The 109,872-nt window shown below is 49.1% G+C and overlaps 6 protein-coding genes and 1 pseudogene across 7 annotated transcripts; 6 read left to right on the plus strand and 1 right to left on the minus strand.

Annotated features, from left to right (window-relative positions):
• Positions 1–13,734: 13,734 nt before the first annotated feature.
• On the plus strand, positions 13,735–14,987 carry LOC108402976 (eukaryotic translation initiation factor 1A, Y-chromosomal-like). Its single transcript, XM_017669831.3, has one exon. It carries the CDS (start codon positions 14,205–14,207, stop codon positions 14,634–14,636), a length of 432 nt encoding a protein of 143 aa, XP_017525320.1. The 5' UTR covers positions 13,735–14,204; the 3' UTR covers positions 14,637–14,987.
• Positions 14,988–19,041: 4,054 nt separating this feature from the next.
• Positions 19,042–26,469, plus strand: KRT78 (keratin 78). 2 transcript variants are annotated; one of them, XM_017669860.3, is made up of 10 exons: positions 19,042–19,899; positions 20,296–20,510; positions 21,572–21,632; positions 22,099–22,194; positions 23,041–23,205; positions 23,548–23,673; positions 25,426–25,646; positions 25,913–25,947; positions 26,028–26,077; positions 26,218–26,469. In XM_017669860.3, exons 1-10 carry the CDS (start codon positions 19,261–19,263, stop codon positions 26,383–26,385), a joined length of 1,776 nt encoding a protein of 591 aa, XP_017525349.3. In that variant the 5' UTR covers positions 19,042–19,260; the 3' UTR covers positions 26,386–26,469. The 2 variants fall into 2 exon arrangements, with proteins under 2 accessions (XP_017525349.3, XP_017525348.3); XM_017669859.3 differs by having other exon boundaries at positions 19,061–19,899; positions 26,028–26,469.
• Positions 26,470–32,153: 5,684 nt separating this feature from the next.
• On the plus strand, positions 32,154–44,573 carry KRT79 (keratin 79). Its single transcript, XM_073214224.1, has 9 exons — positions 32,154–32,630; positions 34,541–34,761; positions 36,610–36,670; positions 36,793–36,888; positions 41,874–42,038; positions 42,233–42,358; positions 43,010–43,230; positions 43,891–43,925; positions 44,189–44,573. The coding sequence occupies exons 1-9, from the start codon at positions 32,154–32,156 to the stop codon at positions 44,392–44,394; spliced, it is 1,608 nt and encodes a 535-aa protein (XP_073070325.1). The 3' UTR covers positions 44,395–44,573.
• Positions 44,574–54,485: 9,912 nt separating this feature from the next.
• KRT4 (keratin 4) lies at positions 54,486–61,255 on the plus strand. The gene is made up of 9 exons (XM_017669861.3): positions 54,486–55,057; positions 56,696–56,910; positions 57,852–57,912; positions 58,292–58,387; positions 58,938–59,102; positions 59,292–59,417; positions 59,985–60,205; positions 60,460–60,494; positions 60,603–61,255. Exons 1-9 carry the CDS (start codon positions 54,566–54,568, stop codon positions 60,779–60,781), a joined length of 1,590 nt encoding a protein of 529 aa, XP_017525350.1. The 5' UTR covers positions 54,486–54,565; the 3' UTR covers positions 60,782–61,255.
• Positions 61,256–70,015: 8,760 nt separating this feature from the next.
• KRT3 (keratin 3) lies at positions 70,016–76,102 on the plus strand. Its single transcript, XM_017669825.3, has 9 exons — positions 70,016–70,716; positions 71,761–71,981; positions 72,541–72,601; positions 72,944–73,039; positions 73,336–73,500; positions 73,936–74,061; positions 74,381–74,601; positions 74,959–74,993; positions 75,443–76,102. Exons 1-9 carry the CDS (start codon positions 70,084–70,086, stop codon positions 75,733–75,735), a joined length of 1,851 nt encoding a protein of 616 aa, XP_017525314.3. The 5' UTR covers positions 70,016–70,083; the 3' UTR covers positions 75,736–76,102.
• An 8,151-nt stretch (positions 76,103–84,253) lies between these two features.
• Positions 84,254–92,512, plus strand: LOC108402974 (keratin, type II cytoskeletal 2 oral-like). Its single transcript, XM_036992087.2, has 9 exons — positions 84,254–84,977; positions 85,992–86,212; positions 87,587–87,647; positions 88,347–88,442; positions 88,997–89,161; positions 89,268–89,393; positions 90,006–90,226; positions 91,136–91,170; positions 91,572–92,512. Exons 1-9 carry the CDS (start codon positions 84,327–84,329, stop codon positions 91,946–91,948), a joined length of 1,953 nt encoding a protein of 650 aa, XP_036847982.2. The 5' UTR covers positions 84,254–84,326; the 3' UTR covers positions 91,949–92,512.
• A 3,627-nt stretch (positions 92,513–96,139) lies between these two features.
• LOC108402978 (ADP-ribosylation factor-like protein 2-binding protein pseudogene) lies at positions 96,140–96,630 on the minus strand (annotated as a pseudogene).
• Between the last annotated feature and the right edge of the window lie 13,242 nt (positions 96,631–109,872).

Raw genomic sequence — 109,872 nt, forward strand, 5'->3', positions numbered from 1 at the left:
GGTAGCTATGAAGATCTCTTAGACCAACATGGGTTATCGCTACATCAGCACACTCATGGACACACACCAGTGCACACAGATACACACACACACAGCCTCAGACATCAAGACATATGCAAGGACCAGGTGTGTTTGCATATAGATACGCAGACACAAACAGCACCCAAGGAAAACAGCAACCCCCGCAACAACCATAAAAGCAAGTTTTACTGCCCAGGGTGTGATGGGAACAGTCAGCTCCGCTGGGCCAGTGGGGGGGCGGTGCGGCGGGGGGGGGCGGAGGCCACGGCGTCAGGCGGAGCCCACTCTGCTCTGGCTCCCACTCAGCCCCAGGGAAAGGACGCTTTCGTTCTTCTAACACACCCCTCTCAGTCTCCCCCAAGAGCAGTCACCCCATCCTCTCTCCACTGTCACCTGAAATCAGGCCCCACCCTCTCCCGGCAGCCTGAGCCCCAGAGTGGGCTGCCCCCAAAGGATTTCAGCTCTCTGTGGTTGGTGGGGAGGAACACGATGGCCTGGCTTCCTGGGGAAGGCTTGGGGGTGGGCAGGGGCAGTCCCGTCCCCACCACTTCTCTGGGCTAGTGGATTTTGGAGGGTAGTGTTTGTGGGAATCTGGCTGCTGGGCCCTGGAAACAGCCCGAGGACCCCACATGTGGCTGGCAACACCCCTCTGGGCTCAGATTCTCCCTGGCTCTGGGCAGGTATTAGATACTTTGTTTTATTTCTCTTGTGGTGAGATACTTTACGTGAGATCTACTCTCTTGCATTTTTGCATGTCCAGCATAGTGGTGTCACCTAGAGGCGGAGTGTAGAGCAGCTCTTGGGAACCAACCCATGTGGCACAACTGAGCCGCCCTGCACTTCGCCTTGTGCCCCCATCTCTAGCCTTGCCTGGCGCCCCTCCCCAGAGCTGGGGACATTTAGAAATGTTTTTCAAGTCTCAGGGAACACAAAAGGGATCCCTTTCCCCAGCTCGGGAGTGAGAGCCCTTTCCTGTGAAGCCATAGCCACACCCACTTTGTGCTTTGCCATAGCCCTGGAGCCCCCTCTCCACTTTAACACATTAGGATGCTGGACAATCCTGGCACCACAGGGACATATGCAAGGACCAGGTGTGTTTGCACATAGACACACAGACACAAACAACACCCAAGGAAAACAGCAACCCCCACAACAACCATAAAAGCAAGTTTTACTAGAAGGGAACCCTGAGGTTCCTGAGTCCAGACCCAAGATGGAAGGCCCCATGTCTGATGTCACACTGATTCTGTAGAAGCAACAGTGGAATCAAACCTGTGGGTCCTGTCCCCTTATTCAGAAGGGCCCCAAGCCTCAGTCCCCTCCACCCCATGTCATTTTCACAGTGACAGGTCTGCAGCCCTCCCATGGCCCTTTGGTCCTAGGAGCTGGGGTTGGAGACCAGGGCAAGAAGGCTATCAGGCCTTGTCCTCTGAAACTCTAGCCTGATAGGAGAGGAAGGAACAGGGAGATCCAGGGGACAGAGAGGCACATGCCACAGGTGGGGCCCGAACTCACTGGAGTGGAAGGGTCTCAGACTCTGGGAGGTATGCCAGGCATTTTCCTGGAGGATGGACATGGAAAAGTCCAGAGGTGGCTGCTGGACTGTGGGGTGGGGGGTTTTTGAGGGACGATAGATGAGTCTTGCTCCAACCCCTTCATGGAATAACCTGCTGCTTCCCACCCTGGGGCTTAGATTCTTGCGGTTGGCCATGAAGGACCAGGTGACTCTGCTTTGAATGCTGGGTACAACTGAAATGGCCAGAGAGAGGCCTGAATGCTTCACCCAGGCCTGGACCCATAGTGGAACCTCAGGGCTGGAACACTGGATACTTTCAGGGACTGGTCATCTTGTGGGAGCTGGGAGTGAGGGGACGGCTCTGACTTCTACTCTTCTGCTCCAGAAGAAGCCAATCCAAGCTTCCCTGGGGCCAATGGCTGTGTCCTGCCAGTGGGTCTTCAGAGGACTGGGAAAGCTCAAATGCCCAAGCCTGCGACAGACCCCTTCCTTTCCTTCTCTCAGATTTTCTGCCTCCTTCTACCCCCAGGGCCTTGATGAGCCAGGAGTGTAGGGAGTTGGCAAGACCTAATTTTGCTGGCTGGGAGTTTTTCAGGGTGTTAATTAAAAGGAGCCACCCAGAAAGAATGACTTCACTTGTTCACACACACACCCTTCTGCCCTGCCCTCTCCTCTGCCCCCATTCACACGCCCAGCCAAGGCAGGGGTGGGTGGAGGGAGCCCAACGGCACTGAAAGCATGGGCTGTGAGCACACGCAGATGTCAACAAGCAAACTGCAGGCTCAGAGCATTTTTGACATTTTTTTCGCCCCGGTCAAATGTTGCAGTCACTGCATTTCTGCGGTTCTTCCCCTTCCGCTGACCAGGAGTCTTTCAGGGCCCCCAAAGAGCCCTGCTACTGTGGGGAGTTCTGCCCTGGCCAGACCTCAGTGCAGCCAGCCGCAGCCCATTCCCTGTGGCTTTATTCCATGTGGGTAAGGCCCCAGCTGGGAAGACCCTGGCTGGTCCACTTACAGTACAGGCTTGTGTGAGGGTTTCCCCACTTCTTCACAATCCTCTCTGTTCCCCAAATGCTTTCAAAAGCACTATTCCCCCTGTTTCTGGGATGCAGGATGGGGTGTGGCACACTGGGTGGGGTGCTGCTGACAGCCCAGCACTCCCAAATACTCCCGCTACAGCCCAAGTTGACCCTCTGGCCTTGGCTAACTGGGGGCAGGATGTGAGCTTTTGGATTGTGTCAGGATCCGGAGGCTACTACCCCCAACTCCGGTGCCCAGGAGCAGTAGGGCATGTGGGAGGCTCAGGGGCCTGACCACAGGGCGCGGGGAGGGCCTCGCTTGCCATCCTGGGAACACCCTGTAGGGGTCGCCCTAAGCCAGGCTTCAGACCTTCCATCTAAGTTTAGGCCCTCTTCAAAGGCTGGGTCCCATCTCCGACCCCTGCCCCCAGCTTGGGCTCTTTTCTTCTTCTGGGAGCCTTCAGTCTCAGGAGTCTAGGAAGGGCCACGAAGAAGCCACAGAGAACGTGGGGCCTAGAGGCTCGGAAGAGACAGGAGTGACAATGTTGGTAGCCAGACAGAGCACATGCAAATGACATGCAGATGAGACTGGCTAGCCTGCCCTGGCCGAGCCAGAGCATTTGGGCCCAGGCCCCTGCTCAGTTGCCCTGGGGTAGGGAGAGAGGTTGCAGCCTGTTTTCTACCCTGACTATAGGTGTTTGCATCCCTTATTTGCTGTTCCCTCCCTCCAAGGCACCTACTAGATGCTTTAGACACTTCACTTAATTGTCACAATTACCCACTTTGTTTTCCAGGCTCCCCCTTTTCCCTCACAAACCACCCAGGTATCAGGTAGGCTTGAAAAGGATGCCACAGGCCCTCCCAGCCCTGGAGGTCATGATTGTCCTGAGTAGGGGGACTCTGGTCTGCGGTTTGGCACAAAAACCCTCCTGGGGGTCAGGCATGGGAGGGAACTTTAGAGAAGCCATTCTGAGCATTCCCCTGCCTCCATGGGGCAGCCTCTCCCTGCCTGACTTGGGTCTCCTTATCCAGTCCCAAGGCCCCTTACTCTGTCCCTTCCTTTGATGCAGTCTCTGTACCTCCCTTTTTCAAAAGGCCTTTATGAGGCCTGGGGGCCTGCAGAGGACACTGGTCACTCTCCTGGCATAAGGTCCTAGAGGGAAGGCCAAATGGAACTGATGGCTTGCTCCCCTTGGGGTTTGTTTGCCTGGGGTTCTCCTGGCACTTGGTTGGTCCTGGGGAAGCTGGGAGGGAGTTGGGAATGGGTCTGTTGAGGTTTTCCCTGCCTCTGCCTCCAAGAGCCCTGTCCCAGCCTGGCTCAGCAAGGAACCCCCCAACTCCATGGTACCCTTAAGCCTAATTCCTCCCATATGGTCTCTTCCATTCACTCTGCCCTGCTCTTTCCGGCTCCTACCCATTTCCTGAGTCTTCAGCCAGGCATCCCCTTCTCTAGGCCTGCCCCTCTAGGCCCCTTGGTGGGCCACTTCGGAGTCCCACTTAGTTTCTCTTCCTCACAAGCCCACAGGCTTGAGTGCCCCTCCCTGTTGCTGGGAATGAGGTGCCTCAAGGAATGAAGCCCTGACATATTCCACAGTTTGGAGGTGCTCGGCTGCCCAGCACCTCCGCTCCTTGGGGCTGAGAGCCGTGTTCTAGCAGGCAGATGGGCAGATGGCACAGGGGACACATATTTTGGGGGCTCAGCCACCAGGCCTGTTACTCTCTGCTATTGCATACAGCCATGCAGCCACCCTCCCGTCAGGTGTCCCAGAGGCCCGGCCGCCCTCCTCAGCCCTTCCTTCCTCCACTCAACAGTCCCTCTCCCTTCTTCCTGAGGCTCTTCTCCTCTGGAAGTCTGCCAACTGCCCCAGCTCACTGTTCCCCCTACTTGTTCCGTCTGGTCTGAGCACGTCTCTGTCTTCCTTTGGACTTTCCCATCCCCCTGGTGGAGAGGGAGGAACAGAGGGCCCGATTCTGGCTGAGAATAGACAGGTAGATGCAGGCCTCAGAAAGGGTCCAGGCTTTACAGAGAGATCTGGGTTCAAATCGTGCCTTTGTTATCACTGGTTGCGTGATCTAGGATAAGTTATTTAGTCTGACTGAGCCTCAGTTTCCCCATCTGTAAAATGGGGGTTAGAGGTACAATATATAAAGCACCTGGCAATATAGTAGTTGTGAGTTAAATAATAATTATTCTTAATACATAGAATAATATTGATGATTGACACAACTTGCTGGAGGAGATGCCTCCTCTGAACCCCCAGATGAAAGGAAAGACTCCTCTTGATGTCCAACTCCTGCCTCCAAGGGGCCCTTCTCTCTGAGACACCCTTCCCACCCAGTGTGCTATTGGGATTTTTGCCTTCTTAGGAGATGCAGGGTGGGGTGAGGTGCCTGCCTCCTGAGACGGAGGTTGGCCATGGGCTCTGAAGTCAGTTCCCACCCCCAGCCCCCAGTTCCCCTCTGGCAGGGAGTTGCCAGCTGCCCCTGGGGTAGGGCCTGTCTGAGCAGGTAGGCAAAGTGCTCTCAAAGCCTGGAGAGGGGCTTAAGCTTTCTGGGAGCGGCCCCAGGTGCTCTCAGAGGGGCTGGGAGAACAGGGAGAGGGTGTGGCCCTGAGCAAAGCAGCGAGTGGGAGGTGCAGGGCAAGGTGTGGGTCCTGCTGTCCGCCAGGAACATTCCGGGGGGTGCAGGGTCAGGGTGACTAGCGCTGGTTTCTTTTCTGAGTTTTCCTCTGTGGGGCAGGTTTAAAGCTGCACTCCTGAGCTAGAAGCTTTTCTCCAGAAAACTTGAAAGCTTTGAAGAGAGAAAACATCAAGGCTATTCCACATCAAGTGGGGGATTTTTGTCTCTGATGAACCAACCCCCTCTCCAAGAGCCACTTGCCCAGGGTGTGGCTGGTGAATGTGGACGTTCACACACAACCTTCATACACACAAGTACCCTCACACAGTCATAACACATAACCTGCTACACACTCACAGCTCATCCCTCTCTCTCTCGTATGCACCCTTCCACACTGCTGTACACAGAAGCTATACATTCACATTCCACCCTATACGTACACAACTAGCCTACACATTCACACATAAAACTAGGTTTCACATCCCTGTGCTTTTATGTGTATGCATGAGCGTCTGACCTCTGCACACTCACTCAGCCCTCCATCACTCACAAGCCCCTGCAGTACGCTCCCCACACATGTCTACACACGCCCCTGCTCTCTCTTTTCTGTCCCTGGAGGTCAGAAGGGGTGGCCATCCTCACATGATAGGGAGAGCAAGAGGAGTCCCAGGAAAGTCAACCTTTAGTACGTCAGACCTGTTGGTGAATGGGGCTCAGAGGATAATAATAATAATAATAAAATTAATGGTTGGTGGACACCACTCTGTGCTAGCAGTTCCATGTGTCATCTTGTTTGACATACACAGCAATCCTATGAAATAAGAATTATTATCCCCTTATTATAGTTGTGAATAAGGAAGCACAGAGAGGTTAAGTCACATGCTTGAGGCCACACAGCTACTCAGTAGAGGAGATAGCATCAGAACCAAGGGGTCTTACCCATGCTCTTAACCACAAGCCCATAGACCCTCTCTCCCAAACCCTGAGCTTCTTTTTTTTTTGCTTGTTAAAAGAACAAAAGTTTATTACTCTACCTTTAATGTTGAAAGATTGTAGAAAGTTTTCTAATTAGTTATTAAAACAGTTTCTTATGCTTAAAGACTTAATAAATTGTCTATGTATTTAAAAAAATAATAATAATAAGATCAATATTAAAAAGACTAAGCTAAGTGTTGTTAACAACTATGTAACCTTCTGCATTTGCTTTTTATTTTTTTGAGAGGGCATCTCTCATATTTATTGACCAAATGGTTGTTAACAATAAAATTCTGTATAGGGGACTCAATGCACAATCATTAATCAACCCCAAGCCTAATTCTCAATAGTCTCCAATCTTCTGAAGCATAACAAGTTCTTACATGGTGAACAAGTTCTTACATAGTGAATAAGTTGTTACATGGTGAACAGTGCAAGGGCAGTCTTTTTACAGAAACTTTCCGTTTTGATCACACATCATGTACTAAAACAATCAAGTCAGATATGATTATTCATTTGGTTTTTATATTTGATTTATATGTGAATCCCACATTTCTCCCTTATTTTATTTTATTTTATTTTTAATAAAATGCTGAAGTGGTAGGTAGATGCAAGATAAAGGTAGAAAACATAATTTAGTGCTGTAAAAGGGCAAATGTAGATGATCAGGTGTGTGCCTATGGACTAAGTATTAATCCAAGCTAGACAAGGGCAACAAAACATCCACGGATGCAGATTTCTCTCAAAACAGGGGGGGGTGAGGTTCTAAGTCTCACCTCTGTTGATCCCCAATTTCTCACCTGATGGCCTCCCTGCGACTGTGCCTGTCTTAGTTGTTCCTCCCTTGAGGAATCTTACCCGTACCCTGAGCTTTTGTGCTGTGCCCAAGGCACCTCCAGGGTCCCAGGAACTAGCTTCCAGGGAGTCCATGTACTGTGGATTTTCCCAGGTTGGCCCAGGGCCAGTTAGGACTTCTTAAAGTCCAGGAGAACACTAAGGAAACAGTGGTGCTCTAGGTGGGGGCCTGTTTAGGGCCTCTGGCCTTACACCTCCATCAGGCACCGGGGAAGCAGTGGCAGAGAAGGGACTTTAGGGAGAAGACTGCTTGTGCGGCTGCTGGGCTGGCTCCGGCTTCAGTTGCTAGAGCCCTGGCCGCCTGCAGGGGGAGTCAAGAGTGGTAGAAGCTGGGTGCCTGCTTTTGCTTGGAAGGGAACGCTGGCAATGGGTCTGTGTTCTGGAAAATCCTGGAAAGATGTCTGGGATCAGGCTGGAGTGGACTGCACTGTCCAGCGACCAGCCAGGCTGGCTCCCTCAAGCCATGCTCATGTGCGCATCACGCTCATGTGTGTGTGTGTGTGTGTGTGTGTGTGTGTGTGTGTGTGTCTGTCTGTCTGTCTGTGCTGGCACTCACTGGGGGCTTCCAGAGGTTCAGCTCTCTCTCCTTTGGGAAAGAACTCAGCAGACCTGGTGGAGGCCTTAAGAATCCATGCAAGGGAATACTCTGAACCATTCCCAATAATCTAATGGTATATTTATTGACACAGACACAGGGGAAAACTGGCTCTAAATCTGTATGTGTAATATGATCCCACTTCTGGAAAGTATATAGTTATATGAATAAATGGTGCTTACACTAGAGTAGAATAGAGTGTTATATTGGACATATGAATATACACATATACAGACACATACACATAATTATGAAATACAAACTCCATAAGGGCATGGATTTTTATTTTTCATTTACTACTTTATCCCCAGTGCTAGAACAGTATCTGACACATAGACTATGTCCAATAAATATGGGTTGAATGAATAATGAAAGTTATTTGCATATGGAAAGTTTATGCACCAAAATGTTAGTAGTGACTACTTCTACATGGTAGTATTTTGGAAGAGTTTTTTTTCTAATTTCATGATCTGTTGTTTATATTTTTTCAACAATGAATTTGTATTATTTGTATAAAGAAAAGGAAGTGCTAGAGGCCTTAGGATCTTCTTCCTCCATAGCCTTAAAACAACAGCCTAGACTTTAAGAAGCCAGACAGGGGCTGGGGTCTGCCTTTTCTTCTCCCTCCACTTCTCACCCAACATCTTTCTGAAGGTCTCCTTTCTCTGCCCCCTTCCTGCCCACAAGCTACTGCTGGCACAGTTCCTTGGGTTTTTATGCCACCTTAGCAGCAAAGTCGTTGAAACAAGATTGGGCTGACTCAGGAGCCAGGAGAGGGCCCTGGCAGCATGGGCACCCTCCCCAGCTGCCCAGCCAGGCTGGCAAGAAAGTGCCTCAGGGGCCAAGAAGAACTGGGCTGATGATGCAGCAGGAAGGGGTGAGTTTAGACCCAAGAGCCTCCTGAGAGCAGTAAGTGTCTGGAGGAGGTCAGGGAGGTCACAGAGCCAGTCTCTTTCCTGGAGGGCAGCAGGTGTACTCCGTTCTTATCTGGAAAGACATTCATTCTATCTAAAGCACCCAGCATAGTGCTTGGCACTGAGGAGTGCCCAGAAAATGTTTTTGGGGGATGATAGCATTCATGAGCTTGTTGGGATGGCTGGGGTAGGTAGGGGGGATTGGAGTTCTCTTTGGGGGTCTCTAGCCTAGCCTCATGGCTATCTGGTGCAGGATGAAATGAGTCCTGCCTAGTGAGCGCTAGTGCTGTGTGCCTTGGACAGGTGACATTCCCTCTCTGGGCCTTAATTTCTTGTGCTGCAAAACGAGGGTGCTGGAGAAGATAACCTCTTAGGTCTCTCTGCTCTGCATTCTACAACAACTGGCAGATGTGCATGTGTGGGGTGTTCATGCTGTGGATCACTTTCCAGTTGTCATCTTAACTATTGTCTCCCTTCCCCAAGGACAAGCATGCAGTCTGGCCTGGTCTGTGTCACCAAGAACACATGGGCTTGCCCACAGCAGGCCTGTGGTCAGGGCCTCCTGCCTTTTCTGCACTCAGCATGCTGCTGAATGCTCTCCCTGGCCCAGTTGGCCTTACCCTCCCTGGACCCAAGCAGTGGTGCCTGTCCTTGTCGCTGTTGTGTCTCAGTGGTTCAGTGGAGGAGGGGACTATGGTTCTTCCTTTTGGAGAGCAGCTGGGGTGCTGGGCAGAGCATGCATCAGTGTGTTTAGGGATTAGATTAGATACTAGGAGGCTTTCCTAACTCCCAGGATAGACAGGAGACAACCCCCCCCGTCTCTGCTTTCTCCCTGCTGAACTCTGCTTTCATTACTTGTTTCTTCTGGAAAAGCTCCCCAGATGAAATCTCTGTTTTCCTATCCCCCCAACCTGGCAGTGAATGCTGTTCCTGGTTCTGGTCTTATTTCTTGGTTTTGTGTGTGTTTGGGTGTGGGACCACCTCCTCTATTAGAGGGTTTCTCAAACTTCTTTGGACAGTGATTCCTAGTAAGAAATTCATTGTGTATCACAGTCTGTACACACTTACACAGATACACACACATACGGAATGAAATGTCCTGGTGCAATAGGGTACTTACTACCTGTAATGCTCTCTGGTATGCTGGTTGAGACCCATTAGATGGACTGACCCATTAGATGAGATTACAACCCACTACTGTGTTGTAACTTGCAGTTTTGAAAAATACTGTTCTGTCAGAGTGCAGTTCCTTGGGGATGGGGGCAGAAGATTCACCGCCACCCCCACCCATGCCCCATGCCGAGGGCTCAGCTCTTTAGATGGCCGTGGGAGAGATGCTGGTGAGGGGGGCTGAGGGCCAGGTTGCTAGTGCTGGTAGCCCCCACCCTGTCTTCCAGTCCTGGAGTTCCTGTGGAGCCTTGACCTTATTTTCCCAGGGTTGTAGGAATCCTGGGAACTTTCCCTTAGAAGTTGCTCCATGGGCCTTTCACCCTCTGGGGGTATTGGGAGGCTGTCTTAGTAACAGCCGTCATAAATATTTGCTAATTCAGGAGCAGTTGCTAACAGCAGGGTACCCAACTGGCTGAACCTGACTGGGTCAGAGTGGCAGTGGGTGCGTGCTGAGCCCTGGATGGGCAAATCTGGACTCTCAACTCAGGCTTTCCGGTCTAACACTTCTCATCCCTGCCCTCTTCCCCTCTCAGGCACCACCAGTCTGCTGCCCCAGTCTGAGACAGTCTTCCCTTCCCAGAAAGGCCTTTGCCTTCTTCACCCTGGCTGGCGATGTGCTGGAGCCAGCTTGTGCAAATGCAGAAGAGCTCACTGTGTTCCTCTCTTTCCAGCTTTGCTCTGCGTGACATCGTGCTGGTAGCTTGAACTTAGCTGTGGTTGGAATATTTACACTCTGGAAAATGGCAGATGTTACAAAACAGATACATGTCCTCCTGCCCTTGCAGAGAGCTAGCTGTTACACAACAGCACACTGCTGCCTGGCCCTGAGCTGGGAGTCCCTTCCCTGGGTTCTCTCCCCAGCACTCATGGTGGGGGAAACTTCCAGTTCTCTATGGAATGAGGAAACATGTGCATGCACACATTGCACAAAGGAGTCTCAGAGGATGCTGTGGTGTTCCCGAGAAGACTACTGGATAAACGAGGAGATCTGGGTTCTCATCCTGACTTGGCCTCTTTCTGCCTTTGAGGTACTGGGCAATTGCTTTTTCTTCTGTGTCTGTACAGTGAACAGCAGTGATACCCACTTCTCATATTGGGATGAGGTTTAAAGAGGATGAAGTCCACTGCAAAGGCCTGGGAGAGTAATGGCTTTCAGAGCATCCTCAATAAAATTTTTCAAAGTGCTTTGTATAACATAATCATGTCACACATGTGGAAGAGTTATAATTCTAAAGTTAGGGTTTGGCATTGTCTCTTCCTTCATGGCCACCTGCAACCCATAACTTGGAGACATACATTAAATTTCTGAACTTGCAGGCAAAGCTTTGCACATCCCTCTTCTCCAAGGCCTCTGTCTTGGGAATGTGCTCCTGGTGGATTGTGGGGTCTTGTTACCTGGGCATCAGGGGCTGTCCTTGGCTCACCCCTTCCCTGTTGCCATAGCCCATGCTCTGGATGACTGCCACGTTCCACCACTTCTAGTGCAGCGAGGAGGGCAGGGGCTGCCTGCCCTCAGCCCTGCAGTGCCGCGTGCTCCCCAGCATACAGGTAGGAGGGCGCCAGGGCAGAGAAGGCTGGAGTGAGTGTGCTCTGCCTGCCTCCCCTGAATCTCCTCCCTCTGCTTTCCTGCCCTGACACGCCAAAAGAGGTGTAAATGCAGGTGTCATATCCAAAGGGTACTGCCCGCTCCTCACCCTCCCTGACTTTGGGGCAGCTTTGAGCCTTCCAGCTTTGGTGCAGCCAGCAGGTCAGGGCTCACTTGGGTTTCCCTGAGGATGCCAGGGAGCCATGGGCACATGGACGAGTGCTTCACATTTTGAATAGTTATGTTTTATCCGAATGAGAATTAGAAAGATTAGAATTAGCACAGAAAAGCCACTATGCCAAGGATATTATTGCTTAGGGTCAGGGTAAAAAAAAAGTGAGTTGGTTTAATTTTATTTAAAGAATAGTATTAAGTATGTAATGGTATATACAGAATGACAATATGGAAAGATGGTGAAGGCTAAGCGAGAATGCTGATGTTCATGATATTCTGGGTTAGAATTTGGCATGTATTACTCAGATGCAAAGGACAAAGTGAGGGAGGTTTCCCTGCCTAGATACGGGGAAGTCACTGGGCTGTCATGGTGATGGAGGGGAGGCAGACTAAAGGCAGGCCAGGGACACCTGAGTCTGTTCCCCTCAAACAACGTGACAGTAACCAACCCCTCACTGCCTTGTGGAAGCCAGGACAGCTAGAATGTGTGGGTAGCCCAGCCTCACCTTGACATAAGAGTTGACTTTTGTTCTAGAATAGGCCAAGAATAAGATTGCCTGCTGATGTGGCTTCGAAAAGACCCCTGAGCACCCACAATGCCTTGTACATCCTATAGGGGTGCCTCCAACACCTGACTGTGCTTACTGATGTTCACATAGATTCCCCACCCCTCACTCTTTCCCCCACCAGCTTGTGAACTCCTTAGGGCAGGGACTTTCATTAAATCTTCGCTTACCCTAGGCTAGCATGGTGTCTCGGCACCTTGTGGTGCTTATGAACGCTGATAATGGATGAATGTTGAGGAATGAGCTTGACTTTTGGATCTGCTGTGGGACCTTGAGCAAGTCATTCCACCTCTCTGGGCTTCAGCTGGCTAAGGTACCCTTCAACACTGACATTCCCATGTCTTTGAGAAGAGCATGGTGTGGTGGTTAAGTGCAAGGACTCAGGTGCCCAGCTATTTCTGATCAAGTGTTGGCTCTGCCACTTACTAGCTGTACGGCCCTGGGCAAATTATTCATTTTCTCTTTGCCTCAGTTTTTCCTTCTTTTGGCTTGTGATAATAATAGTATCAACTTTATAGAGTAGTTAGGATTACATACTTAATAGATGTGAAGTTCTTAGAATTGTAGTAGATATAAGGGTTTTCATTTGTTATTCTATTGTTGGATAAAATAGCTCACTGGCAATGTTATCTTGATGGTTTTATAAATCAGACAGAGGCTCTCTGGGATACAATGAGACATTTGATACAGTTTCTGATGTCCTCGTAGAAAGATGGAAAAACTGGGATCTGGATAAAAGTACAACTGTGTAGATTCCCACACGGAGCCTAAGATCCAAAGGGCACACCCAAGGAGGCCACCAAGCTGCAGAGGGAGGCAGACCACAGGGCTCTGTCCCTGCTTTCCTCCAAGGTTGCTGGGTCAAGGGGATAAGAGGAATCCCCCACTATTACACCAACACGGCCACTTGCAACTTGGGGCAGCCCCTCTCAGATGACCCCCACTCTGTATTCATACATGTGTCCTCTATGGGGCTACATATTCCTTCCAGGAGGGGATGGGACCTTCCATTTTCTGTCTCTTGTATCACTTAGCTCAGTGCTTGGCCCACAGTAGGAGCTCAGTAACACACACACACACACACACACACACACACACACACACACACACACACACACACGACCGTATTTCTCAACTGTATGCATTCTCCCAACCTTGGGTAGATGGGTAGGGAGTTACTAATACTTCAGAGAGCATTCAGAGAGTCACAAAGATATCCAGATGTTGAAAGATAGAAGGAAATCAACCAGATGAAACTGAATGTGGATTCATTCATTCAAAGAATATATTTTTGAGCACCTACTCTATGCCAGGTACAAGTGCAAAGGCTACAGGAGTGAGTGAAAGGATCAAATCTTGTTCTCACGGAGGTCACAGATGGGTCAATAAAATTATAATATGTTAGGAAGTGACAGATGTTAAGTGGAAAGAAAGAAACCTGGGCAGGAGATAAAAGTGTCTGAGGAGGGAGGGATGGTCTCAGGATTGCACTTCTGGTTTAGGGTAGCCAGGGAGGGTGACTTCTAGCTATGTGGGTCTCTGGGGAGGAGCATTCCAAGAAGAGGACATAACAGGTGCAAAGGTCTTGAGGCAACAGTGTTCCTGGCATTTTTGAGAATATGTCAGGGAAAAAACTATGTTAGGCCTCTTTCATGCCCTATACTTTTTCTCTTATTATAAAAATTGAAATTAAATACTTGTCTAATTTATTTAGTGTGTTTCTCTACTAGACGCTAAGCTTTCTTAGTGCAGAGGCTGGGCCTTTGTCTTTGCTCAATTCTCAACTCTCAGCAAGTTCCTGGCCCTTAGTAGGTGCTCAGTCATATTTTGTTTGTGAATAACTGGCACTGGGTAAAAAAAACAACTGTACAAATAGAACAGGCCTACAGAACGAGGCTGGGGGATTGTAGCTGCGGCCAGGGGTGAATTTAGGGTGGGGTCGCTGCGGAGCGACAAGAAGCTGCACTGGGTTTTGCTTGCCATCGCGTGCGGCCATCTTGGAATCTCTGTGGCGCTCAGTCGCTTTACGGTTCTGCGGTTCTGCGCGTGCGCCCGGCTACTGGTCCGCGCACCCCTTGGAATAGGCGGTTCTGCGCGTGCGCCCGGCAACTGGTCCGCGCACCTCTTGGACACGTAACGGCCGCGCCGCCAACGCGCGAAGGCAGGTGCAAACGGCAACAAGCGGCTGTCACCATCATGCCCAAGAATAAAGGTAAAGGAGGTAAAAACAGACGCAGGGGGAAGAATGAGAATGAATCGGAAAAAAGAGAACTGGTGTTTAAAGAGGATGGACAAGAGTATGCTCAAGTTATCAAAATGTTGGGAAACGGACGTTTAGAAGCTCTGTGTTTTGACGGTGTGAAGAGGCTATGTCATATCAGAGGAAAACTGAGAAAAAAGGTTTGGATAAATACCTCAGACATTATATTGGTTGGTCTGCGAGAGTATCAGGATAACAAAGCTGACGTAATTTTAAAGTACAATGCAGATGAAGCTAGAAGTCTGAGGGCGTATGGCGAGCTTCCAGAACATACTAAAATCAAGGAGACAGATGCATATGGTCCTGGAGATGATGATGACATCCAGTTTGATGATATTGGAGATGACGAGGACATTGATGACATCTAAATGGAACTCGAAGTTTCTGAGGCTCATTCTGCAATTTGGGTTTTGGCCATCACCTGTTAAGAAGAGAACTTTATTCGGTGTGGATGTAGTTTGCTAAGGCCCTCTGATTTATGTCATTATTTTAAAGTGTTTATTGTATTTTTAAAAAATTGATGAAGCTGACAAGTGAAATGTAAACACTTGTTCTTCTCATAAAGTGTAACTTAGGAGTAAAAGACCAGAACGTCAGAGTTCAAGTAGTTTCTTCAAAAGAAGTTTTCTTTCGTTCAAAAGAAGAAAAGGAATGCCTTTCCTGCTGCAACTACTTTTCTTCCAGTTAATGCATGTTTTGAATAAATTGCCTTACCAACATGGACTGTGATGAGCCCTATTTCCAACTAGCCTGCTTACTCTAGAAAGTCTTTCTGTATATTCCAGTTACCTGTATGTTCTCTTGAGATTTTTGATGAAATTTAAGGATGTAGAAATCTGCATTTGAAGTCAAGAAAAGGGGCTAATTCAAAATTATGTAGTCCTATGTATTTTTATACTAAGTTTGATAACATAGGCATTCTTTCTACCACTTTATGTTGTCAAATGCAGTTTTTAGAACATGAGCTTGAGCATAATTTTGAACTTGTAAGATTAGTAATAGTTGCAAAAATTCCATGCTAGGTAATACCCAATTATTTATTTATTTTTAAATTAAGATATCATTGATATAGACTCTTATGAAGGTTTCACAAGAAGAACAATGTGGTTACTATATTCAGCCTTATTATCTCCCCCCGATACCCCATTGCAGTCACTGTCCATCAGTGTAGTAAGGTGCCACAGAGTTCCTATTTGTCTTCGCTGAGCTACACTGTCTTCCCCATAACCCCACATACACCATGTGCACCAATCATTATACCCCTCAATCCTCTTCTCCCTCTCTCCCCACCAGCCCTCTCCCACCCTTCCCCTTTGATAACTACTAGTCCTTTCTTGGAGTCTCTGAGTCTGCTGCTATTATGTTCTTTCAGTTTCGCTTCATTGTTATATTCCACAAATGAGGGAAATCATTTGGTATTTGTGTTTCTCTGCCTGGCTTATTTCACTGAGCATAATATCCTCTAGCTCCATCCACGTTGTTACAAATGGTAGGATTTGTTTGTTTCTTATAGCTGAATAGTATTCCATTGTGTGTATGTACCACCGCTTCTTTATCCATTCATCTACTGATGGACACTTAGGTTGCTTCCATATCTTGGCTATTATAAATAGTGCTGCGATAAACATAGGGGTGCATATGTCTTTTTGAATCTGAGAAGTTGTTTTCTTTGGGTAAATTCCTAGAAGTGGAATTCCCAGGTCAAACGGTATTTCTATTTTTAGTTTTTTGAGAAACCTCCATACTGCTTTCCAGAATGGTTGAACTAGTTTACATTCCCACCAGCAGTGTAGGAGGGTTCCCCTTTCTTTGCATTTGTTGTTCCTATTCTTTTCTATGTTGGCCATCCTAACTTGTGTGAGGTGATATCTCATTGTGGTTTTAATTTGCATTTCCCTGATGATTAGTGATGTGGAGCATCTTTTCATGGGTCTGTTGGCCATCTGAATTTCTTCTTTGGAGAAGTGTCTGTTTATATCCTCCACCCATTTCTTAACAGGGTTATTTGCTTTTTGGGTGTTCAGGCATGTGAGTTCTTTATACATTTTGGATGTTAACACCTTGTCGGATATGTCATTTACAAATATATTCTCCCATGCTGTAGGATGCCTTGTTGTTCTGCTGATGGTGTCCTTTGCTATACAGAAGCTTTTTAGCTTGATTTGTTCATTTTTTATTTTGTTTCCCTTGCCTGAGGAGATGCGTTCAGGAAAAATTTCCTCATGTTTATATTCAAAAGATTTTTGCCTATGTTTTCTTCTAAGAGTTTTATGGTTTCATGACTTACATTCAGGTCTTTGATCCATTTTGAGTTTACTTTTGTGGATAGGGTTAGACAATAATCCAGTTTCATTCTCTTACATGTAGCTGTCCAGTTTTGCCAATACCCAATTATCTTAACATCGGCAATATTGACATATTGTTGACAGTGTTTTTACTTAATGTGTAGAAAATTTCTCAAGACAGCTTTTGATGGTAAAATAAGTAGACTTTTTTATTATACAAAACAGGTTGTGTTAAAATATATCATTTATTTTTATTGTCAAAAGTCATATGCATTGTAGCCCATAGTTTTGGCTCTATGAACATTACATTACAATGTATAAATGAAAACCTAATTTCATAAATTGAAACTTTAACTGTCCCTTAGCTGGGCTAAGGGAAAGAAGGAACCATAGCTTAGAAACATAATGAAATGCCACACTGAGTATATATATATATATATATATCTATAAAGAAGCTGCACTGGGCTGGGGCTTTCCTGAAGGTGGAACCAGGGTGGGCAGGGGCTGCAGAGCATGAGACATGGTTGAGGATGGTTGACCTGGAGTGATGGAGACTGCTCAGCCCTCTAGAGCCTTTGCTGGGTGTGATGTGAAATCCATGATTTAAGCTGTTAGTACTTTTGCTGCTGCGTGAATTGAGATCCCTTTGTGTACCCCCATGTGCAGAACAAATTGCTCAGCTGGTGAGGGCCCTCGCATCCAGTCTCCAAGCTGTTTCATCATTGTGTCCATCACTGCATGGTTTTTATTTTTAAACAGGGGAAGGCATATGTTATAGCATTTGAGAACCTGGGGATTTAAGAAGGTCCCTGGGTGTAACTGTAGTGGATAAGAATTCATTTCATAACACAAGTGCTTACTGCTGCCGAGTATACTCCCGACCCTGAGCTGGACAGAGCGGTGGACGAGATGTCCTGGAGTCATGATCGAGGGTTTAGCAGGCTGTCCCATGGGGCAGCGGTCTGGGCTGGGGGGTAGTCCTGGCTCCAGCCAGATCAGTGGTGTGGGTGGCCTTGAGCAAGTTACTCAGACCACAAAGTGATGTGTCAAAGCAGGCTTAGAGGTCATCTGGTGGGATCCCTCAGGTTTGCCAAGGGTGCATAGTCTCTGACCCCACCCTATACCCTGTGGGGCCTCAGAGGACTTAATGTGTGAAATGAGAGCATTGGACCAGATGACCTTGAAGTTCACTCTGGCTATAATATTCTGTAATATTACAAATATGAGGAAGTTTCAGGAAGGTGGATTGGGCCCCATCTTAACTGTGACCTATCTTTTACCCTTAATACCGGGGTAGAGGGGTGGTAGAGTCTGGCTCACGGAGATCTTTCTCAAGTCCATCCTTGAGATCTTTCTCAAGGAAGGCAGTTGGTCTCCTTGCCTCTGTAAAGTGATCCCAGGGGACAGGGTTTAGAGGTGGGTCCCCAGTGGGATTTGACTCATTTCCCATGTTCTCTTTCTAGACTCTGGGTCTGCTCCCTCTCCTGGGACACCTCCATCTCTTGCTTGGATCTTTTCTCTCCTCTTCCTCACCTGGCCCCTCAGTCCCTTGATCCTTTTGTTCTCCCCACTGAGGCCCGGCCTCTTCTTCGCCATGAAGTCATCAACCAGTTTTGTTCAGGGATGCTGCTTGATGGGGCTGGGGGAAGGAAGAAGGGGCTTCTAATCCTCTGGGTCAGACTTGCTCCCCACTGTCTGGCCTGGGGTGGAGTACCTCTGAGATGTTACAGTGCTGGGACTGACTGCCTTACAGCATGCCTCTTGAGTATTTATTATGCTGAGTCTCTGTCCTTGCTTTGAGCTGTATTAGGTCCCAGTATCCTCACTTCAGGGCCCACCAGGCTCCAGGAATGGGTTGGGGGACAGGGAGAAATAGCCAAGTAAAGAAGACATTTTAGAAATGTCTAAAAATCAGAGCTGCCAACTTGCTGGCCAGCAGTGGAGGAGTTTCTGAGGAGGGGGCTGGATGCCTCCCACCAGGGGTCCTGCCCCAGGTGGAAGCTCCCTGAATACCAGGTGAACTCTGGGCTCCTCCACCTGGTCGACTCACAGGGCAGACAGAGTGAAACAGGGGGAGCCCCAAACCTCCCCTGTCTGCTCCCAATCCCCCAGGGGAACAGTTTTCTAAACACACATTTTGTTTCAGAGCCTACGTACCTCTGATTGCTAACCTGACAAATGTAGTGCTTGAACCAAATGATGCGCCTGGTGCTATGTTTGTGGAAGGAGCAGGGACGCAAGCTGGGCTCAGAAAAGCCCCACTAGCCTTTGTGCATGGAGGTGCCTGATGTGAGTGGGGTGGTGCCTCATGTACACTTGCTGGGTTGGGCAAGAGGAGGTACTTGGACACCCTGTTTGTCTGTCTGATTTCCAAATCCTGGAGTGTCTTTTAGCCAGTGAGGACGATAACACCTCTATTAACCTCCTGGCTTCTCCTGGTGCTGCAAAGTGCCTTCTTTCTCCAACTCTTTTAGGTAGATTCTTCCTGGAGATGCCTCACTCTCCTCTGTTCAGCACCTCCAGGGCACTCAGAGGCTCTACCTGCACCCTCTCCATCTTCTTCTTCCCTCTAACATCCTTCCCTTCCTCCCACCTCCTTCTCTGGAAGCCTCCCTGGAATGACCCCCAGTGATTTTGCTCAGGGCCATTGCTTCCTGTCCCCCAGCAGTGCAGTCCAGGTCCTTGGCTACTTCCTTGTCTCCGAGACATGCCCAGCTCTCCCACCATCCTAGGAGCTCTGAGGGCAGGGCCTGGGTCTCCTTCCTCCTTGGGCTGGGCATGTGTTGAGCACCTATATCCCAGGCATGTCAGAAGAGGTCAGCTGGAGCCAGTGACAGACACAGTCAGGCCAAGAGCATCTTGCTCTCCAAGGCCCAGCCCAGGTACAGGAGAGGATAAAAGTCTCGTGCTGGGGCCTCCGGGCAGGAACTCACACACCTTGACAATCTTCTGTCTGCCCGTAGCTGCCTTGGTCTCTGCCATGTCTCTCTCCTCATGCCAGGCCCAGAGGGGCTTCAGCGCTCGCTCAGCCTATTATGCTCGTTTGGGGGGCTGTAGCAGCAGTAGCTTCAGCAGCAGGAGCATCGGTTCCTTTGGGGGCTACCGAGGAGGCTCTCGTGGAAGGGTCTGGGGGTCTGGGGGAAGGCCGGGGATGCAGTTTGGGGAGGGCAGTGGGGGGCCTGGGCTTTCCCTGTGCCCTCCGGGGGGAATCCAAGAAGTGACCATCAACCGGAGTCTGCTGACCCCCCTGAAGATTGGGATGGACCACCAGTTCCAGGCGGTGCGGACTCAGGAGACCCAAGAGATCAGAACCCTCAACAACCAGTTTGCTTCCTTTATTGACAAGGTGAGGGTCAACTCAGCTAAGCCCCTCTCTCTCTGTACCTCCCTTGGGGCAACTGTGCTTGATTGAACTTGGGAATGGGGAAGTCTGGTCTTCCATCATGTTTCTAATAACTTCTGCAGCAAGAAGTCCCTACTGTAGTCTAACTGGAGCCTTTCTGGTTGGGGTTCAGGGGCAAAGAAAAGCTGCCGAGCAATGGAAATACCCTTCCCTGTTAGTTCTTGCCATCATTTTGATGTACTCAGAGTCTCACGGAAGGGCATGAGGCTGCTCCTGCCTGGGCTGGGTGGGGAGGCAGGGGAAAGGTGGAATGACTGGAGGGTCCTTGAGGCTTTATTTTCCAGAGGCTGTGCCTGGAGAGTCCACAGGAGTTTCAGGGAGTCTTTGCTTGTGCTACAGGTACGGCTCCTGGAGCAGCAGAACAAGGTCCTGGAGACCAAGTGGACCCTGCTGCAGCAGTTGGGGGTGAGTGACAGACCCCAGGGCCTGGACTCTTTCTTTGAGGCCCACCTGGCTCAGCTCCGGAAACAGCTGGAGCAGCTCCAGAGAGAACGAGGGGCTATGGATGCTGAGCTGAAGTCCTGCCAGAACCAGGAGGAAGAGTATAAGGCCAAGTAGGTGACTGGCAGTGTCCCCATGGGCCTTGGTGGGGGCTGGGAGGGACCGTCAGTCAGACGGTCTTCCACTGCTGAGCTCCCAGACACATGACTGGCCTTCTCTCTAACCCCGTCCTCATCCACATTCTCTCTGATTCTCAGGGTGCCCCACCTGCTGCAGGGCAGGAGGCCCTGCAGCCCCCGATGGCCTGGTCTGGGGAGCCTCGGTTCCAGCAGGTCCCAGCTATGAGGGCCATGCTTCCTGTCAAGGCTGGGAGGGGCTTATTTGAGCAATGCCTCAATGGGGTGTTTCTCGAGAAATTCCTGTTGAGCAGGCTGTGGGCTAATGTGACTCAGATGCTCTCTGGTCGTAGTGGTGGAAGGGAATCCATTTAGTGGGACCATCCTCAGGCCGGTGGCATGATTCACAGCTGTGCTGCGGTTCTGCGGTCCCCACCTGTGTCACCTGGTGGTGTGGAGAGAGCCTTGGACTAACAAGAGGCTTGGGTTTGGAGACTCTGAGCCAGGGGTAGCTGTGCTGCCTTGGGCCAGGCATTTTACCTTTCCTGGCTTCAGTTTCCCTATCTGTAATGTGGAAAATGTTGCCTGCCCTTCTTGCGTCTCAGAGTCATTGGTAGGATGGAATGTGAAGTGGAATGGGTCCCACAAGGAGCTGAGGACTGGGGCAAGGAGACCCGGGTTTTAGATCTGCCTGGGCAACCTAACTATCTATGACTTGGCCAAGTCATATAATTTCTCTTATAAATCCAAAATGCCTGCTTACATGATGGCTGAGAATAGTAAGTGAGAAGAGGTATTTGAATATGCCCTACACCAGTGAAGTAAGGTGGGCCATGTCATTAAGTGGACACGGGCTGAAAGTGTAGAGAGGGACATAGGTAGGACATGACCAAAAGTTCCTGCCAAAAAAGATGGAGAAGCAGGCTGGCTGTGTGTCCTGCTCTGGAGCATCTACAGGCAAGAGTGGCCTTTTCTGGGAGGTTGTGCCTGGCGGATGGGCTCTGGTTTCAGCACTTCAGGCTGTACTTGTTTACAATCCTTCTGTACTTGTTTGGCAGGTATGAGCAGGAGGCCAACAAGCATGCCATGGTGGAGAATGACTTTGTGGTCCTCAAAAAGGTGAGGGTGGGGATCACCTGCTCCATTTCAATCCTAGCACCCAGTGTGCCCAGAGCCCAGTCCTGCCCTGGAGAACAGGGGGTGGGAGAGCTTAATGCAGAACATGCTATCCTACTGCCTGCAGGAGTCCCTAGGGAAATGGGACAGCTATGTAGACACAGGGACCCCAGGGCAGGATCTGACCAAGGGGCCATCTGATGGGCTCTGGTGTCACTGTGGGAGAGGGTGGGGAGGGAGTGGAAGAGGCAGAACTGGTTGCGAGTAATTAGGGAAGGCTTCCTGAAGGTGGTGTGGGTCAGTATCAGGCAAAAGAGAGTAGGGCAGGGTGGGGCTGGAGGAAGAAGGAGTGGGACTCTGGAGGTGGCTGTGGGTGGGTGTTGGGCTATGTGGGAGTGAAACTCCTAAGCCAGAGTGGGACCCACAGAGAGGAAGTGGGGGTACATAGTTTCTGTCTTCCTGTCCCCAGGATGTGGACGACTTTTTCCAGAGCAAGATGGAGTTGGAAAGCAATTTGGAGGCTCTGAGAGAGTACATCTGCTTTTTGAAGCGTCTGTATGAAGAAGTGAGGGTCTGCCAAGGGCTGGTGGGAGTGAGGGGAGGGGACAGGCATGCATGCTCCCTGTGGCTACCGTGAGAGAGTGGCCTGGAGGCAAAGCATGGTTAGGGACTTAGATCCCAGTCATTCAGTCATTTGACAAACAATAACTAAAACTTTACTATGTGGCCACGGATACATGGTGAATAACCAGACAAAAGTCGCAAAGCTTGCTTTCTACTGGGAGACAGACAATAAACAAAAGATCTAGGAAATAAGTGCATTATATAGTATGAAGGTGATAAATGTTATGGAAAAAAGGAAAAATTAGAACAGGGAAAGGAAGATTGGGGATGGGGGGTGGTAGGGCAGGTGGCAGTTTCCATGGGGTGGTTAGGATGGCCTTATTTAGAAGATAAATTTAGAAGCCAAGATTTGAAGAAGGTGGGGAAGTTAGCCATGCAGGTGGGAATGGGTGATTCCAGGAAGAGGGGAGCGGCCCACAGCCAAAATGGGCTGGTGTCTTTGAGGGGACATAAGGGCCTTGCTATTGGAACAGGAAGAGCAGGAGGGAAGGGAATGTAATAAGTCAGAGGAGGGATGAGAACCAGGCAACTCGGGGCCTTGTAGGCCATTTACCTTTAATGTCAAAGCTCTAAGAGTTGTTAGAGACCATCTGCCATACCCCTCATTTACAGAGGAGGAGATGGCCCCCAGAGGGCAGGGCATGCTCAGTGCCTCCCAGCATGAAGGAGGCTGCCCTTGGACGGAGAGTGGGGAGCAAGTCAGACATCCTGCCCACCTTCCCTGGACTCCAAGGGAAAGGGGCCTGGGGGTGGGGGTTGGTAGACACTGAGTCAGTCTTTCCCACAGGAGCTGGGCCAGCTCCAGACCCAGGCCAGTAACATGTCTGTGGTGCTGTCCATGGACAACAACCGCTGCCTGGATTTCAGTGACATCATTGCTGAGGTCCGCGCTGGCTACGAGGAGATTGCCCGGACCAGCAAAGCTGAGGCCGAGATGCTATACCAGACGAAGGTGCTGGGGCTGGTGGGCAGCACCGTGCTGGAAGAGGCTGGGTCGCCATACCTGTGCCCTGGGGTGTTGTCCACCTTGGTCCCAGTGGGGCAGTTCTGATAAGCTCCCTAAAGCTCCAGGGCTGGGTGGGCATGACCATTCTCCTCTCCAGGAGGGAGCAATGAAGGAAACTGGGGAGCTGAACCTGGGCTTTGGCTAGCACATCCCAGCACATCTGGCCTCAGTGTTTAAACCACATTCTAAATGAGGACAGGAGGAGGCACGTGGGGACATTCTGTTTTTCAGTCTTGGGATCAGAGCTGTGCGTCTTCTCAACTAACGGTGTCACCTGTCTCCCTCCAGTACCAGGAGCTTCAGGTGTCTGCCCAGCTTCATGGCAACAGCATGAAGGAAACCAAAGTCCAGATCTCTCAGCTGCAGCGGGCAATTCGGAGTCTGCAGAGTCAGATTGAGAACCTCAAGAAGCAGGTGCGGGCCCCAGAGCTCCCCAGGCCCTCCTTCTTACTGCCTTTGCACCAGGGTCAGCACTGGGTTTGTGTAAAACCTTGATAACTGGATGGAACTTTGGAAAATTTGGGGTGGAGAGAACCTCAAGCCCTGTTTAAGAGGGACTCAGACTTCCTCCTATGAATTCTAGCCTGTGTGGGCTCTGCACTGAACACCGGGGGCGCTGCTCACACTGCCTTCCAGGTCCAGATGCACATCTTGCTTTCAGCTGCTTGAGGGGAGGGTTAGTTAATTTCTCTTCATATCTCTTCTTTTGATTCATACTCCTTGAACCCAGCAGGGACTCTACAGCGAGGCACTGAATTTCCTGGTCTCCTTTTGGGAAGGGTGAGGGTCAGGACCTCAGGGAGCAGGTGAGGTGGTCAGTGCGGTGGGGTGCTGAGCCCTCCTTAGGCAGAGACTTTGCGCGGATTGGCGCCTGGCCTGGGAAGGAGCAGGGAGAGGTTGGGGGAGAGGATGGCAAAGGCAGGGACGTGGTCTCCTGCTCCTCCTGGAGGCCTCGCTTCTAGGTGTGAAGGGTGTAGGTGTGAAGGTCTTCAGTTTCCAAGTGTCTTTGCACTTACTTTCGCCAAACAGAGGATTGAAAACTGAGGCCCCAGGGGCAGGGGGCTTCATTCAAAGCCTAGGCCCAGTCTCCAGTGTTCTGTGCTCTCCTTAGGAACGCGGCACAGGACCCAAGGTGAAGGTAGTCAGGTCCTCTTACTCAATTTACCGTCACAGTGTTTTGCCCCTCAGTTTGGACTCCTTGTTTTGGAATCTCCTGTGACTGTTAAGATGCAGAGTCCCGGGCCTCCTGCCAGACCGAGGGAATCAGAGTCTTTAAGGGTGCAGCCCAGAAACCTGCTTTTTAAACTAAGCTCACCCAGGCTGCTGTGAGCACATGGGGTCTCACAGCTCAGTGACCAGCACTTAGAAGTGCCACTGTGCCTGGAAGCCACGGCTCCTCCCACATGGCAAATGGCCTTTGCTGCTACAGAAATCAAGGACTGTGGTGGCTCTCAAGACGACACTTATAGATAGCACCATACAGGGCAGGAAGAGCTTTAAGTACCTGAGAGAGAGACTGCTGAGGGTAGGGGGTGGGAGGAATAGGGGAAGAGCACTGGAGCGGGTGGTGAAGGGGGTGGAGCAGTTTCCTGTGGCTGCTGTAACAAAGTTCCACACACTTGGAGGCTTGAAACAACAGAAACTGCATTCTCTTAGTTCTGGGGGCTGTGTTCTCCGGATTCTGCGCTTCCTTGAAGGAGCTTGGGAGGGATTCTCCCTTGCCTCTCCTGCACCTCTGCTGGCTCCTGGCATTCCTTGTCTTGTCATTGTGTCAGTCCAATCTCTGCTTCCATCTTCACATGTGTCCTCTCATTTTTTCTAGGGACACAGTTATTGGATTTAGGGCTCACTCTAAATAGAGTATGACACCATCTTGAGATCCTACCTGGTTATATGTGCAAAGACCCTAGTTCCAAAGAAGATCATGTTCTGAAGTTGTAGGTGGATGTGACATTTTTGGGGACACTATTCCACCCACGATGGAGGTTAAGGAAGCAGAAGAGGCGATACTGTACTTTTCCTAGAATGAGAGAAGCTGGGGGCCATGGATCCTTTTGAGCTTGGTAGATTAGGTTCCCCCCAACCTTTATGTTATATCCACAGTAGGTGCCTTTGGTGCTGCTAGGCTCACAGCCACTTTCTCCCCCGTTTCTCCATCCCTCCTAGAATGCCAACCTGCAGGTTGTCATCACTGATGCAGAGCAGCATGGGGCTTTGGCCCTCAAGGATGCTCAGGCCAAGCTGGAGGAGCTAGAGGCTGCTCTGCGCACCACCAAGCAGGAGCTGGCCCGGCTTCTGCGGGACTACCAGGAGCTGATGAGCACCAAGCTGGCCCTGGACGTGGAGATCGCCACCTACCGCAGGCTGCTGGAGGGCGAGGAGTGCCGGTGGGGAACTGGGAATGGACAGCTGAGGTGGGAGTGGAGGACGGAGTGCCTGCACAGCGCTCTCCTTGCGGAGGGGGCTTCTGAGAGATTTCCTGACACTCTGAGCCACTGAGGGCAAGCCATTCTTCTGGGAGGGATTTTAAATTGGGGACTGTGGATTTTATCTGCTGAGAGGGGGAGAGAGGTGCTCCAGGAGGCAAGACCACCCAGGGATACATTCTATGCAGCCTTTCTTACATTTCCTCCTCTTGTCCTCACTCCCTCAGGATGTCTGGGGAATGCACCAGCCAGGTCACCATCTGTGAGTATCGGGGAACTTCGGGGTGGGGTCCCCGTGGGGAGCTGAGGTCCCTGATGTGACCCTGGTACATTTTTTGGCAGGTGTCCTTGGAGGAGGCAGTGCTGTTGAGTCTGGAGGAGCTGGTGGCCTGGTGGGTACTTGTGGACTTGCAGGTGGGAAAGGCAGCTATGGGTCCAGCTGCTCCAGCATCGTGACTGGAGGCTCTGTTGTCCTGGGCTCTGGGCCGGGCTCTGTTTTGGGCTCTTGCTCTGTGTCTGGCTCTGGCTCCAGCTCCAGCTCCAGGTCCAGCTGTGGCACCATCTTGAAGAAGACGGTCGAATCAAGTCTGAAGACATCTGTTACATACTGAGTGACCTGGCAGCCATTTGTTACCCCTGCCCCTCACTGCCCCCCAAGTCCTCTCAGCGCTGTTCCCGCCCCCATCATCCCCATCCTTGAGTGGCCAGCTTTCTGTTCACTGCCCATGGCCAGAGCCAGCTAACAGGGGACTCTGCAAAAGTCAATAAAGTCACGCTCTTCTAAGCGCTTGTCCAGTGTGGACTTACTCTGCTTGCTGATTTGCGTCTCATTTGTTTGCTGCCCATGCCAGGCCAAGGTGCACTGGCGCTCTCCAGCCAGCCAGTCCCACCCTCTCTGCTCTCCACAGCCTCAGGCTGAGCTATGAGAACTCAGGCCTGAGGCCCACTAACCAGAGCCTGGGCGCAGGAACCAGGAGGCACCACCCTTGTCCTCGTTACCTGCCCTTGGGATTCCATTTCTCTTGCTCTCCTGTGAAATGGAGCAGTGCCCAGTTCTCTCTCTGGAAGATCTGCTTTTCTCTCCCTGCCTCCCCACTCCCTCCCTCCCACAAATTATACTGAGTGCAAACCATACCTGAGGCACTGTGCCAGGACTGGGCTGCTCTGGCAGGCAAGGTCAATCCCATTCTACCCTCCTGATGGGTCTCTCCCACCCCTTCTGTTTCTGACGCCTCCGCCCCTGACAACCAGATCTCAGAGCCCTTGGTTTCCAGGGCCAGAGGCCGGCCTCCTGCAGCTCATCGGACACCCTGGGCTGGGAGATCCTTTGTGTCCTTCCCTTCCAGTCCCCTCCCAGGAGCGCCCTGGCTCCGGCTCTACCTAGCGTGGCAAGCCTGAATCTTGTCACCTCACCCCCACCTCTCACCTCTAAGCTTCTCCTGGATAAGGGTACCCTCGCAGGTTATAATTCAGCACTGATCTTAAGCGATCGCCTTAAATGTGTGCTCAAAGGGGCATTTAGAGAAGAGGCTGAAGGGCAGAGATGAAGTTCCCTTGTGGCAATGGTGCAGCTTCTTTGCCACTATTTCCAGCGGCTCAGCCCAGCTCCCAGGCTGGCACCCGGCAGAGCTAAAGCAGTGTGGCTACCCCATCCCTTCTCCTCAGAACGCAGCTCATGGCCCACCTGCGGTTGTTCGGGGTGTCCCCCTTATGCCCCCTCCTCATCCAAATCAGCTCGTCGAGGGAGTCACTCTGCTTCCTGGATTGCCCTCCATCTCCTCTGCCTCCACTGATGTTTCAGTGACTCTTGCAGCTTCTTCTCTGCTTAATTGCCTGCAATAGGCTCTGTTCCTGACTCAGGGCACCCCCTTCACCCGTGCTCCTCCTTCCCAAGTCTGCCCCAGAGTTTCCTCCTCCTGGAAACCTTCCCTAATGTCCCATGTCTGAGCACGCCAGACCCTTCCTGTCCCCAGCACAGCCTGGCTGCACTTGTTACTATCCTTGGCTCTGTTTCTGTGTTGTTCTGGTCTGGGACTCAGCTTCCCTACTAGCCAGGGACCTCTGGGCAGGTTCTTCTGCACCCAGGATGGTGAACTGCTGCTCAGCTTATGCTGGGTTGGGGGAGGCCCTGATGGGAACTTGAAACTGAGCTCTGCCCCAGCCCCTTTACGCCCTGGCTCTCATCCCATCACTGGGCCTGTTGAAACCTGAGGCTGAAAATGTCTCCCCTCTTCTGCGGGAAGCCAGGAGTATGGGCTTCAGGAGTAGATGCTAGGAGGGTAGGGAGGATCACCTTCACCCCCAGGCCCCAGCAGCTGCTTGGCTTCCTGTACTGCTACTTCCAGCTCTGCCCTCTCTACCTGGTTCAACTCCAAACTCCATAGCCTGGGCACTGGAACCAGGAGGCCAGGCCATTCTCCTCTGCCTGAGGGGGAGGTTAGCCCTTTTCTCAGATCCATGGGTTTCTCTATCAAAAGTATACTTTCACCAAAATATGTAAAGAGCTCACGCACCTCAACAAACAAAAAGCAAATAATCCAATTAAAAAATGGGCAGAGGGGCTGAACAGACAGTTCTCCAAAGAAGAAATTCAGATGGCCAACAGACACATGAAAAGATGCTCCACATCGCTATTCATAAGAGAAATGCAAATTAAAACCACAATGAGATATCACCTCACACCAGTAAGGATCACCACCATCCGAAAGACAAACAGCAACAAATGTTGGTGGGATTGTGGAGAAAGGGGAACCCTCCTACACTGCTGGTGGGAATGTAAATTAGTTCAACCATTGTGGAAAGCAGTATGGAGGTTCCTCAAAAAACTCAAAACAGAAATACCATTTGACCTGGGAATTCCACTTCTAGGAATTTACCCTAAGAATGCAGCAGCTCAGTTTGAAAAAGACAGATGCACCCCTATGTTTATCACAGCTCTATTTACAATAGCCAAGAAATGGAAGCAACCTAAGTGTCCATCAGTAGATGAATGGATAAAGAAGAGGTGGTACATATACACAATGGAATATTGTTCAGCCATAAGAAGAAAACAAGTCCTACCATTTTCAACAACATGAAAGGAGCTAGAGGGTATTATGCTCAGTAAAATAAGCCAGGCAGAGAAGACAAATACTAAATTATTTCACTCATCTGTGGAGTATAAGAACAAAGGAAAAACCGAAGGAGCAAAACAGCAGCAGACTCACAGAACCCAAGAATGGACTAACAGTTACCAAAGGGAAAAGGACCAGGGAGGATGGGTGGGAAGGGAGGGAGAAGGGGGGGAAGAAAGAGGGTGTTATGATTAGCATGTATAATGTGGTGGGGGGCATGGGGAGGGCTGTACAACACAGAGAAGACAAGTAGTGATTCTACAGCATCTTACTACGTTGATGGACAGTGACTGTAATGGGGTTTGTGGGGAGGACTTGGTGAAGGGGGCAGCCTAGTAAACATAATGTTCCTCATATAATTGTAGATTAATGATACCAAAAAAGAAAAAAAAAGTATACTTTCAGCCTTCTGTGCGGGTGACATGAGGGGTGAGCACATGGCCCCAGAGCCAGGATTTTGGGCTTGAATCCCAGCTCACCATTTCCTAGTGCTGAGACTCTGAAGAGGGCATCTAACCTCCCCATACTTCAGTTTGTGCAAAGAGATGAACAAGTAGACCTACCTCTGTGGGAATCGTACCATGCAGGATCCCAAAAGGAAGCAAAATTCACCCAAGATAGCTCCATTAAATGGACTTTAATGAAAGGAATTCTTACTGAGGAGGCTAAGGGAACAAAAACAAACCAAGGATGGAAAGGCCACAACACAGATGGCCATCAGTGGGAAGCCATCGTTGCACCCAGAGGGCTGAGTGGTTTCCCAGGATGCGAGAATTTCAGTGCTAAATGGGGACAGTCCTGGGAAAAGCAGGATGAGGTGGTCGCCCTGTACAGAGCTGGAGAGGAGGAAACAAGTGACTGGATGACAGAGATGCAGCCACTGTCACCCCTCCCTCCTTCCTCCATCTCCTGATGGTGTCTCCCCTTGGCCAACCCTCCCTGGCAGCCAGAGAGCAGGTGAACAGTCTACAGGGGTCAGCGAGGCTGGTGAATGGCCTGTGGCAGGCAGGAGGCAAACGGAACATGGCCAGAATGGAGGTGAGATGCGTTACTGCATGGATGGTGCCGCCACATAGTGGGTGCTCACCACATGCTCGCTGTAACCACAGTATTGCTAGATGAGGAAGTCCTGCCCTGGATGGTGGCTCCTCAAGGACAGCGACTGTTTGCTTCACCCCTGCATCTTTCCTGTTGCTCTGCCCCCAGCCTGGCCCACAGTGGGTTCTCCGTCGGTGCCATCAGCAACCACGGAGAGGGACCCTGGGCAGGTAAAAGTCTCCAGAAGTGGAGGCCCTTGGTCTGACCAGCTGTGGTGGGAGGAAACTGCTGATCCTTGGTTATAGAAGGAGGGTTTGAGTTGGGGTGTCCCTATGCAAGTAGAGGGGAGAGTCAGGCCTGGGGACGGCACAGTGGCTCCCACACTCTGGGCTGGGACAGGTGAGCTGCTCCAGCTGGGCAGGAGGGGGGCTGTTTCTGGGCAGTAACTGTCTGTCACAGCTCCCAGCACAAAGAGCCAGGTAAATAGACGTGGCTATCAGTATCTGCCAAGAGGTGGAAAGTGTGTCTGCGTCGGCTCTACTCCCACCACCACTGTGCCTGACTCAGGGGGCAGATATCAGTCCTCCCCCAGGGGGCCTCACATGTGACTCTCTACCCTTCCCACACCCCTGTGGGTATGATGAGGGGAGCTGAGGAAGTTAGCACAGCCTGAGGGATGGGAGACAAGGGTCAGGGGGAAGTGACAGCTTAGTCCTGTGATCACAGGCCAATGTCTTTTGAAAGAATGTCTCTGACATCATTATAAGCAGAGACAAGTAGTCCCAGAGAGGCTGAGAATTGCCCAGGGACACACAGCTCAGTGGGGATTAATCTTCCAGCTGGCTCCCTGCAAATGCCTGGTATTCTAGCTCCAAAGCAGGGAGGAAAATCCCCTCTTGAGCATTCAGGGACTAGTTCTGCAAGTGCCCCTCTCCCCATCCCTCATGGGAGTTAGGTGCAACTCCACAAGCTGAGAGTCACTTATGGCTTCCCAGTGGCCTTAGAAAAGAAACCCACAGCCTCCTCTGGGCCTGGAGCGGGCTTGCTCTGCACCTGCCTTCCTTGGACTGTGGGAGTGGTCCCATGTCCTCTCTCTTGGGGCCCTGAGGTCATAAGCGGTGAGAGGCCCAATTCTGGCCCTGGCTGCGTGTGAGAGGTTAAAGGCACCTGCTCAACACTGCCTGGCAGTCTCTAAGTCTTCCTTTGGGCTGTGTTTGGTCCCAGTAGCCTGAGGTGGGTGGGGTGCAGAGGGGCTCTATGAAGTGATTTGAGCAGCCCCCAGCCTCTTCTGAATCAAGCATCAGGGTGCTTTGTGGGCTGGGAAGAAAGGCATGTGGGGTGCTCCACTGGCCTCTTGGGGCTTTTGTTGAACAATATGTCTTAGGTCTCCACCTATGTCCAGCCAGGATGGGATGTGCCCTGCACCCACCACCACTCTCTCCAATGTGGCTGGGCCCTTCTGGGGCGGCTCTGCTGTAGGGCAGAGGGTCGGGGGGTCTCAGGTGATGGATAGAGCCCCCTGTCTCTCATCAGCCCCCAGAAGGGTGTGCTTTGGCCCTTTCATGTCTTTGGCTTTGGGGCACTGCCTGAGGGGTTCAAGCCTTTCTACTTCCTCATCAAGTGCCCAGGCCCTGCGGTCAGGCAGACTCTCTTCCTGTTCTGTGTCCACTTTGCCCGGCACAGGGTCTCCACCCAGCAGACAGTCTGCCAGTACATGAAAAAAGAGCAGATTGCCCCCATCTTCACTCTGTCACCTGTGTCCCCAAACCTAGACCTGACAGGAGGCAATGAGGCTGTGGGCTAAGAGGTGAGACTGGAGCAGCTCTGGCACCCTCTCCACAGCCCATTGCCCAATGCTTCCTCCTTTACCTGCACAGTCCTGGGCCCTGGGGCCTTGGCTTATGACAGGGGCCTGGGACAAACTCCACAGAACAGAGTCCCATTGATGGTGGCCACCAGGGCTGGGTGGGAGGAGGCCACTGGGTGGTGGGGGTGGCCGTGAGGGCCTGTATCATTCTGTTCCAAGTCAGGAGAGCCCCAGGGAGAGAAGGTAGCATCCTGTCCCACATGGTCTTGGCTCAGCTCTGGCTCCAGAGTACAAGGGATAGCTGGGCGCAGCCCCTCCCTCTCACTGGGGCAGAGGGGACTCCCTTGCCCACAGGGCTCCTCCCTCCTCCTGGGGCGATGGGGCAGATGTTTCTGCAGAGCCCAGGAGCCAGGCCAGCTGGGAAAAGATAAAAAGCCCGTCAGTGACCCAGCAGCTCACCGCATTCCCTCCCTCCCAGCCCTCTCAGCCTGCGCTCACGCTCTGACAGCCATGACGTCTTCTGTGTCTCGGCAGCCATGCTCCACCAAAGGGGGCTTCAGCTCCAACCCTGCCAGTGCAGGGGGCAGGTCCCCAGCTCGCACCAGCTTCAGCTCGGTGATGGTGTCCCAGAGCCGTGGCAGTGGTGAGCAATCCCACTGTGACGCCAGCATGGGCAGCTTTGGCAGCCGGAGCCTCTATAACTTGGGAGGCAGCAAGAGCATTTCGGTCAGCGTGGCTAGAAAGGCCTCAGTGGGGTGGTCCCTGGGGGACCTTGGCCTTGGTGGCAGGGCTTACCCTGGCCTGGGGGCTGGCAGGCAGACATTTGGGCCCACCTGTCCTCCTGGAGGCATCCAGGAGGTCACTGTCAACCAGAGCCTGCTGACCCCTCTCAACGTGGAGATAGACCCGGAGATCCAGCGGGTGCGCACCCAGGAGCATGAGCAGATCAAGACCCTCAACAACAAGTTTGCCTCCTTCATTGACAAGGTGGGCTCAGGTGGAAGGAGGCAGGGTAGAGCAGAAACAGGAGCAGAAGCCAAAGCCCTAGGAGAGGGTGGGCTGGGTAGAGGCTGCTGCGGGCCGTGTGCACTGGGGTGGGAATTGACGGAATGACTGTTAGAGTTCTTCTGTCCTGAGCCTGGGACACCCAGATATGGATGGCTGGAGACAGTCTTCTGGGCCTTTACTGTGATTGCTCAGGTGAATCTTGTGTCTACCCATCTTGAAAGTGTTGCAGCCTTTCGTGTGGTCCTCCATGATGCCATTACATGCAAATTTCTCTCACAAAGAGTGGATTGTTTCCCTTGTGCCTCTTAGTGGGGTGGCCCTTATTGCCTCTTGTCATTTTATAGATGGGGAAACTGACTCAAGCATCAAATGGACTACCCAAGGAGCCCTGGCCATTCCTTGTCCCTCAGTCTTGGAGGAGGCCTAGGGACAAATACGTGATCAGGACACATTGGGGGTTGGGGGCGGTGCCCTTTCTGCTTCTATTCGTCCTTGCTGTTCTAGCCAAGAAGCTCGTTTGGGGTAGACAGTCAGGAGGGTGGTCCCCTGGGAGTACAGATTTTGATCTGTTCCAGGTTGGGAGTGTCCTGGCTCCTTCCCTGGCCTCCGGGGCCCTTGCACTGTTCTCTGGCATTTCCAGGGCACTTTGCTGCTTTGTCTTCCACTACCCCGAGACCCCAGACCAGGCAGTGGGCCATGATGGGCAAAATCCTGGTGGCTGAATACCTTGCTTCAGCCTTTTGTGGGTTCCCAGAGGACAGTCACATCCTCCTAATCATGTAATATACACAGTGTCTCGTGAGGAATGAGAGTAGGTGATATTGTGTCCATTTTTAAGAAGAGAAAAACTGAGGTCTGGAGAGATCAAGTGATTTGCCGGGGTTCATACAGGTACTTGGCGGTGAGGTGGGCCTCAGTGTCAGGCCCGTGGGCCTGATGGTCCTACACAATAAGAGGGCTTGTTATTAAGAAGCACACCTGGTGCAGGGAGCCTGGGGCAGGTGGCTGTGAGCCTGGGGTATTGCAGAGGCAGGATCTGGAGAGATTGGATGGCAGAAGGTGAAGCAAGTCCTTCTACCCACCTCCTCACCTCTTCCCCTAGTGACCTTGGGTTCTTCTGTGGGACTGTCCCAGAGCTCAACAAGCAAAAACTCCCTTGTGCTCTCAGAATCATGACGTGGGAGCTGGGGCCCTGAGATGTTATCTGTGGCTGATGTCTTTGAATCCGGGGTGGGCAGAGAACCCCCTTCAGGGAGCCTGTTAAACCCATGCCAGGAGCCCTCTTCTGAGTCAACAGAAGTAGGGGTGGGCATCCATATTTAAAAATAAAAAAAAGACATCAAATTTATAGAGAACTTGTGAAGAATTGTATAACCTGTTCCTATATATTCTTTCACCCAGATTCACTAATTCTTGACATTTTATCACATTTGCTTTCTCTCTTTGTGTGTACACATACATACCTACATATATATTTGTATGTATGTATATATATACATACACACATACACACATACACTATATATGCATCTGCATTTTTACCAGTTGGTATTGATGCAGAATTAGGGTTCAGAAACATTGACCTAGTTCACTTTACCCAGGACAGCTGAGAAAGGGAGACCCAGAAAGGAGTGACTTGATTGTCACCAACTAGTGAGTCACTGAGTTGGGGCTTTGATGTTTATTAACTCTTTAGGGTCCTTGGCATCAGATTAGACTGTCTTTCCCAGCAGATTGTTCCCTCAAGAACTCTTCTCCTCAGCAAGGCTTGGGCCCTACACCCCTATGGCATCCTGGTTGGGTGCAGATGGTGACGCTGGGCCCCTCCCTTGGTCTTTCCTGGGGCTGGGGGATGGTTTCAGCCCACCACCCTTCTTGCCCTGGTTCAGGTGCGGTTTCTGGAACAGCAGAATAAGGTGCTGGAGACCAAGTGGGTGCTGCTGCAGGAGCAGGGCCAGGACTCGGGCGACACCAGGAATACCCTGGAACCCTTCTTTGAGAACTACATACGCAACTTGCAGAGTCAGCTGGGCAACCTCCAGAGTGAGGGGCTGAGGCTGGACTCAGAGCAGGGGAGCATGCGCGATCTCCTTGAGGACTACAAGCGCAAGTGAGGAGGGGTGAAGGGGCTGGGGCCGCGAGGGGGTGGGGGGAATAGTGTGGGAAATCTCCCCAGAGAGGCCACCCCTTTCCCAGGGCCCCTGGGCCCACCTGGTGGTGGGCGCAGACAGAGGTCCTTCCCTCAGGTGCTCGGGCCCTGGCCCACTGCCTCCTGGAGAATTGTCACACTCGGTGTGTTGTTGCTCATAATTTTTAAAATTCTTTATTATGTGGTAGGGAGGATGGTGTAACGAATCTCCATGGTGTCATTACCCAGCTTTCATAATTATAAGTTCATAGCCAATCTTGTTTCATCTATCCCCCTAGTCACTCTCTCCTCCCTTGCTATCTTGAAGCAAATCCCAGACTGAAGCAAATCATGTTATTTCATTCACAAATATTTTACTGGATATATTTATACAGTTCATTTGCATAACTTAACTTAATAAAACATAAACACAATGCCATAATCACACCTAAAACTTAAAATAGCAATTCCTCAATATCATCAACTTTCCAGTCAGTTTTGAATTTCTAACTGTCCCATAAATATCATAAAATTAAAAAAAAATAGTTTGTCTGAATCAAGATCCAAATAAGGTTTACATATTATGATTGGTTGATAAGTATATTTATACTTCTAAGGTATAATCTTTCATAACTTTCCTGATAACTTGACACCGGGCAATTTCTACTCCTTAAAGTTTCAGCAAAAGCGGTTGGAGAGAAGTTAGTTATTATTTATTTTTTTTAGAGGGCATCTCTCATATTTATTGATCAAATGGTTGTTAGCAGTTAACAACAATAAAATTCTGTACAGGGGACTCAATGCACAATCATTAATCCACCCCAAGCCTAATTCTCATCAGTCTCCAATCTTCTGAAGCACAACGAACAAGTTCTTACATGGTGAACAAATTCTTACACAGTGAATAAGTTCTTACATGGTGAACAGTGCAAGGGCAGTCATCACAGAAACTTTCAGTTTTGATCACGCATTATGAACTATAAACAATCAGGTCAAATATGATTATTCATTTGATTTTTATACTTGATTTATATGTGAATCCCACATTTCTCCCTTATTATTATTATTATTATTATTATTATTATTATTTTTAATAAAATGCTGAAGTGGTAGGTAGATGCAAGATAAAGGTAGAAAACATAGTTTAGTGCTGTGAGAGGGCAAATGTAGATGATCAGGTGTGTGCCTATGGACTAAGTATTAATCCAAGCTAGATAAGGGCAACAAAACATCCACGGATGCAGAAGATTTCTCTCAAAACAGGGGGAGTGAGGTTCTAAGCCTCACCTCTGTTGATCCCCAATTTCTCACCTGATGGCCCCCCTGCGACTGTGCCTGTCTTAGGTTGTTCCTCCCTTGAGGAATCTTACCCGTCTCTGACTAACCAGTCATCTTCTGGGGCCATACAGGGAAATGTAAAGTTGGTAAGTGAGAGAGAAGCAATATTGTTTGAAAAGGTTGGCTTTTTAAGAAGTTAGTTGTTTTAAATGACATCCTCCTGTTCTTGAAAGTGAATGCAAAGATTAATCATTGTTAACGCATCTTCTTTATACCTGTTTCTCTAAAGCCCTGTAAGGGCTCTTATCCAAAAAGATGGCTGCTCTCAATTGCCCTATTATACATTCTGTGCCAGTTTCCTTAAAAGGGGATGGGTAGGTATATTTAAGGACTATCCCCCTAGTTTCTTCACTGGTTGGCTACATTACACAACTGCTCTTCAAAGGTATTTTTGGACAATGTGGGACCCACTAAGGCTTAAAGTCAAGAGGGTTCAATGTCTTACAAGGCAGAACTGGGCTGAGCCTGGCTGAGACTTCCCTGTGTGAACAGGTACGAGGATGAAATTAACAAGCGCACTGCTGCAGAGAACGAATTTGTGGTGCTCAAGAAGGTGAGCAGGGGGCAGGGAGCGGGGCAGGTGGTCTTTTGGCTGCCAGGGTGCTGGGCTGACTTGGAGAAAGGCAAGAGCCCAGGAAGCTGAGCCATCTGCCCTGTTCTCTCCCCGGCCCCCAGGACGTGGATGCTGCATACATGAACAAAATGGATCTACAGGGCAAAGAGGTCTCCTTTACCGAGGAGATCAAATTCCTGAGACACCTCTATGAACTGGTGAGATGGGGAGGGAGAATTACCTTCACATACAGCATTATGGATTCTCCCTGCAGGTCTGATCTGAACTCACTAGTGCAGTGTAATTGATAGAAGGTAGAACCTGGGCCTTTAATTAGTACTAGCTTCCATGTATTAAGTGCTTGTGATGGGCCAGGTGCTGAGCTAAGCTTTCTACATAATCCTCTCAACAACTTCCTAATAAAGGTATTATTATTGTCTCCCCTTTATGATCAGAGACAGGTTCAGAGTAACTTACCCATGGTCACACAGCTAGAGGCTGTGCTGGAATCAACACCTAGTTCTTGGACTTCAAAGTCTGACTCTTGCTACTGTGTTACACTGTTTCCCTTTTTGTCCAGTTTGTAATGGAGCAAGAAGAAATGGAGGAGTAGAGATCGGCAGAGAGGGGAGACTGAGAGCTCAGATTGGAGCAGGAGGTGAGCAGCTGGGAGGGGGTAGATCACAGAATCTAGGAAGGGTCCTAGTAAACGAGGGGACTTTGAAGACTAGGATGAGTGTTGAACTTAGCTCGAGCTGACCACAGAATCACAGATTCTTAGACTCACTAGGGACGTCAAGGGCAGCCACTCAATGCACAAACACTTCCTCTAATATCCCTGACAGGGGGTCATATGACATCTATTCAAAAACTTAGAGGGACAGAGCTCACTATATTTTGGTGTGGGCATTTCTATTGTTGAGCAACTTTATCAGAAAGTTGACTTGACTCTTCTTTCCATGACTTCTGCTCTTGATTGGCCCTGATTCTGCCCTCTGGGCTACACATATCCAGTTGTCTTCCATGTGACCAATGTCTTTCATATGAAAGCATTTTAGAGGTCAGGATGATGAGGGGACATCTGTGGCATGGGGGAAGTTGAAGAAGCAGGGTTCTTTGTCCAGAATTCAGAAAATGAGGGGTGGGGAGGGAGGTTATAGATACAGACTTCGGTTCATGCAGTCACCTATTGTACTAGTTTGTGTGTTATTTCTAGAAGCCACTTAAGAATGTTTGCTCCTTAAAAGCCCCTGGGATTTTTTCATGCGAGTGCTTTCAAGTGAGACATGTATCCACTCTCCTCCATTTCCTGTAATTGGGCAATTGAATTTTTGAAACCAAATGCAAGAGTTAAGGATTTCTGTTTCCCTATGAAATGGTATTGTGCTTTCATCCCATCATTTCAGGTAATTGTGGGCACTTTGAAACTTGATTCTCCTATCCATATCCTGGAGATACCCAACTGGATAATTGGATATATTAATGATGTGCCAGCTTTGAGTTATCTGCAGACCTGATAAAAATTCAGTTCAGTTAATTTGATAACGTTTCAGTGTAAATCATTGGAAGCATGTTAAAGCAGACAGAGCCAAAAATGGAGTCCTCGTACAAGAACTAGGTTTTCAATGGTTCCTTCCCATCTGGCTGACCTCGCTCCACTAATCCATTAATTTGTGGTTCAAGTGACTTGGCTACTTTAAAATCCATTAACCATATCCGGTCCACATTCTTCTGTCTTATTTTCATTGGTCAAACGATGTCTCTGGCAGTTTTTCAGCAGTTTAGAAATACAGTCATGGAAGGAATGAAATCTCTTTCAGTGGACTTTTTCTTAGGGATGTCTCGCTGGCTCCATGCCTCTTGTAAACATTTTATAATTCTTTCCAGAGGTTCATAGGAGACTGACATCAAGTTTAACTTCAAGCAACCTAAATCTCATTCCTTTGAAAATGGGAACATTTGCTGTGTCTGGGGTTCTAGAACCTCTGCTACTCTCCATATTCCTCAAGGATGTCCAGAGGTGTTGACCCCCTTGGCAAAATCCCCCTGGTCTCCTAGGATCTGCTCTTCTGCTCTGGGCCCCTGAGATCCCCAACAAGGCCAAGGCCTCTCATGCTCTGTGTCTGTCTTGAGTCTACATTTCTTCTCAAGCATTCTGCCCTTTCTAGTTTGATGACTATTCTTGTGGATGGAAAAGAGGCAAGTGACTTAGCAGTTGAGTCATTGGCTTTTCCTGGGCCCTCTGTAGGGTTAGCCCAATGCTGCTTTCCTTGTTCTCTTGGGCTACAGCCCATCTAACAGCCCCTGTCCACTGGCTTTAGCATTTCCCCAGGCTCATTCTCGGTTGTGTTGCTCTCTTTCCAACATCTCTACATGTCCTGTTAGGATGGAGCTTGTTGGGCAGTTTTATGCCATCATCACTGATTTCTTTGGTGCCTCCCCAGTTTCTTCTTTACTGGGGTCACTGATGGTCGCTCCCTGTTCTAGGCCTCTTAGGTTCTTTTCTCTTTTGGGCCTGGTCAAGTGAGCGCACTCCCCTCTTCTCTGAATGGGTAGGAACTGGCTTTTCTACTGCTTAAGGCATGTGTCTGGCATGTGCTGGCCAGTGTTCCTTTCCTCTGCTGTTCCTTGTTCATTTTACACATGTTACTGAGTATCTTCCACATAGCAGCAGAAGGACTAAGCCCCTGCCTTTGAGGGGGCCTGCAGTCCTGTGCTGAGTCACCATGTGATGAGAGCCATGGAGGGGCAGGGCACAAGGTGCATGGAGCAGGTTGTGACTGGCACTTCCTGGGATGGCTGGGGGAGCTACAGAGAAGACAGCATTTGAGCTGGATTTTGAAGAAACAGCAGCGCATTTAAAGGAGGAGCAGGAAGGGTCTTCTGGCCAGGGCCTCAGCCTGTGCAGTGACATGGAGGCACCAAAGAACGTGGTGTGTTTAGGGAGCAGCAGGTAGGCTGGGTATTGAGTGTGTGGGAGAATTAGGTGAAAAGGTGGACAGGGAGGATGAGCTAGGGACCAAGCCGGGGCACCTTCCTGTCAAAGTTCCTCACTGCCTATCTGTGCCTGCTGTGGCATAAGAATGAAGGCCAGAGCAGTCTTTCCCTTGCCGCTTCATGGGTGAATCAGGTGTGAGTGCCAACATGGCACTAGGTAGTGGATTTCATGGCTTGGGTTTGGTCAGGCCAGATCTCAAGGAAATCTGGAGTGCCAACCGCCAGTCCCTGGTGTACCTTACAGGGTAGGAAAGCAGCCTCAGGGCCTCCCTGTGGCCTGGGGTCCCTGTGGGATCCAGACCCTGCTCCAGTGACATCATTTTGGCCTGTCTGGCTCTTTATCCCCTTGCCCAGGTGATCTCTACCTGCTCTTCCCCAAAGGTCAATGGTGCCTAAGGAGAGATCTTCTCTCCCCACTTGCATTAGCTCTGCGTCTTGGGAAAGCCTGATCTTTTTATCTCCTTGTTCTAGCAAGATCACCCTCATCCGTTCTAGGTGGAATCTGGAAGGTAGTTTCTGCCTCCTTGCCTTACCAATTCCAGCACGATTCCCCAGGACCGTGCTCCGGCCTGGGACTGCAGAGGGCTCTGGCACTGGGGAGGGGTGATGTTGCAATATGGTGCTGGCGGTGCTGTCACAGCTGTGACAAAATGATGTGATCTGTGGCGGTTATGCCTTGTGGGCATCTTGACTGACATTCAGAGATGTTTGAGCAAACGATGCATTAACTGAGCACCCACCATGGGCCGCCATGTATGGATCTAAATCCTCGCATCAGCTGCACTAGGAGGGTATTATTATGGCCATTTCATAGGAGACGGGGCTGAGGCATTGGGAGGTTCAGCTAGTGAATATTAGGCTGGGGACTTAAATTTGCTTGGTCTGTCTCCAGAGCACGTGTCTGTTCACTAAACCACAAATGTTTCAGTGATTGTATTTCTGCCCCTTCTCCCCAGTACATTCTCCCTTTTAAAAGACAATGTAATTTAATAATCTAAATCCAATATGGATATCAGTTTTGGCTTTTGGTATTTCTCTTGCTCTTCATTTCTGTCCATCTCTACTTTAGTCTATGTCATTGGAGGTTCTGATGTCAGCTTCCTAGTTTTGAGACTGGGCTCTCCATTTATTAGTTGTGATTTGGGGCCAGTTAGTCTTTGTGACTTTGGAAGAGGGCATGCAACGGATCAGTGCTTGCCAGTGCTTAACCCAGTGCCGCCCACAGGAGATGCCCAGTAAATGAGAATGGTTATGGTTATTCTGCCTCTGTTGTAATCCCATTGGCTTCAGCGAAAGGCCAATGTCTGACAAAAGCTGGAGACAAGACCAGAATGTAGAAGGCATTGACTTTCACAAGGAAGATTCTCTCCCCTTTGGGAGCTACTGAGGAGCACTGAGTGGCTGAGTGATTTGATCAGAGCTGGGGTTTGGGGCAAGGTGTCAGCAGCCAGGGTAGGAAGGGCCATGACAGGGACAGGCAGAGCACCCCCGGGAGCCAACGCAGTTGTGACGTAGTGATAGAGCAGATTTCAAAGCCAGAACACAGCAACCAAACATCGTGGCATCTCTAAATGTCTGGTCATGAAAGTTGGTGGCCCTAGAAACACAGGGAAGGTCCAAGAACACCACCATGGTCTATAGATATCAGTGTGCTCTAGAGGAAACCACTGGGCTTTGTTGCTCAATGGGCTGGTTCCAGTCTGGACTCCAGGACCAGACTGGATGACCTTGGATCTGGTGACCTTGGATGTGTCACTTCTCTTCTTCAAGCCTCTTCCCTCACCTGCCTAAATCAGGGCCACTGTGAATGGAGGTTCAGGTTGGTAAGTGGCTGAGTGGAGAGTGTGATGGAACCAGGCTCAGCTCCCCAGGCCTTAGCAGTTGCCAATGCCCAGAGGGGAGCCTCCTCCCAATTTGAGGGCCAGCTGTGGCCCTGCTTGCCTCACAGGGTGTTCTGAGGATTAAAAGGACTAGAGAATGTGCTGGTTCACTGCCTGGCAGCAGCCTGAGTGCAGTAAGTACATTTCCCTTTCCTTTTCTTTAGTCTCTTAGAAACCTGCGAGTCCGTAAGAAGAAATGCTTTCTATGAAAATGGGAGCCGCATTTCACAGTGAGAGAGGTTGAGGACTTCCTTTGCAGTTACAGTTTTCTCCCAGGGTGCAGCCTGGGGCAGGGATGCTGGCGACAACTATTTCTGTCTCTGCAGGAGCTGAGCCAAGTGCAGACCCATGTGTCTGACACCAGCGTCATCTTGTCCATGGACAACAACCGCAACCTGGACCTGGACAGCATCATTGCTGAGGTCAAGGCCCAGTACGAGCTGATTTCCCAGAGAAGCAGGGCTGAGGCTGAAGCCTGGTACCAGACCAAGGTGACGAGAATGACTGGCTCAGGCATGTGGGCTGGGACTGGACACAGACGTTCCCCATTATGAGAGGCCTGTGCCACTGGGCTCCTTGGAAGCTTGAGGCCAGACACACCAGACTATTCAGGGGCCTCTAGCTGTGAGGGTTTGCCTGGGCCTGGAACTATCTGACAGCTCACTGCCACTTCTTTGGCCTACAGTACAAGGAGCTGCAGGTGACAGCTGGGAAGCATGAGGACAATCTGCGGGACACCAAGAACAAGATTAATGAGCTCAACCGCACTGTCCAGAGGCTGCACAGTGAGGTAGATGCAGTCAACAAGCAGGTGAGCCTCTAGATGGGCGCCTGGGGGTTCAGTCCCGGGTGTTGGCAGAGGTGGGGGACCTTCTTATTGTCATGCTGAGGGGCAAGACCTGCTCTTCTGATGGACAGGTCACACTCAAATGCTAGACCATTAAGGTCAATAAACTCCTCTTATAGAAAGGAAACTGAGGCCAGGAGAGGGAGAGGGACTTGTCTAAGGTCACATAACACATTAGCGGTAGAGCAAGTGGGGCGACCTTATCCAAGGATTTTGATCTTATCTCTAGAGGTCAGAGCAGGAGACTGAGGGTTTGAGGGTCAGGTCGTAGCTGCTGACCCTACCTAAGGTATGGGTTAAAAAAGCATGGGCTCCTCCCAGATCAGAGTGAAGCATTTGGTTAAGGGTGAGGCATTATTTATTTTATCTTTTGAGGCACTGGGCTGAGCTGAAGCAGGAGGGACTAAGATTAGACTTCAATAAGGACTTTTCCAGGGGTTCTCCGTGATCCTGCTTATGTAACAGCATCTTCCCTCAGATGGATATTTCTGCTTTGCTTCTTTCCCAGTTGTTTGGGGTAGGGGAAGGTAGGGAATGGTGATGCCTGGCTTGAGGGCAGAGGGATGGATGTGATGACCCTGGAGCGAGTTCCCAACACCTCTCATCCCTGGGCAGGGCCAGCAGCTGCAGACCGCCATTGTGGAAGCAGAGCAGCGTGGGGACCTGGCGTTAAAGGATGCTCAGAAGCAGCTTGGGGACCTGGACATGGCCTTGCACCAGGCAAAGGAGGACCTGGCCCGGCTGCTGCGTGATTACCAGGCCCTCATGAGCGTCAAGCTGGCCCTTGATGTGGAGATCGCTGCCTACTGCAAGCTGCTGGAGGGCGAGGAGAGCAGGTGGCTGCTCCTCCTGCCTCGGTTCAGAGGGCTCTTCAGTCCTGCCCCATGGGAGGCCAGGGTGGGCAGCTCTGGTCGGGGGCAGGGAATAAGGGAGGAGCTAGGCTCCTGATTCATCACCCAAGGCGACTCTCTCACTTGCGTTCACCATCTCTGCCGCTCAACCCTCAGCAGTCCTCACAGTGGCTGGCAGCCCAACAGGAGGGAGGTTTCTCTTCCAAAAACAGATTCCACCACCGGTGGCAGCTCTGAAAAAAATTCATCATCTCTGTTCTTGGGGAAGGAATGAGACGTAGAGAAAGTCACTTTAGCCAGAGCTGGGGAGCTTGTTTTGGCATGGGCTTCTTTTCTAGGGGAGCAGGCATGCTGTCCATGGACTGCATGTGGAAGGAGGGGAGGCTGGGGTTGGATGGAGGGTGTGTGGCCTGCTGCCCTTTGCGTCTGCAGCACTGGTATTAGGAGCTGCTGCACAGGCTGCCAGGTCCAGAGCTGCCACATCACATACTTCTCTTGTCTCCTGGTCTTGTCATGTGGGCCCTGGCTCTCGAGTGTTGACCCACTGAGTTGATCCACTGTGAAGGCAGAGGGAGAAAGGGGTTTTTGCTTGGGCTCCAGGGATCCCTGACGCCTTCCTTCTCCTGGCTTTTCTGTTTTCCCCAGGATGTCTGGAGAATGTCCGAGTGCAGTCAGCATTTGTGAGTATTTTGCTGCCCCACACAGGGCCCAGCCCCTGTCCTTTGCTCAGTCCATTCAATCTGTCCTTGGCCAGAAGAACATATTCCCTCCACTTGAACCCGAGTCCAGGGGGCCCCAGAGAATGAGCTTCCTGCCCCAGCTTCTCCAACCATTTCACATGGCTGCATTGCCTGGTTTCATCCCATCCTTCCTTGATTTCTGGAAGCCTCTGGCCCTCTCCCAGCATGACTATCCTGCCTTATCTAAATCCTTTGTCTTGCAGCGGTGACTGGCAACTCCACCACTGTGTGCAGAGGCAGTGCAGCTGGCTTTGGGGGTGGCATCTCTCTGGGTGGGAGTGGGGTTGCTGGCAAGGGTGGATTCAGCACCCATGTGGGCTACAGCACCGTCAAGGGAGGGCCTGTCTCTGGGAGTACCTCCACCCTGCGGAAGACCACCACAGTCAAGACGTCCAGCCAGAGGTATTAGCTGCCAACCCTTGCAAGCCGGGGCCCTTGCAGTCTTCTTCCCGCTCCATTCACCCACCTCTGCTGCCCACCCCACTTACCAGAGGTGCAGGAATAGCTCAGGATCACAGGTCCAGCGTATTTGTGATCTGTATTTTGGGAAGGGTTCAAACTATCCAGGTTTTCTTGGTTCTGCAATGATGGGATGGGATGGGAAGTTAGGGCTGCCAACTTAAGTGATTTGTTTAGGTGTTTTGGGGGTTGCCTTCTGACCACTGAGAGTAAGTTGGGTTTTTCAGGCTATCTCAGGTTCCCTAACTTCCTCTGCTCCTCTGCTCTGAGCTCAGGACATGCTGGAAGAGGAGGGATGGAGGTTGGGAGTGGTCCTCAAAGGCCCTTCAACCTCCCTAGTTTCCCACTAGACCCACCCTCCCCCTGAATCTACCCTCACTCACCTCCCCTGTCTGTGCCTGTGAAGTGTCTCAATAAATAGCAACTGCAGCTTTCTGTGGTTCCAGTCTGATCTGCCTGGGGAACCGAAATTGTCAACTGATTAAGTCCCTTATGGTTGAGGCAGCAACAAATAAATACTCAGTGTGTCTCAATCACTGTGATAAAAGCATGTTTACTAATATCACCACCACTTTAGGTTCTTGATCTCTCCCTCACAGAGTTCACAGAAGAAGGCTCACAGGAATACATAAGTTGCTTAAGGTAGGACCCAGCTACTGAGCAGATGTTTATTACCTAGCCTATCGCCTGATGTTGTTGAGCCCTCTGCTAACTCTGCAAGGCAGGCAGCGTGATTGTTCAGTGGAGAGATCCTGGGCTTCAGAGCTAGACAGACTTGGGTTTAAATCCTAGCTCTGCCACTTACTAGATGTGACCTTGGGTGAATTACTTAACCTCTCTGAACCCCACTTTCCTCTTTTGTAAAAGCAGGGTGTGATGAGAACATCTGTAAAGCATCTGGCTTTTTATTTTTTTATTTTCAAAATTTTTTATTAAGGTATGATTGATATACACTCTTATGAAGGTTTCACATGAAAAAACAATGTGGTTACTACATTTACCCATATTATCAAGTCCCCACCCCCACCCCATTGCAGTCACTGTCCATCAGTGCAGCAAGATGCCACAGATTCACTATGTGACTTCTCTGTGCTACACTGTTCTCCCCGTGATCCCCCACACCATGTGTACTAAACATAATACCCCCCAATCCCCTTTTCCCTCCCTCCCCACCTGCCCTCCCACACCCTTCCCCTTTGGTAACCACTAGTTCATTCTTGGAGTCCCTGAGTCTGCTGCCATTTTGTTCCTTCAGTCTTGTAAAGCATCTGGCTTTTAAGGGCCTTGACAAGAATTTGCTTTGCTTTCCTTACACCTGGCTTCTGGTTTCCCAACTCATAATCTAGGAGTCAGATGATTTCTCTCTCAGACCTCATACCCAGTCATCAATAAAATCCACATCTTTCCAACAACAGCAGAACACATATTTTTCTCAAGTACACATGGGATATGATCTAGGATAGATCACATATTAGGCCACCAAACAGGTCTAGCAAATTCAGAAGACTGAGACCATACCATGTGTCTTCTCTGGCTTCAATAGTATGAAACTAAAATTCAATATCAGGTGGAAAACCAGAAAATTCACACATATGTTGAAATTAAACAAGTCTTCTGAACAACCAATGGATCAAAGAAGAAATTAAAAGGGAAATAAAAAATATTTTGAGACAAATGAAAATGGAAAAATAACATACTGCTTAACTTATGGGATGGTGCAAAAGCAGTTCTAAATCTGCTATTTATAGGTGTAAATGCTCACATCAAGAAACCAGAAAGACCTCAAATAAACAACCACTTCATACTTTAAGGAACTGGAAAAAGAACAAGGTAAGCCCAAATTAGGCAGCAAGATGGGAATAGGAAAACAATAGGAAAGTAGAAAACAGTAGAAAAGAGTTTGTTCTTTGAAAAGATAAACAAAATTGACAAATCGTTAGCTAGACTAACCAAAGTAAAAAAGAGAGGACGCGTTAACAAAGTTATAAATGGAAGAGGAGATGTTAGAATTGATACCCCAGAAAAACAAAGGATCACAAGAGGCTATTATGAACACCTATATGCCAATAAACTATATGCCATCCTAGAAGAAATGAATAAACTCCTAGAAGCATACAATGTATCAAGACTGAATCAGGAAGAAACACAAATCTGAACAGACCATTACTGGTAAGGAGATAAAAAAAATCAGTAATAAAAATATCCCCCAACAAAGAAAATTCCAGGACCAGATGGCTTCAATAGGTGAAGTCTACCAAAGATTTAAAGAAAAATTAGTGCCAATCCTTCTCAAAGTTTTCCAAAAAATTGAAAAGGAGGGAACACTTCCAAACTCATCTTATAAGGCCAGCATATCCTGATACTGAAGCCAAGATAAGGACACTACAAGGAAAGAAAGCTGTGTGCCAATTTCCTTGATAAATACAGATGCAAAAATTCTCAACAAAATACTAGCAAACTATAGCAGCACATTAAGAGGATCACGATCAAGCAGGATTCATCCCTAGATTGCAAGTTTGATTCAACATACACAAATAAATAAATATGATATATCACATTAATATAATGAAAGATCAAAATCATATGATCATCTCTATAGATGTAGAAAAAGCATTTTACAAAATTCAACACCCATTCATGATAAAAACTATCAATAGACTAATCTATGCATGACAAGCCCACAGCTAACATCATACTAATAGGAAAAAGTTGAAAGCTTTACCTCTAAGATCAGGATCAAGACTAGGGTGCTCATTTGCACAACTCCTGTTCAACACAGTAGTGGAAGTCCTGGCCAGAGAAATCAGGCAAAAAAAGAAATAAAAGCCATCAGAATTGGAAAGACAAAAGTAAAATTGTCTATTTGCAGATGGCATGATTTTATATAAAGAAAATCCTAAGGATTCTACCAAATAACTGTTAGATCAAATCAATGAATTCAGTAATGTGGCAGGATACAAAATCAACATGCAAAAATCAGTAGCATTTCTGTACACAATAACAAATTATCTGAAAGGTAAATAATGAAAACAACGCCATTTACAATAGCATTAAAAACAATTAAATTGTTAGGAATAAATTTAACCAAGGAGGTGAAAGATCTTTACACTGAAAACTATAAAACATTGGTGAAAGAAATTGAAGAAGATACAAATAAATGAAAAGATATCCCATGCTCATGGACTGGAAGAATTAATATTGTTAAAATGTCCACACTACCCAAAACCATCTATAGATTCAATGCAATCCCTATCAAAATTTTAATTTGTTACAAAAGTAAAAAAAAAAATCTTAAGATTTTTATAGAAGCACCAAAGACTCTAAACAGTCAAAGTAGCCTGAGAAAGAGTAACAAAGTTGGAGGCATTATAATTCCTGATTTCAAAGTTATTATAAAGCTACACTAATCTAAACAGTGTGGTACTGGCATAAAAACAGACACACAGACCAGTGGAACAAAATTGAATGCCCAGAAATAAATCCCTGCATATAAAGTCAACTAGTGTTTGACAAGGGAGATGAGAATACTCATTGGAGAAAAGACAGTCTCCTCAATAAATGGTGCAGGGAAAATTGGATATTCACATGTAAAAGAATGGAACTATCTTACACCACTCATAAAAATTAACTTTGTAATGGATAAAGACTTAAATGTTAGACCTGAAATTGTAAAACTAGAAGAAAACATAGGGAAAAAGCTTCTTGACATGGGCTTTGGCAATGATTTTTTTTGGTATAACACCTAAAGCATAAGCAACAAAATAAAAAATAAACAAGTAGAACTATATCAAACTAAAAAGCACAGAAAAAGAAATGACTGACAAAGTGAAAAGGCAACCTATGGAATAGAAAAAAAATATTTGAAATCATATACCTGACAAGGGGTTAATACCAAATATATAAAGAACTTAATACAACTCAAAAGCAAAAAAAAAATTCCAATTAAAAAATGGGAAAAAGATCTGAATAGACTTTTCCCAAAGAAGTTATTCAAATGGCCAATAGGTACATGAAAAGATGCTCAACATCACTAATCATCAGGGAAATGCAAATTAAAAACACCATGAGATATCACCCCATGGCTGCTAGAATGGCCATCATGAAAAGGTAAGAGATAACAAAATTGGGTGAGGATGTGGAGAAAAGGGAACTCTTGTGCACTGTATAGGAGTGTAAATTGGTTTAGCCACTGTGGAAAACAGTATGGAGATTCTTTAATATGTTAAAAATAGAACTACCATATGACCCAGCAATATTACTTTTGCATATATAGCTGAATAAAATGAAATTTTCTCAAAGAGATAATCTGTCCGCCCATCTTCATTGCAGCATTATTTACAATAGCTATGGCATAGAAACAACCTAAGTGTCCATCTGTGGATGAATGGATAAAGAAAATGTGGTAAGTATATACAATGGAGTACTATTCAGCCATAAAAAGAAGGAAATCCTGCCATTGCAACAACATGGGTGGACCTTGAGGGTATTATGCTCAGTGAAATAAATCAGAGAAAGACAAATACCGTATGATCTCACTTCTGCGGAGTCCCACCCCTGCTTCCATCGCTTTCCAAATCTTACTGCTCCCTCCTCTATTGTGTCTCTCCATTTTCCTCTTCACCTCCACAGCTTCCCGTTCTGAGCCTGGACCTCACTCCTCAGTCTATACCCAATAATTCCGAATTGGCTGAACCCCCCAGCCCTATACCACCTCCACCCTCAAACTCTCCTACCGCATTGAAGTACCTGAGCGAGGCTGTCATTTACCCCTCCCTTCCTCGGCAAACAACAACAAAAGAGCTCCTGCTGGAATCAACCCTTCTGGATGTGCCCTCCCCTCTGAGCTCCATCACTCAGTCCTCCTGGAAGGACCCCAGATGTGCCCTGTGAGCACCCCACCAGGTCTGTGGGAGTGCCAAACCCTAAACCACAGCTTAGGAACACAAAAGCTTAGCACTCACCAAATCAGCTCCCCCTCAGCAGCCTGGGTGGTCTCCAGCTAGGGGAAGCAGCCACACTTTCAGGCTGATACTTCTCTTCTCAGGGGAAGGAAGTACATCCCCCTGATGTGCACCACCTCTAGGAATGATAGCTGAAGTTTCCTGAGTGCTTGCTGAGTGTGGGCATGGCTGTCAACCCTCGAGCTGGTTCACTCTTCCCAGCAGCCTATGATGGTGGTACTATTACCATCCCCAACTTGCAGATGAGGAAATTGAGGCACAGAGTGGTTAAGTAACTTGTTTTAGGTCACACAGCTAGTAAGTAGCAGAGCTGGTCATGGAGTCCAAGCAGTCTGGCTCCAGAGCCCAAGTTCTTAACAACTGGGTTATGCTGCTTTTATAGAAAAGAAATAGAGAAGCAGCAGGTGACAGAGCTGGAAGGGATTTGGATATATTCTAGTCCAAATGTCCCATTTTATAGGTGAGAAAACTGGGGCTAAGAGAGGGAAGAAGTTGATAATGGCAGAGTAAAACAAACAATTTTACTGAAATTATATTTCCGGCTTAAAATCCAGAGATGCTTTACTGTAACAAAACTCAAGATTCTATTACAGGCCAGGAATATCCATTAACAATAATGTGTTGCTTAGAAATACTTGGTGACTGTCCAGAAATAGCTTGGACGCAGGGGTTTCCACACTGAGTTCCTGGAGCCTGAGGACCTTGGGGAGGCTGTCAGGGATTGGGGGAGGCCAGGTGCTGAGGAGGATCAGAGTTGCTTTCTCTGCACCAGTCAGAGCATCTCTCCTTTTATCTGTTTTACAAATGGGGCTCTCTGCATGCTTTTAATGACAAGGATGGTTTTGCTGCCCAAACACATTGGGTAACTCTGCTTGCCTGTGTCCAGGGTGGATGAGCAGGAAAGAATGTTCTGTATCCTCTGGGAAAGGGAGGACCTTGTGCACAGGCAGCCCCCCCATCCCACCCCCACACCCTGTCCCTGATTCTAGGCATCCCCGCCCTCTCCCTGCCCTCACTGTCTCCTTTGTGAAACGCTGACTGGGCCTTTTCTGCAGAGTTGCTGATCCCCAATTGGCTCTGGCTCCCCAAAGAGTGACTCAGGCCCAGTGGATGGCAAGGCCTGGTGACCAAATGGGAGGACTGGGCCAGGGAGGGTGGGGGCACCTTCCCACAGTGCACACCACATCTGGGGCTGAGAGTCAGAGATCCCTATAATCCAGGGCTGAATGCTGGGCTTGCCTCCCTCACCCAGAGAGCCCTGAGCAAACACACCCTCTGGCCCCTGCGCCACGCCCCTGTCAGCGGCTCACCCACTTTGACAAGATGGGGAACAGCTGCCCGAGGGGGAAGGGCCATGGAGGACAATAGCGGAAGCTGTGGGGGTAGGGTGGAGACCAGCTTTTACCTATTACTGCCAAGTAGTCCCCTTGTCCAGTACCCTGACTCTGGCCCAGGGGGGCGGGAGGCATCTTTCCCTTTTTCAGGGAAAGAAACCCACACTCAGGTAAGGGCTCAGGGGCACACCTAAGGTATGTGTGCCTCCAATTTTTCATGCTACAGCTCGAGGGTTTTGTAAACTTCTGGCAATTCTGACTTAGTAAGTCCACAAATGTGGCTCTGGTCTAGAACTTTCTTCCTGTTTGGTTTGAGTTTAATATAGGATTTGCTTATAAGAGTTTATTATAGGATTTGTTAATTAGGCTAATTTGGATTTAGTTAATTGGAGGACACAGAATGTTCTGTGTCATTCCTTATTGGGTACTTGTAAGGACAGGGCCACATAAACCAAACAACTGATCATGTGACAAAGCAAGAACAGAAAGAACTGAGACACGTCTGTGGAATGTGCAGTATTCTGGTCAAGAACCTGTTGCTGCTCTGGTGGACCATAAGCTATGGGTCTGTGTAAGGTGCTGTACGTTTTTTTCTGCCAGTGGTGTATGGGGACAGAGTCACTGGTATAAAGCACTGTGGTGTAGAGATTAAGGTCACAAGCTTTGAAGTTAAATAGGACTGGCCTCCCACTTTCTCCACTTCCTAGCTGTGTGACCTCAGTCAAGTCACATAACCTCTCTGAGCCTCAATGTCTGTAGCTCTAAACTGAGCATAACACCTCTTTTGTAGGGTTTTTGTGAGGGATGGAACTGTTATAAGAAAAGCACCCAGTATCCAGCTCTAAAGGAGAGTCCCTTCTATCTGAAAAGCATGGTGGCCTTTACCTCTTTTTACTTTTTGTCTCAGGGCTGGTGTTTGCCTCAATTTTGTGTTAATTTCCTGAGAAGTACCTCAGTTGTGGCTTCATAATTTGGGTGCCCTTCAGGCACAAAGTGAGATTGATTGTATATTATATACTATTTATCTGAAAACCCCTTCCTCCCCATGTGCTTTCTGTTTTAGGACATGAGTGGACACAACTCCAGGTACAACACCACATAATTTTCTCCTAGTGTTGGAGCCACAGATGGCAAGACACGAGGAACATGTCATGGGCCACCTTGGGCTTCAGCTCTGTGGATGTCCATGAAAGGCCCTGTGATCCCTCCAGGGGCAGCTGGGAGAGTGGAGCCATGAGTGGAGGCTACAGAGACCCAGGTGAGGTAGCCATGGGTCTGGGCACCAAGCTTTCGCTCAGCCCACGATCCTAGTGATGGAACCTTTCATCTCCTCCCCGTGCAGGAAAGCAGACCTCATCTCCCCAAAGGGGTGGCTCCAGCTGTCCTCTGCTCCTGTAGCTGCAGCCCCTGAGACCTGGAGAGCTTCATCTTCCTTTGCAGCCATATTCACCCTGAGATTCGATGCCCTAAAAGCCCCCTCAATTTGAGCAATTTGTTCAATCAAGTTCATTCAGGTGCCAAATTCTGGACTGGCCACTGAACAAAGTAGACAGACTGACTTCGTTTCATATCAGGCAGTATGATACAGGTGAGAGGCCAGGAAGGGCAGATCCTTTGGGACCAGACTGATGTGGGTTCAAGTCCTGGCCCCATCACACACTACTGTATAAGCTCAGGGTCTACTGTACCTCCCTGAGCTTCCAAGTTATCATATATAAGCATGGCTGTGATAGAGCTGCATAGATCTTTCAGGAAGATAAAATTATAACCTGTATACAAAGCATGTAGTACAGTGCTTGGCACAAAGCTGGCCCTCAATAAACCCTCACTGGAAGGATGAGTGAGTGTTCAGCCACATGAGAAGTTGGTCCTGGCTCTGGGACACTCACTACAGGTGGATGGACTATCCCTCAGGATTGCTCCCATGGACTTGGATGGAGCCTAGGGGCCTTTGCCAGGGTCCTTCCCCCGACCCTCCATTTACTTAGGGGCCACCTGGGCACAGGCAGGGAGAGCTCAGCCAAGCTGAAGTAGGTGGGATAGAGGGTGGGGTGCAGATCAGAGACAGAGGTAAGAGGAAGGTAGGGGAAGGAGTGAAGGTAGAGGTGGGCTGGGGGGAGGAGATGGCAGAGGACAGAGGGCTCCCAGCCAGCCCGACCCTCCTTGCAGCCAGGTCCTGAGAACTGGCTCCCCTGACCACCCTCTTCACACCCTATGGGCCCTGCATTCTCCTTTGCATGGAGGGAGATGTGCATTTTTGCCATAGCAGCTTTCTTTTGGCCAGGGTTTGGGCCTGTGGGAATTATCCAGGCCCTGCCCCCAGATTTGGAAAAGCAGTGTCATTAGGGATTGAGAAGAGGAGAGGGCCACAGATTCATCTGATTTCTCTTCCTATGTGGCAATGGCAAAATTTGGACATCATAAAAATGAGTGCCTACTGCCCTACTGTGTGCCAGGCACAGTAGGCACATCATCTCATGATCTATGAGGCAGGTGTCCCATTTTCTAGGTAAGAGGAGGGGTTGAATGGGTTCAGAGAGTTTAGGTGACCTGCCCAAGACTGCACATCTAGTTAGGGACAAAAGGATTTGAACACAGATCTGTTGCACTCAGTTGGGAAGAATTTAAGTTCAGGCTTAAAACTAGGATTTTCCATTTGAAAACATTGCTCTGAGATGGGGCTCATAGGTTTGTTTCATCATTCTGCTAAAGGGGTCGCTAGCACCAAAAAAGTTACAAGCCTCTGCCCTGAATGTTGGGGTCACTATGGGAAAATAGAGCATGCTCTGTCCTGGTGGAACAGCAAACAGTAGCAGAGCACACAAAGCAGGGACCTAGCTTGGGGAAGGCTGATCTAGAACCCTGCAAACACTAGCCTGAACAGAGGCCAGAGAAAGAAGGTGAGTCTCGAGGGGACTGAGGCAGACTCACCTCTGGTGAGTCTCTAATGCTATGCCTGGCACCTAGCAGGTCTTCAATAACTGTGTGTCAAGGCAAGGTGAGTCTTCATCCAGGTTTGAAAGGCTCTAAAGCTTGAATATGAATTTCCCCTTTTGTGTGTGTGCGTGGGGCCAAGGGCACATGGAGGAATAATGATGACAATAATGGCAAATATACATGCAGCATCTGGCAGTTTACAAAGCACTTTGTTAATCACAATCTCACTGCACAAAGCTGGTCCTCAATAAACCCTCACTAGAAGGATGAGTGAGTGTTCAGCCGCATGAGGAGTTGGTCCTGGCTCTAGGATGCTCACTACAGGTGGACGGACTCCTCTGGGGAGGAGGTGAAGATAAATATTTGTATTATTTCCAATTTGTGGGTGAAGACACTGAGCCCCAGAGAGTTATGTTTTCCAGGTCTGCAGAACTGGTAAGGCCAGGCTGTGCACTTGGACCTAGGCCCTCAGTTTCCAAATTCTGTGGAGTGAGAGAATGAGCTATGGGTCATCTTGTCGGGAACAGGGAAGCTGCCAGGAGGCTGGTGAGATGTCAGTGCAGTGGGTGGGGGGCCTGGAGGGCTGGGCCCAGACAGGGACCAGCGCTCCAGGAGGCCCTGGCGCACCTGTTCAGGTGCTCCTGGAGGGGGGTGTGCCCTCCGGTTGACTTCTGTAGGTGTGTTTAGTGACATGCACAGTAGGTGCTAGAAGGATGGGCCGGTGCCAAAGGCCAAGCCCAGAGATGTTTCAGATTTTTCCCTTTATGCCCCTGCAACCAAGCCCTACTGCTCCAGCACATATAAGAGACCCAGACTAGGGCTGCGGCATTCACAGGCCTGGCCCCTCTCACTTCTGACGACTCGGAGCTCACTCTCCCTCTCTCCAGCCATGATTTCTAGACAGCAGTGTGTCCAAACTGGGCCCCGGGGTTTTAGCTGCAACTCAGCCGTCGTAGGTGGGGGCAAAAGGTCTGCTTTCAGCACAGTCTCCTGGTCTGGGGGCCCGGGCCGTTACTCTTCTTCGGGCTTCGGCAGCAAGAACCTCTTTAGCCTTGGGGGAAACAAGAGCATCTCCCTCAGTGTGGCTGGGTCCCGGCAAGGTGCCGGCTTTGGGGCTGCTTGTGGCTTTGGAGCTGGTGGCTTTGGGGCTGGTGGCTTTGGGGCTGGTTTCGGTGCTGGTGGATATGGGGGCTCCTTCAGTGGAATGGGTGGTCCTGGCTTCTCTGTGTGCCCTGCTGGGGGGATCCAACAGGTCACCATCAACAGCAGCCTGCTGACCCCACTCCGAGTGGAGATTGACCCCAATATCCAGAAGGTCCGGACTGCGGAGTGGGAGCAGATCAAGACCCTCAACAACAAGTTTGCCTCTTTCATCGACAAGGTGAGCTGTGTCCTTGGCCAGACAAGAGGTCAGGGCTCCTGAGTCTTGAGATCTTAGACCCGGGCCTGATACAGGCATTGGAAGGCACGGAATATCTCTGGGCCTCCACTTCCCAGCTGCTAAAGAGGAGTCATCGCTCTGTGTCTTTCTGTTTTGTCCCATGGCTGCTAGGAAGATGGGCTGCTCAAAGCAGTTCAGTATTTGGATCGTCCTGGAAGTGCTGAGTGATACTGGACAAGTCGTTCTGCTTTTCTGGGTCCAGTCACCACAGCTATACATTATTTCTCTCCTTTTTCATAGATTTTGGTTTTGGAAATAACATGGTTAATAATTTAATAATTAACTAGTAATGAATTACAGTTAATGTAACAATTTAACTATTGGCACATGTGTTGTTGGTGCAGAAGGAAACCAAACTGGTTTCCTAAACTAAGAGACCAAGCACAATGGCAGATTCTAAGTCCCTGCAGGACCCTAGAAGGTCATCTTTCATCACCCTGACTTGGGACAACATTGGTCATTTCTGAGTCTTTTTGAAGAGGGGATGGGTCCCTCCTTTTCCTTTTGTAATCCAACTTCTTTTTTCATGCAAGGTCTAGAAATTCAGGTCTTTAAGCTCAGTTACAGCCGAGTTTGATGGATGATGGCAAGCAGAGCAGGAGCCCAGAGAGCTGAGTCATACAAAGATGAATGACTGAACAGGAAGTGTGCAGCACACTCGGTCAAGGATGCCCTGGCTCACTGTGCATTGAAGTCTTAGTCATCTTAGATGTATGGGGAAAGAATGAACAATCTTCAAGAAGACTGAGTGGGAATATTTGTTCTTTTTGCTAGTTTGAATAAACCCATAGTAGCTTAAAGAGGCTTTGCTGTAACTCAAGGACATACAGGTGCGAAAGCGAGGCCAAGGGTTTGGTTCTTCCTTGTCCCATTCCCCTTCTCTCATCAAACTAGGATCAGTCACCCTTACCTGCTTTCCTTTTATTCTGAATCACATAACGAGGGAATGTCATGCTAAGCTGCTACCTTGGTTTATTTGGCTAGATCTCTTCGTAACGAGAGGGAAACTTCAGGGAAGTACCCTTGCAGGAGTGAATCTAGCTGAGACTCAGAATGTCTAGGGCCTTGATCTTATAAATTCATACTCAGTTGTGCCCAGATTTACAGGGCTGCACTGGGTCCATTTCTAAGTAAGCTTATTAAAAAAAACTTCAGTGAATGTATCATTCCTTTGCCTTGGGCCAGGGTCACTTTGAATGCGATAGCTCCCGGACTGTGGTCGATTCTCCTAATTTTGTTTTATTTTATTATTTCATAAAAGTTCAATGTTCTTCTCAGCAACTCCTCCCAGGGCCTCTGGTCCTGTGGCTAGGCAGTTGTTATTCCAGCATGGTCAGGCCCTGCTGCTCTGGCTGTGCTTTCTTCTCCATAACACACATGGCCCATTGGCTGCTGTGCAGTGGGGCCACCATGTTGTCCTCAGTGGCTGGTGCCTGGAACTGAGACATGGTGGCCTTGTTTGGGTGGCTCTTGGCCACCTGGTTGGCTTGGATTGATCGGGTTGGTGTTGGCCTTGGCCAGTCTTCCTGCCAGAGCTTCAGGCCCTCATCAGTTGGTTGGTATCTTTTAAAAACATAGGTGCGGTTCTTAGAGCAACAGAATAAAGTCCTAGAGACCAAGTGGAAACTGCTCCAGCAACAGACGACCACCACGACTGGCAAAAACCTCGACTCCATCTTTGAGACTTACATCAGTGTCCTGAGGAAGCAGTTGGATACTCTGGTCAATGACAAAGGACGCCTGCAGTCTGAGCTGAAGATCATGCAGGATAGCGTGGAGGAATTCAAGACCAAGTATGTGGAGAGGCTGGAGGGGATCCCACCCAATCTGCTCAGCCATGCCCCAGCCTCCCTGGGCTCCTCTTCAGTCATTTAAAATCTCAGGCTCTGAAGAGATCCCAGGGCGGGTCAGGAAGTTCCTCTAGTTGGTTCCCCTGCATCTGTATGGTTACTTTTTAATGAGGTTTAGCAACCCTAGGTTGCCCCAAACAGAAAATGAATGATACATTCAGGGATCTGGGTCTGTCATATATAAGCAAGATCAGAAACCAAACAGATGAAAAGTAGTATAGCATGGTCAGAAGAATATAGGTTGTAGAGACAGATGGATGTGACTTGAAAACGGATTCCTCCATTCACTAGCTGTGTGATCTTGGACAACTTGCAGTTTTCTTCATCTTTAAAATGGGATTAATAGTCCTATCTTTTAAGTTGTGAGAATTAGATGAGAAAGAGGAAGCAGGTAGCATACAGGTAGCATAATGCTGAACATAGAATGAATGTTCAGTGCGTAGGAGCTCTTATTGTGCTCATGATGGGATGCAGCCAAGAAAATATCAACCCTGTTTCTCAATTCACTCTCACACCAAACAAAGAGAGCTGGAGTGTCAGCAGCACTCCTGAGAATGTAATCCACCACCAGCCAAAAGGACAGCCCTTCTGTGGAAATCACATCAATCAGATCGTTCCTGGTTCTCCTCATATCTCATCTCTTGAAAAAGAGTCTTGTTAGAGTTTGTTTTTCACTTCTTGGAATAAATCAGGGTCTAGACTGGTACCTCATACATGGTAATTACTCAACAAATGTAGATTGAATGGATATCTGTATGAACATGGGGAAATACAACCAATTAGCTGGCTATTTCCAAATAGATGTGTGAAAACCATCAGCAGATATGCGAGAAACAGTAGCTCACTGTGGGGCTTTTGCTTTTCCTTCCTGTCCCCACACGCAGGTATGAAAGTGAGATCCACAAGCGCACAGCTGCTGAGAATGAGTTCGTGGTCCTTAAGAAGGTGAGAGAGTAGGGAGGGCAGGGCAGTGCTGTGAGGGTGCCCCTTCCCTCGGGACTGGGCTTCAGCTGGACTCATTGGTTTGGTCCAGCTCTGCCTCATCTCCACCCTACTCAGTACTATCTGATCTATATGGTCGAAGGATCCAATAACTGATGCTAAGGAATTATGGCTGGGAAAAAAAGCCCATCTGGATAATTAACTTCCATGTCTGCAGGTGTCTTTAGGGGCCGAATATGTCAAATGATTAGTCTCTTACCATCTCACCTGGTGCGGAGAAGCCTTTCCTAAATGCTGCTGAGAACACCTCTGTGTGTCACTTAACACCCGTTCTCCCTGGTGTAATTTCTGTGCTTTGCCTCTTACCCTCCCTCTTGTGCAGGATGTTGACGCTGCCTACATGAGCAAGGTGGAGTTGGAGGCCAAGATGGACTCTCTGAATGACGAGATCAACTTCTTGAGGGTCCTCTATGAGGCGGTGAGGACCCCATCGCCCTCCGTGCAGGGAAGGGAATCCCTCATCTATGAGGCTTTTTGTGGCAATTCACAGTTCTTCGAAAGGCCTCCAGTTCCCTTACTTGCTGAATGGGTTCTCAGCAAGGTCATAAAATGGGTTGAAGGGGGAAATTCAACTGGGAGGTTCTTGAAACTAGCTATTGTCTTAGAAGAGGTGATTAGACGTAAAGATTGCATGGGATAGACTTCATTGCTGTTTAGTATTTCTCTGGTGAATATATCCATTCCATTCTCTTCTATCCCATATACTAAGCACCCACAGACAGATTGGCTTATGGTTCCCAGGGAACAGAAAAGACTGGAAGCATGCCTTTTCTGTCTTGAGGTGTCACCAATCACTTGATTTCTACATAGAAATGTGACCTTCCTTCCCCTCCCTGCACATTGGGAATGCCAGCTCTGCTTCCATCTGAACCTGCGGAATAGCCATTTCCATGACAACAGCAGATTGCTGATGTCAGATATTAGGGAAGACTCTCCATGGGGCCCGATGTGAGACATTTTCCCTGTAGGAGCTGTCCCAGATGCAGAGCCACATCAGTGACACCTCCGTGGTCCTGTCCATGGACAACAACCGCTGTGTGGACCTGGATAGCATCATCGCTGAGGTCCGTGCCCAGTATGAGGAGATTGCCCAGAGGAGCAAGGCTGAGGCCGAGGCTCTGTACCAGACCAAGGTGAGTGTTGGGGATCTCTCAGGAGAGGAGAGGGGTGTCTGAGACCGTGTTTTCAATGTCTGTGAGCAGTTGATCACCAGCTTAAACCCAAGAGAAGTCAGAGATGGACTGATTTTCCAGGCATCACTGGAGAAGAGACCCTACCCAAACATCCTGACCCCTGGCTCCCTGTGTTTCCTTGGATATTAGGTCCAGCAGCTCCAGATTACAGTTGACCAACATGGTGACAACCTGAAATGCACCAAGATTGAGATTTCAGAGCTTAACAGGACGATTCAAAGGTTGCGGGCTGAGATCGAGACTGTCAAGAAGCAGGTGGGTTTCTCCACCTTCCAGGTGTGGTACAGGGCCGGGGCCTAAGGCAGATGTCTCCATAGTAGACAAGAAGATAAGGCATCGGGCCAGCTGATCATGAACTTGTCTGCAGGGCACTTGTGGCTCTTTACATAAGCCATACCCAGATCTTTTCAGCAATATCCTAGTTAATATGACATGACAGCCTAGTAAATAAAGTTTCTTGGAAACTCATTTCTGTAAGTAAGAATCGAGTATTTCCATTCCAAGTAAGAAACGTATTTCCCCAGTAAACAAGGCTTCTTAAGGCCTTGTTTCCCATGAGGAAGGCAGAGATCCAGTGCCATGCATTTGCTGCTGGGCTCTCTGCTGCACTGATTTTTCCTCATCTCAACTCATCAGTCTGATGGGGAGCACGGGGGACCCTGGCTGGGTGAATGATAGGTATAAGGGTCAGGGTAGGTGGGGAGGAGGGCAGACAGAATGCTGACATCTTAACCCAAGCAAAGTTCACACAGGAGTGAGGACAGGCATAGAGGCCTTAGTAGAAGAACTCTGATGAGTGCCTATCCGATGCTCTGTCTACAGTGCCAGACTCTGCAGGCGTCTGTGGTTGATGCCGAGAAGCGTGGGGAGCTGGCACTCAAAGATGCCAATAGCAAGCTTACAGAGCTGGAGACTGCCCTGCAGAAGGCCAAGGAGGAGCTGGCCAAGATGCTGCGCGACTACCAGGATCTTATGAGTGTGAAGCTGGCCCTGGATGTAGAGATCGCCACCTACCGCAAGCTGCTGGAGGGCGAGGAGAGCCGGTGAGGGGGTGGGAAGGCAGGGTGGGTGGGAACTTGACGAAGGGAGAGACCCAGTGCCAGGAGTTTGCACCTCTGCTGGGCCACCTCTTCAGTTCTGCACTGGTGTGTTATGAACCAGGACAGTGTAGATACAGGTTAACAGTCAGGTCTTAGATTTGGCCACTTAAGCTGGGCTAGGTGCTTGAGACCTCCTCATTGAACAAAGCAGGGCTTGGGGCTGTGCTGTGACACACTGCTCTTTCTGCTCCCCACAGAATGTCTGGAGAATGCCAGAGTACCCTGACCATCTGTAAGTAGCTTCTGCCCCCTGCCCTGGCCATCCTCTCACTCAGCTTGGGGCTGAGGCTCCTGGTTGCTGGCACTGATGGAATAACCATGTCTTTTGTTTCCCCTGCAGCCGTGGTTGGCGGTGGCGTTAGTGCTGGAGGCATTGGTGGAGGATTGGGAAACTGCTCCGGGTTTGGCCTGGGCAGCAGCTTTGGCATCGGCTCTGGAAGTGGCTTTGCACTTGGCAGTGGTGTCAGCGGAATTTCCACCAGCAAGACTGTCTCTACCACCAAGCGGTCACACCGATAGAGGAGATGGGGTCCCTGCAGCCCCTGAGCCCAGCTGGGCTTAACCTGGTGTCCCTGTGCTTCCTTCACCCCCACCTCTACCTGCCCTCACTGGGGTTTATCTTACCAGTGTCACCTCAGTGCCAGGGCATGGATTCTGCCCTCTCAGAGTTTGGTAGCTTCTTCTAGACTTGGGCCTGGTGATCCACCTGGAATGGGAGGGGTGTCAGCTGACTCTTCACCTCCCATGCACAGAGGAGAATACAACCTGGAGCTTCCTCTCCAGAATTATCAGGGACACATGTCCCCTTCCAGCCCAATGCCATCTCCCAGATCCCTGATATCCCTTTACATCAGGACCAAACTCCTCCATTGCTTGGCAGCAACTGGCCCTGCAAGGGCGGGGCAAGAACTGCTGTGTCCCAGCCAACTCCTCTCCTCCTCTCTATCCACCTTCAGGTGAATCTTTAATAAAACGCTTTTGTCATTCCTTTGAGCAATTGTCCTTGTTCCTTGGGGAGAAGTCTCCAGAATTCAGGTGGCAGTGAAGGAAGCTGGGGTCTGAGGGATCTGTCTATATGGATCAAGGCCCTCAGCTAATTTCTCAGGTCTCTATTTCTAAGTTGCCCAGATTATTGAGGGAGAAGTGGAATGCATGGGACCCGAAGGCTGGCAGCAGAACAGGGGCACAGGCTTGAAATGACCAAGTGTGTGAAGATTGTCCCCTGGAGGCCTGCAGAGCAGGATCATTTCAGGGCTGAGCCTGCAGTGGGCCTGGAGGGAAGGGGCGCGAGTCTGGAGGTGTGGTCGGGGGCAGGTATAATGAGAGGCCATCAAGGGGTCTACACTGAATATAGAGCTAGAGGCTGTGGAGTTCATGGAGAGTTTGTATTCAGCATCTAGCCAGGCCTCCCTATTTTCACAAAACTCCATGCATGCGGCTAAGTCCCACTGGGCCAGCAAAGCTTTTAGAACTTTGTTCTAAGAATCAACAGGGTCACGATTGTTGGGATGAGGAGTGAAAGCATGTTATCCTCCCAGAGCTCTGGTGCTGTGCTCGCTTCCTCACCTCAGGCGATTACATCTGGGTTAGGACTATGTTCCCCTACTAGTGGGAGGGAGGGAGGTGAGGCAGGTCTTCTGGAGAATAAAGGGTGGAGATGCCAGTTTGGGGCCCCGTCCTGGAGATTCTGGTTGGCAAAATGCGGAATGGGGTGACAGTTGGAGGTGGGGGTGTGAACACAGCCTTTGTGGACACACTGCTTCCATATGGGACCAATTCCAAGATACTGGAGCAGCTCAGTCACCCCTTCTCCGGAGGAAGATTGTGCAGCTCCCCACGCAGTGGGCCCTAAGTCCCTCCCGCTGTACAGGCAAAGCACACGCATTCCCTTGGCCACCCACCTGATGCCGCCTGCCCTGGGCTGCCAGGGAGTTCACTCAGACTCCAATCCCTCAAGCACAGTTCCCACAGGCACCCACTGTGTGCAGACAGGAGGGCACATGGCTGCCCAAGGCCCAGCCCACAGGGGGTGAGGGGGCAGACCTGGAGGCAGGCTCAAGGCAGCATGGGCAGGGCAGTGAAAATTAATCTCAGGGCTGTGCCTCCGGGCAGGAGCAGCTGTTCCCTGAATGGATGGTTGGGCCCTTCACAATCTCCACCCTCCTCTCCTCATTGTCTTGAGGCTCCGCCCCTGGGTCAGAGGAGGAAGTCTTTGACTCCTTCCCATCACTGTACCCCTCCCCTGGGAAAATGCTGACTTGGCTCTTTTCTGAGTTTCTGAGGCGGGGAGCTGGGAAAGGACAGCTCAAGTGCACCCACTAGGATGCTGCAGCTCACGCCGGGCCACACAGGGAGGCCAGGCAAGGTGATGAATGTGTCATGACCTCTGAATAAGTGAAGCGTGAGAGTAGCCAGCCTGAGTGGCACTGCTGGGTCTCCAGGGCCTCTTCTGTGGAATTTAATGATTTACCCAGCAAAGTCAGGTTGTAAATTGTATGTGTGCTTATGTATCATAGAATGTACATGTTTGTATCTGTAGGCAATGGGTGTAATGTTTTTTATCTAAATAAGAAGACTCCTGTTTTACATGACAGGAAAAACATTCTTGTTGGCCTCTATTTCCAGAAGAGTCCAGGGGAGTGAATCCTGGATGAAGTCCAGAGGTTGGGAGCTGGCTGGCTAGTCAAACCCATGGTTTCCTGGTTGACTTTGGGTCAAAGTAAAATAGTTCTTGCATCCGCAGTTTTTTTAACTTGAAGTGTGGATTTGATTCTCAAGAATTCAAAGAAGCTAGATGAACTAGAAGGAGGTCTTCTGGAGAAAGGATTTTAATTTCCATTTGCCACTCACCTATCTATCATCCATCTTTCTGCCCACCTACCCTCCCACCCATTCATTAGCCTCTGAATCTTTAAGGGCAGGGACCATGCTTTATTCTTTTTGAAATTTCGAGACCTCTGTGCTTGTCACATAGTAGATGTTCAACAAGTGTTGGTTGACTGAATGAACAAATGTTCATTGAGTGCTTAGTCTGTTCTAGGCAATGTTCTAGTAAGAATTAGCCTCTGCTCTAGATGATAATTTTCAATCTAGATGATAACATCGAGATAGAAACATCCACATAAATAACTTGGTAAACTTTTAGACAGATAAATGCTCTTGAGAAGTTACAAACAAAGACTATAGGAATCCGGAGGAGGGTGAAATTACTTTTAGTTTTGGGTGAGGGGTTGGCTATCACAGGAGGCTTCATACAGGAGGTGGCATTTAAGTGGACTCTGGAAGGACAGGTAGGCCTGGTTGCTAGAACTGGGGTGGGGGAAGTGATCTGGCAGAGGGCAGAACTCTAATCTCCTCTTAGAGGAAGTCCTTTCTTCCAGGGAGTCTCCCTGGAGGGGCCGCACCCTCTCGGCTCAGCCTGTTGCTCTGTCTCCCTTCCGCCTCCTCAGGCCTCGTTCTGATCACTCTCCCTGCTGAGCAGGGTCCTGAGGAGCTGCAGCATTTTCTTCATCAGACTGGGAGCTCCTGTGCCTGCAAATTCACTGCCTAAGAGCTTCAGCTCAATAAGCATTACAGCAGGGTCCTGGCCTTCAGGAGGACGCAGTTTAATGTGAATATGTGTGGGTGAATATGGGATCGTTGGGGAGGCAGACACACTCAGTACAGATTTTCCAAACTTTCAAGAGACTGTTAAGAGCAATGGTAGGTGCAACCACCGAAGCTCTGGAAGCACAGAGGAGAAACATTAACTTATCCCTGTGGATTCAAGGAAAGCTCCGTGGAGGAGATGGCACCTGAGATAAGTCTTAAAGCCTGAGAAGGAGTCAGCCAGGTGAAAGGGGTGTGAACCTGGTGTTGAGTGATGGGCACAGGGGAAAAGGGTGCTCTAGACGGCAAGGATGCCGGAATAAAGACAAGGCAGTGTGATGTGACACGGTATGTGTATGAACCAAACGCAGTTTGGCGTCACTCCAGATTAAGGGTGGGGCCTGGTGGGAAGTGCAGGTTGGAGAGGAAGTTTGAAGCCAGGCTGCGGACCACCATGCTTGGCCCATTGTCCAATGTGTTTGGGGCTTGGGCTTTGTGTTCCAAGAGTAGACAAGCTCAGAGCAAGGTGTGTCTGAGAAAACAAGCTCTGAAAGAGATGAAAAGGGAATTCTCGGCCACCTACTTTCAGGGTGTGGCCTTTGGACCCATGATGCGCTTTGGACTCATGTCTGGGACCTGCCACATCTGTGCTTCACTCCCCTTCCACGTGCTATAATGCTAAGCCTTGCAACTGCTCCACCTCCTTTCCCACTCTTGTTTTCTGTGAGGAAATGTCCCAGGGCCTAAGAGGTTTGTCTTTTGTCTCCTGGTAGAATCATCTTACCCACAATGGTATCCATTCCTTCAATATTTGTTGCACACCTTCCATATGCTAGGGGCTGGGAATCATGATCTCTAAATCTCCTTAGGTTACTCACACAGTATCCCATCTTGTTTCCTACCACGATCACACTCTGCTTTATGTTCAACTGGATTCCCTCAAGTTCTGCAGTGGAGAGAGTGTCATCTATGCTGTCCAATTCATTGCATGGAAAAATAAATTCAAATTTCTTTTCAACTTTCCCTTCCCCAGGTTAAATGATCACTTAACAATTTTTTCCTCCTCCCCTTTGCTTTTTGTTTTAAGTAACTTATTTAATAGCTTCTTAGGTTTATTTTGGAATCCCTCAGTGAGGACAAGGGGTGATTTCTGCTCTATACAACCTCCAGTTTGAGGAGGTCCACCAGACAAACAGTTCAGCACAAACATGGTGGAGAGCTCTTATCACACAGAGAAATCTTACATTAATACAAAGTTATTCAGGGTGGCCCGCCCTTCAGTTTGTCCTGTTTATCTTCTCTGAGAGGGTTTTGTGGCTGCTGTTCCTTCACTTTATCCTTACAGCCGGACAGGGACGTGAGTTGTTTATAAGCAGAAGGCAAGTTTCTGTCCTGGAAGGTAAGGGAGAGGGAATGGGTCACAACATGTTTTCCTCTTGATCTCTATAATCTGTCCTCTACACTCATCCGTTTAGTAGTCGTCTCATGTCTCACCTTGGTTGAAACCCTTCAGTGGCTTTGCCTCTCAGAGTAAAAGCCTGTCTTATTCAGCGTCTCAAAGTCTTGTGTGATCTGTCTCCCAGCTCTCTCAGACCTCACCTGGGCTGCTTCTATTCCTCCCCCAGTGTGCTTCAGCTGTGCTGGCACCATGCTGTTCCCCAGACACTCCTCACACTCTGCCTCAGGGCCTTTGCACTTGAGGTTACCTCTGCCCAGGCCACCTTTACCCAGATGTCTGCAGGCCTTGCTCCTTCACTCATTCAGATATCTGCTCAGGTCCACTTAGACCTCCCTCCTTGTTATGTCTACCCCCTCTTCCTGCTGCATTTATTTCATGACATCTTTCACTGCCTGACCTGACTTGTATTTCTTTATTGTCTATCTCATACTGGCATGAGCTCTAGAAGAGCAGGGGGTTTATCTGTTTTGTTCACTATTGCATTCCTGGTGCCTAGAAAGTACTTGGTTAGTACTATTTGTTACATGAATTGGGAGAGCCAGGGCAGGCTGATCAGGGCTGGTGTTTTGCATCTGTGGAAGAGGGAGGACATTAAGTCAAGAATATGATGAAGAAAATGGGGTGTTTGGGTTGTCACTGGATCAATTCATTGAGGAAAACCTGTGATTTTTTCCAGAGCAACAGAAGAGGCCCTATCCTCATGTTAGGACAGAAGCACATCCTAAAGTGACACAAAATGACACATACAAAATAATAGCTAATGTATCCTGAGAACTATGTCTAGGTACCATTCTTAGTGTTTGTAATACATTGTTTAATTCAATTCTCACACAGCTATGGAAAATTCATCTGCTATTATTTTTATTTTAAAGATGAGGAACCTTAGTTTTGGGGAGGTTTGGTAACTTGTCTAAGATCACACAGTTAAGCAAGTAAGAGGCTGAGCCAGGATTCAAGCCCAGAACTGCCTGATTTACAGGGTAAAGTCCCTGTCAGATTGACATATGCCAAGAGCTATAGAAGGGGATAGAATCTTGACCACGGTGTCCACATCACAGAGAGTTAGGGTCCTCCTGGTAGCTTGCTGTACATCACACTACTTCTGAATACCATGTCTTAATCAGGTACCATGATTTTAAGAAGTGCATGAATAAAATGGAGTGAAGAGTCCTGGAAACCATCTGGGAGAAGCAACTGAGTATATTTAATGTGAACAGCTTTTGGAAATACAACAGTATTTTCTAATACTGGAAGAGTTGTCATTCAGAAGCCAGGGAAGTTTGTGTGAGTTAGGTTGGAAGGCCAGACGAGAGCAAACACCTTTCAGTCCAGGTCACATCCACTGATGGCCTGCCAGGATGGACTCTGTCTAAGGGACAGAGCTGTCCCACAGCAGAAGAGGTTGGATGGCAGGAGTTTGAGACCCTAGGCTGAAAAGCCTCAGTTAGGGTGGCTGTTGTATTACTACAAGGGTTCCAAGCACCTGAATGGGAATGAATGTCTGTAGATGGGATAAAGAATATGTCTCTCATGTCGTGTATTACTGTCTCCATATGTATGTGATTATAAGATGCAATTTTGTTTAAAAGTACTGCTGAATTCAGAGTAAAAATATATGTTCTCAAAGAACCCTGAAAGTATAAGTTCTGACATATGTGAAGGTCAACGTAATTTTTCATGTTTAAAGGAGCCTTCAGATCCAAGAGGGGTGGGTGCCATGGTGATGGTAGACTGGTGGGTGAGGCCCTGCCAACCTCAATTACACTGATCTCATGAAAAGGAGTCAGAAAGCATTTAAGTTAGACCCTGGAAGAATAAGGGTGGTGGCTTGCTGGCCTGGGCAAGCCAGAAGATTTGATGAATCGCCTCCCCTGGGGCTTTTGAAGAGCAGGAGAGGCTGTGGAGGGGACTGGGGGCAGGACAGGGGAAGGGGAGCCTGCTGGCTGCAGCACTCTGTTAGGTTCTGAGTTTATACATCGCAGTACTGTGACTCATTCTTTTCTCCAGGGGGAAAGTGCTTAGGATATTTAGTTAAATTTCAAATAATCCTGGATTATTTTGGGGGTGAGTGTAAGCCAATTTACAAATGGAGTCATCATCTTATTGGACTATTTCTTTGACAGCTATGAGAGCTCAAATTTTCTGTGTGACTTGCAAAATAACATAGTTAAAAATAATAGTGAACATTGAACACTTACAGTGTGCTGGCTACTTTCTAGGCATGACAATGACTCAGTGAGAGAGGTACCAGTAATAACTTAATTTTATAGATGAATAAACAGACACAGAGAGGTTAAAGAACTTGCTTACTGACATGCAGGGACAAAGTTGAGATTTAAAACCTGGGTCTGTCTACACCTGCAACTAACATAATGTTGTATGTCAGTTATATCTCAATTAAAAAAATAAATTAAAAAAGCCTGGGTCTGTTTGGCTCAAAGCTCATGCTCTTAAATATTAAGAGAAAAAGAATGTGGCATAACTTTTGTGATCCATCTCTTGAAATACTTGGCAGAGATTTCATCCATCCATCCATGTTCCTATGACATCCAGAGGGGCAGAGATGATTGACCATGTTTAATGGTCAGCGATGAAGCACAAAGTCTCAACAGCCTTGGTCATGGTTAGTCATCGGGAGGGGCTAGTCCAGCTTTGGGTTTGGTTCATTCTTTAAACTGTGGTTGCTCTGAGGGAGCAAAGACAAGGTGGGGTGTCTACGTATGGCCACTCTCTGGGATTTGGACTTATTTCACATGTCATTAAGGCTTGGATAGCCACTGTGGAAGATCAAGGATATAAGACAGAGATATACTAGAGAGGGAATCCCAGTACTGGGCAGGGGGCAGGTTATATGATCTCAAATGCTCCCAGTCAACTTCAAATTGATTGGTTCTTGATACTGTGGTTGTATGGCATCACCTGGGGAAGAGTCGACACCTGTTTTGCACGTGCATATTTTTAAATCTGGACATGAAATTTGAGAGGTCTGGGTTTCTCACGTCAAGTGATCTCCATTAGCTTGGGCTACCTCATTTAACTGGATTTGAATTAGCTTTTGACCACTTTAATTTGATTGTAATCTAATATAAAGGCTTAATTTATTCATTCCTTCATCAATTGATTGCTGAGTGATTCACATATTCAAACAACCAAACTTATTACTGGCAGAGCACTGTGCTAAGAACCAAGGGATCCAATAAATTAACAAGCCTATAAGCTCCTTGAAAGTTTATGGCTTTATTCTGAGGAAGGGGACAGAATGTTACAAAGCCTGGGGGTGGCCAAGATGGGGAGAGAAGGACCCCATGAGAGAACAAGGCCACGGAAGAAAATTTCTCTTCCTCTGCACTTGGACCATCCCCAGCCCTGACCCATAGGCTCTGGAGAATCCCTTGTCCTTTCCTTCTTTTGCCCTTTTCTGAGGAGGCTGCTGCCAAGGCCACACAGGCCACACCCTTGGCAGGGCCTAACGTGCAGCAGACAGAACAAAAAAAGACCTGTCCTGGAGAGATAAGCGGCTAACTTGGCAGGCTCCATAGCCGTGCAGGAAGGCTTTCCTCTTGGACAAGCCAAGCCCAGTCCCTAAGCCTCTGAAAAACAACAGGCTGGCAGATTCTCAGGCTTTTGGAGTCAGACATGGCAGTGGTGCTGGCTCTGCCAGGTCTGGCCTCTGGAGGCTGGAGGAGGGGGACAATGTCTGGATGGGGAGGCCAGAAGCCTCCCCGGAGCACATCCCCTCAACCAGAGAACGGTCCTACTGGGGCCTCTCCGGTCTTGTGCATGACTGAGTCTCCAGCGCCTTGCATGGTGCCTGGCATGAGTTAGGCAATCTGTATATATTTGTTGAATTGGTGGTAGAACTGATGTTTGAATTTCCAGTTCCCTGGGACTTTGGCTGATACCAGAGAAGTGCCAAAAATTCAAGGAGCAAGAAAGGAAGCTTTAGACCCAAATGAGGAATAGCGTTTCTCTGGGAACTTTTCAAAACAAATAGACTAACATTAGGCATGTTGCATTTTGCTAACGTCTTATCATAGCACGCGGGTGTTAACAGCCCTTTTTCTCGGAAGATAGCCGTGAACCCAAATACCACTGCTTCCTGAAGTACAGGTGGGGTAGAGGGGGAATCCAGGAGGCAGATTTGTGAGTTCTGGGCTTTGTCTCCAGGAAGACAGAGAGGTTGTGACTTCATCCCTCAAACCCAGCACAGGTCTGGGCACACAGTGGGCACTAGCGACCATGTGCCAACTGTGGAGTGAACTGTATCACGCCATCTGTTGAGATACTTCTCCTGAGTCCCTGGGTGGGCTTCAGTGACTCTGCCACCCAGACAATCAGAACTTCCCCAGTCCACTTCCACTGCATCCTTTCTGGAGTCGAGCCCAGCCCTGGCAGAGCCAGGGGCAGCGACAGGCAGGCAGATGTCTTCTGAGCACCCAACACAGACAAGTGTGCCTCTTGGGTCTTGTCAGACAAAGCCAGCAGGTGGCCGTGCCCAAGCGTGGGGCAACACCAGGCACCACCCCCTGCCAGGTAAGCCTGCTACCTTAGCACTTTTACCAATTCAGATTATTTTCAAGGTGTGTTGTGTAGCCTGGAACAAACTTGTTGCCTTGGAGGCAAACCCAGCCCATTACTATTTGGGATTAATTACCTCTCCTTCATTTGAGCCCAGCAAGCTCCTAGATGTATATAAAGGGATTTATTCTGCACAGGTCTTTAGTTTCCTTCCCAGCTTAACTATTGCCCTTTGCCTTCACCAAGCTCTCTCACCATGAACAGACAAGGCGGCAAGAAAGCCCTCGGTGGCGGGAGCCAGGGCTTCTCCGGCCGCTCCGCCGTGGTCTCCGGCAGCAGCAGGATGAGCTGCATGGCCCGCTCTGGGGGCACTGGTGGCGGGGCCTGTGGGGTCCGGGGAGGAGCAGGCGGCTTTGGCAGTCGCAGCCTCTACAGCCTGGGCGGCAGCAAGAGCATCTCCATCAGCGTGGCTGGGGGCGCCCGGGCCGGGGGCTTTGGGGGAGGGCTTAGCAGCTGTGGTGCTGGCTTTGGGGGTGGTTATGGAGGTGGCTTTGGGGGTGGCAGAGGAATGGGAGGTGGCTTTGGAGTGGCTGGTGGGTTTGGAGGGACTGGTGGCTTTGGTGGATCTGGTGGGTTTGGAGGGGCTGGTGGCTTTGGTGGAGCTGGTAGCTTGGGAGGTCCTGGTGGCTTGGGAGGTCCTGGTGGCTTTGGAGGTCCTGGTGGCTTTGGCCCTGGTGGCTTCCCTGGAGGAATCCATGAGGTGACTATCAACCAGAGCCTCCTGCAGCCCCTCAATGTGGAGATTGACCCCCAGATTGGGCAAGTAAAGGCCCAGGAGCGGGAGCAGATCAAGACCCTCAACAACAAGTTCGCCTCCTTCATAGACAAGGTAATGAAGCTCTGATTGGGTCTGCCTTCCTAGGCTGGGACTTTATGAGTTTGATATTCAGACAACAGCGTTTAGGATAATTCGTGGCGGGCCGGGCTGGAAGGGGGTGGGTTAGGCTGAGCTCTAGGGCCTGGGAAGATATTGATGGCTGATGAGCTTATCCACATGGTCACGTGGGTAGGAAAGACAATGGGCCCCTATTTGGACCCAGACATGCCCAAGTTCTGCTTGACTGACTCTCTACTCACGTCTCCCACTTGTTGCCTAATCGAGGTCTAGGCTGGCAGTGCCAGCAGCGCATGGCAAGGGCTATGACCACTGGCAAGAAAGAGTAACCCAGAACGAGGGGCTCTTTAAGTAGGAGCTGCCCTCTGAGGCTCTCCAGGAGGCCTGTTCCCTCTATGTTGCTGTGCCAAGTGAAGGAGGGTGATGCCCTAGAGAAGGGATTAAAGAGGCTTATGCGAGCCTTAGTCTTAAGGGGCTGCAGAGAAGCTGGCAACAGCCTGCATTCCTAATCAACCCAGTCAGGAAGAGCCGGGTGCTTAGTGATCCCCCGACTGGGAGAGCTCACACTGCTGTCTCTCTCCGGGTGCCCTGATGACAGTGCTTCAGTCAGTATCAGTTCCCAAGAATTCAACATCATTTGAAGGGCTGAGTGTTTGTTAGCAGAGCCTTAGATGGAAGCGATGAGGCTGGGGTTTAAGTACATTTTTGCAATGTGTACCCTAGTTTTGAAAGGTGGGATAGAGTCACAAAGTCCCTGGGAACACTGAGGGGTCATCTGCTTCCAGGCAGGACTACTTTCTCTGTCCATCTTTCCTTCTCCTGTACCTTTCCAAACCATGCTGCATCTTTAGTGGCCTGACTGATGTGGCCATCTGACCATATCCTCTTCAGCTACAGTAGGAGCCTATCTTCCCATTTTTTCTAGGCCTTTGGCCTGGAGGCTGGGGAAATATAGACACCCAGTCCTAACTGAGCCAAGGTCCATCTGTTCCTCTGCTCTGAGTGTTGCCTGATGGGGCTTCACCCAATGCATTGCAGGTGCGGTTCCTGGAGCAGCAGAATAAGGTCCTGGAGACCAAGTGGGACCTGCTCCAACAGCAGGGCACAAATTCCACCACAGGCCCCAACAACCTTGAACCCCTTTTTGAGAATTACATCAGCTCCCTGCGAAACTACCTGGACAGCATCTTGGGGGAGCGAGGCCGCCTGGACTCGGAGCTGAGGAACATGCAGGACCTGGTGGAGGACTTCAAGAAGAAGTGAGTGCTTGCAGCTCGAGTGGGAAGGCGCCGGGGGGCTACCCTGTCTCAGAGACCCAGCTCTTACTCCGGTCCTCCTGCCCCCTGGGCAGTGGTGTTATGTAGCCTGTTTTCCTCTCCTTATCTCCATGGAGGACAGCCTGGTTCACTAGGTTCCCCTGCCCCTTCCTTCCCTGAGGAGAGTTCTTTACAAATAAAATCATGGCAAGTGGGATGAGGAGGTTAGGGTTCAGGAAGCACTCCCCATGAGCCAGGTTGGGGAAGATCCTGGTTCTAGGATCTGAAGAATGCTGGAGCAACTCATGGTGTGGTGACAAAATGTCCCCGTTGGCCTGGGACTGAGGGGTTTCCCAGGACATGGGACTTTCAATGCTGAAACTGGGACAGTTTGCCTGCCAGGACAGATTGGAATAGCTGGTCTTCCTAACTACTAGGGAGATGGCAAATGGGATGTATTCATTTCAGAGGCTGGGAGAAGGCCAGAGGGATGACCAGAGAACAGGGGTGTTTATGAGTACCTCAACACTCAGACTTAGCTATTTCTTTCTAACTCTTACAGATATGAGGAGGAAATCAATAAACGTACAGCTGCTGAGAATGACTTTGTGACCCTGAAGAAGGTAAGGTTCCCGGGGCTTGTAGATGTAAGCTTCCAGCTGGTTTGGGGCAATCCCTTCACTCCACTGCCATGGAGCTGCCAAGTTTGGGCAGTTGGAGCTAAAAGCGGCAGCCGGGAGCATCTCAGTTGGGAATGATCCGTGACAGAGTCAGTTCAGCTGTTCTTAGTTTTTGAGTAGGACTGAACATCACCTGCTGAGATGTAGCTCAGTCCCTCATGTGGAGACCAGCCCTGAACAGGGCCTGCTCAGCCAGCCCTGGCCCTCTGACTCTCTGGCTGCCATTGCAGTTGGTTGTTCTCATTCCTTGGGGGAAGAAGGCCTTTATGCTTCCATCTTCCTCAGGATGTGGACACTGCCTACATGAACAAAGTGGAGCTTCAGGCCAGGATGGATGCCTTAGTGGATGAGATCAACTTCCTGACAAGTCTCTATAATATGGTGAGGTCCTTTCCTACTAAGAGAGAGACAGAGGGAGGGTGGGATGTTTTCAGATTTAGGCTGGGTCATTTTGGTATCTAGGGCCCTGGAAGACTGAGTCTAGAGATAAGGCCTGTTGTGAGGGATCCACAGGATGGGCTGCAGACATGGGGTTCTCTGAGAGCCTGGGGGCGGTGGGAGGAGATGCACATTCAGAGCTGAGTCAGTGAATGGGTCTGTTGATCAGGAGCCCCTCTGGGCCTCTGTGTCCGTGCTGCAGAGGCCCCAGGAGTGAACAGTTCCTTCTGTGTTGGCAGGAGCTGTCCCAGATGCAGAGCCATGTCAGTGACACCTCCGTGGTCCTGTCCATGGACAACAACCGTTGCCTGGACCTGGACAGCATCATTGCCGAGGTCAAGGCCCAGTACGAGGAGATTGCTCAGAGGAGCAAGGCTGAGGCTGAGGCCCTGTACCAGACCAAGGTGGGAGCTAGGCACCTCTTAGGGGATCCACTGAGGGCCTCTGGAGGCTGTGGCATGTGGGACTGCTGGGTGGGGAGTCCTCTGTGGTCACTGGGTGGACTCCTCTTGGTTCTACTCTCTGGAGATGTCCCTCTAATGGCTGTACAGTTGCAGAAAGTGCTGCCCCCTGTGGGGAGGTGGTTCCATTGTCTGCTGCCAGGCCACATGGGATTGGTCCTAGCTTGCTCAGGATGTGGGTGGGAGAATCTTCTACCATGACAACCCAGATATTCTCTTCCCTGTTACCCCAGAGGTGTCCCTGCTGAAATGTAATTCAACATCGTTTTAACAAGAAATGTTTACTAAGCATTTCGAGATTGGGTGGGTGATGTCAGGAACAGAGAAGCAAGGTAGACAAGGCTGCATCAACACCCCCTCTTCCCCACCACTCTCCAGCTGGGGGAGCTGCAGACCACGGCGGGCAAGCATGGGGATGACCTGAAGAGCACCAAAAGTGAGATCATGGAGCTCAACAGGATGATCCAGAGGCTGCGGGCTGAGATTGAAAATGTCAAGAAGCAGGTGGGAAGCAATGGTTGCTTGGTGCCTCAGGTGATTGGTGAGAGGGGAAGGGGCTCGGATCTCAGGACCCTTAGTCTGGAATGGACTTCTGAGGTCATCTCAGGTAGGATGGCCTCCAGGAAATTCAAAGACAAGCCAATCTCAATGGCTGGTAGTCCACAGAAGAACTATGTCATCTCCATGGAGGAGGATAGAGGTGCTAGGGAAGGGGTGATGCTGCTGACTTTAAGATGCTTGGTATGGCATAATCCACACTAAGACTTGATAAATCTGGGACCCTCCTACTGGGCTCATCTCTTTCCCTACCTCCCTGCCACAGAATACCAACCTGCAGGCAGCCATAGCTGAAGCCGAGCAGCGTGGGGAGACAGCCCTCAAGGATGCTGATGCCAAGCTCCAAGAGCTGCAGGCTGCCTTGCAGAAGGCCAAGGATGACCTGGCCCGGCTGCTGCGTGACTACCAGGAGCTGATGAATGTCAAGCTGGCCCTGGATGTGGAGATCGCCACTTACCGCAAGCTGCTGGAGGGCGAGGAGTGCAGGTGGGCCTCAAATTTCATCTTCCCACCTTCCCTGGCACAAGTCACATGCTAAGAATCAGATAAGTGACTGAGTAAATGGGGTTGGAGGCTTGCTGTATAGAGAGAGGTCCCTACATCTGCCAGGCCTTACAGAGAAGCCTGGGCCTTTACCAGCCCACTCTCTTCATAGGCAGCCAAAGTGCATATCCAGCCTATGTGCACAGGGCTCTGCTATGACCTGTGGGAGGGCAGAGAAGGGCTGCTGTTCTGCCAGGCTTCTGAATCTATTTCTGGTTGTTCCTCATCACCCTCACCCACAGGCTTGCTAGAAATCTGCCTTGTGATGGAACTATTTCTCTCTTGCTTTCTCTTATACAGACTGTCTGGAGAGTGCCAGAGTGCTGTCAGCATCTGTAAGTAGCCGAAGCAACCATCACAGTGGGCACTGACTCTGAGCGTCTGTGCTAGTACAGGGCAGTAGCAACTAATTCAAAAATGTATCTATGCAAGTTGGAGGGGTTTTCTCGGGGTGGAAGGGCCACACATCTGCTTTTGTAGTTGCTCTGGGTTCTGGGCATGAATAATAGGTCTACATGGCCATGGGAATATTGTTAATGCGAGGAGAAATTTTGGATACTCTCCAAGGGGATCATTAAGAGGTGACCTTATCAGAAGAAACCATTGAAAAATTCATAATGACTTAACAGTATGGGGTGAACACCTTATGACACCTTAGAATGCTTCACAACGTCATCTGAAGCAAAGCTGCCTCGATGGCCTCCCACTCACACTGGGCGCAGCGATGACTAATTGCGGCACAGTGCGCTGGGCGCTGACCACAACACTGTCTTCCGTCCTGCAGCCGTGGTCAGCAGCGGCACCTCCTCGGCAGGGGGCTACGGCGGCGGCCTTGGCATGGCAGGGGGCGCCGGCGGCGGCTTTGGCCGGTCAGGAGGCAGTGGCTTCGGCGGCAGCGGCTTCGGCGGCAGCTGCGGCTTTGGCGGTGGCAGCGGCCTCGGCGGCGGCAGCGGCTTTGGTTCCGGCTCTGGGGGTCGCTGCGGGGTCAGCGGCGGAGGCTTCAGCTCGGGCAGCGCCCGGTGTGGCAGCGTGAAGTTCTCCCAGTCTTCCCAGTCCTCTCAGTACTGCTCCAGATAAATCAGGCGCATGGTCCCCGCAGATCGCCAGCGCCTCCCGTCCCCATCCGCTCCTCCAATCCCGCAGCACCCCCAACCTCAGCGCCAGGCCCCAGCCACTGCTCCTCTTCCTCCAACCGCTCTCCCGGGTTTGGAAGACCCGGGCCTCTTGAGCCCCATCCAGATCCCTGGCCAGCACAGACGTGAGAATTTCAGCGTGCTCTGACTCCAGCCTGTGCCTGTGATTGTCCAAGTGTGGTGTCAGCCACCACCTTCTGCTGCCTTTGGGCTCCCCTTCCTGGGTGGAATGGCACCATAGATCTGATGTATATAATACACAGGCCCCTCTGCCCGCCCATTCTGTCGCCAATAAAGTGCATTGTGTTTCACATCAGGCCTCTGAGTCCTCTCTGGACGCCCTTCTCCCCTCTAGACTGTCTTCTTTCCTCCTGTCCTGTGTGGGCTGTGCCATCCACAGAACAGCTGGAGTATGATTGCCCTGAAAGGAAGGCACTTACTCCCTACTGCCCGTGGTATGGGATGGAAATGGGCGCTGGTTGTTCCTTTATTCTTTGGGCACTGGGAGGAGGGTAGAGCACACTTCAAGAGGCTGTGTGGCTTCATAGTTCTTAGGGAGAGAGGGAGAGCCATGTCCTTCTTGCCTTCTTTCATTTGGAGGAGGCTTGGGGGCCTTGAGCTGCTGAAGGGGGCTTGGGGACAGAGAATTTCTTTCCTTGGCACTGGTCCCCACTCCAGCTGACATTCTGAAAGCTTTTCCTCCAATACAGTGCATTTGGGAAAGTGTGAGCTGCTAGAATTCCAGGGCCCAGGAGCCACTTATCTCAAAGTCTGACCAATGGAACCCCAGTCTGCTGAGGAGCTCTGTAAAAAAGGGTTCTCTGTCCAGTACATCTTCCTTATTTGGAGCACACAGTAGAGGTTCTGAGAAGTCTTGTAGCAAAACATACTTGTTAGCTATCTTTAACCTGGCACTTTCCACAGAGGCCCTCCACCCCCTTCTGGGTAAATAGCTATTAACACCCCTCAGAAAACATCCTACACCTGAGCACCATCTGCATGCACTCGGGCCTGTGGGGGTATGTGGCAGCCATGGGTGCTCCTAGCATCTGCCCTGTACCAGAAAGCCCGATAAAGTGGCAGTTGGCTATGGGAGAGCTATCTGGAAGGTCATGGCTAGAAAGGGACTCAGGGGCTAGGAGTCTAAGAACTTTATTAGCAAAGGAGAAGACAGGCTCATAGAGGTACAGTGGCTTGCATGTGAGAGTCTCAGCTGGGAGTATACCCAAGTACCCCGAGTCTGGAGTTCCTACCACCTCCCCACATTGTCTTGAGGCTGGATCTATGGCCCTCCAGGCATGGTTGGCTGCCTGGGCACTGACAGAATGCATAGGCAGAGTAGAAACCTTTGGCCAGGCCATGCCAGGGAAGGAGTATTTCCATCTTAGGCCAAAGCTGAATTTATTTCACAGAAGGGGAGCAATATTAAAATAAAGAAAACCAGCAATTGGGGTTTGAAAATCCCATGTCTGTAGCTGGCAGAGTGATACATAACAGCGCTGCCCTGATCTCCTGGGAAAGGTCTTTGAAAGAGGGGGACTTGGTAGCTATCACCTCATTTTTGGGTAGGAAGTTGCCTTTTCTGGCTGGTATCCCTCTGGGAACAGGAGAGATGGGGGGCAGAGTCAGTGCTTGCCCCAGTGCAGAGGGCTGGCCCTGTAGGAACCTGCCAGACCAGTCACGGGACAGCTGTTTAACCTGGGACAAAGTTGTTATTAGTGACATCCTTCCTTCAGCCAGTATCATTCAGGGTTTACTCTCTGGCACCAGGCTAAATGTTGGAGGTACATCAGTGAACAGCAGTAAGGTGATGCCCCTGCTCTCATTTTAGTAATGGAGCCAAAACAACAAAGTAAGCAAACACATAAAATAACTCTGAGTTGTGATAAGTGTATGAAGAAAAGAAACTCAGGGCTGAAGTGGAGAGAGGACAGGACTTGTTCGTGGACTGGAGAGGCGAGATTCACCATGGTGCCCAGTTTTCCAGTGGGAGCAAATGGGAGGCTGGTGATACGTCTGGGGAGGTGAGAGGAGAAGGGAAAGGGTGGGAAGGTCTGAGAAGAAACCTCAGGAACTCTGCTTTAGACAAGTCTGAGCTGCTCCCGAGATAGCCAAGAGGAGAAATGCAGACTACAGAGGGGATGTGTGGGTTCAGAAGGGAGGCCTGTCAGCATGGAGACCCCATCTGAACATCATCAGCATAAGGATGGTCAGGGGGCTTTCTAAAGCCATGGGAACTGGTGGGCTCTCTCAGAGACAGAGAAGAGGGCCCAGGCTGACCTCCAAGGGCGCCCAGCATTTAGAGTCAGGGAGCAGAGGGCAGTCAGCCAGGAGTAGTACCTGGGCACCATGGTGAATTTCCCTCTCCAGCCCACTAACAAGTCCTGTCCTCTCTCCACTTCAGTCCCAGGTTTCCTTTCTTTCCATCCAACTCCTATTCCACCCATTCCTCTCCGCCCATGCTCTCCTCTGCACCCCAACTGGAGAGAAAGATCAAGATAGCAATTTCCTGTTCTATGAGCTTGTTGACATACTGGTTCATGTAGCCCTTGATGTTAAGGAGAATGAGGTGTTTTTAGATTTCAGGTTATTTCATTCTATCTCTTTCTGGGATGCAGACTACAGCCAGAGCAAGTATCAGCAGTGATGTGGACATGGCCACAAAGGTGCAGTTAAAGAAATCAGGGATTCCCTGCCCCCCTCCCCCACAAATATCTGCCTGTGGATAATCCAGACTTGATTGATGATGATGAAGGTTTGCAGATAAAAGTTGGAGTGAGTGGTAGATAAATCTGTACATGATTCTTTTCTGTTTTGCTTAGAATGGGGTGGGGTTTTTGTTAGCCAATCATCAGAAATCCCATCTTTTGGGATTTGGGCTGCCCCTTCTGTCTTCTCAACACTGTGGCCCACATACATTCTCCTTCTGCTGCCAAGACCAGAAATGTGGTTTTTTTTTTGCAACAATCTTAGACTGACTGAGAAAAACACCCTTGAGTTCTGAAAACACTTCTTCACACTTCTTATCTGTATTTCATCTGTATCCCTCGCAAGCCCTTCTGGGATGCGAACTGCATGGTGCACATCCCCACTAACACTTCCAGCCCAGGTGGAGGGCTGAAGCCATGTTGATCTCCTAGGAAACCATTGGAGATATGGTGGGGACAAACTGATACCCTTGGAATCCAATGGGGACATTATCAAATGGTGACAGCTTCAACAACTCTTGGAAAAGACGTGGGCAGGAAAGGGTGGCTCTAGATGGCAATCAAGGCATGATTCTTAGTGGGGGCAAACCCCCCTCCCCTTAGGGAACATATGGCAATGTCTGGTGGCATCTTTGGCTGTCATAGATGGAGGAGTACTACTGGCACCTAGAGGGGAGAGGCCTGGTTGCTAGACGTACAGTGCACAGGACAAATGTATCACAAAGAATTCTCAAGCCTAAATTTCAGTAGAGCTGCTGCTGAGAACCACCACCCTAAGCAAGAGGCCATCTCATTTACCCCTCTCCTTGGGAAAAGGTGCATGACTGCAGTGATATTGATTATGGCTGAGCTGAATAGAGACCATGCTGAATTTGAGTGGTGTACATAGTTTAAAAAGTTTGTTTTCAAGTGGAAATGTCCTTGTACTCTGGGCAAAGACATAGGAAATAAGCCAGGCAAATAGTGTAGCCTTATGGGGATACTTTCAAGACCTGTGCCAATGGCCTAAGAGCCTGCAGTTCTGGAATAAGCCCAGCTGTTTTATGCCTTTGTGCCAAGAATTTTCCACCTTCAATGACTTGACTAGCCCTTATGTATCACTGACGGTCACTCAGACCCTGCCTCCAGAAAGCTTTCAGGGACTCATGAAACCAGTGAGTCAACAAGCTCATAGAACAGGAAATTGCTATCTTGAGCTTTCTCTCACATGGCACCGAAAGTCTGTACTTCCATTCGACTCATTAGCCACCTTTTGATGACTAGCTTCAGTGTCTGTTCTCTGCACTGGAATGGAAGTTACTTGAAGGGAAGGATGTGCCTTCTTTATGTTTGTACCTCTCAATGTCCAGCACAATGCCTGGCACATAGTAGGTGCTGTGAATTTCACTGCGCTAATGTGGTGCTTGAAAAGCAGAGGGTGGACTCTTAAATGCAATTGCTGTCCTGACACATTCAACAAAAACAACACAATTAAACGACTAACTTTTGTTCAGTATTTACTTGTGCAAGTCATACACTGGGCAGTATGCACATGTCATCTCATTTAATCCTCACAACTGCCATAGGAGGCAGGTCATAATTAGCCTTATTTTCCTGATGAGGAAACTGGGACTTAGGCAGAGAAACATGCCTGGCATCAGCAATGGAAGTGACAGGTCTGGGCCTCAAATGCAAAGACGGCACACGTAACTGCTGTGCTATGCTGCCCAGCAGGGCCAGCTGATTGCTGCTCGGCTTCCTGGATGCCCTCTCTTGTGCCAGCTCTGGCATGTGATGCTAACAACTCTCTGGCGTCTTGAGGAGCCAGAAACCAAACCTGAAGTTCCTAAGTTCTCAGGCAAGCTTTCTGAGACCCTGTGAGGGTGGGCAGGTCCACCTTCTACCCTGGAGAGTTCTGATCTATAGCAGAGATCAAAGAGATTGGTTGGGGGAAATACCTTGATAATGATGCGTGTTTCTCTTGGATGCCAAAGAGGAATTTGTATGGTTTAAAATTATTTTCATTAACACAAGTTGATGCTTCATGACACATCTGTCTATCACTTTCTAGGGGTGGTTCTTTAAATGTCAAAGTGGACATTTCACTCTGGAGGGTGGTATAATTTGATGTGCTGAAATTCACACAGATTAAACGGATCCATGAATTTGTGACACGCTTTGGAGTTGGATATCTTATTAAAATCCCAGCCCAGTCAGCTAACTGACTTGGGGCAAGTTCACTAACCTCACAAAGCTGTGTCCTTACATGTACAATGTGAATGAAAATTCAGATCTTGCAGAGTTTTCTATGACAATTAGAAATGATACATGTCAATAGCCTAATTCAGTGCCTGGTTTATGGCAGGTACTCAGTCAATGTTAGCTACTTTTGTATTCTTTTTCACAGACAGGCAGAAGGAGTAAAGATTTGAAAGAGGAAATTATTTTCACTAAATCTAACCCCAGGGGCAGTATATCTAGATTGTTCATTTTTTTGGAGAGCAAATTAATGATTATTTGGAAAACTGGATCTGTGCAGCCATATGTATAAAGAGCCATGTAACTATTACCCCTTTATCCTCAGCTCCTAGGTAGAGAGGGATGTGTGCTCACCTTGACCTAGAGGTAATGACTACTGTTCCATGATTCATTCCTCCAATCACAGTTATATTACAGGCAACTCTTAAGCATTCACACTGCAGTTGAATACCAGTGAAAAATTTGGTTAGAGGAAATCATTGCTTGGTGACAGTTCTCCATTTTTTATAGGTAAGGAAATAAGGATCCAGAGCACACAGCCACTTGACAACCTTTAGACAGAAGGTTCTGACAGGTGAGCGATTAGAACTCAGACTGCTGACAGCAGGCAGCCAACTTAGTGGCACTGCTCTAAAAGAGCCTACAGTGAATAAGAGAAATATTGCTGAGGATGCTAACTCTGGATATTTCCAGCAGCTTCAGTCAACTGTTGAGAAAACAACCCCAACTGGCTAAATAAGGTGATGCCTTGGCACGTTCTGGAGATGTGGATTAGGGGGCCCAACCCAGCCCTGTGCTTTTCTGATCTGCCCATTGCCTCTTTACTTCCATCTTCTCCAGCACATGCCAGGGTGGCAGAGATGAGCCATACCGAGGAGGTTGCCACCTGCTGCCTCAGCACTGAAGCCAAGGGAGGGGGTGGGGATTGGAGACACTGATGTCTGCCTTTGTTTGCTTTGGGCTCTCACCTGGGGCTTCAGATGAGTCTGGCTCAGCTTCCTTCCTAGGGAGGGCATTTGATCTGCTTTTAAAGGAATTCCAAAGACTGTGAATAAAGACCTTACCAAGAGGGACTAGCCTTCAATTGATGGGTGGAGAAAATGTCTCAAAGAAGAACCCAACACAGATTCTGGACATGGATTGCCTAAAGTGGATAATGTGGACTTAAAAATCCAAACATTTGTTGCTGGATGCTAGGTAAATCTCAAATCAATCCTGCAAGTGGGGTAGATACAAATCAGGAAAGAGAGGCTCAAAGAAAGGAAGTACCTTGTCCAAGGTCATGCTTAGTGAGAGGTGGACAAAGGATTTGAATCCAGGGCTTCTGAGGTCCATGATGACAGGCTTTCTGTTGACCACAGTTACCTTCCCTTGGGGGGCATTCTGTAATTCTCAAAGGACTTTCACTTATATCCTGTGAGGTTTGCCACAGCCAATGAGGTGGGAGGGCATCTGATAGAGAGCACAGACTGAGTGTGTTAAACCACAGCCCAAGGTCACCCAACCCAAACCCGTCCTCACAGAGGTCTTGCTCTAGTATTTCAGCTTGTTTTTCCTACTGTCAGCTCATACTCAGCTTCCTTTCCCTACCATCCTTTAGTGAGTTTCTCAGGGTGCAGAGTTGTCCTGAGAACAGCCAAAGCCAGACATAAGTTGTTCCCTTTCCCCATGTCCCCAAATAGAGCGCTAGCAATAGCTCAATGTACAGTACTTACTATGAATGTTATATTTATTTAACTTGTTTAGTGCTTACAACAATTCCATGAAGTACCTGTCATTATCACCCCCATTTTATAATTGAGGAGAACAAGAAGCATATAAGTTAAGTGACCTGTCCAAGGCCAAAGAGCTAATAAGTGATAGAGCTGGGATTCTAATCAGGCAACCTGGCTCTAGACAAACCACAGAGCAGAGAATTGAGAATTAGCTGCAGAACATTTACAGTCTCTTGACCTGAGGTTTTTCGGGGTTTTTCAGGCCAGCCCTCTGCCCCTGACTGCCTTGTCTGAAAGCCATCCTGGAAGACAGAGTGCTCATTGCTGATTTGAATGGAATCCTGGAGATATACCAACCACCTATTTCTTGGGGAGTCTAGAGTCACTCCCTCTTATCCCTATCGCACCTTATGAAGTCCCATATGTAAAGATCAATTTGGGAATTTGCTCTTGCCATGTGTTGTGTGGGTGGGTGGGGAGGTGGGGTGGCATGGGGTGTGGGACTGTGAGCTGCTGGGCGTTAGTGCAGTAATGCATGAGTGCACCCACTCCACCCCTGCCTCCTGATTCCCCTGGCCCAGAGGGATCACCCATAGTCTAGACTAGGGCTTCCCAAACTTCTGTTAGCATAAGGATTATTTGGGGGGCTTGTTAAAAATATAGACACTCAAGCCCTTCCTCTGAAAATTTTCATTCCATAAGATTGGAATAGGACCTGGGTCTAGATATTTATATTCTTAGACACTGGTCACCAGTCAGTTAACATCTATTTATGACATGCTTTAGGACTCAATCTCATCCTTTGATGAGCCCAGGGCATAGAAGGGTACTAATAAATAAACAAATAAGTATATTTGATGTCAAGGCCATGGTGGGAAAAGCACAGGGTTTGGTGGGAAAACAGGGAGAGTGACTCAGAGGGGTATCTAACTGTGGAGGGCATAGAAGATCCTAAGGCCCCCAGATCTGACACAGTACACACTCTCATTTTGAGATGAATGGGGTCTTTGACTCCATCGGCTAACTGGTAGGTCCTCACATTCTGTCTCGATTGCATCTGGATCCAGACATCACCTGCCGTTCATCTAGGATGGTGGTGGAGGGCTCCGTCTTGAGACTCTGCCCCATACCTGTTTCCTTTTTCTTTCCAAGCATCACACTTGTTTGCTTCCTATAAGACCCTCACTTTTCCCACAGGTTTGACATTTTATTTCCATTTGGAAATTCCCATGAGCAGCATTTCTTAGCTCACATGACCGGCCGGTTTAACCTTTGGCTGAGGTGGCGCCAGGGTGGACTCTGTGGGGCCAGCACACCTCTCATGCCCCCTCCCCTCACCTCAAGCCCTCCTCTGGATAGGTCTCTGAAGAGGTGGGCATGGACGACATGTCACTGGGCTGTGGTGCCTTAGCACTACAGGGAGGGACTCAACCCACCTGGAAGATATTGTCTGGTCCTTAACCCTGTGTCATGGAGTTCGGTGGCTTCTAATCTCCTGGTGTCAAAACCTAATTCATCCTGTTGGATCAGGTGCTGTTGGAGTTCCTTAAGCCCCCAGAGGAAATTGCAGGAAGGGAGGGAGTTGAGTGCCAGTCTTTTGTCAACTGTGGAAAGTTTGGGTGATTAAGCTAAGAAAGCAAAGTCACTTTGGTTGAGAGGATTATTTCTGAGGTGTGCTGGGAACCTAGAAGTAACTTATTGCCTGGGAGGCAAACCAAACCCAAGATGACTCTCTGCTAATTGCTTGCCTCCCCTTCTGCCAAGCCTAACTCCTTCCTATATAAAGGCCACTCTCCTCTTGGTCCCCATGCTCTGTCTTCATCCCTGTCAGCTTTTGCCCAGTGATTGCTCGCTCTCCTTCAAGCTCTCTCACCATGAACAGACAAGGCTGCAAGAAATCCTTTGGTGGCGGGAGCCAGGGCTTCTCCGGCCGCTCCGCCATGGTCTCCGGCAGCAGCAGGATGAGCTGTGTGGCCCGCTCGGGAGGCGCCAGTGGTGGGGCCTGTGGGGTCCGGGGCGGAACAGGTGGCTTTGGCAGTCGCAGCCTCTACAGCCTGGGCGGCAGCAAGAGCATCTCCATCAGCGTGGCTGGGGGTGCCCGGGCCGGGGGCTTTGGGGGAGGGCGTAACAGCTGTGGTGGTGGCTTTGGGGGTGGTTATGGAGGTGGCTTTGGGGGTGGCAGAGGAATGGGAGGCGGCTTTGGAATGGCTGGTGGGTTTGGAGGGGCTGGTGGCTTTGGTGGAGTTGGTGGGTTTGGAGCGGCTGGTGGGTTTGGAGGGGCTGGTGGCTTTGGTGGAGCTGGTGGCTTTGGAGGTCCCGGTGGCTTTGGAGGTCCTGGTGGCTTTGGTGGGCCAGGTGGCTTTGGCCCTGGTGGCTTCCCTGGAGGAATCCACGAGGTGACTATCAACCAGAGCCTCCTGCAGCCCCTCAATGTGGAGATCGACCCCAAGATTGGGCAAGTAAAGGCCCAGGAGTGGGAGCAGATCAAGACCCTCAACAACAAGTTCGCCTCCTTTATTGACAAGGTGAAGGCAAAGCCCAGAGGTTTCATGGAGGGTTTGGGTTGCCTAGGAGGTTGATATAGGAAGATGTCCGCGGGATCTGCCAGGTTCAGAGGCAGGGGTACTAACTTCTTTTCCTGGCTCTGCCTTGGCCCCTACAGGACAGTGAGCATTCCTTTTGCTCTTCTGGCCATTTTCCCAGTTATAAAATGAGGGGATTCTGGCTCTTGATTTCCTTTTAGGGATAGGATGAGGTGAGGTGAGGGTCTAAATATATTGTCAGCCCTTTTTAAGAATGGGGCATTAACCATGAAATTATTATAGCTAATTTTCCATCATTCTTAAAAAGCAATTGTTTGATAATCTAAACCAGCTGGTAATCAAACTTGCTTTAATAGGAATCTGGGGACTGCCTCTCAGTGATGAATGTTGGCAACTGACTTTCTGAACAGTGCTGTGCTTCAGCCGATATTAAATCGAGTTGTCCATGCTGGGGCAGGGAAGGGTGAGCTGGGTCTGGAGGCATGTACCTGGGTGTTGAAGCTGAACCTGAGTTACCTGTAAGCTGAGTAACTGAAAGGGGAAACAACTAAGGGAAATGTGAAACAACATAGGAAGAGTTAGACCTCACTGACTGTTTTCATTGCCTTTATGGAGGTGAAAAGGTTTTCACTTTGAAAACAATTATAAATAGCTTTATTTAGGCTGGCCTCCTTTAGCTATACTCTGAAAGAGCCCAACAGACTAGGGTGGTACCGGCTTTGACTGTTAGCTTTGTCACTTAGTAGCTATATCACTTTGGGCGGTTTCCATTTCTTTATTGACAAAATGGGGATAATTTTTATGTACAATTTATATATACAATAAATTATATGATGTGATTATATATGTAACCTTTATAGGTGGTTGTGAGGATTAAATGAGATACAATATGTGAGAATAGTAGATATAGATTCAGAGTAAGCCTATACCGAGGGATGGGTGGCCCCACTTGCCCGACTCAACAGAGTGACTCCTTTTCTTCCTTCGCCCATGCAGGTGCGGTTCCTGGAGCAGCAGAACCAGGTCCTGGAGACCAAGTGGGAGCTGCTGCAGAAGCAGACCACAGGCTCCGGCTCGGGCCCCAACAACTTGGAGCCTTTCTTTGAATCTTACATCAGCTTCCTGAACAGGCAGCTGGATTCGGCCGTAGGGGAGAGAGGGAACTTGGAAGGGGAGCTGAAGAGCATGCAGGACCTTGTGGAGGACTTCAAAAAAAAGTGAGGGCCCCAACCAGGGAGTTTCCCCTTCTGGGGGATTAGCAGGGAGGTGTGGCCCCAGTTTGGGATTGTAACCGTTCCCGATTTCACCTTCAGTCAATACTCTTGGATGAATTTATTGAGTGAAGCGTGACCAAGCAGAAGGGGGGGAAAGGGCGGGGACTGAAACTTCTAGGTGGCTTATGATGACATATTTTTCAGTTTCCGGGTTGGTCCCCTCCTACACCGGCCCAGATGGACAAGGCAGTCCTCCCAGGGCTTAAGCCCTTTTGGATGGAGAGCCCTCCATGCTTTGCTGTACATAAGAATTACCTTGGAAGCTTATCAAAAATGCATATTACTGTGCTCCAGTCCTAGATACTCTGAATCAGTGTGGGGCAGGTCCCAGGAGTCAGTGCTCTGTAGTTCCCAGGGATTGAGGTGTCACACTTTGTAAAGCACTCTTTTGATGTGTTCAGTCCAACCCCGTTTCTGTGGCTTTGATTAGCCTCCTTTTCTATTTGGGGTTACAGTTGACACCCTCTGAGGTCTTTGAGAAGTGAACAGGGCCTCTCAAGGTGATACGGGAGCTGCAGATATCCCCTGGGTCAGGACCCAAGGGAATGGGTGCATCTGCTCTGGGAGGCCCCATTTCAGCTCCACAGCACTGACCTGGAGAGCAGTCGCCCTGCAGCAGGCTCTGTGCTGGCTCCAGAGGCAGTGGCAATTCAGGTTCACATTGTGCAGAAACCTCTTTTCTCCTAGAATTGTTCCTTTCTTCAATCTTCATGAACTCCAAACTTTTGGTGGGGGATCTCAGCCATTCACAGGCACGAATCTCATAACCTTGATGCATTCAGGAGACATTAGTTCATTCTTATCCCCAATTCATGTAAGAAGCAACTCTAATTAATGAAAAGAGAAACCAAGAAAAGAGAGACAGCAATACCTGGTTTGAACAAATGCCTCTCTGGGTCTCATATGGGCATGCTGAGCTTTGCGACATCTGTCAAAGCCAGGCAAGGAGTCAGCTTCTTGAAGCTTTGGAGGTGCTTGTCACCCCAGGCTGCCACCTGGACTCAGAGAGAGGAGACCGAGGCAGAGCCTGAGTTCTCAAAGGCCTCTAGGGAGGACTGGCTCTGTGCAAAATGGAAATGCAGGGCCCTTGTTAAAAAATTAAGAATTTCAAGATGGTGTCAGCAGAGCTTTAAAGGGAGTGTGAGGGCCTTCTGGGGCCAGGGTCCTGAGTCACTGCACAGACCACATGCCCGTGAAGGCGGTCCTGTCGCTGGGTGGGGACAGTCTGTGTGAGTGCTTGGGGTCCTCATCTTTTCTTTTCTTTTCTTTTTTTACTTTGGAAATGTCTGTCTAAATGTGTGCCTCTTTCTGTCCCAGGTACGAAGACGAGATCAACAAACGCACTGCGGCAGAGAACGAGTTTGTGGGCCTCAAGAAGGTAGGCAAGCTGGGACAAGCAGGCCAGGGATCCCTCCCTGATGCTGTCCCCATGAGAGATGGCAGGGTCAGCTGTCTGGGGCACAGTGACCCTATGTGTGTGGGGTTTGCATTTTCCCTTACATTCTTGGAAATGAGGTGTTTGGTGAGGGAGGCTGCTCTGAGTACATTGCTGATGGGAAAGACATCTTACAATGTTACTGTAACCAGCAAGCTGATTAGTAATGTGAACTAATAATGAACATTTTATATGTAGCATTTTTCAGCAAGGTTTTCAGCCTATAAATGTTCCCCAGATGTTACTAATAATAACAATCAACAAACACTCATGGCTTGTTTAAATCAGTCATCATAATGATAAAACAGTGGGAATAATGCCCTCATTTCTATTTAGGAGGTTGGGTTTTGGTCCTATGTAACTAAAATCACATGTTGGATAAATGTGATTTTTTACTTTTACACTGTGCCCAGCTAATGTGGTTTATATTTTCTTAAAACATTGGGATTTGACCATTCAGAGCAATTAAAAGGAAGAAAACCACTTTGATTTTCTTTCTTTTTAAAGGGAAGGTGAGAAGTCACAATTAGGAGGAGGGCGAGGGAGGGGTCAAGGGGAGAGAGGGAGACTAGGAGAGAGCTGTGGGTGGCAGGGGACAGAAGGGTCATTCTCTTGGGTTTCCAACTGCTTTTCCCCTCCCAGGATGTGGATGCGGCCTACATGAACAAGGTGGAGCTACAGGTGAAGGTGGACAGTCTGACAGATGAACTCAACTTCCTGAGGACCCTCTATGAGATGGTGATTCTTTTGTTTGCCAAGCTCCAGAGCCTTCCTGTCTGCAACTTCCCACTGTGTAACCTTAGGGGACATCCAAGGGCCAGAACACTCAGAAAACCAGCAACAAGGCACAGAACTCAGCTCAGCCCCATCCAGGAAATGCTAACCTAAGATCTCTCTGCCTGTGTAGACCTGGCCTACAGGGCCAGAGTCCCTCTCTGCCCTTTTGCTATTCCCTGTGCCCTCAGCCCATTTGTTCTATACCTTCCCTCTGGCTGCTCACTCCTTCAGGGGGCTCCACGCTGCCACAGCCCCCTGGAGACCACATAGGAGGGCTGCCTGGCTGATACCTCAAGCTGACAACTTGACTATATTTGCATGTCTTTTACCTTTAGCATTGTTGTCTGGCATCCTTTAGGCTCTAGCCAGGCCTTCGCACAAGCTTATTTTTCTGATTATCCCACTCCTGGCCTGCTTGTTGGGGTATCTCTCCTGGTGGAGATTCTTGGACTTAACTTTCCCATCATCCCCTGGGGCCAAGGCATGGCAAGTGTGACCATCCATGTTCCCCACAGGAGCTGTCCCACATGCAGAGCCACGTCAGTGACACCTCTGTGGTCCTGTCCATGGACAACAACCGCTGCCTGGACCTGGACAGCATCATTGCGGAGGTCCGCGCCCAGTACGAGGAGATCGCCCAGAGGAGCAAGGCCGAGGCCGAGGCCCTGTACCAGACCAAGGTGGGAGTTTCCTCTTGTAGCCATATGCTAGGTTTAGGTGCCATGGACCTTCAGCAAAAACAATCCAACACCTTACAAAGCCACACTGATTTGATTTCTCTGTCAGCTTGGGGAGCTGCAGACCACGGCTGGCAAGCATGGGGATGACCTGAAGAGCACCAAGAGTGAGATCATGGAGCTCAACAGGATGATCCAGAGGCTGCGGGCCGAGATTGAGAATGTCAAGAAGCAGGTAGTTCTGGGCTTAATGGACACATCCTGGGGGACACCTGGTTCCTGGGGAGGAGAAGCAACAGCTGTGCCTCTGCCATATGCTTTCTCTGTCCTTTCATGGTGTCACATGTGAGCCACACAGTCTCTGGGAAGCTCTGTTCTCCCAGATGTTCCTCCTGGAGGCTGGGCTTCTTAGGAGGCTCCCTAAGGAGATGGTTGCCCATTCTAGTTTGCCCAGCAAATCTTGGAAACCTGGGTGGCCTTACACATTCAAGTCTCGGTAGGACCTGCCTTCAGTGAGCTGTTTATCATGCACTTCACATAACCTTGATGGAAATGAAGTGATTGGACAAGGGAGTTTTTAACAGTCATATGAAAAAGAATGACTTGCCAGACCACTATTTTTATCAGCAAATCTGTGTTCCTTTTCTTGATGAGATATGAATTGATTTCAATGGGCTAAAGATGAATGAACCAATAGCAAAACTGACTTCTCTTTTCTGAGCATGCTCCATTGGGATTTTAAGGAAGGGGAGGGAGGGATGCTGGATGGGGAAGAGATCTTTCAGGAAAGATCAGCTGCTTGTTTCCTGGTCACCATGCTAATGGATCCCCATCTCTTCCACCTCAGAATACCAACCTGCAGGCGGCCATTGCAGAAGCTGAGCAGCGTGGGGAGCTGGCCCTCAAGGATGCCAATGGCAAGCTCCAAGAGCTGCAGGCTGCCCTACAGAAGGCCAAAGATGACCTGGCTCGGATGCTGCGGGAGTATCAGGAGTTGATGAATGTTAAACTTGCCCTGGACGTGGAGATTGCCACCTACCGCAAGCTGCTAGAGGGAGAGGAGTGCAGGTGAGGGGCTGTGGGATCGGAAGTCTCCCAGTATAATTTTAGAGTGACCTTTGATAATGAAGAAAAAGAGGAGAGGACAGCTCAGACAAAGGGTAAGGAATCTCCTGAATGACAGAGTTTAGAATTCAAGCCCCACTATTTTTTGTCAATCAGGATCATTCAATTCTCCAATTTATTACAGACATCAATACCATATTACATGCCTCTGTCGATCCTCACTATGTGCAATGTGTAGAGAAACATATATTGGGAGTCGTGGGATGCAGAATGGTAGACATCCGTGGGGCCCACAATGGCAAGGTGCACAGACACATTTCATGTCTGCACAGAGATGTGGACATGCCTGCTCCATGATCATGAGCAAGGCACAGGAAGATGGGCAGTGTGGACAGGACATATTCCAATTCATCATGTGTTGAGTGCCAGCCCCTCATATTTACCCCACCTTAAACAACCATCAGCACTATCAACTTCCCCTGACTCCACCAGCAGAGCTTAGTGGGTAAGGATTCATGGAAGAGGAAAGTCAGAAATAAAAAAGCCAGGGCTGGGTGAAGGAGGGGGAAGGACATATTAAGGGAAGATGGTCTCACCAGGGAAGGAGAGGTGAGGATGGGCTAATCCCATAGGCATCGGGTGATGAGTACCTGGAACAGATAATCTGGGAACTAAGGGAAAGATGATGCAAAAATAGAGAAATGGAGTGTGGTGGGTGAAGCTTCTGGACACCTCGACTCCCCATAGCAGCTCCTTTTTCTGGAGGGGTCTGGTTATGGTAATGGAATAGCCTTTCTTCCCCAGGGAGCTTGACTCCTAGTAGGGAGGATGTGGCTCTAAAGGTTATGAACTGTCAGCTCTTTGGCTAATGACTCATTGCAGAAATAATCCACATCTTCTCTTGCTTTTTAGGATGTCTGGAGAGTGTCAGAGTGCTGTATGTATTTGTAAGTAGCCTTTCAAAAGCTTTTTCCCTAGGTTGTAAAAAGGGTGACTAGAAACATCATTGCTGACTGACCTCCAGGCAGGTCAGCCTGACCCACGCAGGAGGCCAGGCCACCAAATAAGGTCTAGGGTTTCAGGCTGTGGGCACGCACTCTGCCCCTAGTGTAAGCTGGCAAACTGTAAGGCCGAACCTAAACCTCCTTAGGTGGAGAACCAGAAGATTCCTGGATTTTGCTGGCTCCTGTGTTTGGGAAAGGGCACCAGAGGGTCAGGCTCACTTTTGTTTACCAACTGAGGCCTCAGAGAAGTTGGACATCTTTTTCTAAGTCACATAGCTAAGTGGGGTTCAGTTGGGATAGAGACCGATGCCTTTTGCCTGAACCAAGCACCTGTTCTCCTGTAGCGGTGGTCAGCAACGTCACAAGCACAAACAGCAGCTCCGGGGTCAGCCAAGGAGGCTTCGGAGGGGCCAGTGGCAGCAGCAGTGGCAGCTACAGCGGCGTGAGCAGCGGGAGAGCGGGCAGTGGAGGTGTGGGCAGTGGAGGCGTGAGCGGCGGCGTGAGCGGCAGGGTTAAGGGCAGCTACGGAGGGAGCAGCGGCGGTGTGAGCGGCAGCGCCAGTGGGACCAGGGCCAGCGGCTCCGTGAGCCAGAGAGGGGCTGGCTCCAGCTCTGCGGGCATCCAGACCTCTGGAGGCAGTGGTTACCAGACTGGCAGTGGAGGTGGCACCAGTACCCGCTTCTCTCAGTCCATCAGCTCGAGCCAGTACTGCTCCAAGTGATCCTCCGGAGCCAGATTTCCATGCCCACCTGCTTCCCTCCCGGCCTGCAACATCACTTCCCACTCTCTGCTTGGCATCAACAAATGCCAACCTCAACCTCACTTTTCCTCAAGTTCCCTGGAAAAGGGACTGAACTTCTTCCTGGCTCTTCCATCTCCGAGATCTCCCCTTGGCTCTGGAGGTCTGGCTGCTAGTCTGGGATGACAATGCTCCTGGATAAGCTCCTGCACTGGCCCCTGACATTGGACAGCAACATCTGAGCCCCAGTCAGTGTGGGCCTTCCCAGGTGGGCCTGTTCCTACCCCTGCCCATCTCCCCTTTATCAGCTGGGAGGTGATGGTCTGAAGCTGGCATGTTTCAGTCCCACCTGAGGAGGACAGTCCAGTGGGGCCAGCTCTGTAGGGCCAATGGTCAAAAGATCTGGACTGTTGGTTCCCAGGGTCCTCCCCAGTTCTGGGTACCATATCCTGACTTACCTCTGTCGCCTTAATTCCCTGAGCTGTGGATCCTTGGGTGATGATTTTGTCATACTTTCTTTTCTCAATAAATTGCAGTGTATTCACATTCTGGTGTTAGGATTTTGTGCAAGGAGTCACACAATAATAATAACCAGTCTCCTGGTTAATACATAATAACCTCTTTTTTTGTGACTATGTTCTAAGCCAATTAAAAAATAAGACACAGGAATGAGCAAATGGAGAGCCAATACTGCCTTTATTACCAACGAAACAGATACTGGAGAATGTGGTTTATACCTTGGGTGGAATGGTTTGTGTATTACAGGACCTCAAGATTGGTCCTGATTTCCCACTTGGGCAGAGTCAGCATATGGCCATCATGGCCTTCTGCATGGGCTCAGACCCCTTATTGTAGATAGGAGAGCAGAACATAAGCTCTCTGTGGACAGCCAGATCCTAGGAGATGGAAGGTATCTGTGCCCAATTCTCCTTCCAAACTCACTCATCAGGAAAGAGGGTAAGAATGCCACACTAGTGAAGCCCTCTCAAGATGGATGAGAAATCAGGAACAGACAGGATGCACACCTGGCTCTACATCAGCATTTCCCATCTGTTCTCAGAAGCTGAAACCCAGCCCCAGGGAGGACCAGGGTACTGAGACAGCCACGGAGTGAAACCAGGGAAACAGCTTTGATGGAGAGGGCGATTTGAATCTCTCTTCCTTCCCTTACCCCACAAACCAAACCCATCTGCATGCCTTGAACATGGTAAAATTCTGGTTCGTAAGTCACTGTACATCATGCGTTGCACCCCAGAAGTCAGATCAAAGCTGGACTAATGAGATAGTATCTGCACATTTGTCTGATGGTCCAAGGTTGAGACTGATCTGATCTGGGTTCACCCTATCTGATACCCAAAGGATAGCAGTCCTGGTCTCAGGATTTGGAGGAGACTTTTTAAAGTTTCTATACTTGAGAGTTCAATAAATCTTTGCCCAACTTTTCAAGGCCCCTTCCCCATTTATCCTTGGCACAGCTGGGGTACTTTGGAAGCAGGGCAGGCTGTTCTGGATGGCTGCCCTTACTGGGCTTTTAGAGACATTACAAGAAACATCACCAATCTCTAGGAAAACACTCCAGATGTTCTCTGCTCCTTATGTTGCCTTATTTACTGGGAAGAGGTTCACTATCCTGGATTGACACAGCTCTCATTAGACTGAAGCAGCAGGTTTGGGGATGGCTGCTCAGTCTTTTGATGTGTCTGCTCCATGTGTGGACAGCTTGATTCTGAGGGCTGTCTCACTTCCTGCATAGGGTGTGGGGCACTCAGTGAAAGTAGTTGGGCAACTGAAAGAATGAATAGAAATGAATAAGGAGAGCAGGACCTTCCTCCCTCTTCTCTGAAAGAAAAATGGGCTAGGTCACACTCTAAAGCAGGATGGAGCTGAAAGTTGACAGTGAGAGTCTAGGACCTTCTTGTGAGGAGAGATGGTGGAGGGGGCTACTGAGGGAGGCAGTGAAAGCCTGAAGGATTCTTGGAGTTGGGGGAGGGGATCAATCAAGGTATGTTGAAGAAGAAGCCTGGAGGAGGCCGAGGAAGGAAGGAGTCTGGGTATAACATGGAGGAAGAGCAAGGCTACAGGGAAGATAACCAGACCATACCCAGGAGACATCTAGGACTAGCATCATGTTTTATGTTATTGACACATGCCTGACTAGACCATGTGCCAGTGGAGCAGGGAAGCTTCCAGGGTAAAGGCATCATGCCTGAGGCCCGGTGGGGTGCTGGAGGGGATGGAATACATCCAAGTCTATGGGAGGCTGGCAATCCTGAGCTTTCTGAGTTTCGAAGAATCCCTCAAATCCATCTCCCATTTGAAGATACAGCTGGGGCAGCTCTTTGCCGCCTTTGAAGAAAGCCAGGGTATGTAGAATAGGTATTTACATGGAATGGCCAGAGAGGTGACAGGAGCTTTCCCAAATTGATACTTGAAATCCTACCAGTTATGTCTTTAGGATTGAACAACCTATCTCCTAGTGACACTGCTTCTTTATTCACCATCCTTCATTCTTCTCACTCTCCTTTTAAAGATCTTCCTCTAGGGTAAAAATGGCACATACTTATAGCAAAAATGCATGAAACTTAGCAAAGTAAAACAAAAAGAGAAAATAAGGATAATCTATAATGTACACATATAATGTGAAAATAGGTACACATAAATATATATTTTACAGAATAGGGTCTTACAATACATACTGCCTTATAACTGATTTTTCACTTAATCTGCTGTGGAATTTACCCATTTAGTTATTCAACAATTAACTGACTGCCTACCATTTTCCAGACACTGTGCCAGGCCCAGGAACAGAGTGCAGAACATACAGTCTTTGCTCTGATAGAGCTTACAGTCTAGCTGTGAAGAAATTTACCAAATAACATCTTTCCATTACAACAAATACAGAGGGAGATCCTCATTTTCTTTTTCAGTGTAGATTCTTATTTTTACTTAACACCCTGCCCCCTCCAAAGTACATATTGGGACAAACTACTATTTCTTTTTTCTAGGGGTATGACGTACATGTTTTCTGGTCATTAATGTTCTACTAAACATTTTACTAAACCAAAGCCAGACCATTAAAGCTATTTGCTACCCCTTGTTCCTCAGGCTGAGTTAGACCAGTGGGGATCGTTTTGACAGGAAGAAGAGACTTAGAAGTGCAGAGTTTACAGAATCACACTTTTACCAACTCAATCCACACCAACCAAAAACCTAACCAGCTGATTTAGAATTTTAAGCAAACTGCATAAATATGCTGTAAGAAAAGGGTATCTTTTAGTCTATTTCCAGCATATAGCATATATTCACTGGTGTCCAGTAAAATAGTAACTCCAATGAAGAAAAGTATTTTTGCCTTCAGAGCACTAACAACTAAAAATGACAATAATTTAAAACTAAGATGTTTTAGTGGGTAATCATAGAAACTCTAAGATTAAATCTACCAGATGAGCCTGAGTATTCATCTATAAAAATATTTTTTTTTCCAAAAATTATTCTTAAGAACAAGCAAATAAACAGGCATCTCTTGAAACAGTGCAACTACATCAGGACTGGAAGAGGAGATTCCTTTATTCCTACAGCCAAGACTAGTTCTAATTATCTCATAATGGTGGGCTGAAAATAGGAGTCTCAGAAATCTGAAGACAAGAGTGGCTGTTTTAATGCCCTAGATAAATAGTCTCCAATAGTCAAAAATTCTACAAAGGTGGTCCACTGGGTTTGAAAGATTGAAACTCTTACCCAAGTGAAAGAGCTGTGAGTACATGGAAGGTTCATGCAAAGCAGGCCTGTGGTATTTGGGACAGGGAGGGTCTGTAATGGTGTTATTCCATTTTGTTGACACAGGAACATATATGGTGGCCGAAGGGGCCTGCCAGGTGGAATTCTTAACATAGTTTTGCCCCACAGCAGTCTGACCTTAGCACTCTGTCTTGAAAACACTTGAGACAGGTATTTACTAGGGCTTGCTGAATAGAAGGCATTTCAGGAAAAGTGTTAAGTACTGGGAGGGTCAGGTAATTATCTTTTGGACCCATCAATACCTAACATTAATGAAGAGCTGCAGAACCGAGCCAGTCTTTCCAGGATGTATCCTCCTATCATCATGGGCAGAAGCTTCTCCAGGCCTGCTGGACTCGGGAAGTCCAGAAGGCACCCATGGCCTGACGGCAGGAGCTAGTGCTGCAGATTGTTCTGCATAGCTGGCACAGAACATGATTTATATAAAGAAGTCATCACTAAACCACTGCGTAAGTCTAGTCCTTGGCCTTCTTTTTCTGCCCTGTAGTCCAGAAACATCTCTTTAAATGCCAAAAAGTCAGTAAATGTGAGCAGCCTGTCGAATATGTCAACAGCCGTTTCATCTTTATGGGGCTTTAACTCTGTGTGAAAGCTGCCATGTTGAATCCAGGAATCTACCCCAGCAGGCGTCTTTCAATATACTTTTCTGCCAAAGAAAGGTAGTCATTAAAAATTGGTGTGTAGGAGAGTTTATTCTCTTCCCTGCCTTCAAATTCTTGGTAGTATTTGTCCATGAAATTTCTCTGCAGTACCTCAAACTCAGAATCCAAGGCAATATCCTCAGTATATCCAACCACAGTGTCAAGTTCTGCTTCAGAGGCTGAAGAGACGGGCAGCTCAAATCTCTCTTCCTTGAGGACTTCCATCACTCCCACGGCATCCACCCCATGCTGGGCAAGCAGCTCTGGGGGCCTTCTCAGAGCCTGGGCCCTGCAGGCCTGAGCCTGTGCACACCTGGGGCCTCAGCATCCCGCGGGCTGCTCTGGCCCAGCCCCCATCACGTATGTTCCAGGAGCCAGGTCCTGCCTCCCATCATGATGGCAGAGATCTTCATTCTTAATGACTGACAGTATTCCATTTTATGGATGTAGCACATTTTGATGCATTCGTTATTTCTACCTTTTCTACTGTAATAAACATTGCTGCAAAGAACACACGTGCCTCTGAACACTTGTCCTATTCACGCTTTAAGACAACTTTCTTGGTGTGGAATTGCTAGGCCACTTAAATTAGTTGATTTCTAGTGTTAAACTGCTATCCAGAAAGACTGTACCAATTGATACTTTGAGAAGCAATGCGTAAGAGTTTCAGTTTCTCCAGTTTTACAAACACCTCACAGTGTTCTTTTTCATTTTTGACAATTTTCTAGGTTTGATTTTCATTTCTTTGATTACTAATGTGGTTGAGCTTTATAAATATACGTATCAGCTATTTAATTTTTTTTCCAGTGAATTGTCTCTTCATTTGTTTAGTCCATTTTCTCTTTAAGTGGTCCTTTTGTTTTTCTTGTTAATCTCTTTGTCTGAGACAAAAGACTCCGACAGCACTGGAGCCATCCCAGAGTCCAGAATCCCAGCAACATTCATAACTGGGCCACAATTAATGCCCTGGGGGATGCTGAGAATAGCTGGGGTGGGGTGAGGAAGACAGAACCTAGCCCAGGGAGAGGGTGGCCAGAAGGGGCAAACTGGATTACAGGGACGTAGGGCCAAGTTGTAGGGGGCCACCTCCAAAATCCTGTCTGTGGTGGTTTGATGGAGTGGGGTGAGGCTAAGAGAGAAACAGAAGCAGGATCAGCCCATAGGGATTAGGGGCCTAGAGTGGATGGCCCCCACTCAGTCCTGCTCCATTCACTCCCTCATGGCATTGATTCTAAGAGCACTCCCAACACATTTCCTGCTCACGGATTTCCATCTGGGTCTGTTTTGTGGGAATCTGACTTGAGACAGGGGCTGGCTGCTTGACTGGGATTTGGGTGGGGAGGATGCCTCTCTTCTGGTAAGAGCTGCTGCCCTGGGATGAGTGGAGAAGACCCTGAGATTCTTGAAGACCCTGGAGGCGTAAGGCTGGGGCAGTGGGCAGCCCATGATGTGCACTGAAAATTCTGTGGGATTCTGAGGGGAGTGGGCTTCTCTGGCTTGCTGCCATCTGATTAGCTGTAAACTCTTTTTTTTCTTTTTTTTTCCTTTCCTCATGCATTTTCTTTCTTTTTTTTTATTAAGGTATCATTGATATATACTCTTATGAAGGTTTCACAAGGAAAACCATGTGGTTATTACATTCATCCTTATATCGAGTCCCCCCACAATACCCCATTGCAGTCACTGTCCATCAGTGTAGTAAGATGCTATAGAGTCCCTATTTGTCTTCTCTGAGCTATACTATCTTCCCCATGACCCTACACATACCATGTGCACTAATCATGATACCCCACAATCCCCTTCTCCCTCCCTCCCCACCTGCCCTCCCACACCCCTCCCTTTTGGTAACCACTAGTCCCTTCTTGGAGTCTGTGAGTCTGCTGTTATTTTGTTCCTTCAGTTTTGCTTCGTTGTTATATTACACAAATGAGGGAAATCATTTGGTATTTGTCTTTCTCCGCCTGGCTTATTTCACTGAGAATAATACCCTCTAGCTCCATCCATGTTGTTGCAAATGGTAGGATTTGTTTCTTTCTTATGGCTGAATAGTATTCCACTGTGTATATGTACCTTTGATTAGCTGTAAACTCTTGCTGGGACATTGAGAAAAGCTAAGCATGGCTGGGGAGGGACTGACGTGCTGCTTGGGTCAGGCTCCCCAGTCCCCTGCCTGCTCTGTCTATTCTGGACATTCTTTCTCTGCTTTTCTGAGGACCCGACTCTGGTGCCCGAGGTCACGGAAGTGACTCCTGTTAGCTGATTCCTGGCAGACAGAGATAAACTAAGTGTTTTCCCTGCCTCCAGGCTGCTAGTGCTGACCTCCACCAAGCCACCCTTACTGGCAACAGGGGAGAGAGATTCACAAATGCAGACTTTAGAGCTCCTTTCAAACTCCCCCTGCTAAGACTTGTCATTTTGTTGTTTCAGACCAGGAGGTTTGCCTCATTAAAGATGGGGTTACTCACCATCAACACTAACACAGTCCATATTTGAATGCCCATAAATTTATTTCATGCAATTTTTTTGCCCTGAGAAACTGGTAATTAAGTCTTAGCTGGCTAACAATAGTCCTCTGTGATGGAAGTATGAAGAAAAAAACTTAGGACATGCATTTCTAACAATTCTTTTCAACTTTGAATAATTATTGCTGTCCAGTTAGAATTAATCATTTTTAATTGGGGCTGAATCAGTCTGCCCTATCTTTCTATCCCCAGGCCTTCAGACCATAACTCCTTCCTCACCCACTACACCCCTAGATACACACACACACACACACACACACACACACACACACACACACACACACCCTTTTGAAACAGAAGCACTAAATAGCAAACTTTGGAGAATAAGGACCCTCGTAGTGGTAGGAGGTTATGTTGTTTGGTGGGTGTGGAGAAATGATTTTGTCTCATTGAACCTAAGAATGACACTGTTAGCTAAGAGCTAATGTGAACAGTGTGCTCGTTAGGAACCAGGACCTGTTCTGAAGTAATTTAATCCTCACAAAAACCCTATGAGGTAGATACTACTGTTATCCTCACCTTTTTGATGGAAACCAAAGCACAGTGTGTTAAACCACTTACCGAAGATCATGTGACTAGGAGGTAGAAAGCCAGAATTTATAGCTCAGGCAGATAAACTGCATGACTGGACTGACCTGAAGACCAGTGAGATACAGGGAAGAGGAGGACTTCTAGTAGTGGATTCTTCTCCCCCCGAGACTCACGGTGTACCACCCTAGTGTTCAGAGGTCTCCTTGCCCTCTCTGGTATTTTTGTGAATTAGAAACAGGTGTCCACTCTGTGCAGACACAGCTCCCCAGACACACAGCTTGGAAAGTTAATGTCTAGAAGGCCCTTTGGGCAGAGAGGTCCATGGAGAGGACCACACAGCTTGTGTCAAGTAAAGGGGCTCTGGATGGAAACAGGTTGATGATCAGAGTATGGACTGGATTTTAGCTCTCTTTCACACTCTTGGCTGGAACTCTTGTGCAGGATACAACCTGCACAACTGTACATGAAACCCTGGTGGTTTTGTGTCTGAGCTTTGAGATACAGGGAGGAGGGGAACTATCACTGATCTCTTGCTGACTCCCCTTGGTCCCCAGCCTCTGCAGCGGCCTTGCCTCTACACTCCTCCATGCACTAATATTTTAGACTAAGACAGTAATGGCATCATGACTTCTCTTAGTCTGCCTCTCCAGTGACCCAGGGTCCCACAGAATCCCCTGGCTTTAGATTCACTTCAGCCCGCAAGGGATGGGCATGTGTTCTCATCACGGAGCACTTCGTCTGCTTTCCTGACCAACTGGATCCATCCATGGTTTGTCCACCACATCCAAAAGAAAGTTGCCAGGTTATAGGAGAATGAGGACTGGGAAACTCTTTATGCAGAATGTAGCCCTTAAAGGACGGAAGGAATTAAAAAATAAGTGCAAGTCAGTGGATGGTACTGAAAATAATGATTCATATATAACAACAATGCTAATACCATGTTTCAGCTGCAGCAGAGAGATCTGGGGGGATGAGGGCTGAAGGATATCTACTGGGTGTCACTTTTAAGAAGCCAGCAGAGAATGTACTCTCAGGAGAGGGGTGTCCATGGTGCTGGGGGTTATGGGCAAAAGCAAGATTTCATGGGTTTAGGTGTTGATCAGCAATGGGGACGTACACAATGTGAACGTGATTACCCTTTGGAGATATTTAGTTGAGAAGGGAAAGAGACAGGATGATAGCAAGAAGGTGTCATGGGGTCAGGAGAGGGACTTTGAGGATGGGAAAGACAAGCATAGAGGAGGGATTGAGGATGTGGGAGAGAGGAGGGTGACTGACAGGGTCAACAGCTAGGAAGCTGGGCGGGGAAGCTGTCCTGTAGCCTTGTGCAAGAGGAAAGAAAACTAGGTGGGTGTGGAGGTAGCTAAGAGTGAAGGCACAGAACTGGTGCTGAGAGGACATGACTGATGACAACGTCAGTGTTCTCAGTGAAGTAGGAAGCCAGGTCACCTGCTGAATTCAGCAGGTGGGGACTAGGAAGGGGCTGGAGGAGAGTGGCAGAAGCTCCCTTCCTCCTTCTCTCCTTCTCTCCTTCTTCCCTCCCTCCTTCCCTCCTTCCCTCCTTTCCCTCCTTCTTTCCTTCCTTCCTCCCTCCCTCCCTCTCTCCCTCTCTCCCTTCCTTCCTTCCTTGATTCCTTCCCTCCTGTACATAGAAGGTAGTCAAATTAGCAGGTTGCTCATCCCTCACATGGGGTCAGATGGCAGTCCCAACACCTTCCTTTCCTTTCAGAAGAGATGCCCCGGCAGCCTAGAGTGCTCCGGCTCTCCTAACCTCTCTGCCCAAACGGCCTTCTAGTGTCTGTCCTACTGTTCTGTGTCCCTCCCCTTGGCCTGTGCTCACCAGAACCCACCAGAATCTGCTCATCTTTCTTTGCAGCTTGGATGGCTGTTGCTATCACCCTATGTGGGGTTTTTAATGAAATCACCTCTCTTTTGTTTATTTTAAGGACAGTACAGCCTCTCCCCCAAGTCCCTGAGGGGGTCAATCTGGCAAGACAATCATCTAAGGTGGGGTGTTACAGGGCTTGTAAGGGCTAAGAACATGTGAGAATTCAAGAGGAGGTTCAAGGCCTTCCAATCAGTCATGTCTCTTCTCCCCCACATGGACCAGCCAGTGTGTTTCCTGTATATTGAGGATAGGCTTGATGTCCAGGTGGCATCTTTAGCAGCGAGGGAAGCGATTCACACAAGTGGCAGCTGACTTAGCCAGCCAGCCTTTCAAAACCCCATCTTAAGCTCACATGTGCAGGGCTCTGTCCTGAACTTGGGGTAAGAGATGATTGGGTGGGAGGCATATCTGCAGGGATGAGACTTCCCTTGCCCCACGTGATGATGGAGGTGGGATGCACAGGGACCTAGGTAGGAGGCAGTGCCAGAAACAGGAGAAGCTGGATAGTCATTCATCCTAGAAAACCTGTAAGCTCACCCAGGCCAGGTGCTATGCTGGGTGATGGGGAATACAGGTGGACCCGACAGATGTGGTCCTGCCCTCAATGCCTATTGTCAAGGGGGCAGGGCTGCAGCCCTTGCAGGGGAGGGGAAGGGAGAGGATGCAGGCAGCAGAACCCATGAGCCCCCAAAAGGGGAGGCTTCCAGAGAAGGGCACCGAGGAGGCACGTGTGACAGGGAAGAGACTGGGTGTAGGAGTGAGACAGACGTGGAGGCAGGCAGGGCAGTGAGTTGAACAGGAGCAATAAAAACACTCTGGGAGCCACCAGGAGACAGAGGGGACATCAAGAGCTCTGTGGGTCATCCCAGTGGTGGGCAATGCTAACCGTGGATGCCCTCCGTGTATAGTCCACTTGCTCAGGCCCCTGGGTCAGCGTGGGACATTCTGGCCCAATCCCCACCCCTCTGCTACAGGGACAGCAGAGTGGTGGTGGTGTTGCAGACCCAGAGACAGACTGTCTGAGGCTCTCTGGGCAGCCTGGGGGTACACACAGTGAGCCTTTCAGGTGCCAGTTAGGAGGAACCTGCTTTCCACTCTGTCTTTCCAAGTTCTTTCCGATTTCTGTGTGAGCCTCATTCATTCTGGAAGGCAGACAGCAAGGAACACAAGTGGACGCCCAGGGTTTTGGGGAATGGAAAAGCCACAGAGTCACCAAACTGAGCCTGCTGCCTCCTGAGAAGCCAGTGCCTGGGTTCCTGGAGCTGGGCCACGCCTGGCAGGAGCCAGGGCATTCATCAAGGGAGGGCCCCAGTGCCTCCTGCACAAAGGCTACACGAGGCTAATTACAGGAAAGGCTTGAAATGAAGACTCCAGGATTACAGCAAAGGAAATTGGTGTGGGGATTAGCTGTGGCCAAAGAATGAAACTGGAAATCATCCAATCAGTGAACCAGTTCACTGGGACCCAGAAAAGGGGCCACCTCTCTCGTCATGTCAGAAGGTGCCCTTTCCTCAAGGGCATTCTGTGCCAGGAAATCTTCCTGTCCCCAGGGAAAATGATAAGCCAGGAGTCCAGCGGGCTGTCCCAGGCCACCAAGGGCTCCTGTGGCTGCTCTGCCGTTGTGGTGTCTGGCCAGAGCTCTGCCAGCTCCCTGGGCTCCCAGCTGGCCTGTGCTCTGGGGGAGGCAGTGCTTCTGCAGCCTGAGTCATGATAGTGGGTGCCTTTGGCAGCCGCGCCTGTACAGTCTTGGTGGGAGCAAGAAGATCAGTGTGGTCATCCCAGCTGAGGGGACGCTCAGATGCCCTTGAAGGGAGCCTGAGTGAGGTGGAGAGGGGGCTGAGTGAAGGGCTCAAGAGAAAGGGGCCCAGGATTGCTCACTGCAGCCTGGCAGGGACATGGACTATGGTGCTGACCGAGGAGTAGAGAGGCCCTGGGATCCCCAAGCCTCAGTGTGAGGGAATGGAGGGATCTAGGAGAAAACAAGGATTGAGCATGAGCTAGGGTGTCTGGCTAGGGACTGGCTAGGGACGGTGTTTCAACCAGGTCTGTTTGAGCTTGGGGAAGTACAACTCTGATCCCATTGCATGGTCTATTACGAACACCCTGAACATTTATGCTGGCGCCAAGAAGGGCTGGGAGGACCCAGGGCTCAGCGGGCCCGTGTCCCTCTGCTTGCCTCACCCAGGGAATCTCCTGTCCAGGACTGAGGGGCAAGCACCTGTCAATTTTGCATGTTTCTGTTTTGATCATCCTGCTCCCGCCATCCTCATCATGCACACTGAGATCATGCCCTGCCATTGGGCTCATATGTTTCGGAACAGCTGAGATCATGGATCTTGGGGGAGCATCTCATTTTTCCTGTCTCCTCCCACTGAGGGACCATGAAACCCTCCTCACCCTCTGTCTTTTCACTCTCCTTTGGTTCCCAGTTTTCCTTTGTTTCGGAAGTTCCTCCTGGTGTCTGGCATCAGCCCATCCTGCTGTAGTTCACCTTTGTGTTTTCTGGACATTCAGTGATTGAGCCATGGAAACGAGCTCTGGATGGGGAGCCCTTCCTGTTGTTGGGTCATTCGGAGTTTACCGGTGTTCACGGTGTGACCGTGAACAGGTTCCGTCTCCTCTTTGAACCTAACACCTCATCTTTACAAAGAGAGGTTTGCATTAGATAATCTTTGGTGTGTTTGCTAATTAACACTTGGAATGGGAGGTGGCTCTATGTTTCTATCATTTCTTTTTTTCTTTTTCTTTCTACAAGAGGATGTCTGGGGAGTGTCAAAGCTCTGTAGGTATTTTATATATTTTTTCCCTTGAGGTTGGGTTAAACATTGCTAGTGAGATTGAATAACTACTTCCCTTAGGATGAAGAAGCAGGACCCAAACTTTCTGTCAGACAAGGAAAAGAGACATTAGGGAGTTCCCCACATTCCCACTTCTTGGAGCTGTAGGAAAAGAAGAATGCATCCACTCTCCTTAGGTCTGGCTCTGCTGCACCTGAGCTCGCCTGCTCTCCAGGTGCTGGGGCTGCCTAACCGCTAATACTCTTGTGCCTCCGCAGGAGCCATCCTTCCCCCGGGGCCCCTCTCACTCCCCATCCCTCAGCCTGGAGCACATTCACTTTCTCCACATCAACACCCCCATGACACACCAGGTAGGTGACTGGCTGTCTCCTTGAAGCCGTCATTCATGACACCAGCACCATTGCTTCCAGAGCTGCTGGCCACGAGGGCAGAGGCAGCCACTCCAGCCTCTCCCCTGCGGGGGCCAGAGCATGGTCACAGGTCAGAATGTAGCTGGGGGCCTGAGTGTCTGAACCGCCAGCAGATGAGTCCCTGTGGGCCGAGCTCTGGAGCCAGCAGTGCTTGCTTCTCCTCAGCCAGGATCGTCCAGATCACCAGCAGTGGCCAGTGTTCTGACACCAAATCCTGAGCTCACACCCTCCAAACTGGCCCGTTCCATCCCAGACCCCCACCTGTGCAGCCAGCAGAATCACTGGATCCTCTCTGTCTAGGCCCCTGATACCACCGCAAGCTCAGGGCAGAGTTGGGCCCCTCCCCCACCTGTGGGTGCTGAGCCTATAACAAAAGGCACGTCACTTGTGCGCAGTCCCCCGGGTCCCAGCCCTGTCCCTCAGTGTGGTTTGACATTTGCCTTCATCCTTGCCCTCTGCAGGGTCTCCATTTATTCCTCTCTAAGAAATTACTGCATGTGTCACGACATTTTATTTTTGATGAGTTTTACAGAATGTCCCCCTGCAGGGCTGGTGGGGGTAGGGTTCAGGGGAGGAGAGGAAAGGGAGAGAACAGGAAGCTCTGTACTCAGACAGCAACCTGTTTGGAGCAGAGGGCATCGGGGAGCAGAGATAGACAGAGGGGTGAGGGGAAGCTGGGGGCTGCTAGACAGAGCATGCAGCCAAGCAGGATGGAGAAGGAACCAGCCCTGTCCCCACTCCTAAAGCTCGGCTCTCGGTTCTCTTCCTGATAGCTCATCTGGTCTCTTCACTTTCGTGGCCTGCCCCCACCACCCTGCTACCTGTCCCCAGGCTCCCTTGGCCCCTAGCTTTGCACCCTGTGTGTCCTGCACGTCCAACATTCCCAGCAGCCTTGGGAATTCCCAGCTCTGGTCCTGTGCCCCAGACCTGCCCTGGCCCTTCTGGGTCCTGGCCTCTAGACCCTTGTAGCCCACTGTTGGTTCTTCAGACCCAAAAAATCCCAACAGCTGAGCCACTTCTCGCAATGGACACCAGAAGAGGGGGATTTGGTGGCCCTTGGCTCCCTACACCTTCCTGGCCCATAGCTATACTCTCATCTGTCCTCTACCTTCCCAGACACATTCCTTGTCAGTTCTGGATCAGAAGTGAGCAGAGGAAATGTTACTTGAAGATCCAAGGGCTGTAACCTGGCCCTTCCTTCTGTGTGTTCTGCAGCCCCCAGGGGTCCAACTCATCATGTCTGCTAGCCCCTGAGGAGGGTCCTCTGGGGGCTGCTGATCTATTTGTTTCAGGGCAGGTGACTCCAGGGTCTGCTTTCCTGTGGCTCTTCTGACTTTCCCTCGGGAGGTGCAAGAAGGTGTGAGCTGGGCCCGCACATGGCATTCACCCTGCCCGCTACCACTGAGATCTAGGGTCTTCTCCGCCCACCCACTGACTCTGCTGCTAAAGTCTCCAAGGGGCCTCCAAGGTACAAATGGTGGCCTCTTTTTGGTCATTTCCGTAACTCTTTGGAGCTCTGACATTGTAGTTCACCTCTTTTCTCCTTATTTTCTCCTTTGCCCCATCATCTCAGTTTCTTTGGTTGCCTTCTCTACCTCTGTTCATTCATTAAATGCTGGGAGTTCTACCATATTTTAAAAATATTTTTTTGGACTGTAATATATATACAGAAAAGAGCACAGATGTCAAGTGTTCAGGTTGGTGAGTTTTCACAAACTAAACTCCTCCATGTCAACAGTGCCCAGAACAAGAAACAGACATTCCCATTTCCCCAGAAGCCCCTACCTGGGCTCCCTTCAGCCTCTTCCCAGCACTGCCTCCCACTCTAGGAAACTGCTATTGTGATTTCTAATGGCATAGGTTAGTTTTAAATGTTTCTGTGCCTTAGATAAGTAGAATCACATGGTTTGTGTCTAGACTCCTCTGCTTAACACCATATAGCGAGATTCATCTGAAACCAGTCATGCAGTTGTAGATCATTCTTTCTTATTAATATGCCCTTGTATGACTAAAGCCCAATTTATTTACCTACTCTGCTAGTGAAGGACATATGGTGGGATTCCAGTTTTCAGCTATTATGAACAATGCTGCAGTGAACATTCTAGTACATGTCTTTTGGTGAATACCTGTGTGCACTCAATGGCTTTGTGTCCATCCATAGTGGAACTGTTGGGCCCACAGGGAATGCGTGTAGCAGATACTCCTAATAGTTTCCCAAAGTAGTATGCTAGCCATGCAGGCAGTATAATAGAGCTCTGATTGCCACATTCCTGTAAACACTTGGCACTGTCTTTTGTGTTTTAGCCTTTTTAGTGGCACGCTATTGTATATATCTGTGGTTTTAATTTGTGGGTCCCATAATGGCTAATGATGTTGAGTTCCCTTCATATGTTTATTGGCCTTTTGGATATCCTCTTTTGTGTGAATATTTGGATATCCAATTTTTCTACTGGGTGGGTTGTCTGTCTTTTTGTGTTGATTTATTGGAGTTCTTCATATGCTCTGCATATGAGTCCTCTGTCATGTATATGAGTACTTTCTCCCACTCTTGGGGTTTCCTTTTTCCTCTTTAGGGGAACTTTTGGAGAGTTCACTTAATTTTATAAATTCATCATATTTTCCTTTTGTGTGGTGATTTTTGTGTCCTGTACTCTGCTCTATACTCCCAGGTCATAAGGACATCCTCTGGTATCTTTTAAAAGGTTTGCTATCTTATCTTTAACATTCAGATCTGCAGTTGATTTTTGTGTTTGGTTTTTCCCCATGTGGACATCAAATTTAGGGCCTGTAACAATTTAATTATTAAAAGAGAGATGGCCATCTGGTTAATCTAGGTGGTGAGGACACAGGTATTGGCTATATTGCTTCCTGAGGGATTGAAATAGTTTATAATTAAAAAATAAGATGAAAAATATTTAAGCACTAATGTTTCCCTGAGTTCCTTCTTTGACCTTCTGGTTTTTTCCTGTCATGTATTCGTCCTGGGTGAGGTTGCCTGCTTCCATTCTATCATCCATTTATTTAAACATCATTGAACTCCAATTCAGTTCACGTACCATGAGGCTGCCAGCTACAAAGATGAATATAACATGGCAGTTCCCTTAAGGGACTTGTAGTCTGGTACATCAAGGGACAAGTAAGCGCAGTAAAGTTTTTGGAATACCTATTCTAGAGAATAGCTCAGCGCTCCTGTGGTCTTCAGCATGAGTTATTCAGTTCCACCTGCTTCCTCTTCCTGTAGTCTTTGAAAAAGCAACTTCATTGAGGTATCGTTTGCATACAATAACAAGGCATGCATTTCAGAGTACACATCAATGCATTCTGACAAATGCACATCCCATGTAACTACAAGCACAATAAAGTATAGGGCATCTTCCAAAATGCTCTCCCACATCCCTTTGTAGTCAATCCCCCACCAGCCCTCAGGCCCAGGCCGGGACTTGCTTTCTGTCACTAAAGGTTTATTTTGCCTCTTCTAGGATTTCATGTAAATGAAATCATATAGAATATATTCTTTTTGTGTCTGGCTTCTTTCACTCATCCTGATGTTTTTGAGATCCATCTGATAATATGCATTGTGAATGTTTTGCCCCAGACTGTGGTTTGCCTATTTCTATTCTCAATAGATGTGTTTTGAAGCTCCCTGCCACCTTCTAAATCCCTCTGCTGATCAGCATTTGTACCTGCTGAATGCCTGGCCCAGCCTCTTGGAGTAGATAAAACTCTGCCTCTGGTTTGAAGACAGGACAGGTGACTCTTTTTGTTCACCCAGGCTTTCCTAAAAATGTGGGATTTTCCTCCTTTAATAAAGTTTCTTGTGTTATAGGAATTAGTCCATCAGAATTAAAGCAAACTGGAGCTTTACAAAGATACAGGTGTCTGGACCACACTCCTTAAGATTGTGATTCACGGGGCCAGAGGTAGAGTTTGAGAATCTGGATTTTTAAAGCTGCCCAGTGGTCCTAGTGTGCCTCTGGTCCCGATGTGAGGGCCACTGCCGACAGACTGAAGTCCCAGTTCTTTAGCACAGCACAGCACAGTAAGACCATCACAATCACACTCAACCCACACCTTCAGGTCCTTCCCCGTCACTGTCCTCCTCTTCCACGGTCCCTTTGCTGCAACATGTGGGATCTCTCACTGGCACTCCAGCTCATCCATATTTGAAATATTTTCCTCTCTATCAGGGGTGCCCATCTCCTATTGTCCACACACTGGGCTGTTCTCACTCATCCCACTCAAAATGACTGCCTCTAAGCTGCCTTCCATAGCCTTTCTTTGTCTTCTTCCCATAGTACTTCAGTCTGCTGTGAAAAACACTGAGCCCAATATGCTGTAAAGAGTGTTTTACAAGGCCGCCCCTCCTTCAATAGGATGGTAACTTCCCTAGACCACGGACCCAGCCTGGTGCATCATCATGCTCCTAGTGGGTAGTCTGGTGCCTGACACAAGTACATAAGTAGGTGCTTACAAGTGATTACTGAGAGAATGAATGGGTGTTTGAAGAGATGTTGAATGGATAGTGGGCCACGTCATGGATATACTGTTGAGGGACTGAAGTCCTAAGGGAAACAAGGGCGAGACAATCCTGCCTGGCTTTTCTGAACACAGTGCCCCACCCTCACTTCCTGCTCTTATTTTCATGCCTCTTGGTAGAAAGCAGAGTCAGTGGGTAGGTTGGGACAGCATCTTCTTCTGACTGCATCAGTCTTTAAACCTATTTTATGCTTAATGTTTTTGTCCTTTTCATCTGGGGTCACAGGTTGCATGAAAGTACTTTGTCTATGAGTCACAGGAGGGTGTGTGTCTGTGTGTGGTGTGTTTGCCCATTTCTGTCAGGTCAGGTAAGTTAAAGGGTTGTAAAAAGTTGAAGGCATCCACAAATATCAGAAAACATTAAAGTGTTGGCATGTATGCTTGTGGTGCTGGGGCCTGGCTTTTCTAGGGAACCAAGAACTTCCTGCATTGCACAAGGCTGGCTGGGTGCTGGGAGGCTGGGGCTGTCCCAGGTCTGCCATCCCAGGCTTCCACACTCTCATTTGACTCATGAGCGGGGGTGGCGGGGGGGGCAATGGGAGTGCCAGGAGCTGTTAAGACAGGAGAGCTCTGGGGGCCAGGTTGGTCATACAAAGCGTCATGGTGGAAGGGTCAGTTTGGGTGTAAGGGAAAGAGGGAGAGGGTTTTCAGTCAGAGGACTCTTCAGGATCCCTAGAACAGAGTGGGAGCTACCCAGAAGAGGCCAGCACAGTGTCCAGCAGAGAGGTACTCAGGAAGTGGTGGCTGGGGAAGGAATAAGGGGAAGGGCTGAGGAACATCAC

The sequence above is a fragment of the Manis javanica genome, chromosome 10 (assembly GCF_040802235.1).
Source record: "Manis javanica isolate MJ-LG chromosome 10, MJ_LKY, whole genome shotgun sequence".
NCBI classification, from domain to species: Eukaryota; Metazoa; Chordata; class Mammalia; order Pholidota; family Manidae; genus Manis; species Manis javanica.

Bases quoted from the DNA above. Each gene is read 5' to 3' on its own strand.
- LOC108402976 (XM_017669831.3), top strand. From the start codon at position 14,205: ATGCCCAAGAATAAAGGTAAAGGAGGTAAAAACAGACGCAGGGGGAAG.
- KRT78 (XM_017669859.3), top strand. From the start codon at position 19,261: ATGCCCAGCTCTCCCACCATCCTAGGAGCTCTGAGGGCAGGGCCTGGG. The intron at 20,511-21,571 runs GTAGGTGACTGG...CTTGTTTGGCAG, and splicing joins GAGGAAGAGTATAAGGCCAA to GTATGAGCAGGAGGCCAACA. The intron at 23,674-25,425 runs GTGCGGGCCCCA...CATCCCTCCTAG, and splicing joins TTGAGAACCTCAAGAAGCAG to AATGCCAACCTGCAGGTTGT.
- KRT79 (XM_073214224.1), top strand. From the start codon at position 32,154: ATGACGTCTTCTGTGTCTCGGCAGCCATGCTCCACCAAAGGGGGCTTC. The intron at 36,671-36,792 runs GTGAGCAGGGGG...CCCGGCCCCCAG, and splicing joins AATTTGTGGTGCTCAAGAAG to GACGTGGATGCTGCATACAT. The intron at 43,926-44,188 runs GTGAGTATTTTG...TTTGTCTTGCAG, and splicing joins TCCGAGTGCAGTCAGCATTT to CGGTGACTGGCAACTCCACC.
- KRT4 (XM_017669861.3), top strand. From the start codon at position 54,566: ATGATTTCTAGACAGCAGTGTGTCCAAACTGGGCCCCGGGGTTTTAGC. The intron at 59,418-59,984 runs GTGGGTTTCTCC...CTCTGTCTACAG, and splicing joins TCGAGACTGTCAAGAAGCAG to TGCCAGACTCTGCAGGCGTC. The intron at 60,495-60,602 runs GTAAGTAGCTTC...TTTCCCCTGCAG, and splicing joins CCAGAGTACCCTGACCATCT to CCGTGGTTGGCGGTGGCGTT.
- KRT3 (XM_017669825.3), top strand. From the start codon at position 70,084: ATGAACAGACAAGGCGGCAAGAAAGCCCTCGGTGGCGGGAGCCAGGGC. The intron at 70,717-71,760 runs GTAATGAAGCTC...AATGCATTGCAG, and splicing joins TCGCCTCCTTCATAGACAAG to GTGCGGTTCCTGGAGCAGCA. The intron at 74,602-74,958 runs GTGGGCCTCAAA...TCTCTTATACAG, and splicing joins CTGGAGGGCGAGGAGTGCAG to ACTGTCTGGAGAGTGCCAGA.
- LOC108402974 (XM_036992087.2), top strand. From the start codon at position 84,327: ATGAACAGACAAGGCTGCAAGAAATCCTTTGGTGGCGGGAGCCAGGGC. The intron at 84,978-85,991 runs GTGAAGGCAAAG...TCGCCCATGCAG, and splicing joins TCGCCTCCTTTATTGACAAG to GTGCGGTTCCTGGAGCAGCA. The intron at 91,171-91,571 runs GTAAGTAGCCTT...GTTCTCCTGTAG, and splicing joins TCAGAGTGCTGTATGTATTT to CGGTGGTCAGCAACGTCACA.